Consider the following 121,710-nt stretch of genomic DNA (forward strand, 5'->3'; position numbering starts at 1 on the left):
CAAGATGTGAAGTTGGGGATAAATACCAATATCAGTGACACATCTTGTGAATTTTGCAGAGGAGCCTCCCCGTCCCTCTGTAGGAGTGGTGAAGAGACCTTCAGAGCATGAAGATTGTGAAAGCCCCCTTCTTATACCTGAGTATGTTGAGAGGCTGAATTCAACACCCTAAAACTTGTTTTCTAAAGCTCCTGCCTGTGTTTTGAAAGCTTTAGACAATAATGAAGCCTTCAGCACTGTGTGGCAAGGGGATTATTGTACTTCACAGCTCACTAGGGAACAGCACAGGATGGCCTCATAGCAGCCAGAGGTGAGGAGAAGTGCTGTGTTTGAATCCATGCTGCAGCCTCTGGAGACTGCAGGACTTGCTCTGTACTGAGGTCCCGTACACCTTCATCTGTGTTTCTCAGATGTGCCAAGGCAAAGAGTGGCTGGACACTTTAAAGAATGCATTGCAAATGCTTTTGTGAGTGCTGCAGAAAGGTCAGAGGTTACTGGCACTGCTGAAATCCCTGGAGGTGATGCTGACATGAGGATGCTAAGACACAGCTGGAGAAATGGTCCAGGGGAAGGGAACTCTCTCTTCAAGTCTTGTTTGTTTTGCTCTCTATTTGTCAGCTTCTATCTCCATTTTTTTCTCACATCCATTTCCCAAGTGGTGTGGTTGTAATCACTGGCTGCACCCATGGAAACTGCTCTTTCCCTGGAAGGGGATATAAAGTGTTTGTCTTCTGAGTCGGCTTTCATGGGCTAAGACCAAACCCTCTGGCTCTAGTTCACGTCTTTATAAGCTGTTAATTTGCCAAAGTGGGGAAATTCAAAAGTGCAACCCAAATCTGTAACCAGGGGCTCTCTTAGGGAGTCACTGAATTTCGGAGAGGATGGAGGCTCACACTGCAGGTCGGATCTTGCCCAGCCTCCTGTGGACTGTGGTACTTCTCAACACAGTCATCCTGTGAAGCCTGTGCCCAAACACTGACAGAAGGAGAAACAACATTGACCACCAAATACTCACAGACTGGAATCTTCTGCTGTCTAAGATCCCTGTATTTTCAAAGAAAGCTTAAATAGACATACAATTAATTAAAAAAAAAAAAAAGAGGACACATCACCTTGAATTTCATCCTGCTCATAGCAGATAGAATCAGAATGTCTCAGGTAATTAGCTTTGCCTGAGATGATGATCGCTCATTTTAGGAGTATATAAAATCTATGAGTTGTGATGTGAGGCAACCTGCAACTCTCCATGCATCCTTCTAGAATTCCCTCTGTACTCCTATATCTCTCTCTAAATCATACCTCCTCTCCTGGGGAAAGGCTCTCCAGAGCTTATCAGATTCAATTATTGCTGTTTCATATCAATGTTCTCATGTGAAATCAGAATACAAATAAGCCAAGACTGCCTCCATACTCCAAACAATTACAAATGTCGATGATTCATCAGTTATTCATGCCAAAGCAATATTTTTCAGTATTTTATAGTTCATGAGTGAAACATTTCAGCATGTTCAGACTGAAATCACTGGCATGACAGAAGCATTTCATGGAGAAGGGCATCCTGCATGGGGACACATGGCATACCCAGCAGCTGCCATGCAGTCACATTTGTCTTACCTACACTTTTTATTTTTTCCAGCAGGTTTGGAGGTGAAGGGTTAATAAGTTATATTTACTTTCAAGAAAGTTTAGCATTAAATGATAAAGCTAATCCAATTTTTTACTTTGCTGCCACGGTATGACACACACATGCACTTTGCCCTCCTACTTCCCCAGACTTTTCATCTGATGTAACTTTTAAATACACATACAATGAAAAATTATGTGGTGGTGTTAAAACTTTTTTTTTCTGGTGTGTAGAAAGAATTTAATTCACTATGCATGGATAACCCATTTGTTTATACTCAGGTTAAGAACAAAGCCAGCTAATAAGCTTTGCTGTCACCTTAAATAAATGGTTTCACAAGATAATAACTGCATGCAGCTACGCCCAAGGGTCATCAGCATTTTTAAAGACTCTTTATGTTTCAGAAAAAGAAGTCATGCTGTAAAAGCCAGCAACACTGTGGGAGAGCTATTAAAAACTGGTATTTTGTTTGGATATCAAGGTTAAGAGTTACGGGGGACCTGTGGCCACAGAGGCTTTAAGCAGATTTCCCCCACTCCAAAAAGGGTGTTCACCAGCAAGCCTTTCCTCAGCTTGGAGGAAGGCAAAGCTGGAAATAGAGCCTTATCACAAATATATGTCCCAGCTCATCCCCCATGTGAAACACCTTGAGCTTGATTGCAGATAATAGTCATAGCCTGTTCAAGCTGACTTGAAATCCTGCTGAAAGGGCAGCTTTGGCTCCCTTGTCTTGTTTCTCTGTGCCTGTTTGTTGCTTAGTGTTCGTACCAGCACTGTCAGATCCAGAAGTTATTCTGAAATGAAAAATGGTAAGTAATTTTGTTAGATGTCCTTATGCTGAGGCCGCAGGATCATTAGTCCCAATTCAAGGGAGCAACTGGAAACCTGCAGTCAGAGGAACAGGAGTGGGAGATGATTTCCTACTCCTTTAGCAACTCTTTCAGTTAGATCAGTGTGAGCTAATTTGCAAAACCTCAAGTGATCATCTGCTTCATGGAGAAACTTCCTGTGCATGTGTGTGAGAACCTAGGAAGTGTATAAATATCTAAATTAGCAATACCTTTCTTTTAATTTTGTATGTTAATTATATGATTTTGTGTTTTACTTTTACAATGATGTTTCTTTGGCCTTATGAGTGTTTTTGTGTGCTTAGCAAAGCACAAATCTCCAGGGACCAGTGAGACTAGAGCATAAAACTCTTTTAGCACTAAATATGGCAATCCAGGGGTATTGCAAACTTCCTCTGCTGAGCAACATGGCCAAGTTTTCAGGGGAGTCAGTAACACAGGGTATTTGTTTGAGAAAGATACCTCCTACTAGTGAGTGTCCTCACTGGATGGTGAGGAGGTCACATGAGTCACAAGGACCTCTGAAACTCTGATATCCATGCCTGAGGAGTGAGGGAAGAAAAGGAATCAAAACTACTGATGAATGGGCTTGGGACGATGTTGGTGTATTTTATTTGTATCTCCAAAATAAAGAGATATAAGTGGTGGAATATAATTTTAAAAAGAGAAATCGCAAAGATGAATTTTGGGAATAACTTCTGGACTGTGCATCTAGCCCTTCTGAAGGGCAGGTTGAGTAACTGGAGGTGCTTGGTCTGCAGAGCTGCTCCGTGCTCACTATGATGCAGTGCACAGTCAGAATGAAAAACTATTACAACTGTTATGACTGAAATTGCACTGTGATGCATCAAGTCCTTTTGAACTCTGGATGCTGCATTTGCCTATTAATATCTGAGAACAATGACCTCATCTCTCCTAAGAGAAGTTGTTGAGGCCCCATCACTGAGCACCAGTAGGGCCTGATTTTCAGAGGCAGTGAGCAAGCACCTATCCATGAAAAACCAAGATGGAAAATAAACTGCAGATAACAAACTGGTGCCAGCAGAATAGGACAGCTGTGACCTGTTACGAGTTTTTTCAGTTTCAAACTTTTGGGATTGCACTATTTGTATTCACCTGATATGCTAGTAAATACAATGTTTAAAAAAAATACTCTGTAATCAACCCACACAGCTCAGTTCCTCTGCCAGTTCCCACACCTTCTTTCCTCAGCGCATTGAAAATGCTCAGTTGAAAAAAACCCAAAGAAACCACAAGTGGAGTGGATCATCACACCCCTGCAAAGGCTTGGTTGCAAAAAATTAATTTCTTTTGGCTAGATTCTTCCCAGGGCTTACACATCTGCCCAAAGGAGCGAAGCAGAAAAATGCATCTCCTACCTAATTCTGAGCAGCAACCACACATTTGGTTTTGGGTGTGGTGTCCAAGCCAGACATCTGTTCTGGACACATGAGCATGGGCACAGACAGAGGTGACGTGGCGATAGCAGTGCTTCTCTGCCTCAGGTGGTGGACAGAGGGAGATGGGAAATGCCCTGTGGGGAGTAGATGCTGCTGCTTCCTTCCAGGAAAAGCTAGGAAAGAAAATATGACTCCAAGTAAGTTTATGGGTTTATTTGAAGCAAGATGGCTACAAGTATCCTTTTATATCCTGCTTGAGGTACTAAGAGGTCTACGGTCCAAATGTTTGGGTAGCAGAAGGTGGATCCCTTTACAGCTGGGGAGGCCAAGATACTGCAGTAACAGTGCCCATCCTCCTTTTCCTGCTATGTCCTGGTGAAAAGGCAGGTACATGCACTGCAGCGGAAAGGGATGGCATTGAGGGTTCAAGTTTTACTATCTTGAGATTTTCTGGAGTATGTTGGTTTTTATCTACCAAATGCAATAAAGCATAAATCCTAACTATGACCTGGATCATTACCTGGATGTGGAAATGTACCCATGACCCGTGTGTCACACGTGTCCATACATAAGTGGGTTCCCAGAGAAATTGTCCTATATATGGAGTCCAAACTTGCCAATCACTTCAGGATGTGTCCTCTCATTTGCTCACTGGCAAAGGTTGATTTTTTTCCTCTGGATATTGTTTTCAGATAATGGAGTTGGAGGCTTCATTCTTCTTTCCTTTAGTGTAATTGTAAGTGTGTTTCTCCTAAATTCTGCTTTTGATAAACAGGGTGATGTGCTCATCCCTCTGTGACGTGCTATGTGCTTACTTACTCAAGGACTTTGTTGTGTGCACAGGAATATAAAAAGAACTGTTTTGGTTTCAGTCACTTGGAAGGATCTTGTAGTGGATGGTGTCAACCATTCCAGGCAGAGACTCTGCAGTTCATCACTGTGCCATGTTGTATCCAGACACAAATCTTTCTCAGTGCTTCGGGTGATTGCAGCTGAAGCACAAAGCTGGCTTATGACAAATGTCTGTGTGGGAGATGCAGCTGCAACACCTTTTCTTGCTGAATTATTTCTGGAGTGTGATATGTTTGAAAAGACCATTTCTTCAATGCCTTTTGCTTTACTATACAGCTTTATTTTCTGCTCTAATGTGGGAAAGAAATAGTTTGCCACAGGGGCCCGGTATAACCCACAGATGAGACAGCTCAGTAATGGTCTTTGGAGTTTTTTTCTCATAAATTTTTAACTCTACTTTGGGCCTGTCAGTTTTATTTCGCCATGTAGAAACTATAACCTAGGTACTGAGCCTAGTATGAAAGTGGAAAATTTCTGCTAGTAAGGTTTTTTTGATGTCTCAGGGAAAAAAACAGGAAAGAAATACTAGGTTCTTAAATTAATCACTTTTTTTTTTTTTTGTGTTGGGTTGGTTTTATGCCTATTTTTTATCCAGAAGGCATGTTGCAAATAAGTAAAAACAACCATGACTTATGACTTCTAAAATTTTAACATACTATTTTTAAAGAATATCTTGAAAGTTCAAAAAAATACTACAATATATATAAAAAGCTATTTTTTAGTTTGGAATCAATTTCTTTTATTTTTTGTTTTTTCTTTGTACCCATCTGACTAGTTTTTTTCCCCCTGGAAATTTGGTTGGAATCCTGATCAGCATGCCCACAAAAGTTAAGATCAGAAAAAAGAAATGTCACCTCAGTATGGAATGCTTAAAGGATATGAACTGAATGTTTCACATCAGCACGTCTTTCCAAAATCTTTCCAAATGGTTTAGGAAGGTGTTTGAGGCAATCTTTGAGTTAACAGTGTGTTCAAAGAAGAAAATCAGAGCTAAGGTAAACAGAAAATGTAAAAACAGGAACTGTACTGTAAAAGGGGATTGTGGGGAGAAGAGGACCAAGCCAAATGTAGGTCAGAAAGTGTAACTGCAGCTTCCCCAAAATTGCTGCCCATATTCTATTTGCAAAACTCGTGTAAAGCCACAATGGATTTCCAAGCACAATCCCAATCATTTTTATGCTGTGTTAGAGTGACAGGCTGACATTTCTTTATAAACAGGAAAGAGAACATGTTAGGTTTACTGTGCTAGGCTTTTGACAGCTTCATACTTTCATAAACAAAGTATGAAGACAGGATCCTAATGAAATTACTCTAAACTGTGCTCAAACTCATTGCAAAATTGTACTCCAGGAGTGGCTATTAGTGATTCATGGTCAAACTAAGTTGAATTAAATGTGACTCCACTGTGATCTTTCATGGGCCAAGTACTATTCAGTATTTTCATTAATGACTTTGCTTATGAAAAAACCAGTCAATTTGCTGAGGTTGTAGGTCATGCCAGCCAGCCCTTTGAAGGAAAGGGTGAAAATTCAGGAGTATGATGATACACTAGAGAAGTGATAAGTAAATAAGTAAAAGGCCATTCCAGACAAACAAAGGCAAGAGCAATGGCTCAATAGGTTGCACAAATATGCAAGTTGCACAAATATGAGGTGGTAAATGACTTATTGGATGGTTGTTTTGTAAAAAGAAGGAATGCAGTGTTGCAGTGGATCGCCGGTTATAAACGAGTTGGCAGTGCCGTGCTGCTGTGAAAAAAAAAATAGATGAGAACATAAAAATAGGTGTGACAGCTGTGAGATAACAACACTGCCCTTCCAGCCTACTCAGCAGAAGTGGGACTAGCTTTAGATACAGCAACAGCTGTATCTAAACAACAGCTTTGGATACCATACTTCTTTTAAAATTAAAAAAATAAAAACCCAAACAAAACCAGTTGCCTGGTAGTGCAGCAAGAAGGACTGGAGATGTAATAAAGATGTTTTATGAAGAAAGTTTGGGAAACCAGGGTTATTTTACAGGATGGTAGCAATCTTCAAACATGTAAAAAGCTGTGAGACAAAAAAAAAGATGAATCTTTCCCCATTACTAGTGAGACAAAAAGAGAAATAACAAGCCAAAATTATAATGAATGAAATTTGGGTTACACGTACGCAAGAGATTTGTGATGATGTGGATGGGAATCCCAACAGCAGACATTTGAAAGAACAAGTTAGACCAACATCTTAGGGAATTACATAAGTGCAAATGATCTTTCTTTTGGGTGAGGGATGCACTGGCATCATCTTAGATCTTTTCCAGCTTGGCTTTTTATGACTCTGCAATATGTCTTCATGAACCATGTAAGCATCGATGAAACACAAATATCTCCATGAAAAAATATTTTTTCAAAATCTTCTGACCAAGCTACATGCATTGACAGTTCATAAAGTTGGCTTTTGTTAGGATTTCACTGTTGTGTTTGGTCTCTTTTTTTCTATATTTTGCAAGAAATTATAGGCATTTCTTGGACAGAAGAGTAGCATGAAGAACAAACCTTTTAAATTCAAGTATGTGCAGTACTCAAACTGGCTGCAGAGGACAGGTGGGTGAACAGCTCACAATGACCTACTCTGAGTCATGTTTGAGCCTCACCTTTCTAACCTGTTAGGTAATTGTTTACTGTGTACTGTTTCCCTGCAGGTGAGTGATAATGAAAGTTCAAATGTTAAAAGAAATTGAGAGGTTGTTGTTCTGATTACATTGTGGATTGTGGAGAGCATTAACCTAGATTGGTCTGTGCTGCTACACTGGCAGCATCATGTGCTGCAGATAACTGCCCTCCTATCTACAAAAAGATGCAACAAAAAAATTCCTGTATGCATATAACACAATTTCATCACCCAGCCTGGTGCAGTATCCTAAAATACCTTTCAATCCTGTCTTCAAAATATTTTTGTCAGAAACAAAAGTACGATAATCCTCTCACCATTTCTATACACAAAAGAATGCCAGTCTCAAGTTGGTGTTTTTGAGATGCTTATGCACATGCCTGTGTAGACTTGAGCTGAATAGATCCTGAATGCAAATGCATCTGCCAGATACAAGCAGCTGTCCTGTGCTGGGATTGTCCTTTCCTTTCATTTAGCTGTCATAAAGCGCTCTCATTTCTAGTGAAATGCTTTTGCTGAAAGTGTTAGAAAATAAGGTTAAATGGGTTTTGTTTATTTGTTAGAAAAAAAAAATCTTAACCTTAAAAAATGAAAGGTAACATAGATATTTCTGGTTTGATAGAAAAGATCCATCCAGGTAATCAGCCTGCCTAGTTGGCTTTTGTTTCATGAAAATTGAAACTTTTAGCCAATCCCATTTTTCTTGTTGACCAGTGGTAGACACCCAGTGAAAGATGAATATGTGGAATTGGTTTCAAAAGAAACAGAACAAGTTAAAGGAGTTTGTGCTATTTTTTTTTTTCTTTCACGTGTAGATCATCTATTTTGCAATAGTTTTGTTCTCTGGTTTCGCTTTCCAGTTTTAGTCTTCAGCTGAGTTCTCAGCTAAAGAAAAAAGCTGAGAAATCTTACACTGAACTTCCATATAACTATCAACAAAGCACCAAGGAGAGGAGATCTAGCCATTCCAAATTCAGCTGAGAGAAACAAAATACATTAGTGTAGATCTTCTAAGCTGAATGATACTTGCTATGTAGGAGGGTAGTAATAAAAGCCTGGCTGCAGCCTACTAAGATCAATTATCTGAGGATCCTCTGTAGCGAATGAACAAATTTTGTGTTTGCATGTGGGTTTGGGACATGCAGGATTTGCAATGCCTGTGCTGGGAGAGTCAGCAGACAAACACTGCAGGTCAGCAGCACACTCTGCACAGCACTGCAGGAAGAGTAAAAATCCTATGCAAAGAAAGAGCAAGCCTATGCCGGCTGTGGTGTCAGATCAGATCAGTTTGTGGCAACAACAGATAAGTGCTAATGACTAATTTACTTAGCACTACTAAGTTAATTCTATTACCTAGAACAAGGCTCTCTCTACCTTGGCATTTGGAGAATTCCAGTGCAAAATCAAAAGAGAGACGATGACCCAAGAGTTAACAAGAGGAGAAACATCTTCCTGTACTTGCCAGACCACAGCAAAATGGATTTGGCACTTGGTTCTGTCGTCCTCAGGTACATGCAATGATGTCGGGCTTGGATATATCAGTAATCAAGGATCAGTCTCATGCTGCTATCTTCTGAGGATAACTTGCTCTCTTCCTGATTCCTAATAGGAACTGGGATATGCCTAATCAGACCAAACAAAAGATGTAGAGATTAAACTGCACCATTGGTATGCACTGGTGAGATGCCTGGAGAAGATCTCTCACATGCAGCAGCTTCATTTCCATGCTTAAACAATTTACTTATTTATTAAGTCCACTTGAATCAGCATTTCATCCCAGGAAATTAAATGTATGTGAAAGAAGAGTTGGCATCTTGACCACAAGATATGCTATAGGTGTGGATTTAAATACACAAGCCTGCAGAGTTAGATATTACTAATGAGGGAAATAGAGCAGAAAAATAATTTGCATGTGCTCACTCTTGGGGGAAAAAAAAAAGTTACAGAAATCCTAAAAGGTCAATGAGAAGAATTTAAAAGCTAAAAGAAAGCAGAGCTATCACACATATATAAATTCTCAAAGAACTGCTGTTTCACTTCATGGGTAGACCGTTGATTTCAGCAATGTAGGAAAGGTGACAGAATGAACTGCTTATAGTTATGATACTCACAGCTTTAAGACTCTCTGAAAGTTTCCATCATTCTGAGACAAAAAAATCTATAGCTTGTGAATAACTCTGTCCTCCCCTGCTTGAGACCAGAAGCGGTCATGCTATTTTGGCGTAAAATGTTTTATCTCCAGAAACTGCTAAGATAAAATTTTTCTTATGATTCTCTGTAGATTTTATTGTCATTTAAAATCAGCTCCTGCCTCACCCCCCCTCAACTGCAGGATACATGAGGAGGGCTGGAGAGAGGGTGCTGGAGATGGCAGCCCTGTTGGGCACCGTCTTGGTGGACCAGGGATGATGGTCCTGCATAGGCTCCACCCAGCAAGAAGTTTTAGTGATTCTTAACATGACCTGTGAATAGGAGCTGACTGCTGCAGTTGAAAGATTCCATATCCCAACTACTCACTGCTCAGTTATCCAACACCCCACAAGGTTTTAAATTTCTAATGAAAGCAGACTTTGATCTTGAGTCTCTGGAAAGAGGGCAATTTGTTAACCATGAATCAATAGGATTGCCTCTTGCTGTACCAAATAGTTCAGCCATGTTTTGAGAGCTTTGTAAAATCACTGTAGCAGAGAAACTGGGAACTTCTTGCACTGAGAGTTTTCTCTGTTCTTTACAGAATCTAGGATATGATATAACTTTTCAGTCTGGATTTCAGTTGAATTTGTAAGTGAAATGAAGATGTCAGGAAAAATAAAAATTAAGAGGCATGCCAAGTTGGTCATGGGAGAAATCTTCACAAACAGCTATTTGCATTCATATGAAGCACCTTAGATTAATATTTATTTAATTATTGCCTGATAACAGATTTACTTTGTTGTTGTAAAGTGAAGATGTAGAGGCACGTGGAGAATCAGTCATCACAACAGATGGAGAAACAGTAAACCCTTCCCAGAAGCTGACAAGGAGAGGTGCACAGAGATGCTGGGCAAAGCACTTGGACACTTGAATTAAAAAAACCCATCCTTAAATGGGACTCACCGGTAACTGAGCACCTCACAACCATCATCACAGCACCCATCACATAACTGAGCCTGGCCTGGAGAAGAACAGCATATTTTTCTGAGGGCAGATCTGCAGGTTGGCACAGGGGAGAGCTGGGGCTGTCCCAGGCCACACAGGCAGCGCCAGGATGAGGACATTCCTGTGGCTTGTTTCTGTTAACCTAGTACATTTCTGATCATATAGAAGAATATAGTCTAAACAAAAACCTGGCAGATGGGTGAAATTTTTGAGGTAGTTGAAGCAGTGGAAGAATTTTATAAATAAACATAGGTGATCAAGTATTTGAGAGATTTTCCCAAGAAAATACCAGCAAACAACTGCTTTTTAAAGGCTTGGAGGAAAGATTTGGGAAAGCAAGGGCAGGTCACTAGGGTGCTGCCCAGGAATAACATAACTATTTCTGTGGCCTTTCCAATGCTTCTGAACAATATCCCAATAGTGAGTCAGTGCCTGGTGGAGGCTGGGCACTTGCTGGTCCCATGGCAGAGTCCCTGTAGGTCACACAATCTTGTCCCTGTCCTCCAGTGCTTGCTCAGCAATACTGTGCTTGCTTTGAATCAGGTGGCCAAAAGGAGCTGCAGTTTTCTCCTGTGGTGGCTTTGTTTCCCTTGCTTTACAGGCTGTAGTCACACACATTCCCAGAGGCGACAGGGCACAGTTTTGGGCAGAAGGCATAGCTGATGGCTTTCTTTGTCAGTCCCTTGTGTTCTGACCCTGCATTTCCTTCCATGTGAGCTGCAAAATGCTTGGCTTCTCTATTGGTGGCTGGTGGCATAACCCAATGGTTACCTTGAAATGTGGGTGTGAAGCCAAGTGCCTGGGAGGCAAAGCTTTGTGCCCAGGTAAGTGTCCTCTCCTGTTTCTACATAAAAAAGTTATTTTATTAATATCTAACATTTTCTTCTCTATGGTACATGTAGTGATGCTAGAGCAAACTTGGTGAAGTTGCAAAAGGAGTAAGTTTATCTGATTGTATTTGTTTTCCTTCACTGTTCTTTCAAAAATAATTAGATGTGATTAGTAATATTTGTTGTAGCCTGGCAATACATATAGCGGCAACAGATGAGATTCAATCTCAGGTGAAACTGTCATCCCCAGCTAATGTGTGTGGGAGAGGCATGCAGACAAGATTTTCAGCCCATTTATACAGTTATGTAATGGCCTTTTAAACATTTTCCATTTATGGTCCCTATTTAGTTTACTCTAAGTTACAATGGCTTCATGTCAATCCAAGCCTTAACATACACCAGACAGCCCAGCCATAAATCAGAGCAGCCTATGGTCTCTGTAAATTTCCTCTTTAATGAAAAAATGTTCATTCCCTGCCCTTCAAAATGAGATTGAGAAAATAATTAATTTTGGTTGCTACATAGAACAAACCTGTTCAGGGAGACTAAATCTTCACTCATAACAAGTGGTTCAGAATATAATAATGGTTCAGAAAAGCTTCCTTTTAAAAACATTTGAACATACCTTTTGTGCTATCTGGCTTCAATCATGATTGAAAGAGCAAACATGGTGGGGAAAATCAGTCATGCAGTATAACTTTCAAACTCTCCAAAGTCAGGAGCACTGGCAGACTCTTCTTGCAGTATTTCCATACATCTCATTAAATGATGTTTGGATTGGTGTCTAAATTAGGATATTTATGGGGCTAAGAAAAGCCCTAGCTCTACTGTAAACTAGTCACAACATGAGTTTCAGCAGTGTTTGCTGCTTTAATTATCTTCACCTTAGCGCTTCACTCTCTTCTTAACTTTTTCAACCACCATGTACCTGACACTGAGGATGTTTATTTCTTTTTATTAAACGTGTCCATGGGGAGTTATTCGAGCTTCAGTGTTGGGAGTCAATGCTTTTCCTTCCATCACACCTCCCTCTGGGCCCTTACCATAGGCATGAGCCAGAATGCAAACCATGAAGATGGGGTTCTAAGGAGTGCAACCCAAACCCGGTGATACCCACCAAAGGGATGCTGTACCCCAGCATGGACTGTGCTGGGTTATGCAGCCCAGTCAGGCCCTCTGCAAGGTTCATCTCATACATCTTCCCCAAAAATGAGCAGAAGAAGTAAGGAACATGGTGATGCCGGCAAGAGCTGTGTTTTCGAGAAAATTGTTGTGGTGTCCTGGGGCTTCCCCTAGGTCAACAAGTTCAGCTCAGGTGTGACTCAGGACAGGGTGCAGTGCTGAGGCGCCCTGGGTCATCCTGAGCAGCCAGGCTGAGTACGGGCTTTTGTGGAAGCAGGGTGGCCACAAAATTAGCACAGCTGCTCTGCCGAACTGCCTGTGCGCAGCGCACAGTGCAGCAGAAATCCATCCCCCGTGGTTTTTCACCGGCTGCCCAGGGCTGTTGTAGCTCCTTAATTAGCAGGGCCAGCCTCTTACATCATTAGGTGGATCTCTGTTTTAAGGGTGATGTTGACTCTGGTGTTTGGACTGGCTTGCACAATTTTGCACGGCACTGCTTGTCACCCTGACAGACAAACTGAAACATCTGATCAGATCTTTTGCCTCTGTACTGGGCAATGAAAGGCGCATGGATAATTATGCACCTATCTTGTCAAGGTAGACAACCCACGTGATAAGACAGTGTGCCAGGTGGGCATGCAGCTGCGCCCAAGGTGGCTTCCATTTGGTGTGCTCAGGTGCTGGTGGCACTTGAATTGTGTGTATGTGGCCAACAGCCAAACCTTCCTGGGAAATGGGATAAGCCTCTGGGCAATCAGCCCATGCAGCACTCCATGCAACTCCTGCTAGGTCTCCAAGCTCTGGGTGAAAGCAGCCGGGGTCTGCCCCCACTGTGCTGCCTCCTGTGTGCCCTCGGGATGCACCCCCAGTGTCCTGGGCTCTCCTGGTGCTGACAGCCTGTGCAGGAAGGAGAGGCATGGCTGTGCTGGGGCACAGCTGAGCCACCCTGATTCGACACCCGTGGCCCGGGCTCAGCCTCTCCTGCTCTGCACCTTTTCACTGTGGAGCACCCCACATTGTTTTTTAACCTGTTTCTTTCTTGCTACCAGGGACCCATGAAACCAAAGTAGGCCATAGGATGGATGTTAAGGCTCTGCCAGCAAACTGATTAACAGTGTGGGTGCCTCCCTTTTAGCTGCAGGCAGAGATGGGGATAGAGGCCAGTCCCTTGCTGAAGGTCTCTGGACAGCTGATCCCAGGAAACCAAAATGCTGCCTGGTCTGTCTGCCTGGGGGAGGGCAAGTCCCTTCCAGGGCATTTCTGAGGGATGTGAGCTCTGGTGGAAAAACACAGATCTTCAACTTCCAAACTCCCAATATTCCAGTGTAAGAGGCTGGTCCCGCTCTCTGCTGGGTTAAGAGCGTGCTGCAGAGGGAGACTGGAACTGCTGTGCCTGTTTCTGTGTTAATAAAGACAGACTGTACACTATATTTCTTCTCTGTATTGACTTTATCAGATTGAAATCTGATGGGTCTGGTATATTTGTGAGAGCCTTGTGTGCATTGTTCTGCTGTTTGGTTTTGATAAAACGTGGTATTGTACTTGATGTTCTTTAGCTACGTCAAACCTTGCTTCATGGCTAATGCATGGCATTAGTCCATACCACAAGTTGTGCAATGCTTTACAGCAAAAATATTGATGCTTCTTGGGGATTAAGAGTGTTATTTCAGTGTAAGTTCAATTGAAGAAGGAAAGGCAGAATTGAGAGAAGAATAATTTCACTGCAAAATTAATTTTGGCAAGTTGGTTAAAGAAAAGTCCCCTTTTTTTTTTTTACCCATTCAAGCATTATGTATTCATCTACTTCTAAAACCAAACTTTCTTTTTTTTTTTTTTTCTTTTTGGTTTTAATTTCAAGCTGAAGCAAAAGAGTAATGATAAAAAAGCAAAAAGTTAAAGTTTTGTCTGAAGCTTTTCAGAAAGCACATCTAACCCAGGCTGGGGGAGAGAGAGAATTATGAAAGATTTTACTCTATCTCGTCTCTTTCCCAGTCGATATTTCCTGTAAAGTCTCAAGAATTAGGAGAGTTCAAGCCAGTAATGTTTCTTGTATCTGACCAAATTCCTATAATTCTGCTGGAAAGAATAAGGTGTCAGCAGAGGTGGATTTGGTCAATTCTGCACAGAGCTGGCACTTGGACATAATCGTTCTGGCAAGCTCTGATGTGAACTAAATATGTATGGCCTCTGTGGTTTTATCTGAGCTACTAAATTGAACAGTGAAGAAACACTCCTTGCTTGATTATTTATGCCATTACACTTTCACAACATCCCTGGCACGCTTTTCCAGCAGTTCCCAGCATGTTTCATGATGGGCTGCTCCCCGCTAGAAGTCTGCATGGAGAGAGAGAGTCCAATGGTCCAGGGGGCTGCAGGGTTTAATTTGTCTGCAGGGACATAGTGGCAGGATCTGCAAACTGAATGGGCTTTGCAGTCCTATGGAAGCAGGGGTGACAAAACCACCTGGCCCTTTGGCACCCCAGGCCTGTTTAGCTGAGCCCTTGCTGAGCTTGCAGCAGTGTGGGTTTTGCCTTTATGATGAGAATTTGAGATTATTTTCCCCTGCCAAGTGGATAGCTCCTTATCCTAGCAGTGCTGAATTTATTCTGCTCCTTCTTTTTCCCAGCCTAGTAGCCCCCTGTAGTCTGGAGGGCAAGGACCAGTGTAGATTAAATGCTCCTGCTTTACAGGAGAAATGCCACCTCCATTTCTACAGGTAGCAGCAAGATAATTCTCTCACATCCACCCTTTGGACTCTGATTCATGGGCTCTATGCATTCATGCTGGGCTGATAAAAGAGATTAACAGCGCGATGGGGCTGCCACACCTGTCTGTCTGTTACTGCTCTGCAACAGGGGCAGTGAAAAGGCAGAGTGTCAGCTTCGTATGCTCTCCAGGTCATATGCTGATAAAGACAAACAGGCTGCTTTTTTTTGCTTTTGTTTTATGTTACTCTGCCTTAAAACAGTGTGTGACAGCAGTGTGTGACACGTGACCCCTCAGATAAATAAATAAATAGATTTTGAAATTTCATTTCCAGCATTGAGACTTGTTCTGCCTTTTTTTTTTTCTTCACAAAGCCCAGTCTTACTAGAGAGGCAGATTGTTATTAGCACTGCTACTATTAACCACAGGAATAATAACAGCAGTGAATACCTACATGAACCAGATAATGAGTTTATTAGATGCCACAAAAAATTTTTATCACACAATGAAAACATTTATGTCATATAGCTTAAATGCCTTGACTCCAGCTAAAAGCCAGACCACTGGCTTTCTTCCAGAGTATTTGTGGCTATCCCCATAGTAATTTTGGGGCCAGTGTTGCATGTTCAGAGCCAGGCTGTCTGAATCCAGAAGTTCAGAGAAGGATATTCCACACTTATGCAGTGCCTTAGTCCAGCAAGATCACTCCATCTTGCTCTAAACCCAGCACTCATACATGTTACAGGGATCTCTCCCCACTGAAGTTTGCATGTGGTCTTTTTGCATACTAAATCCCCGAGTCCTCAGGTCATCATTTGCATCACGTATCTTCCTCTCCTGGGCTGACGATGTTGCAGTGTAACAACACTGAGGCTAATTGTTCCAGTGCTACAAAGATCTCTTGAAACAAAGCAGGTTTGGAGGATAATGCAGAGCAGGTGCTCAGAAAACAGGATGTTCTGTTGTCCAGTGACAGGTACCACGTGAAACCACAGATGCTGTCCTTGGTATTGGCTACGTTTGTCTCTAGATGTTCCAAACCGTCACAAAAAGAGAGGCAGCACAGACAACCTCCACAAGGATCTTCCACATCTAATCCTATAAGCATAACATTAATTTATGTTTTGCATAGCTACGAGTGTTTTTCTGGAAGTAGGTCTGCCTTTATTTTATTTACACTGTGTTACAGCTGTTACTACATTCAAGTACATAGATTCAAAACTGCATTTAAGCTGTGGATAAGTCATCTTGAACAGATGAAGGGAGGAAATCCTGAAAAATCCAGAAAAAATATTTTCAAGTCATATAATAATTTTTTTTTTCATAGGATGTTGTAATTTACCCTGATGGTCCATAAAGAGAGATATTGCTTTAGCAGAGCTGCATAAGGGTTTTAAAGTTTTTATAGAAAGGTTAGACATCAAATTCCACAAAATTTCCATGAGTAAAATGAGAATATATGCCATTATGATGACTATTTATCCTCAGGCTATAGTAAGAGAAACAAAACTTCAGCCAGTGAAAGGACAGAAATCTGAACACCACATTGCAGGTTCCTTGCAAAATCTGTCCTTTTCTTTTAGCTGCAAGTATTAATTGGTGGCAAAGAAAAGTGAGTAAGGGGCAGCGGAGTCAGATATAGCAGTAATCTTGTAAAGGGCCACTCCATTTTTAAAAAGTAATTTCCATATTCATATGCCATAAAGTATTTTTTTTAATATAAGCATTGTTTTGTTCCTGGAAACAAGTGAACCTGGAGAAGCTGTGTCATTGTTTTACCCTGAAAGAAAAACTGTTTTAAGCTAGCCTGTGATATTTACTGTTTGATTCAGCTGGACAGTCTGGAAAAATCCCTCCCACATAATACCCAAATAGTTCAACTGCAAACACAGTGGCAACTGTAGCAATATCCAGTTACAGTGCTCAATAGTCAGGCAACATTGTTTTATGGCAAATACCTTTGATAGCAATTTCCTAGTGTTTGTTTTACGTTTAATTTAAAGCCGGCATTATAAAACATGCTTATAATGGCATGGCTCCTTGTAATATATATTTATATACTCTACCTCATCAGTTAAAAAAAAAAGTCCCAACAAACCAAGAGAAATAGTCATGCTTAGCAGCAGAAAGTGCAGGGGAAATTAGAAAAAAAAAAAACAAAAAGCCCAAATGACATGTAAATGAGCAGTTATCTCTTATCCTGCTGTGATGCCCAGATGAATAAACAAGAATGAGTGTAAGCTTTTTTTTTTTTTTTTTAACAGATCATTCCAAAGAATTATATATGTTTGGTTCATTATGAGCTTGTGAGCTGTAATTAGGGATTTTCTAGGTGCAGTGCAATAAGCTGGTAATTCATAGTGTTGTAGTGGCTCTCACATTAACCCCCTCACACACATGTGCTTCCAGTGCACTCAGTATTAGCAGCTAACTAATGAAGTAAATGAGCTGAAATTACTGCATGTGAAGAGTTAATGAAGAGTTTTTAATACACTTTATGATCGTAATTTAGTGTGCTGCACAATTATAAACCTGGGAAGAGTAAAGCTTTCAACCCAATCAGAGGATAATATGGTGGATCATTTCTCTTTTATAAAGGCCTGCTGATTTAGCATTCCTTAGTTGATAGGGTTGATCTCCATAAAAATAGATGGCAAGAACTAGGTAGAAATAATAACTAATTGCATAAGGCTTTTGGGATATGCATTTGCATTGTATATATTCATGCCTACCTGCTAACTGCCAGCTAAGAAATAGATGTATCTATACATATGTGCCTTATGTGGAAGGATGAATGGGTGATTCGTGTTTTTCAGAAACTTTATAGACAGAAATTCAAATATTTATACTAGTTTTAGGAACACCACGAAGTTAGGTTTCTTAATAACTTGTTTTCTTTCTAGAGATAATGAATCACATTTTATGTTTCTTAACTACCTAGGAGTAGTTCATGAATAATCAGTCATGCAAAGCTGTCACACTTGGTTAAATAGCGCAGTCCTGTTTTTACTGCTTCAGTCCTTTATATCTTTAATTACCTTTATTTAGCTGATATGAATCACCCCAGAACACATACTCTCCTAGGCAGCCATATTTCTGCATGAATTCTGCAAAGCACTGATTGCACTTCTGGCTGAAGTGCAAAATGTATCTGTTTTTCTTTGGCATGGCTCTGGGAATACTTTCCGTAGTTCTTAATCCTTGTATCTACAGAGAGCTTGTTCTTCCCCCCTTCACTTTCCTGCTTTCACCCCCTGCCCCCCCTTTCTTAGACATATTTCACTGCATTGGTAATCTTGCTCAGTTGCCTTCTCATACAGACACACTTTTTTTTTTTTAAATGCAAAGTCCCTTGTGAGAACACTTTTTCCAGCACCTTCACTCCTGGAACAAAGTTCTTTGGATATTCAGCCCAAAATGTGTTTGCGATTCCTCCGTTTGCAATCGACTCTGCAGTCCTCTGTGCCCAAAGCACATTGACTCTAAAACCACCCCACACAGCTGGTCTCTAGCTGGCAGCATGAAACCCTGTGTTTAAGACAGCAATTCACTCAGAAGGGGCTTGATAATTTCAAACATAAACATTACTGACATAATAAATGCCTGAAAAAGCTGCTTGGCAGCCTAACCTACTCCACTGCTCGGGTACTTGTAATGAAAAAGTGATGATGGGTTAAAGTCATAGTAACTAGAAAAGCCAGTTGGTGACTGCCAGAAACACTCTCAGGCTAATGTGAATGTCACTTTCCATTTATTTTTTCATAATCCTGCTGTTACAGTGGACAGACAGATTTGTTATAATGGCTAGTGTCTGGAGATTAGGTGTGATTAATTCTCCCAAATGAAAGGACTTCATCTTCATGCAAAAAGTTAATTAGGCTCTAAAAATTGTCTTGCAAATCTCCAAAGGAAAGACTGACAAAAAACCCCAAAGAAGATAAACTAGCTGGATTATTTCAGGATGATAATTTAGTTAGATCTATTACTTTAAATTCTCTCCTCTTTTTTGAATATGTTTTAACTTCTTTTCAAGGACTACAGCTTATTATGTGTACACGAATATAAACCTACGACTCTTCCCTGTTCATTGCAAGGGTTTGGTCTAAATGACATTTAAAGGTCCCGAACCATCAATGATTCTACTACTGTAGCTGAGAAGATGAGTTTAAGTGTTTAGTATTTCTGATTTTTTAACGGGCTCGTGACCAAGGACATGGTATTTCACATTTCTGTGTTTTGGACTAAGTAATGTGAGTGTTGAGGCAAGCTTTCTCTTTCTCTTCTTCCCAGTCCCCTTGAGCTTTTATCTTGTTTTCAAAATTTTCCCTTGAAACTTCCAGCTCATGAGTAATAGGGAAACATGTATAAAAACAACACTTACTGTGAAAATACCTGCTCAGAGATAGCTGCATAATGTCAAACACATCAACAAGTCATTAGCACCCTAACCTTCTGATGCATGGTCTGACATCAGCGATGCCTGCAATCAGGCTGGCAGAGGCTGCTGTTCTGGCTGGTCCTGCTTTTTCAAATTCCTCTTTGCATATTCACTGCCAACTGCACAAAACTGATACGCCTTTTTGATGAAACAAAGGAAATATTATTGGACAAACTGCTGATAACAATATGCTGTTATTTGCATATCTAAATGCTGGCTTGTGAGTAAGCACTCTAGGTCTGGGAATGGGTGGGTTTCTGTTAGAATGACTGAGACTGTGCCTCTGCTTCAGTCAATAATACTCACCAAGTGTCCTCCCATTGTCTGTACACTGAAAGGTAGGAGCCACTCTTTCCAGTCCACCCCTCAGTAAATATAGAAAAACCAGTAATTTTTTACTCTAGTGTGATGTTTTTTCTTGATGTTCCATGAGAACATTGATAACTTTCATCACGGAAAGTTGCATGAAATGTTCACAGAGGTATTTAACCACGTTTGAAGTTTCTGATACTCACAACTGTGACCCCACTTGAGTGCAGTTTATTGATATTTCTAACACAAATGTGTTATCTTTTCCAAGCCTTGGACAGTAAAGCTGATGAGATCATTTGTGCCTCAGTCTGAATGTTTTACCTCTTTAATTGGGATGTGGTTCCAATGTTTTCCCATTCTTCTTTTCATCCCTACCTACCTACTTACCTTACTTGCCTTTTACAGTTCTGCTCCTCCACAATTTCAGTGATTGACATCAATGTCCTCTCCAGTTCCTCTCATACTTCCAACATTTGATCTATTTTGGTAAACAAGATGATAAAGGTGCTCTCTTGCACATTGTGCCAGGTACACCATGGCTCAGAGTGCAGGGCAGGGGTGCTATCCACCTACTGCTTATTTATTCTCTCCAAAGTGAAGCATGCACTTGGGAGCTAGCATGGATAGAACAGCTCCATGTACCCACCCTTTGAAGGGAAAATCCCAGGTGAAAATCAAAATGAAACAAACTCTTTATGACCTATGGACCTGTTTCTTGTAGAACAGGTGTTTCCGACGCTGGAAATTCAGGTGCTTTTTGCCGTGCTCGAGGCTCTGGAGGTGGTCCAAAGCTGCTCCTGGAAGACCCTGGAGAGACAGGAGTATTTTGCATGCCATAAGCCAATGTGTCACTAGTCCACAGTCTCTCTGAACTCCATAATTTCCTGAAAAAAGGGATCTTCCTTCCAAGTCCTTTGATGGATGAAGACCTCAAGATACTGCAGCTTTCCACCCACAGATGAGATTAATTTGGAAAACGCCAGCAGTGAGGCCTCACGCTGGCAAAAACTCTTCTGCCCTGCATTTAGCTGAGCAGCAGGTGCTCCCTGTGCCATCCCTGTGCACAAACAGGGGAACACGAGCCCCATGGCCCTGTCACACCCACACCATGCCTGAGCTGTGGGACTGGGGACCTGGGGATGATAAGCAGGGGGTCGCCTGTGCCTGGGTTTCACCCTGGTGTGAATTTGTACGTGTGTAGCACTGTCTATTATAAGGTTCAAGGGATCAAAATCTCCCTGACTGCCAGGTTCTGTGTGAAAATTCAAAGCTGTGAAGATGATACCCTGTGGGACTTTTTAGGAAGCACAAGAACCAAGAAAGAAAAGGATAAATAAAGAATGGGGCCAATGGACCTTCTCCTCTATTTTTTTAGTTCATGCAACACCCAGATCTTTCAACTCTCATGTTCACTGTAGGAGCCCTTGTGGAAAAGTGGGAGCTGGGTTGTGTCAGGAGTGCTGCACGATAGACCCATCCATGGTGAATCTGTGGGAGATGATTCCTGCCCTGGGTCTTACAAAGCTACTCATGTTCTCATGTTCTTTTCAGCACCTTGTCTTTCCAAATGGTCAGGGCAGTTTGGAAAAGTTGGTATGGGAGTACTTTAACAAATAATCCCACAAGGAACTGAAGGATCTTGATTGACAGGCCTGTTTAATAGTGCTATTTTAAAGAATTCTCCTCTCTGCTGTAACCCAAAGTAGGCCATTTTCATTGTGCCCCTGCAGGACCTCCTCTCCTAGGGCTGTGGGAACAACGGGAATCGGAGTTTTCAGAGCTCTGCAGAAGGCACTCCTACAGCAGTAGGAGCATGTAGCTTCTCTGGGTAGGGTATGACAGATCTGACCTGGTCTGCAGGCAGGATTGGGTAGGTGATGATGCCCTCTAGTGACTTCCTAAAGAGAAAATGGGATGGAGCAAATAATGAGAGGACGTTTTTGAGCTGGTAAAAGACCAATGCTGATAAAGAATTCAGGGCCCCGTCTTTATTTTTCTGTCTGACTGAATGCAATTATTGTATTTATTGCCAGCAGCATGTTAAGTTGTTCCAACATAACGAAGCCTCTGTGAAATATTTGGCTTGGTGTAGTTTAACTCGAGCCTTTTTGTTAAGGAATTCTGCTCTACTCTAGTAGAGTTTGCATAAAATAAAATAGCACAGCTATACTATTCCTCTTTGAATAAGGAGAAAACTTGTTATAATACAAGGGCTATGTTTTCATACAAACCTTATTAGTCATACTATGTCTGTTTTCTTGCCATGGGAAATTCAGGTTAAAAATATATAAAAACTTGATTTATTCTCTGCAGTCATTTAGTGGCCCCTTCTTAACTTTTTGGGATCTCTCCACAATTTCCTTATTTTTTTCCAGCTGAGTAAAATGGAATTTGAATCAGATGTTTTATAAGAACGTTGTTAGTTATGTGGGCAGTGCTTTCTGAATGCAGATGAGTCAGTTGTAAGGAGTGTAAGAATGGTGGATATAAAAGGTTGGCAACCAGCACATTTGCATTCAAAGTACTCTGATCCACTCACCCCCTTTGGTACACCCTCAGTGTTCCATGAAGTAATCCATTCTGCAAAGGTGCTCTTGTCTGCTCACATGCTCTTCTGTCTGTGCAGCTTTTCTTGTTTCCCTTGTAACAGAACATCACAGAAGATCCTCTTCTGTGAGATCTATCACATATACACATGCTGCTTTAATTCTTGAATTACAATCAGAGTTTTGCTGTATCATTTCTCTTGGAAAGAGACCTCTTTCGTGTGTGTATCTTCTCACATTACTGAAAATATGTCAATGCCAAATAAAAAATTCCAAATCATCTCACATCCAAAACCTCCAGTACTTTCCCTTTTTGTTTCACCATGGTTGTTCAGGGCTTTGTTTAGCCTCAGTCTGAGGTGAAGGAGTAGGATAATGAGGAGGGGAAAATATATCTTCTTTGTGCTTGGCATAGGAGCCACCATCCTGCCCCTTCAGTGCCTCTTATTTGTTCCCAGAACACCTGAATATGGCCAAACATAGAACAAGCGAATTTTGTACCGTGTGCCAAATCTACATCCTCTTTGTTTGCTTTACCCCTTGTATCTTCAAATACTGCAGGATCTCCAGGATGAGCAGGCTGTCCTCCTGCTCCATGGATTCCACCCAGGCCAGCATGGCTCTCAGCCCGCACTGTCACCTCTACACCAACACTGTACCGGTGGGTGGTGCGTGAGTTTGCAAGGGCTGCATGGGAAGCCTGCAGGCAAAATGAGGACCAGGCAGTATTGGTGAGGTGAAAAGGGATGCAAAAAAGGGAGAGGACACTTCGAACACAGGTGATAAATTGAAAAATGTAGGGAAAACAAAATTATGTATTTGACTTCCAATTCAAACAGGTTTTTTGTGTCTCAATGCTCCCAAAGCCTGGGAAGCAGAGGCGCCATGTTTGCAAGAGTAACAATGGCAGCAGAGGAGGAGAGAAATACACAAAGAAAAGTGTCTTGGAAATGGGGCAGATAAAACCCAGGTACGTGCCACAACATGCCCCAGCCTTTCATCTTTGCTGTCACTTGCCAAGTGACCATCTGAAATAATCAGAGGGTATTAATTAGATTAGCAACAAGAATTCAGTAGGTGGAAAAGTGGGACAATCTGCTTACATTACACATGTCAGCATGTGTGACTTCTGTGCCAATTCAAGGTGTCTGTTTTGACAGTTCTTTCAAGATGACAGAAAAGTGCTCTGGATGGAAAGAGATGTACTTAATCTGTATTTCACTACTTAAAGATCTCAATTAGAAAAGGGTAAAAAGTGTGTTAGACTGTATACTAATAGGCTCTGTGTGAAAAGGGCATTATACCTACAGAACCTTCCATCTGAGAGGATAAAGTGAGATGTGAAATAGAGGGAGGTGCCTCTATTTGTTTGGTTTTAGGAGTCCTCAAGTAAGACTGTCAATTATCAAGGTTAATCTTATTCTTTGATCACACTCTTTTTTTTCGTGTAGTAGCTGACCTTTTTTAATGTACACAAATGCTTACAAAAACAAAAGCCCTACCTTCTTGGTACTCTTATAATTCAAATTATTTTCTTAGTAACTTTTTGTGCACAGCTTGTTTTTATATATAGATAATGTTTTTGAAAACTTGAGTGAGTTCATGCAGTGCGGGAGGAGAAGAAAGCAAGCCTGTGCAGGTGAATTTGAAAGAGCAGGTCTCTTTAGGACATGTGATGTGCAAGCTTAGAACTGTATGACATGGTCTTTACTGGCTGTTCTGTCTGCACTTGTGGGCATCCCTTCAGCTATCACTCTGCCTGATTCCCTCCTATGGAAGGGCGCTCTTTCAGGATGTGCCTGGCCATCACCAGAGGAAAGTTTCAATTTATTTGCTGTTTTTCCACATTAACAGTTAGTACAGAAGGTGCGGGTACAGGATGTTACACCTGTGTGCCTACATGGGGTGAGGAAGAAGATAGGTTTTCTCCTTGTCAGGCAGGGTGATGGCAATGCAAAAAGACTTTCCTAGATATACATTAAATATTAGAGCAGGGATTGATAGCAGAACTGGAGAATGCCTCACTGCTATGTCCCTTTAGTTTACCAGGGGGGAAAAAAATCATAGAATGAATTAGCAAATTACTTCTGTTAGGAATTGATGGGGAGGTTTTACTCATTTACTTTATCCCAGTATAAGGGCTTATCATGGACCCGGAAAATTTATTTCTGAGTGTTTACAGTCCCTGTGTGTTGATGTTGTGGGATTTTTGTTGGTTTTTAGTATCAAGTAGTAATCTCTGAAACTGTGGTTTTTAAAGTACCTCTGTGCATGTACTCAAACCACAGGGCTTCCAAATTCATGCTTTTTCTTCATGCCATATCTGAAAAAGCAGAATAGATAAAAGAGACTTATCACATTTTCAAGGGAATCACCACTTCGGAATGGATGGCTCTTGCGTTTAAGCAAGTTCTTCTTTGCCTATTGTTGGTATATCACCAACAGACTGACAGGAATAGGTCTCTGCAGGCAGAACTGAGAGCAGGGTTTGGCTGCAAAGCCTGGATGACTGGGAAGGGTACACAGGAGGGCAAGAACCTGTGTTGTAATTGCATAACTGACAGTTGAAAAAAGACCGCTTTCAATTATGAACTAAAAAGTGCAAAAGAAACCCTGAGATAGAGATTCTTTTAATCCTACACTTTCAGTCACATGATGGGACAGGACCACACTTCGAGGCAATCAGATTTTCTTGCTATAGATTTAGGATTCTTCAACAATTCCCTAATTGCTGTGGAATGTTGGTAATAACAAGCAGGGCATTATCACTACATCTGGATTGTACAGCACTAGAATAGTTTGCATTTCTTTAGTCTCATTTACCATGGGGAATTTAGATGTAACCTGACTGGTGAACCTACGTGATTAATATTCCTCTTTTTAGGCATGCAGAAATTGAGATGAACTGTGCTGGTATTTTTTTTCCTCCCCACTGTACAGACTAGAAAAGCCTGAGATTGGAACACACCCTTAAAGGGTTAATTGCCTTAACTCCTAAAGTATAACTACAGTTTGCACAAAAATCTTCATTCTCAGCTTCAGGGTCTTGGGCAAACTCTAAAGAAATTCACAGAAGGAACTTCTTTAATGGTTCTTAACTTCTGTGTTCTTCTGTATTCTTTAACACAGAATAGATTTTTTCAGGCTTTCAATATATATTGCATTTCTAGGAAACACATTAAAAATGTATTAATACTGAGAACATACATAATCTCCTGCTCCTGAGACCTGCTTTGTGAATGGTTATTTGAGTGGTCAGATCACAGTTCTAACACTCCTTCTAGGGTCTATTTCTATAGCACACAGAGTTCATACACTTCTTAGCTGCTGGTTTTGACTGCACTGTAAGACAGCAAAAGATTTGAACCAGGGCTTACTTGAACTAAAAAAAAAAAAATAATGCTTTTAAAATCTACACAGGTTATTTCTAAATACCACTTCATTTTGAGCAAAATGTAGTATATCTTTACAGTAGAAAGTGGATCTTTACTTTCTCAGAATTGACATCTGAGAAACTACTTGGCATTTCCGCTCCTCTGGCAGATGAGGTTTACAGTTTAAGTGAAAGTGTGTCATGATGACTACTTTAAAATGCTTCATTATTAAGATCTCTTTTTTTTTTTTCCCCTCTCAGAGAAACACATGTAATACAAGAGTGGTTTGGATGGTGATTACCAGGCAGTGGTACACAAAGAACCAAATGTATGAAAGACAGGAGGATCGTGTGTGTGCTGGGATAGAGTTAATTTTCTTCAGAGTAGCCACCATGGGGCCATGTCTGGCTTTGTGCTGGAAACACTGCAGATAGCACAGGGACTGGTGCAGCTGTGTGGGGTTTAGTGGCTGGCTGGGGTTGAGTCACAACACTGAAGGGTTGAACTCTGTCTGTGAAGTGTTCTTACACCGTTAAAGTCCAAGTTGCAAGAAGCAAAATGACAGTCTCTCCCTTCCATACAAATGTGAAAACAACTAGATACCCTGTGTTGATAGATGGAGAAAAAAATTACATAATTTTTGAGTTTTCTGTTTCCCAGCAGCGCAGTTAGTAGTATGCCCAATAGCTCACTATACATGATGACCCCAAAAGTGTAAAATCAGAGTCACAAGAAGTATTTTTTGTCTGATTGGTGAGACCTGGTGAGAGCTCAGGACCCTGGAGGTATGGGTATTTTGTATTTCCTTCTCCCCTCATTGTTATTCTGAAGGGTGTGTGCTGAAATGCCCAGCTCATTGCCCATGATCTCTCAGCCATCTGGTGACCCCTACTAGCCTTGGCCAGACTGGAATGATTGTTCAGCCATTTAACTGTGGGAGATAACATTAGTCCAAGTTCTTGGCCATAACCCCTCAGTTTCCAGGCTAGTGCATGGAGGCAAGATGAACCTATCACAGCTGTGGTTTAATGGGTAGAAACAATTAAGTAATTATAAATCAATGAGCTCTGTAACTCTGGCATTATAATAATTGCATTTTAAAAGGCACTACTTAGTTACAATTCAGGAATTATTTACAGGCAATAATTAAGGTCAAACTGACTTCCTCCTGTTACACAGAGTATTTGTATGAGCAGCATGTCAAACTATAAATAATTAAAGACAAACCTAATTGCCTAGTGTACTGAAGTGTGTCATTATCCTAGAGATTATGTTCTTGTGTCTATCACTGGTTATATTTTAAAGATAAAATATGTCTTTTTTTAATAAAAATGCAAATTGTCTTAATATGTTACTTTTTGGTTAGAATGGTATAATTTCCTTCAGGGTTTTCTTACTCAACCCACAGGAAAGGGAATAAAGTAACAGGAAAAAAGAGTATGGCATATTCCACGTATGAAGCAATGCTATGAAGAAAGAATAGATGAGAAAAATTAGTGCAATCATTTTACAGGATTATTCCCCACAGTGTATTTCCCAGTGCTTTGTCTGGTCTAGTTTGCAAAGATGCAAATGATGTTGGTTTTATTGCTTCCCTTAGGGGAGATTATTCCAGTCTAATAACACTCTCAGTTAGGAAATTTTACTGATGTTCAAACTGTTTTTCTTTACCTGACTTTACCCCCATTGCTCCTAGTCATAAATTCCCACAGGCAATTCAGGATAGCTCCTCTCCTTCCTGGGTGTTCTGAGCCAAGCAACACACAAGTATTTCTTTTAATCTTCCCCTGAAGTCTATCTGCACGGTGGACGCTGCGGCCCTGGAGAGCCTCCAAGCTTGGAGGCAGCCTCTGCTCCCTGCCCTGTGTCCACACGAGTGCCAGTGCCTGGACACACCTGTGAGCAGAGATGGCCATTCCTGAAATGCTTACCCCACACAGGGCCCTCGTGGTACCCACTGACCCATCAAGCATTCCCTTGCAAATGGATTTCTTTTCCAGTTAAAAGAAAAGTCACCTCCACCTCCAAGGCTGGTAACCTCAAGGAAAGGTGAATCCATAGGATCAACATACAGTCATAAAGGTGGGGAGGCATCCCAGGAGGACTCTGGTCTGACCTCCATCACAGAGAATGGCAAACTATGAAAGCAGACCATGTTGTAGAAGGTTTGCCCAGATGGGTTTCAAAAGCCCTCAAAACCACACATTCCCCAGCCTTTCTCAGTGACCTGTTTGGACACTCCATTTTGTCATTGAAATATTCTATATTTCCTTTGCACACAGCCAGAAACTAATCTTGTGCTTGGTGGCCTTCTAGGATTCATTTTATGTTTTGCAGAAACAGCAGTCAAAAATTGTCTTGTGAGCTTTGAAAGGCAGAACAGACTCCTCCAGTTTTGGGTCAGCAGGATGTTGTCAAGTTACCTTCCCTCTTTCTCTCCAGTCCACTGACAATTTGTTTAAATGTTAAGGCTGAAAAAAAACAAGTCTTTGAAGTAATAAAGCATACTTAAATCTTGTGTTAAAACACTTTGAATTTAGTCTTACAATTACGAGAGTCATTTCCTAAAATGTTGATAAGTTTCTATTAAAATACTTCACGTTACAAGACTATGGTTGTCACACTGTGCAGTTTTTCTGCATTACTTGTATGGAGAGTGGAATTTTCTACAGAAAATACTCTTCTCTCCTGTCATGATAGCGACATCAGATGCCCTTGGTGACATCTCCTGAAGGGATTTGCTTTCAGAGCCTGTTGTACAACAGAGACTCTGTCACCAAGTTGCCATCCCTGCTCAGTGCTCCTCTGCTTTCTCTGCATTTCTACTGCTGAACAGGAACTCAGCCTTCTCCTGCTCCCTCTCACCAGTGCAAACCTCCTCTTTTTAATCTCCATTGGCACTGGATAATTAAGTCACCTACTGGTTCCCTTCCCTGAAATGTATTGCTGTATCTCAGAGTTCTGGCAGACTTGATCATCACCTGGGAATTGTGCTCCTCCCAGATGGATGTGTCACTGATAAAGGGGTAATACCTATCCTTTTTGCAACTGCAAGTGTAGTGCACATTTATTTGAACTGTTTTTTTTTTTTTTTAGCTAACAACCTCTAGTTCTTGCAGTCGTTTGGAGACCCCTTCCTCTCCATGCTCTCCTCTGCCACTTCCAGATGCCCTATTTATTGAAGTGGGGTTATCAGTTCCACAGGCTCAGTATTTCATCTAAAGTCTTACAAACACAGAGAACAGATATTTCGTGTCTGTCAGGCTGTGCTCTGCTTCACACATCCAAGGGAGATGTCAATCTCTCATTTTTCGGTTGTGGCTGCATAATCTTTACTCAAGTGCAGCCTGTCTTTGGTAGATTCCCTGCCTCCATGTACTCAAAATAATTTTTGAACAGTCATTGTTCTCTTTTTGTTGAGTTGAACACATCTGTGTAAGTGCAGCATCTTCCACCTGACCCTTTTTCAAGTTCTAATCTGCTTTTCTTCCAGTTTCTTGAATTTTCTTATTGATAACTTCAACAGTCACCACTGCTTTCTGAGGCTTTTCTCCATATTTTATTCTGAGTTAAGGGTTCTGTAACATATAGTTACAGAACACAACAGAATATACCAACAAAATAATTTGACTAAAATATAAAAGCCACAGTATTTGTAGTAAGGAAAAAAGGCATTAGTTTAGAAACAGGTATATCTGTAAAGAGAACAAAATAGAATACCTGCTTTATAAATAATTGCAAGGGAAAAATTATATGTCTTTATGATAAAAGGTTTCCAAAAGGATGACGTATTTCATACAAAGGCTGCCTAGGAAACCGTTTCAAAAATAACAAAATGAAAGAGTTTTGTTCTAAAGCAAATGTGTTTATTTTTCATTTAACAAAATATTGGGTTGACAATAAGATTCTTTTGTGGAGATGTACAGATATGCATAGGATCCAAAATAATAACTTAGGGATACTGGAATAGCCTTTAGCAAAAATATTTCAAAGGGGACAGGGTTTTCAAAAAACTTGGCTCTGTCTTAAGAACCAAATCAACTCACCATGTTCTTACAGACTTGTGGCACACATGGCTTTGAGCACTTCTGAAAATTTGCCTATGGAGGTGGATCCTGAGCACTTGAAAAAATTATCCTTGAGCTCTTTGGAAAATCTGGCTACATTTTAGACAAATGCCTGCTCTATGATCTCTTGCCCTTTGATATACCAAAGCTTCTCATTGCTATTTGATGAACTGCTTGCTGACAGATATTTATTAGTTTTTAGCTGACTTTAAAAAAAAAAAAAAGGGAGGAGGGGAATCTTGGATTTTGTAGAGATGTGGCTAAACTATAGAGGGAAAATAAAACAGCCAGCCAAGCAATCAATGGAATTTCTCAGTCTCTTGAGATGACCTATAGTGTACAGTCCAACTGCAGGCCTGGAGAAACTTTCTTACACTCCAATCTTTAGTTGCATAGAGCTTTTCAAGTTTTATTAATACTACTGAGAAATGTGTGCATAGCCTTTTCCACCAGCAAACGGTAAGAAAAAAGAGCAAAATTTTGTGCTTATGCAGAGAATGGTTAGACAGTTTGGGAAGTATTTTACAGGTAAGTACCATAAGTAATCCCACCACAAAATAAGTTTTCACTGATAAAAGAAACAATAGGAGCATGTGTAGTGGGATATATCCAATATTTCACAAAAATCTGATTTTAAGTACCACTTTAAATGGCTGTATTAATCTAATTTAGTGTAGCAGGCATTTCTTAAGGCTTCTGGATTACATTTGTGTTTTCCAGGTACACATTTTGACACAACACATCATGCCTATTTTCCATCCTGACAGTGCAAATGTTAACCTGGGCATTCTTTTCCAGCCTCCCACCCTCTGAAGAGCATCTCAAGTGAATGCACAGAATACACATTCCTGTGTGCTTAACTGACAATTAAAATCTTGAGGCTTCCCTGCATATCTGAACATATATTAGAAAAAATGTAGTCTGGTGCAGATTCAGATTGGATCAGCAGGGATGTCTTGGCTGCCCTGGAAGTGTCCTCGGTGAAACTGTAAGGAACCTGCTGTATTATACTCCCAACTGTTACATGAGCAGAGGCTGATTCCTGCCAGACTGTCTGGAAGAACCCTGCTGAATTCTTTTTCATCCATGTATATTGAAATGGGTCATTTTTTTGAACATATGCCTCGCTTGGTGTACTCACAGATGTTAAATTCACAAGAGTAGTAATTATTTACAGGACTAGGTGGTTAACTTGCTCTTGTTTCAACTACCAGTGCTATCCTGACTAATCAGTATTTAATTCTGCATTCCACCTCTCTATTGACCTTTGAAAATACTTTTTGCTATCTATCAGATAATAGTATATGGTAGGAATTATTTCAGATCTTATGTGGATGATTAATTCTCTGCTTTTCAACATGGTGAGGAGGGTAGACTTCTTCAATGCTTTTCTCAAAATTACATTAAAGTATTTTCTGAGCAATAGAAGGGGCAGAATTGAGCTCTGGGTGCAGTGATTCAAGTTACATGATAGAAGACAACATTGATGCTTTGTTTTTAGAAGTTGTTTGCTTATTCCCCATAGCCTCTTTTCAAAGATTATCCAAGAGATGTTTAACTATAGCAGCAAGGTAAAGATATGATTGCATAATAGATATGGTTTAGGATGAGTTTTAATCTGTACTGAATCTTCTCTCTAAATAATGAATGATATGTAGCTGATGGAAGAGATACAGGAGAGAAAGAGCAGCTGGTGTTTTGACTGATTCTGTGATATTGTAATTATGTTTCTAAATCTGTGCCAGGTGCTTTAACAATTCTAGCAAGGCTTTATTTTATGTGGATGTAAATAAATAGAGATTGTGGTTAATTTTCCTGTTTCCTGAAATAAGACTTTATAGGTGTCAGTGAAAACAATGAGATTATGAGATTGAGGCCTAGAAAAAATAGGAGACTTGATTATTGGAACTGTGCAGCAAAAGTGATGGGGTGCTTGAGAGATTGACTGGGTAGAGAGGGGTGATTTAGAGATGATTTAGCAGGTTCTTTCAGTCCATCAAAGGGTCTCTATTTGTCTCAGTAAGTGCATGAGAGCTCAGAGGTTACCAAACTTAGAGCATGAGCCCATGGTGCAGATTCTGACTGGAGTAAGCATGGGTACATATTGTATGGGTAAGTCTTTAGTCAATTGAAAAATGCCTTGCAGATTGATGACAGAAGCTAAGCAGCAGGGAATACTGGGAGGAAAATAAAAACAAACAGATTGGATGTAATTAAAAAGCAAGGCAGAAGAGATTTGCGTACAAATTTTTTGACTCACCTGCTTGAAATCTTGACCGGCATCGTGCTTCGTTATTTACTGAATGCCACCAGTACAGGGAACAAAAGCAACCAATCTGGTCTGGGTTTAAGTAGGTGGTTAAGGGCCACTGAGTGAGTGAAAGTTCCTGACTGGCAGCAGAGAGAGGCTCCTGCCAGGGATAAGGAGCTGATGGATGCACAGCCAAGCCTAGAGCGGCATCCAGGGACTCTGGACAGCCAGTGTGAGTGGGGCACAGAGGGCAAGAAAGGAATTGCAGCTGGCAATAGCGCACACATCAGTTTGAGGAGATCTTAATTACTGTATTCTTAAGGGTTTAACTTGATTTAAATTTAGATATTTATTTTAATGCAACATTAGTCAGATAGCATTGGGAATAAAATGTTATTACTTACTCCCAAATAACTGTATTTAACACTGGTTGTCTCCACTGAAAGCATAGAAGTAAATGGGAAAGAAACAATCTTGTTCAACCCACAGTGGAAAAAGCTTGAGATTTTTGTGAAATGTGGTCATATTTTCTATTTCACAAAATCGTTTTTTGGTGGGTTGTTTTTTTTTTTGGTTGGTATTTCTTTTCTTTTCTTTTTTTTTTTTTTTTTTTTTTTTTTGTTTAAAATATCCTCTAAAACCATATGAGATTATAACAAATCTCACAATATTCCATTTAAGTCTCTATGACAATGGTTATTGTGCAATTTGCATTTCAACATACAGTTATGCTCTCTGGACTTGAGCCCTACTGGAGCATGACCAACCTCAGGAAAAACAACAAAGAGAGGATATAATTATATATACTCACAGGAGATGAAAATTAATACTGTTTTCCAGTTTATAGATGTCAAATGGGCTTGAGTTAATTAGAAAAATCATCTTTCACCATCTGTTACAGCAGTTAATTAAAGTGAGGAATGGTCACCTAGTGCAACTTCTTAAGCAGTTGTGCCTCTTTCAGTGATAAACAAAAGTATTAAATCTTTTCCCTACTGCGGTCCCTAGCAGCAGAAACCAGTCCTCGCCAAAATCCATAAAACCTTAGGCCTTACCCTCCTCTAAATCCCTCCTCAAAACGCTTTTCTGCTGTGATGCTCATGAACCACTCCCATCAGTTGGGCAAGTAGTGAGCTGTAGTGAAGTCTGTTTGCTTTACAACTGTAAAGCAGACTTTCCAATCCACTCCCACCTTGTTCATCTCTTTCATCCATTGCTTTTATCCTGTCTGATAAGAACCCTGTTAGATCTGTAATGCAGGAACTCTTATTATTGTTTGCAAAATACCTAATTAAATGGAATCCTTTAATTTGGGGTTTCTAGGTGCAACTATAATATAAACAGTAAATAGTAACTTTGTGAGATTATCATTAACCCAAAAGTCTCAAAATAAGACCTCATTAGCAGGTAATGTGCAGTGCACTGAGGTGCCACAACAGAGTCTCAGCACCAGACAAATCCTGCCCACTAACGTGGAGGAATGTTCATAGATTTGTGGAACTGTGCATGTGTAAGTCTGTACAGCTTGCTCTCAAAGCACCATCCAGACTAGGAAGTTAGAACAAAAAGTACTTCCATTGTAAGATATTTTGTAGTACACAGCAAAGTATTCTGTACATACTTAGCTCTGTTTTATTGGCTTTCTGGTTGCCCAAAGAGCCTCCCACCGTAACAGAGCTTAGGAATACAGAGTAACCTGAGATTGCTCACACTGGGACCATAATAGCATATCTTGTCCTGCTATGAAAAGTGTTCCATCCCAGAAGGTAAACCTTACAGGAGAGGTTACAGGTGAAAGTGCTGGGTCATTTCTGTGTGACTGGGTTTTTAGCATGTCAACATGGCTGTGATATTGATAATTAAGTCAAAACTGGCAATGAAAATGAACACCCAGGGCATCACTAAGCCAGGAGGAGAACACTATGTCTTTTGAGAAGTCTGTGTAACTGGTCATACCTGTTCTAAAATGAGTACATTCTTTGAAAAGCATTAAAGGAAACTGACCTTACTTTAGTGCCTAATCATAATAAATGACAGACTGAGTTAATTATTACTTGGCAATTCTTTATTTAAACTTTGTACTAAGATTCATTTGCAGTATATGCTTTCATGCAGAACATAAAAGATGTAATTGTGTGCAGAGTGGGAGTGGTGTTTCCCTAGGTCAAGTAAGGAATAATTCCTTTATGTATTTGCCCTGTATGAAAAATACATGCAGGCTGTACATGAGTATCCCAGTTTATGGGACTGCTTCTAGTAATTGTTTGCACAACTTGAGGACTGTCACTTTTCTAATGCTCGGGTGTCACTTTTCTTCTTAGACTGGTAGAAGGGAGCAAGATATTGATGTGTTTGCACTGTGCAGCAGAAACTGGGTGAACCCTTCAACACCCAGTCTTCATCCTTGCCCACTACATGTATCACTATTTATACCAGAATCAGCTGGCCTGATCACTCCATGCCACAGTCTTGTAGGACCTGGTAAAAAGTCAGGGCCCAGACTTTGCTCCCAGGCCATTGATCAGCCATCCTCAGGGACAAAACAAAATAATTTTTGCTGAACCTTTATGCTCAGTGGACTGAAGCTGGCTTTCTGCCTTAAGAGTTACAGGTAACTGTCTCACTGGATCACTTTTCTGACCCAAAACATTGTGTACCTTTTGTGTGTGTCCCACACGTGTAGTGGTTGCACCAAGAAATTGTTGTGAATTAACAGAGGTATAGGACATGTGGAATGAGATGTAAGCAAATAAAAGCAGAAGTCATGTTGGAAAACATGAATGTCATTTTCTGAAAATAATGCAGCATCATGAGAATGGGGGAATACTAGCGAATACTCTAGGGTTTTCTTCTGCAAAGCAGGATTCTTTTTTTTATTTAATCGTCCTCTTGCCCCCTCCCCAGCTCTCCCACTCTCCAAATAACAAGTTTCATCTCCTCCCTCCCCCACGCCCCTAAAATAAAAACCAAAAGACAGCCCTCTAAAAACTCCTGAACCTGACTTCCCTGGTTAACCATCAGGTTTCTATCAAAATGAATAGGATCCTGTTGAGATTGAGATAATTCAATGCCAAACTTGTAAATAATTCTCAGCCAGGCATGGAAGACTTGTTCCTGCACATTGCTCCTCAAAACTCCTGCCTTTTCTCCCATCTTTGAGCGTTCTTCCCACAGCTCACAGGTGTATTTTGAGCTCAAAGCCCTTGGCCATTCCCTGCCTTGGGAACAGGTGGCAAGCTGGTAGCATCTCCCTGGGCTTGTTTTTGGAATAGCATGAAGCTTGCCATGCACGAGGAAGGGTGAATGAGCTGAGTCAACATCAACACAAAGGTTAAGAGTGAAAGTCAAACCCAATCACTTCAGTCATGGCTGGCTGATGTTTGTTAGTAGTATCTGGGCTGGTACAGGTGAGTTAGAGAACACCAACAAAACCCTAGACTCCATTCAACTTTAGAAGTTTCCACAGAGAGGGAAAAGTAATTGCCTTTGCTCCAGGGGATCAGGAGTGATGTGTTAGCTGCACTACACACACAGAAATAAGCTGTGAAAGTCATCTCTGGACATCCTGTGGGAGACTGGAACCACAAAGCTGCTAACAGACACTTTAATTAGTGCTAAAGTTACTAGCCCTCAGGGCAACTTCTTTTAGTAGCCCTTCTCTGCAAGTACTTTGGGTTCACCTACTCAGCTCTCTGGGAGTGTCTGCACTATAGAGCTCTCATCTCAGAAGGGTCCAAGATGTGTGGCTATATCACAGAGGAATGCAACCAATTAAAAAGGAAGGAAAGTTGTTTTTCCAGTGTGGGGAAAATGGATGGTTTGCCACAGAGTGCTCATTGTTTCATCACAGAGCCACTGTTTTTTCTGTTATCAAATACTTTTATAAAGTAAATGTTTTTCTAAGCTCTACTATTTTTCTGCCCTTTAGATACTCTTGTTCTAGGTTCTTCTTCCTAGTACTTTCTTCATGCGTGTGTTTCTTAATGTCCCTTTGGCATCTAAAGTCTTTGTCCTATTTGACTTGTTCAATAGGCTTCCTTTTTCCTTCTTTCTTTTTTTCCTTTACTCTCTCTTCCATACTCCTCTCCCTTTCCCCCAGTATTGTATTTATTTATTAACAGCACTTAAACAGCCTCAGTTGACCACAACTGACCTTCTACCATGAGGGCATATTATACTGGTCACAATCTACAGAGCACAGCAGAAAGGAATTTTATCCTCTTTTCACAGATAAGGAAAACATGGCTCTGGCCAGGCAGTGTCTTGACCTAACCCATGAAAGGAAACCAGATGCTTTTTGGGGTTGAGATCTTTAGGACAGCATAGAATAGAATATTATATTTCAGTTGGAAGGGACCTACAGTGATCATCTAGTCTAGCTGCTTGACTACTTTCAGGGCTGACCAGAAGTTAAAACTTGTTATTAGGGAAAGTCCCAAATGCCTCTGAAATACTGACAGGTTTGGGGCACTGACCAACTCTTAAGAAAGCCTGTTCCAGTATTTGTCCACCCTCTCAGCAAAGAAATGCTTTGCAATGTCAAGTGAGAGTTTATCTCCCCTGACACAGCTTTGAACCTGTCCCATCTGTCCTGTCACTCGATACCAAAGAGAACAGAGCAGCACCTGCCTCTCACTTCCCCTTCCTAGGAAGCTGTGAGGACCAAGGAGACCGCAGCTCAGCTGCCTTTTCTCCTCACTGGACAAAGCCAAAGACTCAGCCTCCTTGCTGTAGGATATTCCTTCCAGCCTTTTCATCAGCTTCCCAGCTTTTTTGCCCTTCTCTGGATACATTCAAGTACTTTCACATCAGAACTGCCCCCAGTGAGCAAAGTGAGGTTGCACCAAAGCTGAATACAGTGGATTGATCACCTCTTTTGACCATTTGGGGATGCTTTTTGATGCACCCCAGGATGGAATTTGACCTCTGGGCTGTCAGGGCACACTGCTGACTTCTGCTGAGCTGCTGTCAACCAGCAGCCCCAGATCCCCTGCTGCTCTTCAGCCATTCCTCTCCCAATTTATACTTGTACTCAGCATTCCTCCATCCCAGAAACAGAATCCAGCATTTGTACTTGATAAATCTCATCCCATTAACAGCAGCCTAATGCTCCAATCTATCCAGATCCCTCTGCAAAGCCTCTTGTCCTTCGAGCCAGTCAACAGCATCTCCCAGTTTGGCGGTGTCAGCAAACCTGCTGCTGATGCATTCAGCTCCTGCATCAAGACCATTGATACAAACATGGAGCAAGACTGAGCCAAGCGCTGAACCCTGAGGAATGCTGCTGGTGAATTGTTGCCAGGCAGATGAAGCCCCATTCAGTACAACCCTGAGGCTTTCAGACAGATCTTGTCCCAGCGCACTGTGTATGTACCTATTCACCCCACAGCTGGACAACTTGTCCAGAAGGATACTGTGAGGGACAGTGTCAAAAACCTTAGGAAAATCCAGAAAACCCAGATTGTTCATGAGTCCCACTGATACAAGGCTATCAGGTGGAGGTTTTTTTTTTTTTTTTTTTTCAACCTCACCCTCTATGTACACTTTGTTTCCTCTTTTGTACTTTTCCAGAGTGAACAGTACTCACCCCTGGCCACTTTGCTGAGTGGATACATTTCCACCCATTCAGTAGCAAGGATCTCAGGTTACAGGATGTTTCATCAAACACAGAACACCTGTATTGCATAACTCAAGCAATTTGAACAGTACACCCATCTTGAAATAACACTAGACACACAAGTTAATTGCATAGTTGCTGCGGAAAAAAAAAAAAAGAAACTCCACTAAAATTAATAATTTGGTGGTAACTATTCTGTGACTCTATCAGCAATGGCAACAACTTGCATGTTTAACTTAAGATAACATGTTCAGTGCTTGCTTTTTTCCAGTAATCATGTAACTGACTGGTATTTAAACATTTTTAAATGATATTTTGGAAGAATGCTTGCACAAGAAAGTCCAAGCTAACAAAACAAGAAAATGTTACTCCCACGACCTCTCTAAACATTACTGACTACTCTTATCATAACTTATTAAAAAACAAATGGAAAAAAATAGAGTGAGTACCCTTGTTTAATTTTATCCTTGTACTGCTGTAGGGCAATGGGGAAAGGTGCACAACTGGGGGAAAAAGAGGAACAGAAGAGGTACTTGATTGACATGTATCAATGAAGATCAAACAGTCTTTTTGGTTTTGTTGTCCTCTTGTGTGGCAGATGATTTGGTTGAGGACAGGTTTTTTGAGTTACGCAGTGAAATTAATGCTCTATCTCATTTACAAAGCAAAAGGACTATCGTCCTTTTCTTCTGGGTGACATTAACACTCCAAACCTCAACTTCTGATTCTGAGAGCAAGACAGAATCAGCTTCATTTAATGGGAGTGGAAATGAAATATCCAATAGCTCTAATAATTAGATTTGAAGTTTCGAATGTGAAAATTAATATTTGGCTGATAAGAGAGAAAATTTGATCTTTAGGCTTTCTAAAAATATCCTGGCTCAGGACAAAAAAATTAAAGAAAGAACCACTTTTTTTTTTTTTTCAATTGTCTCAAAAGAAGTTTTGAATGAATAGGTTTTCTCAGTGGATTTCAGTATTTATGGTTGCATGCTAACAGAAAGAGCATGTTCAGCCTACATAAGGGCCATGTTCAGTCTACCATTAAAATACAGTAGGGTGTGAATAAGAGGTTGTTTATTCAAATCCTCAATGTATGCTTGTATTTAAAGAAAAAAACTTATCTATATTAAACAACTTCTTTTAGAATAGAAGGCTTCACCAGTTACAATGATGCTGTTACACAGGTATAACAAACTCCCTTCTTTTCATACCACACAAAGGGGCTTCTGCTTTTATTTCAGGTGAACTTAACCCCTTTCTAGTCAGAATAATGCAGCATTTAACACTGTAACATTGCTACATTCACAAAGGCACTATGCATCTCTGTTACTGCATTATCTTGAAAGTGCATTTACTCATTTTTACATGTCAGCAGTTGAATTGAGCCTGGTATCTTTTTTTCTGAGTGTCTGGAAGATTGGGATTCAGTGTCTTGAGTGCTAATGTAATACAGAGATCTTGCAGGAATAGTATCTACTAGAAGCACACAGCAGCTGTTTTTCTGTCTGTATTTTGTTAAGATGCTTCATTATTAATGGAAATTCTAAGGGAGTTGTTATCCCATATTAACACATAACAAGAGATTTCAATCTGTTATTGAGTCATAATAGCTACTGGCACGGTGTTTTTTTGAGTAGCATCTGGTTGGAGAGCAACTTCTGGACATGTTCCTGCAGCAACACCCACTCTTCTAGGGAAAAGGATTATCAATGCAAATTACAGGGGTGTGTTTATTAAAGGTTACTAATTTGAAAAATGAAAAATTTGCTGAGATGAATGATTGGACCAAAGGAAGATTATAAGAAACATGGAAAGCAAAAGAGGTTTTTGTTAAAAGGGTGGCCTGGAATCTGTAATTGCTCATTTCTTTAGATTTATTCCAAAGTGCTTATTCAAACCTCCATTTCAAGATCAAGGACTTTTCTCAAGCTTCTTAAGTATTTGAATTAGAGATATCAAATCCATAGGTTCTTTTCCTTGTCATCTAAATTTCTTCTGGAATTGTGTACAATAATCAAAAGCCTTGAACAACCAAGCACATACTTCAAACTTAAACCCTTTCAGGAGCCAAAATCTTGATGTCTTTGGAGTGTGTGAGCACATCTGAGTCAGGCTCTGAATGAAATGCTTTTTGTAACTCACACAGAAAAGAAGCTTTTACAACTCCATTTTATATAAACGACACTCACTCAAAAATCTCCAGTACAGGATACACTGTGATTCCTTCTGCTGCTGGAGGGTCTTCATTTCTGCATCTCCCATGACAAAAGCTTTGCTGAGTGACAGTACTCTAGCTTCTTTCTGCTTACTCATCTTCCCCTAGCTCAGCTAAAAAAAACCAAACCAAAACCAAGTAGGACAGAGATTCAAGCATCTATCTATAAACTAAACACAGAATAAAATTCAAGACTGTCCCACGTAAATGACCTATTGGTTGCTTGAGCTTTCATAGGTACTCACTGCTATCTCTTTCTGAGCCAGTGAATTATTTCACAGCATTTTCAGCCAAAAGGGATGAGAATACTCCCACCAAATTTAGAATGACTAAAGTTTTAGCTCTCATCTTGAGAGTGGAGAAACTTAGTTGTACCTGCTCATTAGAAAAGGGTACCAGGTTTTCATAATTCTGAATAACTGCCTTGGATACAACTTGATGGAACTGGTCCTTCCTTCTCCTCAGGAAAAAAAAAAAATCCCTGGTTACATTTTATTCAAAGACAGTGCTTAGTCATCCACCTTTAGGAACAGATTCTAGGTTGGGATTTCTCAAATAGGAGGAGGCTGCTATTCCGCTCTGTTCAGTCTAACACCCAGATATGGCTCAAGATTAAAGACCTACTGCTGCTCCCATTGTGTGCTACTGGTTCCTTATTTTACTTCACATACAGCTTCCATTTTAAAAATGTAAATTTTCTTCTATTGTTGAATACAAAATTTTTACAAGGCAGTCCATTACAGGTATCAGAAACCTACATCCTTTTTTTGGACAGCACTTTCAAGCTATAAATGCTTGAAAGATGCGTAAGGAAGAACAAAATAGTTTCAGAGCTTAGGTAAATCACAGAAGAGTCAAACACCTGATATTACTTCTCTGGACAGGAATTGATTTGTACCCAACTTGGAAATCACACCTTTGTCTTTGTGCTGCTTTTGGCAGGGATAAAGATAATTTTCTTCATGGTCCTTGGTGTGGGCCTGTGTTTTGGATTTGTGCTGGAAATACTATTGATAAGAGAGGGATATTTTTTGTTATTGCTCAGCACCGTTACATAGAACTGAGGCCTCCTTGCCCCACCCCACCAGTGAGGAGGCTGGGGGTGTACAAGAGAGAGGGCACAGCCTGGACAGCTGACCCCAGATGACTGAAGACATGTCCCACACCACACGGTGTCCTGTTCAGCATATAAATCTGGGGAAAGAAAGAAGAAGAGGAAAATGTTCAGAGGGATGGCACTTTTCTTAAGTCATCATTCTGGGTGATGGAGTCCTGCTTTCCAGGGGATAGCTCAACACTACCCATGGGAAGAGCTGAATTAATTCCCAGGTTTGCTTTGCTTGTGCATGTGGCTTTTGCTTTACCTATTGGACTGTCTTAATCTGAATGCTTGAATTGTCTTTTTTCCCCCTCCTGGGTCTCTTACCCGGCTCACCAGTGATCATTAAGCAAGTGGCTGTGTGGGGCTTAGTCTGGGATTAAACCACAACAGGAATTTGGAGTTCCTCTAAGAACTCAAGCATTGAAATTGTAATTCGGAGAAGGATGTTGTGATTCTATACTGCTCTTGTGCTCTTGAAGCTGAATTCCCTAAATATTTTAAGTAATCCCAAGAGCCTGTTTGGTTTATGGAAGCTAATTCCCAAGGATATCTGCAAATCCTGAGGAAGTGTGGTATCTCCTCCTCCTGAAATCACTGCCTGTGTTCAGCCCCTCAAGGAGGGTATGCAAGAGTTCTGCAAGGAAGTCTTCAGTCACTTACATTATTCTTTATCCTGGTGAAATTATCTCTGGCCTGATCTTAGACTTTTTAAGGTTTTAGTCTTTCTAGTCAATATAAAAGGCACAGAAAATGATGATGATAATTTTCTCTATAGATAGAATTAGTCCATCTAATTAATTAGTTATATCCAAAAGTACATTTTCAGTACAGAGGTGGCAAGGTATAAAAATACAATTTATGAAACTATTCTGACTTTAACCTCTCCTGGATAACAGCACTTTAGTGATCCCTGCTGTATTACTTGGATTTTCTGGGGGTTTAACACTAATTACTTATGGCTTTTAGCATTCTCCTTCCTGTTCATCTGCACCCTATTCCTCTGTTCAGGAATCTCGTGCTCATGGTGGAATTTTTTTACCATGTATGAATATTCTGTATTCCTTCTTTCATACTGAAGCAGTCCTCATGTGTGGGCACTTCTTCCATGAAGAAGTCTTTGTAAAACTGTCCCCTGCGTTGTTAGGATCAACTCCGCATATGGTACAAGAAAAAAAAAAATCAGAGACTGATGAAGATTGATAAAACAGATTGGAACTCTGCAGAGCTTTGAAGGATTTCTGGAAGTGAAGCTGTGAATGGCCTGTCATTAATAACAAAGGAAATAAGCAAAGTAGTTTTGGGATTTTTCCCCCTCCCCCCAGAGATTAAGCCTTCTGATAAATTTCTTCACATCAGTTTCTGCATAGATTTCCAAATGCACAGAAAGATGATAAGGGAAAGCTCATGTCTTGCATAATGCTGCTATATGGCATAATGCCACAATTTTGGTCTTAGTGTTTCTGCTTGGGAACCTTTATCAAGTTAAACATAGGCTATTTTTATGGAGAGAAATTAAATATAGCTCTCTTCAGTCTATTGTCTCCCTATGGGAATAGGTTGCACTGTATTGTCATTTCATTGTTTTGGTAATTCATTTTGTGCAATGTGAGTTTCGAGTTACACGGAGGGTTACACTCAGATTACACTTATTGTCTACTCGATCAGCCTTTGTTCTCTTCTGGTTTGAATGGAATGAATTCCTAATTTTCAGTATTGGATAGTTTTGCTTTTACCTTTCCAAAAATTTAGTCGGAATCAGTGCTGTATGAACTACTTAAAATGTCTAGACTTTCTTTTTCATATATAGTAGTCTTCCTTATTGAGGACTAGAAGCTTCAAACAGGACAATACATCTTAATGTAGATTAGCATACAACTCTTTTATTACTAATATTGAAGCACTCAGGCTACTAGAGCTGTGCTATTTTAATCATAGTTATAGTAAATCATGGTACAATTTTCTAGTGGAGTGGAACTGTTTTATCAAACTGAAATGGACAGTGATCATCATGCTATTTGTTTAACTGTGCTTATCTGCTAAGGTTGTTACCACTGCTACTAGATGCTTTTTTATTTAGGTGTCTGAGACCTTAATTATATTCTCTCTTCTTGCCTTTCTTACAATTAAATGATCTGTTATCATAATGTTTGCTCTTTCCTCTTGTGCTGTGGCTGGAGGCTTGATAGCCTGGGCTGTCCCTGAAATGCTACTGAATGGGTTCTCCTCCCTCAGCTGCTTTTCAGAAACAGCAGCTGCCCTCTTGCTACACCTACACATCTCTTTGTATCCCCATTTGTTTTAACCATGGCAAGCAAGCATGACAGCAGCCTTGGGATGTTTTTGCCTTTTTTTTTTTCCCCTGGCAATTGGATTTCTGGATTCAAATAACTTACTTATCCAAGCAGAGTTAAAAAAAAAAACAAAAAACAACAACAACAGAAAAACAACCTTTCAGGTACCACTACAGCACTCTAGCCATAAGCCTCTAAAGCATGTTTACCTGGAGGAAGTACCAGGTGGCAAGCATGACAAATTCTTTACTTTGACAATGAGATTCTTCAAATAAAACTTCAAGCACGCACCTGAATTTAAAATGGAAATCAGGAACCTCCAGCCCTAAGTATTAATCTGTTCAGAAACAGCACAGGTAGGTGCCTCGATTTTTCATTGCTAATGTACTTTCTTTTGAGGCCCTTCTGCTGAACTCCTATGTGGACACTTCTTTATTTATATACAAGTTATAAAAGTACCTGCATTGGTTTTGCCTATGTTTTTCTTAGGTGTAGTCCTGAACCCCTATTTCTGTGGTGCATGCAATATTTCTGAAGTTATCATAACCTGAAGGGGAAGGCATCAAATAAAATGATGACCCAAGAAGATGCTGCAGCTTGATTTTGAACATGTGACAGAAATTCATAAAAGGAATAGTTTTTTTATTGTATTAATTAAGTTGCAGGGACTGTTAAGTTAAACTTAAAATAACCCTTTTAAAAGTTGTTGAGGATAATGAATTACCCAGGAGGAGTTAGAGCCTGCTGCTGCCAACTAAAGTGCTTGGAGACTTGAGATAGAAGTGAACGATAAGAAGCAGCTTTCATGCATTCAAATAAATTACATGTTGGGCTTGGCTTAATCCTGGCAGCAGAATGATCTCAGGGGTTTTCCCTACATTATCTTGGTCTATGATTATGCAAATATCCTTTTAATGTAGCGACTCCTTAACAGGAAATTAGTCTCATACTTGCTCGTATGCTCTTGCAATCAACAGACACTTGCTTGCAAAATCCTAGTGTGTCTGAGATACAAAAGACACATTAACTGTTTTAAGTACCAAAATTTTGCAAACAGACAATAACAGGACATGCCCAGATATGTCAGGGATGTAGCAGATTAATCAGGAAAGAGATGTTTGCTAACACAAAAATATTCCTGGGTTTGAAAGTTCAACCAGAATGCAAATGGTACTAAGTTTACATTTGGTTTCAATGATTGTAAGGAAAACACCAGAAGGAAGAAAATCTTACAGAAAAGCAGGATTAAAACGGAATAAAACACGGAAATGAGACAAAGCATAAAGAGAAAAGAAATGGAATCATTCGTGTTAAGTGCTCAGCAACCTGCTGAGCCCAGGCAATGCGCAGCCTTATCTCAGAGTTCTCAGGAACTGCCCTGAAATGGGGACTGCCGCGGTAACCTGCTTTGTCTGGAGAACAGGAACTAAAAAACGACATTATAAAACAGAGGTTTCATCTGGAAAGACAGAGAGCTGGTATCCTTTGGGAAGGGAGAGATTGGAGTCACCAAAATTGTGCTGTTACTTTTGGTAGTCTTAAAGCACATTCAAGTAAGCAGGACAGCTCGGTTCCTGATTTCTTGGGTTTGTAAATTCCCTTTAGGTGAAATCAAGTTATGTAACCTTTTTCTTAACTACAAGTTTCTAGCATGGGATAAAAATACAGTTAAGTATTCGATATCAAACAGGGACACAGCTGTGATAAGTTGGCAGCTGGTACTCAAGGTGACCTCCTCTGTTTCTTTCTTTATTACTCCTGATTGAAATAAAGACAGCTACATCCTTGGAGTTAAGAGGGGAGCCTGACAAAATTAATCCCGTAACTTTCCAATGGGATTTAGGGTAGTATCTGATTCATTCAAGGTCTTTTGAAACTCCCATCAAAGTGAACTGTTCAAGGCATGACCTTAAGGTAACAGTTCAATCAGCCACAAAATCTAGACATCCAGCTCTTTGTTTTAAATATAAAACCTATTCTTTCTTCTATATCCAGTGTATTCTGTTTGTAATAACCAGAAATTACCATTAGAGAAATTGAAGCTAATCTGAGGCTCATTAAGGAGAGAGAATTTATGCTTAACTACTTAAATAAATTCCTGTTGATCTGGTTTCTGGAGATTAACCTGTAATTTTATCTGTCATAGATGGGAGAAACTTGCTATCCAACAGCAGTCTCTTAGAGTTAAAAAACCCAACACACATATAAGTACAGAGAGTGTTTGTCAATGCTACTCAGAATATATGAATTTCCACAACTGCCCATCCAGACAAACATGCTCAATCAATTTTTTGTACTGAGCATTAGGCAGTCACTGGTTTCCTTTCACTGCTCTAGCAAAAACTAGCAGATGCTAGATGAAGTGTGAAGACTATAGAAAAATTTAAAAATTTAATATTTGGAATTGCTTTTGATTTCAATAGATTAAAATCCTAAGAAACAGGCAATGGATGTGGTTCCACTAGAGGTTTCACCTCCAAAATAATTTTGCAATGGTCCACTCAGTCTGTGCTAAAACTCTGGCCCTCATATTTAGCAGAATACAAGCCTGTGCTAATCAAGTCAACCAAAAGCCAGATTTTATCTACCATCCGTTATATGCAGCAAAACCTTGAACAGTACCAGGATAAATGCCTGAGAACTCATTTTCAGACTCAGGGACTTAGAAATTCACTCTTAAAAAATCAGGTCAGGTAGCATTCTTCTGGAGTAACATTAAGCCTTTAACATTAAGCTGACTTGAAATTTAAGCAAATGTCCAGATCCATGAATGCTTAGATTAGCTGGTGGCAAAGTGCAATCACAGGCTCCTCTACACACTGTTACAAACGTCTGTCTCAGCTCAGAGGGCTGACCTTGGACACAGCCTGGCTCTGTAAGGCACAACTTCTATTTCACCTAACAGGTAGGAAAACAAAACAAAACCAAAGCCTGCAAGGGTTCACCTCCCCTTAGAACAAAACTAAAATACAAATACGGAGTGGCTTGAAAAATGAAGCATTTTCAGAGGTTTTTAAATTATTTTGAAATCAGGAAGCAATAATATCAAACTACGTATTTTCTTCTACTGCTCAGTATGAGAGTAATCCATTTAGAGTGTTCCAGGGATCTTTTTTCCCATTTGCCATCTTCTGTAAAATAGCAAAAAACTGTAACAAACCTGTTTGCCAAAATGTGTGGCAAAAAAACAATTTAGAGGAAGGCTACTGGTTTATTTGTAATGTTCCACTAGTCAGTGGGCTTTTTTAATGTTAAGTTTTTAATTAAAATTTCAGAGTTAAAGAGGATGCCAATTGTTCAGGCATTACAGCATTTACAACAGAACATATACTGGCATCATAACTGCTTACAGTAAGTTAAGAGTTCTATCTCTTTAACATTTCAAGATCCTGTATTCTGCAGTTTTATTTCCTTCTTGGAAAGCAAGCAGGATGTTTGCTAGGAAGTTACTTTTATTGAGAAACGTTGGAACTTACTTAGCTTTTTGGATGAGCCATTTAAATGGGAATTATGTCATTCTGCCATGAGCCTATCTGGTGATACTAAACCTAGATAATCAGCTTTGGTGGAGATCAAGTTTTTGCTGCAAACATAGAAAAATACCTAGCTGGCTTATAAGCCTACTATTCACATCAGGAAAAGAGATAGACTTAAAAATTATGTCAGTCAAGACGCTTTGAATCATATGAGACATTTTCCTACTTTTGTTCTACATAATCAGAGCTGAACTGCCAGAGCTTTCTGAGCACTTCAGGAAACAGTAATCATTTCACAGGGTTATGAAGCCACCAGAGTTGTGAAGGCATTAATTTCTTTGATGAGGATTCATATGAGAAGACATGAGAAGGATGCATTTAACTAATTTCCAAATCACTGAATGGGACTCTGAGCATCTAGGAATCCTGTATGAAAGAACTTAACTACTACTGTAGAAATGTGTATATTTGCAGATTGTAGAAAGGTTACAGAGCAAATTGTAGCTGCATGAGAAAGTGAATATTGTAACTAACACAACCCCAGAGGAATATATTTGGCAAAAAATACCTTTCCTTGGGAGTGTTCTTTTATGGTTTGTCTTTACACATGCAAAACAAAAAACAACAAAAAAAATCAAATGTAAAAACATGGGTATCGTGGAATGATACAATTATTACCTGTTCTGAAATCATCATCAGAATACCACACAAAGTTATTTTTTGCAAAAATCAGGCAGTTTAAATAAATAAATAAATAAAATAAATAATTAATAAAATTTAAATAAAGGCCACAATGAATAGATGGCAACTAGATTTCAAGACTAATTGCATCGTCACATGAAGAAGTGTTTTTTTATTAGTACATCCACAGGGAAGAAAAGCTAAGAAAATTACAATCTGCTTTCCCTTAAGGTCAGCTGCACCTCTCAAGTCCTGAACACACTTCAGAGATATTTCATGTTTAAGTGAAGCAGCTTGTCCAAAATCACTCTCTGGTCTAAAAAATAGCATTTTCACACAAGTTCTTACTGCAATCCACATACACTCAGAAGATGTGGAATCACTGCAAACTATTTGCCACTGACAAACAAGTGTCTAGTAATGAAAAAACATATCAATAAACATATGGCCAACAACCTGTAGTTACTCAGTGATAACCATTATTTCACAATAACCAAGGTCCCCCTAAGGGTTAAATGTTGCACAGGGCAGGTACAGAGGTACAAGAGGGAAGGGCAAACATGCCTAAGGTACACAAAACACTGACCTTAATTGTCATCCCCAGGAAAAGGGGGAAGTGGTGTCTGCCATCTCTTCTTGCCCTGGCTCTAGGTTCTCTTTGGATCCACCTTTGACTTGTTTCAGTGTTTTTATCAGTGGCTTAGTAGGAAATAATTGAAACAATTATTTGAAATTTTTCCTCCACTCCCACAGTAATTTTATTTTAGGTTGAAGAGTTAATTCACTCACAGAAGGTCTAAAAAGTGCCAGAGGTGATGGAAGGGGAAGTGGTGGGAATGCATGGCCCCTAGCAGAAACCAGGGTCAGCTGGCACTTAGCCTGTCTCAGCTCACCCTCGGGACTGAGGTCTCAATACTCAACTAGAAAATTGGTCAGTCGAGCTTACACTGATGCCACCAGGGGGCCATTCCAGAAGATTTTGAAAGAAGACACTGTCATAATTATGTGAGACTGTGTTCTAATGAGCAGTTTGATTAAATCTACTGGGGGGGGGGGGGGGGCAGGGGGACTAAGCAAAGGTCATAAAAAGCTGTTATTCAAAGTGAAGGAATTTAAAAAGGTAAGACCCAGAGCAGTCCCTCAGTAACAACTACAAAATATATGCTATAAAATTTCCTTCTCATTATAATGACAATTAGGAGAATGTAAGAATACAGATGCTACAGACTTAATTTTAAAAAAGAAAAAAAACCCCAAAACAGAAACACGAACATGGTATGAAGGAATCAACAGTTCAAACAACGCTTTAAACTTTATTAATTAAGGGGCTGTCCTCACATTTTTCTGGAAGAATAAAAGTTACAATAACTTTCAGAAACGCAGGTTTATTTCAAGTTAAATGATGTAGCATTAAGGCAGGAGCACCAAGTGCAGGCTGTTGAAATACGAATTTTTAAGGCCCAAAACCAAAATGTGACATTAGTTCTCCACAGTTTTTCAAAGTATTTTTGCATCTGAATTTTCATTCCTCCTACTGTGGCACTCGACAGGACTTGTAAATTGCAATGATTGTTCAGTAGTTGGGGTTTTTTTAAAACTCTCCTTTAATTCTTGGGTGCATTTAACAGTTAAAAGTTCCTGCTGACATTTGTCAATCAGCTGAGGATCAGCACCCCCTTCTGGCTTCAATAGTGTGGGGTGAAAGCTGGAACTCCCATCATCATATAAGAAACCTGTACAGGAGAAACAAAGTAAAAGCAAAAATATTCTAAAACTTGTCACAATAAATAGGCAAAGGAATATTAATGCCACTACAGTAGCCCAACTTATCCAATTGCAGGGGCTGAGGAGTAATTACCCCACGAGGGAGCTTTGTGCAGGTGTGGCAGCCAATGTGTCTTCGTCTGTAGGCAGCAGCAGCACCCTGAATACCTGCTAAGGCAGAGGCTCACTGACAGCCCCACTGCCCCATGGCTTCCTGCTCTAGGGTGAGCATAAAGGCCCACTCTGAGGAGCCAAGTCCCTGTCTGCTCTGGGCTCATGTTGCCTGAGCAAGCATTTGTTATTAGCCTATCCTCTTTAATTACGCCACTGCTTTGGTCAAGAAATTCCTTTATAATCTCAGAACTGGTACCTCTAAATTTGTATTTTACAACTCTGAAATGTTATGCTACCACTGCATTTTGCCATACCAAGCCGTACATATGTGAGAATTCTTTCAGGTATCCTTCATGTAAAGTACACCCTGATCACGTTATCTAAAGGCTTTAACTTCAAAAATTTCTTATTAAAACTTTCAAAACTGATAATTGCTACCGTAGAAAACAGAAAGTCAATGTGATTTCCTACATGAGGTAAGCAGGTAACACTAATCAGTGAAACTCAAACCAGCCACACTGAAGAAAAAACCAAACCCCCTAAAACCCCCAACCAACCCCACCACATAACATCACTGAGATGGTCTGAAATCAAACCCGATCCTGCAAGCAGAAGAACAAATGTGGGTGTTCAGACATCTCTGTCCACATCAGCTCACTACGCTCCGGCCTTTTTAGTCCATTGGCTTTTCTGGAAATGCTTGATATTATTTTGTTTTAAAAAGAAATCACACTCCATGCTGCACATTGGCACTAAATATCCAATGAACATATCTAGCTATTATTTTTTTTTTTTTTTTTTTCTGCATTGTGTGGAAAAGGAGTACTATTTCAGGCACAGACACAACTGCAGTGGTAATGGAGCAGACAGGGGGAAGATGAGCAATACTGAAGTTTCCTGAGTGGGAAAGCAGACTGAAGTGATGGTGTCATCTGTAGTCTCTCCCTCCAAACAGATCATTCTTACAGATAAATTCACACCTGAGTATAAATGTTGTTGACATTTACAAGATCCCATTTTCTCCTGCTGGATGTTTTGAAGGATCTAGCCCGTGCTGCTTCATCTGCACTGCGATATCAAACAAGTAGTCATAACATTCACACCTAAAATAAATAGGGAAAAAAATGCAATGTAAGTGAAGCTCAAGCCTTATCATGTTTTATGAAAATTAGTATTTTCCTTCCTTAAGATTTTATCACCAATGTGATAGATAGTCTGACTGGACAGCTTCATTATTGTTTATTTCCAATGCTGTGGAATGGAAAGTGCCATTTTCCTACATAATATTGATTTGCTGCATTTCCATCAGCAGATGAGGTAAATTCCAAAAATGGGACTAGGGAGGGCTACACAAACAGTATTGGCAGATGTCATATAAAAGCAGAGAATGCCTGCATGTTTCATATGAGGAGGGATTTGTTGACTTATCTGAAAGGAAAATGTTGGCAACACTATCAGCCAGCACTGATATGAAAGGAAAACCAAGCAATGGAATCATGGATGAATCCATTCCCAAAAGCTCCCTATACATGCAGTGAGGTCTTAATATTTTGAATAATTATCCATGGGCTGGAAACATACATAGCATTAAGTTCATTAAGATCCCGAGGCAAGAGGTAGCATATTCCTGAATTGTACTCACATCGTTTTGGCTTTTTCCCACGTCTCTCCCCATACATAAACACCGTGACGTCTGACCAGGACAGCACAAGAGTCTGGGTATTTTTCCATTGCACGTGCCATTCTCTCCTTGAGATCCTTCTCTTCTGGTGTATTCTCAATAATGGGAACCACTAGTGTATCATCATATCTATAAAAAAAAGAAATCTTCCTGTATTTAAAAAAACCCTGTGCTTGGATGTATGAAACTTTCCCCTAAGAAAGAAATTATCCTCTGACTGTGTAAAATGTTGAATTCTCAGCACTACATTTTATTCTCTTCTCTTGTGAGTCATGGTGTAGCACAAGAATTCTCAGGAACACCTCTCACTCGCAAACACATAATACGCTGGCAATACCTGAGCTACACTTGAGGCACAAAAAGAAAACAACACTTTAATCTATTAGGTGTAGCTGTTTATTCCCATATCACTTTGTAGTTGGGTCCCTTTACAACTTTTTCAAACTCTTCATCCTGTACTGGCATCATCTACAAGTTTTACCTCAGATTAAATTATTTAAAAGAATCATATCATATAGAAGGAAATGAAGCTGTTTGCTGGAGAGCAGAAAAAAATTAATTTAGGTAGTCCAAAAAGCCCCTGGAAGATTGTCCTGCTAAGGCATATAAATAGAAAGTAGAGTCAACACATGAAAAAGAAATTCTCTGTGATGGAGTCATTGGTGGGCTACATGTGATCTTAAGAGAGCCTGAGAACCCCAGCTCCAAAGACAAGATGATGCACGTTACTCAGTGGAACTTGCCTAAGAGTTTCTTCTGAAGGAGGACTGGGATATTTGGCATTGTTTGAACCTTAATTAACACTAGCAGAAACTTGTTTAAATCGTTTTAATAAGTCCCCAGTTCAGGTTCAGATTTATCATTGAGATCACATAGATACTTCAGGAGTGGATGTTAGTAGTACTTTCTTTTGTGAAACACGGAAAGAAAGCAATGGTAAAAAAAACCCAACACCAACAGCATGTATTTGAAATCAAACATTCAGAAGATAAAGTCTCATCTTTTACGGTTCTCAATGCTGACACTTTCTCAAGGAAGGTTATAAAAATAGTGAATGAAGAAAGTGAGGTGGCATTTGAAGCTCTACTTTGACTCTTATAAATGTGGATCACTAAAATTACACTTGGGAATGTTTGTTACTAATGAGGCCAAATAAGTTAATGGATTGCCTTCCTAGGTTCTGCTTTCTGCTTGAGCTTGGAAGCTGCTATAAATACTTTACTGATTCCTAACCAGGACCATAAGCTTTCTATCAATAACTAATACCTAAAAAATGTCAAGAAGACTCTGAATGTGCTAAACACTTGGGATCTCTTCTTTTTTTTAAATTGAAATATAAGCAGCCTATGTTAGTCAAACATGGATGTAAAATACCTTGTGACAGTCTGACTTTCAAACCTGTTTTTACTACTGATCTAATTCTCCTTCTAATGGAAATCAAAGGTAAAACTAGCATGGCATCACTGAAGTCATATTTAGGCCAACATATACTTCTGATTATTCTATCTGTAGCATTTGCCTGGATAGCTTGCAGAAAAGATTTATGTAAATAGAAACAACATGCAATCCCTTCTTTGAAAAGCGCCATTTTGTATTTTGAATCCAAGGTTCCATTTTTCTTTTGAATTCAGTGGGGAGACTTGTGTGAGGCAAGCCAGTGGAATCAGTCTAGCCTGAATGAACACGTGCTTATGAGCCATATAACCTGGAGATTTGATTTCTTGGGTTTTTCTGGTAAATTAGTAGAATGACACAGAAAACTTGGAGGCATGGAACCCAATAAATCCAATGTTTCCTGACTAAATTTAGGAGTGCTTGAGAGCTCAAAATGCACATTAAAAATTGTTGTGGATTTAAAAAAAAACAATGTTAGACAATTGAGTACAAGGGCTTGTATTTTACCACATTAAAAATGCACAGCCTAATGGTGACAAGAAAGTAAAGTTGGCAAGTCAACCAAAATGGAATAAAATATGCCTGGGCGTAAAATCACATATGGCTTGCTCCCTTGCTAAAGGGCAATAGTTAGATACAAAAATTAACATCAAAAAGTGGAAAGAATTTAGCATTTCAATTTCTCATCTCCTTGTCACATGTTATATAAATGTTGTTTGCAGATCCCAATTCAACACTCTGTGGGTGGAGACCTCAAAACAAGCCATCACACATAATTTGGAATAACTCAGCACTTACCTCAGAGCTCATCCTTGAAAAGTAATAACATTATCTTTAATGAGCTGTTTATTCTGAATTTTCTTTCAAACTCTGTCAAGTAAATCTGAAATCCTCTACTCTCTTAACATGCCCTAAACGAGCACAGGCAGTGATATGTGAAGTCCACCCAAACGTAGCTTGTACATGCTATCAATCCAACCTGGTGCTGGCTGGCTCCAGCTTCAGCTGAATGTTGTACAGATGTGGTAACATCCCAGGATGTAGCTCTTTATTTGGCTTCTTCCTGCAGCTCAACAGACCACAGCAGCCTTGGCATCACAAGATTTTATCTCAGATCTCTTACACAGGCTTCAGATCTTAGAGAAAGCCAGTGGTGACTCATTCATTCCAGAGGTCTTTTTACTTCTGATTCTTAATACTTTATATTATACACCTTCAAGTATATAACTCAAATGTATTGTTAATGCTTGTATTGATAGTGCTGAAAACAAATGATCACACCTCTTTTCCTAAATATAGAGAAGTACCTGTAATAGCCTCCTGAAGTACACTTCTGGATTCCTTTTATCATCTCCTGATGGGTAATAGAAAACTCACTCCCTGGGTAAAGAAGGGTAGCCATAACAGCAGCCTTGGAATGTGTATGGATCACTGCGCCTGCCCCTAGGAACAGAAAAAGAAAATTTAGGATTAATTTTAAAATGTGTCTATTAAAATTTTATTCACATACTTGATTCGTTTCCTTTGATTAGGCATCTTAGCAAATGTTGATCTGCTGTATGAGAGGAAAAAATATACAGCAACCTAAATGAAGGTATGAGGTAAATACTCACAAGGGATAATTATGGATTGTCTTAGGACACTTGTGTTAACTGTCAGTTAGTGGCACATTCCAGGAGAGACACTGCTTGTACAAACTCAAGCAGAAACACTACCTGTACATTTCTTTACATACTACAATGACTGAGACACTCTTAATTTTATCAGAGTTCTGAGGTTATAAAGAATTCCCAAACTTATTTGTTAAATGAAAGTTTAAAGCCTTTTATTTTCTTTTTATGTTTTCCTCAATTATCTGCTGATTCTCTGAAAAAAAAATTCATCATCTTATTGTGTCATGATGGAAAGGTAGATAGACAATAATTATAATCTACTTATAAAGATGCAATGCTGTTATTCCTTGAGGACACATGTAAGCTGCTTTTGCAGGAAGACCAGAAGAGACTCCCTAAAACCTTTCTAAAATAACAGATGTAAATTTTAGACAACATCAAAAGCTCTCTGTTACTGTCCCCCTGCAAAAGAAAAGTTTCATACTGTTTTCACCTATTCCTAATTTATAATTGTTAATTTCAGCCAACGGATGCGAAAGGATTTAAACTGTAATAAGTGAATTGGCAAAACCACTGATATAAAACTGCTGTAATCCTGGGCTTTCCCTGCAACCCACCAATATTCTGCACTAAAAATCAGTGCTGAAAACATGATCACAGGCAGAGCTACAAGAGAAGATTAAATTGCAAGTGATACTGACAGGATGGATTATATCCCACTGTATATATATGTTTGCAAATCAATTTATTTTATAGTTTCATGTTTATTTCACTGTAACTTCTATGTATAAAGAATACGGTACTGAACAGCAATTTTGTGGATGTACATATACAGTGTTTCAGTCACTGCTGTACTGCAAACATTGCTACATACCTCTCATAGTGTAAGCATTCATAAAAAGAGGTGTGCACTGGCTTTTCTTTAGTTTCTTGTGCAGTGGAGGACCACTGATGTCCTGTTCATTCATGTCGCAAACAAACATATCTTCTGGCTGTAAGAAAGAAGAAATTATTTTGATCTGTGATAGTTTTGTTTGATATTTAACCTCAAATAGTTTTGTTTTCCCTCTAGGGAAACAAATATCTACAAACCATGCATTTAATACAGAATGTGATTTGAATTTTGTATAAGTGCTGTAATGCTCCACATTCATTCCAGCTTCTAAAAGTACTCACCAACACTGTGTAATGGAAATTAGTATTAGGTACTCTTTTTCCTCTGATGCCATGCAGGTATTTGTAAAACTACAATTTTCTCAGAAAGGATAGTCTAGCTCAGTAATAACAACAGATCAAAAGGAAAAGTAGCAACTGATTCAAAATTAGAAATGTAGTTATACTTCTCCTTCCCTACTTAAAAGTGCCAACAAATGACCCAAGTTAAAAATAATACATTTAACTTGCGGAACTATTTCTTTTTAAACTTTGCTTTTAGTAGCTTGACATGAATGGTACCTTTGCATCAAGTAACTATTCATAATAGTACAAAGAATTGTTCAGGATAGTAATAAAATTTTAATGTTATTTTAAAAATCAGCAGAAAATACAATTATGAGAGATTTCCTCACTGACTGTGCTTAATCCTCTCTGTGAGCACAGACCAAAGCATCGAGGTTATCTTACATACCTTTGCCTGCCTTACTTCTCCACATCCCCAGCAAACACTGCTCCAAGAACCCAAGTTTCTATCAAAGAAGAAATTCCTTTCCCTCCTCACTGTATTTATCCTCAGATTTATGAGATGACAAATCCTTTCCACGTATTACTTGTATATTACATGTATTCTGGGGGACTTCCTGCTGTCATAAAATAGGTATTGTTTACCGTTCCCCCCTCCTCTTACATTTTGGATTTTTTTGGAAAGAAGACAGAGAGACAAGGTCACATTCTCATGGGGAGAGCCCAGTTATTTACTCAGAATATCAAGACAAATATTTGCAATCACTCAAACGAAAATAAACAGCAATGAGGTGTTAATGTCTATTTATGTGGGTAACTTGAAACTGTGGCCAGACAGGTCCAGCCGACCAAGCCTGACAAAGAATAAAGCTGGATTGGAGTAATGCTCCACTCTCATGCTGCCTTGTGTTAATTTACAGAACAGAGAACATCAAGACTAATCTACACTGGCCATGGAAACACATACTGGCTTGCTATGGTAGTGGAGTACTGGGAGAAATCAGCAGTTGTTTCAGTAATGTAGTCAACAGTATAACAAGTTTGTAACTTCACATAAGGAAAAATGAAACTCTAAACAAAGGCACTTTCATCCATCTCAAAATGAGCTCTGAGGTAAAAGTACAGTTTAACACACCTGTATTCTTTCCTTTTGGACTCCTGAAGGAGCGATGTAGATTTCATCCCTAGGAAAAGTTGCAGATGAGAAAAATCAGTAAACACAGCTGAGCAATGACTGTTCCACCAGAAAGGCATTCGAGCTCTTGAGCCACTGAAAAGGAAATAGCAAATCTAGATCCTCACAATTAAAAAACTTTCTTGTTCTTCCCATACATTGACAGGTAGACAGTTTTCAAAATAGAACCAAATTGTACAAGGGCAAATAAAGCCTTTAACTTGCAGGGGTACCAAACCCTGCTTGCAACTTGACAGACATCTGAAACACATGTAAGAAGTGCAGCCTTATTTTTCCAACAAAGAAAAACAGCCTCTCCCTGCAGTTAACTCAAATTCCTAGAATTCAGAATAAAAATTAAATGAGAAATTGCGAACAGATACTGATCTGTGACAAGGCAGGTGACAAAACCATCACATGAAAATCCATAAACTATCTATAAACAGTAATCATTATCTGCAACATTCAACATTATAAATACTTTTTTTTTTAACTGTGCAGGTTAGGTTTCTAGTGCAGTCCCATGTTTAGTTGTGTTGATAAAGAGATAGCACTAATTCAGTGCAATTAAATGACTGAAATTTAAGTAGAAGTGCATCACTTCTTGCAAGGACTACATGAACAAAAAAATCGCAAAAACTGATTGAAACTAAAATGATTTCAAGATGGCACTGCATTATTTTCATTATTAGCGCAAAAACCCTAACTATCACTAATCCCTATTTGGCATCAGCAGTCACATACTAAATTCAGGAGCACAGAGACATCTAGTGAATAATTAGTCAAGTTACAGATACATTTCCCATGGACCATGGGATCTTTGTAGTTCTGGACAAGAGTATTGGAGCTGGTGAAGGGTCTGGAGCACAAGTCCTGTGAGGAGCAGCTGAGGGAGCTGGGGGTGTTTAGCCTGGAGAAAAGGAGGCTCAGGGGTGACCTTACTGTTCTCCACAACTGCCTGAAAGGAGGCTGTAGCCAGGTGAGGTTGGTCTCTTCTGCCAGGTAACCAGTGACAGGACAAGAGGAAATTGTCTCAATTTACATCAGGAGAGGCTTTAATTGGATATTAGGAACAATTTCTTCACTGAAAGGGTTACCAAGCATTGGGATGGGCTGCCCAGGAAAGCAGTTGGCTCACCATCTCTGGAAGTTTTTAGAAGACATTTAGGCATGGTGCTTAAGAATGCGGTTTAGTGGAGAACTTGGCAGTGGTAGGTTTATGGTAGGACACTCGATGATATTAAGGATTTTTACCAACCTAAACAATTTCATGATTTGAATTCTTCCAAAAATAAAACTCTTAGGATGATGTACTATTCATAGTGGTAAAATGTCTGTGAAGCACAGAAAAATGTGGCTTTATAATATTTGTAATTTTTGACATTCATGAATTAACTCTGCTGGCAATGCATTAACTTAGTCTTGATTCATTTGTATGAGCAAGATAAGAAATCAAGTGGTAAACTCAGTTACTTATGACAGACACATAGTTTTTCTTAAACCAGATTTTATTTTTTAGAACTTAACCAGAAAATCTGATGACAAAATAAAGTCTTCAAATGCAAGACACCTCATGAAGAATTCTACATCCATTTTTAATATGCATGCCAAGTCCAAATTGGCTTTTTTTTCCTTGATAGTTGATTTGAACTGCACAGTGAGTAAGGCTGATTAAGATTACCTGGTAAAAACAGTTGTTATATTTGAATCAAATTTCAACTGTTCCTTTACATTTTCCTTTCTAACAATGCCAAGTAAACAAGCTATAGAACTACTAAGGAAAACTATATTACTATATTAGTGCATTCTCTGATAATGCCATTTGTCTTGCCAAAACCAACAGGAGTTGCACTGGAATGACAAAGAAAATAGGCTACATTTAGGTACTGATGACAAATTAGTGCTAGAGAGATCTTCCCACAGAGTTTACCCTCTTTTCATTCCTCTCATTATTATTACTGTTGTGGCTTTGCTTGCAAAACCAAGCAGGGAAGTGAAATGACCTGCACAAAGTCCAAACAGCTAAGTATGAGCGTTTAGGGTCTTTTATTCATATATATATATATATACACACACACACATATATAATACATCTTTGAATAGCAATTGCTGTTTGTGCATGCATGCAAGTGTATACCAGAAAAATGAGAGGTCAGATACTTCCAAGATCGTGTCACAACCTTGTGACTGGGTACAGAATTGCAGGCACTGTGCAAGGTTCTTTGCAGAATGAGGACTTACCTTTTTTTCAGTGGCCACTGAGAGGAGCTCTGTTCCCACTAAAAGGATTGGAGATGATGAAAAGGTGGGAGACAGGCAAATTAAAACACAAAGTGGTGCTTCTTCGTAGGAGACAGAGACCAAAAATTGTTGTTACCTCTCATGCTTTAATTATCTGTAAAGTATTTGTCTCCTTAGAAATTACCCCAGTGGAACAGTAATTTTGTTCTTAGAGGAAGTATCTGGCCTGTAAAATACATCCAGGGTGAGACTGATCTTATTTAACCACAGGCATTTGACAGCCATGTGCCTGCTGTAACCCACTCTAAATTCCATCATCAGTGAAATGAAAAAGGGGGAACACATTGCTCTTTACAGGCAATTCATCTACCTTAAAGGTAGGAAGGGGACAGGATAAGGTCACTCTCTGAAGTTGTCTCTCCCCACTGAAGGGTCTGCAATGATTAATTCAGACTATTCACCTTCCCCCTATATGGTTAATTTTGGCATACTGCTCATTTCCCCCTCTAACTTCTTGCTCATTCTCGACTTGCAAACACTTCTCATGGAACTGAAATGCCCTCCCCATCTACTAAACACAGCCGCTTCTCTCTCACCACCACATTATCTCTCTTTCATCATTACTTACCCATGTTTCAAGCTGATCCCTCCACCAGTTCCTGTTACCCAGCCTAAACCATAAAACAGTCTACAAAGCTCTGGGATAAGATTCCTCGGATGTAACCCATCCTAAAAAGAAAATAAAGAAATAAATGAGAAACCATCAGAAACACCTCACACCTAAGAATTCAAGCTCTCAAACTGAGTTTAAAGGATTAGTACTTTCATAGTGCAGCAAAATGGTCTAATTTATGCTGATGAACTTCAACTAAAAAATAACTGCATGTTTACATATTGCCCTTAATGCTCTGCCAGGGACATCACACCTCGAAACAAATAAAACCCCCAAATAAGGTGCAAGTCTGACTATCCTTAATAGGAAAGATCTGATCTAAAATTTATTTGAGTGCTGCAGCCCACAGACATTATGCTAGCAGGATTATGTTATGGACTATTGCACAAATAAAAAGGAAAATAAATGCATCTAACATTATCAATTCTTAAAAGCTTGACTAATGGTTTTCCTATTAAATCAGTTTTTCTGTAGGTTTATTTTGCTTGATTTTCAAATTCCAGTAGAACAGACTCTATTAGTTAATACACATTTTTAAACAGCACTCCAAAATACCACAGAAAATATATGCAAATTATTTTATGAATTTTACATTCCTACATATTTACTACACAATTACTTTACATGCAGTTTAGTCAGAAAGCAAATTGCATTACTTTAATATTTCTTCAGAAGGAAAAAAAAATCTTGTATTTTTTGCATGTTTCATTGTTGATTACATTAATATCCATATCTATCTATTAACCAAAGGCATTCTGATGTCAGAGGTAAGGTTTCTACCTACATTACTACAGTAACACAGCTGCTTTTATGGTGTGCTTTTATGTAGAATTCATTATTTTTTATTGCAGCAACTAGAAGCTTTAAAAGTTTGTCTAAAATGACAAATGGCTAGCTGCTCTACTGCTCACCTCGGTCATTAATGCCCATCAAATAACATTTGCAAGAAAAATATTTTGTTTAGCAGCAAGAATCCACAGGGGGTGGGGGGAGTATTTTGTCAACACCAACAGATTAGAGAGAACCAAAGCAAAAGCAGCACACAGCAAAAACAGCAGGCAGCTGATTACTTGGTGCCAATCCCTTTGCTGAGATGTTTAGAAAGAAGTGCTTCCAGGTGGTGTTGGACTTGCAGGGTGGGGAGGCAGCATGGAACAGGAGCTCGAGGCACAGGCAGTGGAGATGGAAGGTGAATTACTGGGGATGGCAGCCTGGGGCACGTTTGACAATGTTTGGAATCTCCTACTCTAACCTCACCCTTACAACCTCCAGTGACAGCGAGATGTGCTCTCTCTTACCAAAGATGATGGACATGCGGGAGATGGTCTTCCCTCTCACCTACACTGTGACAATGTTTTATGTATTACAACTCAATCTGCTGCTCTTTTTTTGCTTTGTTTTGTTCATGATGAACTGGATTCTTTCCCACTTTCCTGGCAGGCCACATTATCTAGGCTGCTGATACTTCTCATCTCCCTGCTGTCAGTTCTGGCTGGTTGTGAAGCTTGGGCTGGTCTCTCCACCAGTGTCACACACAAACTGTGGAGAGGTGTTCTGAGCCTTGCCCAGGCAATGCCTCCACATGCTCCACGTTTGATGAAGCACAGCACTGCCAGCTCACGTTCTGATTGTGATAATACATAAAACCCCAATCAATGACCAATTAAAAAAAAAACCAAAAAAACAAAACCAAATCACAAAGCAAACCTAAACAACCCCAGTTAAGATAAAAAGAGCCATGAGTCCTGTAGATGCCAGACTGCCAGCTGGTAACATTCTGGAAACGGTACTAAATTTTATAACATGCTTGTACAGGCGCACAGAATAGCCAGGGTTGGAAGAGACCTCTGGAGACAACTCAGTGCAATCCTCCAGCCAAGGCAGGGTCACCCAGAGCAGGTGACACAGGTAAGCCTCCAGCTGGGTTTTGAATGTTTCCAGAGAGGGAGACTCCCCGACTCCCTTGAACAGCCTATTCCAGTGCTCTGCCAGCCTCAGCGTAAAGAAGTTCATCCCCGTGTTGAGGTGGAACTCGTGTTTTAGCTAATGAACATTGCTCCTCGAGTGCTGGACACCGGCTCCGCCTGGATCTTCCTGCCTGAATTTCCTCCCGGCCGCCAGGGCACGCTGCCAGCTCACAGTCAACGTGCCATCCACCAGTACTCCCAGGGCCTCCCTCCTAATTAGCAGCTGCGAAGCCGCTGGCCAGTCGGCAGGGTTCAAGAGCAGCCCAGCCCCCGCGGCGGCGGCGGGGGGCTCTCGGAGCGGTGGCGCGGCCCCGCCGCCCCCGGCCCCGTTACCTGCGCCGCGTCCCCGCCGGCGGCCGCCATGGCGCGGCCAGCGCGGGGTCCTTGCTCGGGGGCTTCTTTTGGGGGGCCGCGCGGGCGCCTGCGGAGCGCTCGGCATCTCCCGGCCGTGGGCACCGAGCCGAGCCCCGGCGGGCGGGATGGAGAGGCCGCTGCTCTGCCCCCGGCCCGGGAGCCGCAGGGACTGCAGGAGATGCGGGTGCGCCCCGGGGACGAATAGCCAGGCTGGGCGCGGGTGGCCGCGCGACTGCATATGCCCGCGCCTGGGGCGATCGAGGCGGCCAATCCCACGGCAGGGGCCGCGGGCGGGGCACGGGGGCTCGCTGAAGCCGCCCCCCGGCGCTGGGGGCGTGCCCGGTTATTTCTGCTCAGGCAGTCAGCGGGGCAGCCCGGCGCGGTCGGGGGGCGGGGGGAAGATGGCGGCGTCCCTGTGGCTGAGCGGCGGCGGGGAGCGGCTGCTGCGGCTGCTGCGGGCCGGGCGCTCGGCGCTGGGAGCGGGGCTCTCCCTGCCCGCCCGGGCAGGATGGAGGCACCTGCACGGCACCTGGGAGCTGCTGGGTGAGTGGCGGGCGGGTGCCCTCTTCTAGGTGTGTCTGCGAGGACATCCGGCGGAGAGAAGGTTGAGAGTGGTTGCGGTGGGTTGACCCTGGCTGGATGTCAGGCACTCAGCCAAGCTCCCCTGCAGCTCCCCTCCGCACATGGGTAGGGGAGAGAAAATACAGCAGAAGGTTCACGTACTGGAAGAAGGACAGCGAGACACCACTGGTCCATTACTGTCGTGGGCAGAGCAGACTCGATTTGGGGATATTAATTGAGTTTATTGCCCATCAGAATCAAAGAGGGGAAAAAACCCCCAAACCACCTTTCCTTCACCCTGCTCTGCCTCCTCCCTTCCCTTCCAGCTGCGCAGGGGGACGGGGACGGGGGTTACGGTCAGTTCACCCCGTGTTGTTAATGCCGCTGCTCGGGGAGAGGAGCCCGAGCCCTTGCCCTGCTCCAGCGTGGGCTCCCTCCCGCGGGACGCAGCCCCTCCGTGGGCTTCTCCTGCGCGAACCCTTCCCGCGGCTCTCCACGGGCTGGGCGAGAGGCGAAGGGAGCTGCGGTGCCCGGGGCTCCCGGGGCGGAGAGGCGAGCGGGGCCCGCGGTGTGCCGGGCACCGCCTGAGCAGGGGCCCCTGGGCAGCCGCTCTGCACGGGAGGGTGTTCGCTTTGGTCTCTACAGGTCTCTGTGCACCTCGGGATGTGTATGGGCTGGGAGGAGAACTCGGAGAGACGTGCGAGAGTTGTTAAAGGTCTAGAAAGGAAGAAATTGAAATCTACAGAGGAAAATAAATTAAGCCTTCAAATATGAAAATATTTTGTTGTGGATAAGGAAAAAGTTCTCACCATTGAAAATAGGAATGTGTTTTTGAAGTGGAAGTATAGCTAAGCACTGAAAAAGAAATTTATTTGGTTGTTTGGTAATCCCACCACATTTCTGTCATCTTACTCTCCTGGTAATGTTTCAAGTAACTGGAGAATAGTGTGTGATGTATCTTTTATGTTATTCTATTTGGTTTTTTAATGAAAAAATAGAATTTATTAATTGCATGTCCAGCATCCTTTCCTACATAGACGTTAAGGTGTGAAGTTATGGCACCACCCTTTGAAGATGTATTTTTCAGGAGTTTGTTGTTACACGATTATCAGGCAGATCATTTACCCTTCCATGTTTTCCTCTGTCTCTAAGAGATGTGGGAGGAGTTATGGATCCTGAAATGAAATGTGGTCTTTCCCTACTTGCTCTGTAAGTTACAACTTGTCTAACATTTAAACAATGATCAGGTGCATTGTCATGAGGTCCTGGTGTGATGCTGATCATGAAATACCTGAACTCTTTGAGGTTTAAGTGCGCTTACAAAAAAGTGAGCTTTCATTAACTTTGTGTAATAAAACTCAGTGGTTGTTCAGAGCCAGTTTCATCATTGTGGTTTAGACCTTGACATCCCCTTCTTTCCAGCGCCGGTTGCCTTTGCTGCTTTGCAGTATGAAAATATGTTCCTTTGTAAAACCAGCTATGTGTGATACAGGGAGGTCTGTCCCTTTCTTGAAATAATTGTTATTGTTTCCAGATTTTATTAGAAAAAGCTTGCTTCTTTCTACCTATAGTATAGGTAGAAATAGTATGCAAATATAATGCACATTAAACTGCTTCTAAATTGGTCATATTATTGAACTCCTTAAATAACTGCTGTCTACAGTCCTCCCAGACAATCTATTGTGTTTATTTTATGTTGAGAGTACTTAATATATAGCTGGAATTAAGTTTCTAAATTTGGATATGCAAATGACTAATATCTTTTAATTCCTTACAGTAAGCTTTAAAGTGTTAGGGTGGATAGATCACACCTTTAACTCATCCAGGCTTTCCTCATTCAACCCTTCTAGTCTACTTACAGCTTTCCAAAGTGGTGTGTATTTTGATGACACCATTTTTCTTAACTTCATTGTTGCCTCTAAAATTAAAGACAAGAAGTCATAACTTCTCTGGTAGAATACAGCTCATTTGGACATAAAACTCACCCTCCTAGTTTGACAATGTAAATTTAAGTAAATTTTACTTGAACATTGCTTTTATTTCTTTGCTTTTCTGTTTCTGAAAAAGCCACTATTTGAAGTATTGGTTCATGTGGATCTGGTTTATCATTTCACATGAGTTTTTCGTTTCTTTCTATGTTTCTGTCCTTGCTTGTGGTGCTGGTAGAGGAAATGTTGTTTTACATAATTAAAACAATGCATTGAGAATGGAATTTCTAATTTGTTGGTCACAGAGAAAGAGGAAAAAGGAAAAATAGAATAGAATGAACTCTTTGGTAAAGTGTGTCAATTTTTCTTTGTTTTTAATGTTTCATAACCTTATCATTGGTGTTAAGTTGCAGTACATTTTTCAATTCTCTACTGACTACAGAGTGTGTGTAGGAAGTTATGAAAATCTTTCTGGTGGGACAGACTAAATTTGCATTGAATCCCCTCATGGAGAGAGAAGGCAGCAGAAATGTTGCCAGACTGGACAGTTAAAACATGTCACCAAGAACAAATTCTCTTGGATATGCAGAGAGCTGTCTTTAAAATAGCAATCTCTTGTTTGTGTAAAGTTTATTTGGGTTCTTTTTAAATCTTCCTCCTTTTATATTCACATAATTGAAGTGTAATAACATAGTTGCTGTTGATAGAAGTAAAAATCAGTGGGTGGTGACTGGAAGTACAGAAGTTTTGCTTGCTTATGGTTCTAAATTCTGATTTGCCATGAGCTTAGTCTTTGAGATTCTGTGCAAATTGCCAGAACTTTTTGCTGACCCACAATTGCAACGCAACAATATTTACTTCCCAAGGTGCTTGTAAGGGCTACCTGTACAGTGCAAGTAACTTATGTAAATGCAGTGATTCCTCTTACTGTCCCCCTTTTTAATTTAATGAAGGCAAATAATATTTGGTGAAGGTAATTCTACATTGTAAGGTTGCTTTTCTTTGAGGAGGCACATTGAAGCCTGGCTTGTGTGTGGTCATTAACTCAAACAGCTTTGACTCTTGTTGTGGCTGGTGTTCTCGTGTATCTCATGCTGAAAAAGGCTCTGAACTTCTCTGAGCGTGGGCCTCTCTGGACATGAGCATTAAATGAGTGCACTGGGTCCTGTCTTCTACTTTGTATCCTGCTCTATTTATTTGTCCATTTCATGGCTAGGTGCTGCTGGAGTTCTTCTTCTGACTTATGAAAGGCCCAGAATGGATTGTGTGTTTTGTAGTAGTTGCTCATAACATTGAAGGGAAAATGTTACAGTGGCACAAATTTGTTGCTCAGCTCTGTATTTGTACCAAAGTACAAAGCATATTCTGGGAAATGGACCAAGTAGCTCTTCATGGAAGAGAAATGTGAACCACCATGTTTAAAAATTAATTTTTCCTCATTGAAAAATCATTTTCACTTTTTAAAAGTGAAAATGGGATCATTTTCACTTTTTAAAATGTGGTCTGTCCACTAGTTCTCAATAAACCTAGATATTTGTGGGATATGACTTCAAAATAATGTTTTTATTGTCAAAGTCAGACTTGTCAATTTAGACTAATGAAACTGAGAGCACTTCTTTGCATCCTATGATGTATCATATAACATATAATGTTTTCTACTTGCTGTTATTGAGAAGTATTATTTTTGGGTAAATATGTATAGTATAAGACAATTGTTAACTCACACTTTAATTTGTCAGTCATACTTCAAATACTACAAAACTTTATTTGGGAAATGAACACAGATAAGCGTTCACATACATAACATAGTTCATTTTTCTGTTTATTAGTCCTAGATGAGAAGTTGCAGGAAACTTTTTAAAGAAAGTGCATAGGGGTAATTCAGATGGGAATTGTGAGTGTTACAAGGAACATCGTCTGGATACATTTCTAAACATGACAGTCGGGAATAAAATTAAACGGAAACTGCCATGGAAAGACTGAGACAAAAAAATGTGCATTTGCTCATGCAGTCTTCTGGGAACATCAGCCATGCAATTGAGTTCATTTCTGCAAAAACTCAAGTGGTTTTGGTAGCATGATCCTGATTGTGTTGCTGTCTTGGGGGCTTTAGGGAATAACTAACTTTCTGCTCTTGCTGTGTTTTAAAATGTCAGGATCATTGAGCTCTGCCAAGGTAATTTAAGGTTTGCTACAGTGTTTCCATGTCACATTAAAAAAAAATTAGAGCAGTTTGGGTTGGAAGTGACCTTTAAAGGTCATCTAGTCCATCCCCCCCTTGCGATCAGCAGGGCCCTCTTCAAATAGACCAGGTTTCTGAGAACCCCATCCTACCTCCCAGTGATGGGGCATCCACCCCCACTCTGGGCAGCCTGTTTCTATGTTTCACCTCTGTCATTGTAAAAATCTTCCTTACAGCCGGTCTAAATCCTCCTTTTTTCAATTCAAACCACTACCCCTTGTTCCGTTGCTGTTGGCCCAATTAAGAAGTCTGTCCCCATCTCTCTTAAATACCCCTTTGAAAAACTGCAATAAGGCCTCCCTGGAACCTTCTCTTCTTCAGACTGAACAACCTCAACTCTCTTGATGTTTGTTCATGTAAGAGGAGCTTCCTCCCTCATAATTTTTGTGGCTGTCCTCTGGACCCCCTCCAACACATGCATGCCTTTCCTGAGGATTCAGGAGCTGGATGCATTTCTCCAGGTGGGATCTCACCAGAGCAGAATAGAGGCAGAATCGCTGCCCTTGACCTGCTGGCCATGCTGATTTTGTGTCCCAGGCTATGTTTGCCTTCTAGGCTGTGAGCCACAACCTGCCATATCACAGCTTTTCATCTGCCAGTGCCTTTAACAGATTTGTCACCAGTGTCCGTGGGGGCATTGAGATGATGACCACTACCCTGTGGATCCAACCCATTCCTCAGCCATGAAACAGTCCACCCATCAGCTCCTTATCATCTCCTTATCATCAATTTACAGAGATCAATGGTGTAAGTCCAGGGAGATGACATCCGTAGCCCTTCTTTGTTCACTGGTGGAGTCATTCTATCCTATGAAGCCACTAGATTGGTCAGGCAGGGCTTGCCCTTGGTGAAGCTGTTTTGGCTGTCCTGAATCACCTTCCTGTTCTCCATATGCCTTAGCACAGCTTTTGGAAAAAAAAGGGGCAAGGAAAAAAACTAGAAGAATTTTGAGCTGAAAAGCGGATAATAAGGAAAAACCAGAAAAATTATTAATTTCTAAGGTTTTTTAGCTGTTTCTGACTACTCCAAGCAATACAGCAATTGGGAGAAATGTTAGTTGTTTCCCATAGACTGATAACAATCATTAATGCTGGGTGTTAGAGAAAAGGGAATATGAAGCAGAAATAACCTTTGCCATTGTATACAATGTACCTTCTATGTGTCTATTTCTGTTCTGTAACTGAACACAAATTCAGACATAATAGTTCAAGAAAGAGCCTCAAAAATCAGGTACTGGAAAGCTGCTTTTACAAAATTGATCTAGAAAGATGCTTTTTTTTGGCTCATAAGTTTATTTAAAAGTTCAGAAAGGTAGTATCTCTCATATTAATGTTCTCTTTGGTGTAGAGGATCAGATGACAAGAGGGGTAATTTGCTGTGAAGCCAAGCTCTGAGCTGTGTCCTGAGCTCTGCCCTCGGAAGAATCCCCCTAACATGGCACACAGTTGCTGTTACACAGTGCTGCTTCTGCATATGGGTTTACTGAGCCAAGACAAAATCACTTAAACTTGAAATCAAGGAATTTCTGCAAACTAGATATAGTTTTATAGAAAAAGGATAAATAAACATTAAAAAACTTTATCAGTGAAAAAGGTGGATCGTCAGCATCTGCAATACTAGGATCACAAAGGCTTTATTAATTTAAGATATGCCTTAATCTGGAAAAAATTCCACAGCCTGAGTCAAAGAGGAGAGGGATGACAGGGAAAGGAGGATGTATTTTGAGATGATGAACAAAACTTCAGGTCTAAGAATTCAGGGTTTGTGAATTTCCATTTCTCTTGTAATGTGCCTTTTTTCCTTTGAGCTCTTTGGTGGCCATGCTTGTATGTAAGCTTAAAAAAAGTGCATCATAGTGAATCTTTTGTTCAATTATCTTTCATGCACTTTTAGTTTCTTTTGTGTTAAGCAGTTAAGCTAGAAAAAAATTATACAGAAAAAGTACTCAGTTGAGATAACCACATGCTTGTTTTGCAGGTACACCTGGTATTAAAGTTCTTATGCCTGCACTTTCTCCAACAATGGAAGAAGGAAACATTGTGAAATGGTTAAAAAAGGAAGGTAAGGTAGTGTTTTCTGTGGTCACATTTTCTGTAATTTTTCAGCTATGTAAATCTACTCTGTAAAAATAAGATAATTCTTAATAAAGAAGATAAAAATAAGAGAAATAAAAAATAAGACAATTCTTCCTGGTTATAGATCAGTATTTTGAAGCAAAGTATTTGGTGTGTGGATGCTGTCATCATGAACTATACCTGCTTTGAAATTGTTCATTCTTGAAGTGGTTTTTTGCTTGTCTTCCAAAAGGTTGCATTGATCATATTTTTGAAAAATATCATTAGGCTCTTTCAGGATGTGAGTGTGTGTGCTATTTTTAATTCCCAGTGTTGTCATGCTGCTCAGTAGCTTTGGAAGTCTGAGAGCCATTGACTTTGGGGAGGGTCTCTTTCATTATTCTGTTGTGTTATGGAATACCATGAAAGATATGGTATTTTTGAGTATCTTTTAACAGTGCACTATAATTAGGATATTATAAAACTGAGAGAAATTTCAATTTCTTTCATAACTCTAATACCAAATGGGGAAATTTTTCCCTAAAAGAACCAAACTGAAAACCAACCTACTCATCCAAAAAAAGCCTGAGCTCTGTGCTCTGACAACTATGTGCTTCTGCTAAAATATTTTGGAGCAACTAGATAAAAAGTCTGGATAAAAGTCAAGTTTTGTCTTCACATAGGTTGTATGTAAATGAAAAATGATCTGTAGAAGAGTTGGCAGTTCCTGTTCTGTCAGAGACCTTTGTCCCGTTTACTCCTGCCCTGTCCTTTCTTCAATTTAATACTAAACCTGAGTTTTGACTGTAGTTTTGGATTCCATATAGCTATTGTGCATTGTAGGCTTTTGGATAGCAGTAGGAATATATCTTGTTCACAGGCATTTTTAGATTTCCTGAAGAGACGAATACATCTGGAGAAAAGAAAATATCTAAAAACTTATTATCTTTGACAGACACAATTTGGATAGCTAAATGTGTTTTGACTATTGTGCCTAGATAAGCCTTTTCCTTTGGCTTATCCTTTTAAGTGTTGATACAGCTTCCATTATTGTGTTACTGGAGAGCTTTGCTTTCCTACATTTTGAATACATTTTGAGAGGTGGCTGGAAGACAGCTTCTTGCTCCAGTAGTGGACTTGGCCTTTAGCTTATGAAACTTTTAGTAAGAATTTCTGCAGAATTTACTGGGAACAATTCAGAAGTTTATGTCAATTTTAAAAATTGCACCAGTGTTCTTGAAACTTGAAGCTTCAGTTAATCAAGTCCAAGATGATGCAGAGAGGAAAGAATGATCCAAAGTCCTTTTTACGTTTGTTAGTTGTCAATAGTTGTAAAATTTAAATATCAACAGCAACCTGTTTTACAGTAATTATAGCATTCAAAATTGCAAGAGATAACAAAGAGAGCATGGTAGGAGTTGAAGTAGATTCCAGTTTGCTCCCAACATGAATGAATCTACTTTCCTCATAAAAAAGTGTTAGAATGTAAAAGCTATACAATGGTTTTTCTGAGTCTTTCCACTAGCCTTCCATCGCAAAAGAAAAAAAAAGCTTCACACTTATTTTAATTAAATTAAAACCAAATCCTAATTGATTATTAGACTTTGAAAGAAAACTATGTTAGTATTTTTATTGCTCTTTTTTCTATTTAGAAAGAAGACCAAGCCCAAATATAGTATTTTGTCTTATTGGCCACATCTATGACCATAATTAGCTCCTATCAATACTTTTTTTTTTTCCCTCTAAAGAGTCTTGACAATAAAAATAAAGACAATATTAAGATAAATTTTGAAGAAAATAGTGAAGCAATTTACTGTTTACACACCTCCCTGCAAGGAATGCTCTTAACTGCTTAATTCTCTAGAGTGTTTGCCATGTAAAAGCAGTATTATTGCTGAATATGAACGTTTGACAATCTGATGTCCAAGGAAATAAATATTTTTAAGCAGTTGACAGAAGTAAGCTGCTTGCGTGTAAAATGTTTTTCCTGCTGTATAACCAGAAGGGGTCAGTATAATACTATGTTGATAGTGTTTCTGTTCTTTGTGTAAGTCTCAAATGTTTTCATTTCATGGTTTCACAGGATGGACAGATAATTTCACTACTACAGAAGGGAAAGCACTGAATTTAATTGATAGCTTTACTTTTCCTTCTCATTGTTAATGCAGTTTCATGTTGATTCCTGTGGGTAATAAAGTCATTCTCATAATGATAAAACTATATTTCTAAAAACTTGTATTTATTATGTATGAATTTAGTGTTGATGAAAGCTGGTAGACTGACAGCCCAGGAGACCAAAATCCTCTTGTTAGTGTGGGCAGAAAACAGAATATACAACAGTGCTGGCAGCATCCACATGCAGTGTAACTCTGCTACATTTTGAGACATCAGCTCCAGGGACTTCAGTATCTGTGTTCAGTCAACTCTGATTTTATTTGCAACATTAAGAAATGCAGTTTGTATCTTGTGATTTGGATACTTGTCTGTCAGTAGTTGAACAGAGCACTGAAGCTATTGGATTCCAATTGGATCTCCTGGAAGGAAAACTCTGCTTCAGTAGAGACCCTAACCATTCAGCTTAGCTATGGGAATTTAATCATTAAAACCGAATCAAAAACAAAGAAACAAAAAACCCCCAAAACAAACTAACTGAAAAACCCTGAACCCCACCAAATTTTTTCAAGGGCATGAGATATATATATATATATATATATATATATATATATATATATATATATATATATTTATTTATTTCAGAGAGCTCTGATTCAGGCAACTTCTGTTGCAAATAGTGCTTAAAGTGTAAGAGCAAAGATATGGTTTGCAAAAGTGTTCTTTCTAATCTTAATTATTGGAAAAACTGATTTGTAACTGACATCAAACTGAGCATTGATTAGGAGCTATCACAAATATTGTAATCTCTATTGAAAGTAACTATGGTCCTTTCTATTGCACTTGGATACTGAAACACACACAGGACTTGAATGCTGCAGCAAAGTGAATTCTTACACTGCATTTATTCAACCGCCTTTCAAATTTGTGGTAACTTTATGGTTGCAGCAATGAAAGGAAAGCAAAACAAAAACTGTAGTGGAAAAGTGGTTTATCCAGTTCTCAGAAGACTTTCCCTGTTGCCCTCCCTGTGCAAGACGAAGTTAGTTTTCTGTGAACAGCTTCAGGTACCCAAGTTGAGGTGTGATGTGTGACAAACACGTGGATGAAGGTATTTGCTTGGCTGGCCTACCCTGCTGGAGGCACTGCTGTTGGTCTCTGAGCACTGAGATTTCTTTTTAATAGTGCAGAACACTTACAGTCTGATGGCAGATTAAGATACAGAGTTAACTTCCTTTCTGCTTGCCAATCTTAGCTCTGTAAATTACAGAATTTGCCCAACAGTTTGATTTCTTAACAGCTGAGGAGTACTTGCCTAATGATCTGATATATGGCCTACTTGAATTAATGATCCAGTGAAATTAAAACACTCATATAGAGCCTAGAGTTTTGACTTCCTCTTATAAACTGTTCATGCTCTAGTTATTGCAAAGTGGAATGTGGCTGTTAGATTATTACATTAAAAAAATCAAGTATACTTCTCTACCAATTTCTGTAATAGGAATGTTTATGACTTACAAAACTATGTAGGTAACTGAGCTTGTGATGTCTTTATTCAACACAAATGAGGTACAACACCTCGTTTTCCCTTTCTAATTCATGTAGTCCTGAAACAGGAGATTAATTTTTTATAGTGTTGTCCCTTACCTAAATGTAGGTGGTAACCTGCTCTAGGTTTTAATTCTGCACCTTAAGCACAATAGAGTGATATCTGCAGTTAAGCTAAATGCTGAGACAGGTAATGCTGTTGCAGTGTTTCTGGTAATGGGGAAATATTAGAATTTTACTTCATGGGAAATTGTAGGGAAATTTTAGGCTTGTATGTGTTGGTTTTATAAAGAAAAAAAAGCTGCATTTTGTTGGAAGCCAAAGCATTCAACTACCTAACAGTTTTTAATGTAATGTCAGTTTTAATGTTGGACATCTAGGCAGTATTGATTTGTTGAAATAATCCAGACAAATAATATCTTTATCATCTGCTAGCAGATACAGATATTCCTCAAAAGCAGAGGAAGAGTATGCTTCAGAATTAATCTTGGATTTGTGTAATGTAGCGAAAGCAATTTCTAGCACTTGTGCATATTTTTATTTCAGAAAGTAAGTATGAATGAATGCTTGAAAAGACCTTTCTGAACTATATAGGAGATTAAGCAAGCTTGCAGCTGTGCTTTCCCAAAGACGTGAAAATTCCTGAGCTTTATTTGAATTTCATTAATAGTGTGACACCAGTTACTGAACTATGATACCATTGTCTTAAGTAGTTTTAGATAGCTTGCTGGTGGCTAGCAGTGAATATGGAAGGCTCAGTATTTTATTCATGGCAGTGCTACTGAGTATGGGGTTCTGGAAATAAATTTCATTATGTGTGTACTTCCTCTTGGAAAGCCTGCTGAAAACATCAGTACTGGGAACGTGTCAGTGTTCTGCCACAGCAGTTTGTAGTTCTTGAATCTTGGTGATTTTACTTGGAAGGGAAAAATCTAATATGATAAGTAATGGTGGGGGGATCAACTAGCTATAAAATATATTAAGGAATACAAAATAACTCTATTATATGGTGAATATCTATATTCCATGGTTAAACAAATCTGAAAGGAAGTTTAGGGTAAGTATTCTTAATTTCTGTTGTATTTTGCAGGTGACACAGTGAATGTTGGAGATGCACTGTGTGAAATTGAAACGGACAAAGCAGTGGTTACCATGGAATCAAGTGATGATGGCATATTGGCTAAAATACTGGTAGGAATCCTGCATTTCTCAGTAGGGTGTTATAACTTCAGACTGTTCTTTAGCATATTGCCTCAAAAACTAGTTTAGATAGCTAAATTTTTGCTCAGCATTCAGGAAAATGGACTTGCTTGTATTCCTGGGGAGAAATAATTGCTCTATTTGTGCCACATGTGTACCAGACTATTGGTACGTGGTACATGATTCTGTGTATATTTAATGGATTTTCACTTAACCTGCTGTTTTGTATTTTTTACACCTGGTGAATTATGTCCATGAAATGTTGTAGTTTATGACACCTCTTACTCTGAGTTATAGGAAAACAGTTAACAATGAGTTGGAATCTGGAATTTTGGGTGGTACTTTACCCAGGATGTGTCATCTCTGTGCTAGGTTGTCTTGTGCTAGTCATTCAAGGTGGCATGTTACACAACCTGGGCTGACACAGAGAACAATTCTTGGAGGAAATAATTTCCTCTATCAAAATTAGATTGATTAAGCTTTATAGAAAGAACAAGAACTGGGATGAGTAGGAAATTTTCTGAAGCAGTCTCAGCTGGTGGAGTATTTCAGCTGTTTCTTCTCTCCCTCCACAATAGTTAAACAACAGGGTGAATTGCAAGAATTTGGGAAAAAATTAATAAAAATGAGAGATGAGTACTTTCAGTAAATATTTGGTTAGGGAGGTCTCATCTAGGGCACGTCTACCCATGAGGTGTGGGTCACATAATCATACAAATTAGGCATGCTGGTATTAATTGCAATCCAGCTACTTAGGAACAGCAGAATGGGCACGAGTACAAACCGGTTCCTGGAACCGTGAGAAAATTCTACCCTATGCTCAGTGGGACGTGTTTGGGCTGCTATTACAAAAGCTTTTTGGATTGGTATATTAGACTTCCTATCTCTGCTACAGCTGCGTTTTCTTACATCAGCATGTATTTGCACAGTTATCCACAGTTATCCTTGCAAAAATAGTAAAGGGAGTGTGGTTTCCTGTGTAGCAGCATTTGAAAAGCAATGCTCTATTTGGTATCTTCCATTTTTGTACAAGCAAAGGCAACATCCTTTGCAACAGTGAAAGTCTCAAGATAACTGGGGGGCTGGAGTAGGGAGGAGAGGGGATGGAGTAGGGAGGAGAGGGGATGTAAGATGGAACTCAGCTGGAAATGAAGTCTATCAGGGCTTACAAAAACCATCATTAGTCTTCAGTTCTACAGGATAACTTGCATTTAAGCACTAGTGTATATAGATGAGAGTTTTTAACTTTTTTTCCTTCTTTTAATTGTGTTGCTAAATTGGTGTTCAACTATGGAACAACACATTTAATAGGTTTCAGAGGATCTGCTCTGCCATGCCAGGATGAAGTCTCAAATCAGACGTATTTTTTAATCTGTGTTTAGTCGCCATGTAGTTATTTAATAATTGCTGGGCAATGCTTTCACTATTTTAAAATATCTCTTCTTCAGTTTTGAATATTTCTGAAAATCAGTTTGCCTCTGATAGCCTTGACAAAATCTTGTGCAACCTATTCTGCATTTGCAGACACTGCTTTGTTAGATAGTGTGAGGGGGAGATACAGGGATTCTCTCTGTCAAAAGTATTAAAGACTTAATCCTAGAGAGATTAAATTGAAGTTTGCTTAGCTTCTTTAATAATAATTCATGATGGCTGCAAGTAACATTAGTATTTCAGAAGCTGTGGTTTTTTTTGTTTCCTGTCTTGTATTTCAAATGCATTGCAAATTTCAAAATTTTCCTGTGTGTATTGCTCTTGTGGCACGTTTTTTGATAGATCACAGCCAGACCTTCCAGCAGATACATGATATTAGTGTCATGGAGCAGTGACATTCAGCCTTAGTTATATCCATATGATCCAGTAACAGTCCAAAGCCAAGAACTGAACCTGAGGAGGAGATGCCAGAAGGTAGAAAATAACATCTTTCAGAATAAGGGAAGAGAGGCAGCTTTGTTGGAGTAACATGAATGGATCATTATGCAAATCCCATTTTTAATGGATTCTTTTAATCCTTGGAATCTAGAAATGGTGGGCCTAAGAGTTAGAGGATAGACAGGCTTTTATTCCAGTCTCCTAAAAAGTACAGAAAAACCCTGATGTTTCAGAAACTAAAATAACAAGAGAGCAATAAGGTCAGAAATTTTCAGATTTTTTTTCCCCCTTAGCTCACGTGTGGTCCTTGGTTGTCTTTCTGCAGTGTCTGGTGGATATTTCTGCTCTGTATTAGGTGTTCAGTAGATGTTTGTGTAAGGCTTATAAAATGAGTTGTGTCAGATTTGTGGATGGGGTGATGATTCCTTATTGAAAAGATTGTCCTTCCTAAGGACAAGGGTCGATCAGAAGTTTCACATGTGATGTAGTTAATGGGAATTTAAAAATGTTTTGTGCCTCTGAGCTAGCATCTGGCTGAATTTCAGTCACTTCCTCAAAGAAATGAAACAAAAATGTGTGCCTTTTGATGCCAGCTACAATTCTGAACCATCTTGACAGAGTTCAGTATGGAAAACTTGAGTCAGATGAGCACACTGTCTGCTTAATGCTTTGGGTTTTGCATTTAAAGATAGGAGGTTCATTAGGTTAAATTAATTCAACTTCTGTAACCCTTCTTGCTTTTTCTTTACTGTATAATCTATATGTATGGTTTAGGAAGAACAGGCTAACAGTAAAATAGAAACTCATGCATATATATTTCTTCTCTGTCTGAATAGGTCTTTTAATGATCACATCTGATTCAGTGTAAAATGCAGTAAAAGATTAAATAACTGAACGAAATATTAGAAGGATAATTTCAGAATGATGAGTATTCTTTCAGTAGAGTTGTTTCTTAAATTAACACTTTTTTTTTCCTAAAATATGGCTCAATTTGGAACAAAACAGATGATGAATGATTGTTTAAGAACTGTAATTAATTGTTGAGGAATAGACTTAGAGCAGGTACAGGGTGTGCAGCTACAGGTTTTGCCCTGGGTGAGGGATGTGGTGGGAGCTCTAGAAAAGGAGCCTTGACCTGGTGCTGACCCTTTGCACAGCAAAGGGCACAGAGACCTGTGGCACCGGGCAGGTGACCAGACACTGGGACACAGCAGGAGCCAGGGACTCAGTAGGAAGACCCCAGACTATTGGCAGCACAGACTGAGGGTATGAAAGCACAGGAATTCCTTTGTGGTCCTTCCCCAGAGGCACCAGCTTGAGCTGGTTTTGTGTTACTGGGCCACAATTAAAATTGCTTTAGGGATCCAGGTGTCTGAGATTCTGCTATGAGAAACCCAGGGTCAGTCTGGTGAGGAAGACCTGTCTGAATGTGGGGGCAGGGTGTGCAGGGAGCCAGGTGAGGCACCAATGGGGCCACTCGCTTTAAAGGGGCTTTCATCCCCCCTCCTGTGGTGGGACTGTGGCTGCCAGAGTGGCTCCTGGATGGTCAGATAGGAAAGTTTCCCTAACATTAGTATCTGTTACCATTTTCTCATTCATGACCTAAATGAGAATTGGTATGGAAACTACTTTGTATAAAAATTCCCCTGTAGAATGAGCCAGCGTAAGTTCTGTCCCTTTTTCTTCCCAGTGAAGGAAATAAACATTTACTTCATTATATATTTGTTAGTGACTAAAGCACTATGCTGCGGTGGCAAAAGCCCCAAGGGAATTTTATCTCTGTTTGCTTTATCTCCAATTTTTTCTCTCTGTCATGATCACCTGTGCTTTGTTGGTTTGTTAGCAAAGCTAGGATTTTTTTGACTCTTCTTGGCTACATAGAATCATTGAATGTTTTGGTTTGTTGGGGCCCTTAAAGATCATCTTGTACCAGGGATGTCAATCACTCGATCAGGTTGTGCAGGGCCCCATCCAACCTGGCCATGGACACTTCCAGGAATAGGGCATCCACAACCCTTATAGGCAACCTGTTTTCCAGTGCTTTACCACCTTTGAGTAAAGCATTTCTTTCTAATCTAAACCTGCCCTCTTTGACTGTAAAACCATTGCCCCTTGTCCTGCCTGTATAGAAAGGCCCTCTCCCTCCCTTTTGTAAGAACCTCTTAAGCCCGGGAAAGTTGCTATAATGTCTCTCCAAAGCCTTTTTGTCTCCAGACTCAGCAACCCCATCTCTCTCAGCCTATCTTTGTAGGAGAGGTGCCTCAGCTCTCTGGTCATCTTTGTGCCCCCCTCCTCTGGACCCACTCTGAACAGCTCCATGTCTTGTTGAGAACCCCAGACCTGGACACAGCACTCCAGCTGGGGTCTCACAAAAGTGGAGTAGAGGGGCAGAATCATCTTCCTTGCTCTGTTGGCCACACTCCTGCATTTGCCTTTCTGGGCTGCAAATCCACACTGTTGGCTTGTGTCCAGCCTCTCATCCCAGCACCCTAAAGTCCTTCTATTTATTTCAGCTCTTTCTACATCTGAAATTCTAGGGTTCATTGAGGTTTATGCAGAGGTTTTCTTATTGTGAGTAATGAAAATGTAGCAGGGACTCAAAAATCCAGGAGATGAAAATTAAGCAGAATTGTAATAATTTTTCTTTTTCTATTCTAGTTCTGAGCTGCAAAGGCTGTGTGTATAAAAAGTTACTTTTATTTCTGAGTGCTAACTTTAGGTGTATGGGATTTGGGGCATAACTTAATGTTCCTCTTCTTATAATAGCAATTATAATTAATTTCAGTCTTGAAATATCTTATTAATAGTAGCAATAAAATGGGATATATCTTACTGATGAATTGTCTTTAATATGCCTGAAACTTCGATGTCTACTGGTTTTAGTCATATCAGAGCTGACAGTGTAATATGTAACCTAATGTTCTTAATTTAGGTGGAAGAAGGAAGCAAAAATGTTCGCTTGGGCTCACTAATTGGTCTGCTGGTAGAGGAAGGCCAGGACTGGAAGCAAGTTGAAATACCAGCTGATGCTGGGGGTCCACCTTCTGTGGCTCCACCAGCACCTGCACCTGCCTCAGCTCCTGCAGCTCCTTCAGTTTCAGCCCCTCCTAAACTGCAACATCAGCCTGGGAAATTGCAGTAAGTTTCTATGTTTGTTGTGAAATGGAACTCTTCATTAGATCAGTAGAACTGAACCAAGAAACATTTTTTGTCCCTTTTTACCTAATAGTAGCTGTTATTTTGAGAGTTTCAGTATGAGTGAGGAGATAAACCTTGCAGGCCTAGACTATTTCTTTGCTCATAAGCCCAGTAAGTCAATTCAAACAGCATAACATTATTAGAATTAAATGTACTTATATTCTGTCCTGCAATTAAATTAAGGATTCTAAGTTGGAAAGTTGTGCTAATACAGGATGGACAATAGTGCTTATGCATCAGATGCCAGGTGTACCTATGACTTGTTTTCTATTTATTTGAGGAGAAAAAGAAATGGCACACTCCAAACTCCTTACAATCTCTTGCATTTTCCATATTAGAAAAATATTATTCTAATATTTTCATAATGGTGGAGTGTGAAGAACTTAAACCAGTTGGTTTATGTGCTCTTTGTCAGTTTGCTTTGGATCTGTTGGTATTCTAAGCTTTGCAAACACCTTGGAGGAGGGGTCAGCTCCAGAGTGTTAGTCAGGTAGCAATAATCCATTAATCACTTTGTGTCCCAGGATATATCCTGTTTGGAGGTATCACACCTGACTTGGGCTTATTTTTTTCCCCCCCCAAACCTCATTCCCTTTTCTATCTGCTGGTCTGCTGTGTTCTGAATGCTGCCAGCATCTAGGCTTTTCTCATGCAAATGGAGGACAGCTGAGGTCATTGCCCAGGCATTACCTGTAGCAGGAGGATGATCCAAAAGGATCCTTGAAAGGATTATGTGTTTCATTTTAGTACCAAAGAACAGAAGTGCTGTTTCACTGCAACTGTTAGAGATGTATCAGCATGTTTGGAACCAAATGATCATTTATGACATGGGGTTTTTTTGGCAAGGGCTTAATGGACCATTCTTAAAATTCAATGAGGTGCAAATATAGTCTCCTTTGGGAAATAATGAATAGGAGATTTTTGTGGAAAGACTTGAAGCCAAGTATTTATTCTTTTATGAGTGTGTTGTTGCTTTGTATCTAAGAATTCTAAAACGTTTTCTCTAGATGCTGGCTTTTCTCCTCATTTCAGAAAGCAAATCATATTAAGATGCTCTGGGTACTCTGTACCAGTGTGCTGTGCTTTGTAGTTGACCAGAGAGAAATGTAGTTTCTCATGATGTACATTAATGAAATAAGTTAATCTTACTATTTAAATAATTTAAATGTTCCCCCTTATTTCTTCAGGGTTCGCTTAAGTCCTGCAGCTCGCAACATTCTGGAGACACATGGACTAGATCCAAGCAATGTTACACCTACTGGGCCTCGAGGAATCTTCACTAAAGAGTATGTAGATAATTTGGTAAACCTACAACTTTTGATATTAGAGTAACCTCCATTAGATTAAAGCTTGCTTATTAAAAAAGCCATGACTTTGTTCCATTTTTTGCTATGGATGAGTTTAGTTAAATTAGAAAAATCTGTTGAAAAGATAGGGAAAATGGGTTAGGCAGTATTTGAGGATGGCCTTAATTAGAAAAAAACCAGAACATGTATTTGTATTTAAGTCCCATCTTAAAATGGTACTGCTGTCACATTCACTGTTCACTGTCTTCAGGGAGTTCAGATATTTTGCTTTTTTTTCCCCTGTAGTTCTGTTCTGAAATCTGTCAGGATTTTAATTGTTTCATATTTTTATTAGGCTGGGGAGAGCAATGAAGTGTAATGATAAGAAATTCCACAATTCTGTTTTCCTCCCATTTTAATTTTTTCTCTATATGATTTAAATAATGCTTGTTAACCAAGCTGTGGTTTATGTTCTAGTAGTTTTTTATACCTTTTTTAGTATTGCAATATAAGGATTGGCACTCGAGCCTTTGAAGGAGAAAGTTGAGTGTAAAAAAATGTGGTAGATTCAGTGCAGTTAGCCTTGAAATGATGCATTCTCTTCACATGAGTATGTATGTTACTGGGAGTGAGGATTTTGGCAGAAATAAATGTTTTTGTTCTCAGTAAAATTATTTATTTTGATAAATACCATCATTAACTTACACAGACTTTGCTGACTGCTGTTATTTTAGTTCCATTCAGAGGCAACCAGGACCAGGTCAGTGTAACTTGGAACTGAAGCCAGAAAAGTGGCAGACAGTTTTTCAAAGCTTTTTATTTTCCTTTCCTTCCTTTGGCTGAGTTGAGATGTAATAAGGAATTGAATAGATAGAATATGCTATGTAACAGCAAATCATCAGAGAGAGTTCTTTCTTAATTATGTAAGTGTAATGGTAATTTATGATGTGTAATGAGGCTATGGCAGGTGGAAACCCTCTAGGACTTCGAGCTAACAAATTAACACTTTGTAGTTGTCATGGAGATCTAGCAAAGGTTTTCCTGTAGTTATGAGAATTATCTAGCAAAATAATTTCTTTTTAAAACTGGTTTTTTTTCATACAGATGATTTGACTATGAAATGTCAGTTTAAGATGAAGAATATCTGGGTTTTTTTAACCATTGTTTTGAAATGGGATTAATAATTCAGATGCCTGTAGACTCTTATAATATTCAGTTTGAAATTATATGTGCAGATTTTTGTAGAGAGCTGCTGCAGATATTCAGGGAAATGTTCCCTTTGCTGCACTCACCAGATTACAAGCAAGAAAGATAGCGAGTTACATAAGCAAGCAAGATTCTTTCCCCCAACTTTCTATCTTTAAATTCAATTCACTGTAAAACTTGCAACAGCACTTGGAACTTCAACTCTACTGGTGTTCTCTGTCATGACCCTCTCACTTAGTAGGCCAATACTTTATTTTATTTATCTGTATACTTTTATTTATTCATATTTCTCTTATGTGTCCAAGGCTGAATTACTGTTGTTTTTTTCCTGCCTGTTTTGTGGTTGGTTTTGTGTGTGATTTTTTTTAATGGAATGGCAGGGTTTTTTATTTGTTATTTCTAAGTAATATCCTCTTATGTCACTTAATATAATTTTCTTCAAGAATGTCCTTGAAATGTGCTAGAAAATTGGTGTGCCAGTACAAAGTAACTCTCAAATTCTGTCGACGATTGTACCATGTTTCTACTCATCAGCTCAGACACTGTTTGGGAGGGCTATATTAAAATTGATTGCTTCAGTTACTACTGCCCTTTCCCATTCTATTTCACAGTGGTCTAGGGATTTATAAATGCAGCCATGAAAAGGCTGGTTATTGAGAACTATGTTTTTTCTGAGGCCCTGTTGCTCCCAGTTGCTGTTAAGTCAGTGTGTCTTGGGATCTCTGAGCGCTCAGGCACTTTCAGCTTGCAGAAAATGCACAGCACACCCATGGAGTGCTGTTTTTCTGGAGATGAAATTCATGTGCATGTATTGAGTATGAACTGACCCTGGGATCTCTGCTGCGTGCAATTTGTTAGCTGCTATATGGGAGGAATGGGTTCCTTCTACAATGATAGTGCAATAAATCTGATACATGGAAGTTTCTGATGTGCTCTGAATCTCACTGACCATTCTTGCAGGAAATGTGTGAATTGAGTAAACAGGTGTAAACACGTGGAAAGAGAATATGAAACATATGAAAGGGGTTGGGTGCAATTTAGTAACAGTTACTGCTACCACAGGAAGCTTGTGTCAATCCAGGCATCTCTTGTTGCACTGTTGGATCCTCAGTGATTCTTAGGCGTCTGTGTAACCTAACTTGTATCAAGAAAATATATTTTGAACACATAAAATTCAGTTTGCTTTCACCATTTTTTCGGTTTTGGGTAACATGAAGTAAAAAGACTACACGCTTCTGTAGTAGTGGTAAACTAAAGGGTAACAGAGTTGCCAGAATCTGCTTATTTCTAATAATAACAGTTTTATAAGGTATATTTTTGTTTAATAAATGTTTACTAAACTTTCATATCTTTTCTGCAAAGTAGGCCACTCTTTGATGTTTGTTGCCTCTCTTCTCTTCCTCTTTACTGACCCATGTTGATAGAAATTTATGGAGTTATTGGAAAGGTGTGACCAACCCTTCCTTTTCCATTTGTAATAAAATATCTATTTACCTGACTTTTACTATTTACCTGACTTTTACTTAAACCTGTTTAATTTTATGTGCTTTGATGTGCCTCTTCTAACTCTGCTTATATTCAGGCTTGCAGTGTTGCAACCATGACAGTCATAACACTGCTGTACCTGTTTTTCTTAACCAGTTAAATAATTTGGAATTGATGGGGGGAACTCTATTCATATGTATGTATAACAAATACATGTGAACTTTGATTTTTATATATGTCTTTTGTACAAGTTAGTTTCAGAAAGTCTTGGGTGAATATTTCCATCTAAAAATAAGCTAATTTTGGCAATACATTTTCCAATTAACATACTAAAAACCACCAAAACCAGATGGTCTCTCCTATGACTGCCAAGTGCAAGCCCTTAACAAATTTTTGGTAGCTTCTAAATGTTAACCAAAAAGCTTGCATTATGTCACGCAGTTACTTTTTATGCCTCAAATTGTAATGGTAGGGAATGATTTTCATTCTATCAAATCTAATTTTTTTCCCTGATACAGTAGTTGTGTCAAATAATAAACATTTAATTTTAAAACAAATCTTGGCCAGCATATTAATTTGGGAAAACAAGTAACAACTTTTTAATAAAGAAAAAATTTATCTTGAGCTCATTTGCTTTTTTGTTTTCAATATTGTTTGTTGAAGTATGTATTGAAGGTAAGAATAAATTGAAGCGAGTCAGCAATGGTTAGAGGCATTCTGCAGAGATTTTCAGTTTTTAATTCTTGCTTCTGGAGTGCTCCTTTTTAGGAAGAACTAAAAATGCATAGTATTCTGAGATTTTGTTCTTTCTATAAAGATTTAATAACAAACTCTTTGCTGTCACTCAAGAATAGTCTCTCAAGCAGTAATCCACTGAAATTGGATAGCTTTGTTAGTATTTATGGCTTGTGTTTCAAAACCTTGGAAGTGTTGTAAGGAGTCTGTTTTTTAATTTATTTTCGTTTCCTCTGCCAATTTGTGGAATTGAATGTTTGTGTTCTGGGTGAAGTGATAGAGATTTGTCTAGGGTATATTATACAGGCTTTTGTTAGCAGATCTGCAGAATAAAGAGAAGAGATCTACAATTGGAGTTGGCAGTGGTGGTGGAAATGCAGTTATTTCTGTTCAGCCTCATAGGTGCTGGTCTTTAGCTTGTTGCTTTATGAATGCAGTGCACCTGGAGCAGACACAGTGTCATGGCTTGGAGATGGGAGTCTCTCCTCTCTGTCATACTGTGCCCACAACAGGAACATTTTGTCTTAGCAGCTGTATCAGTAAAAAATCCTTGCAGAACGCTTTAGCTTTGTTTCTCCAGTGTGGTGTTAGGAAGTACGGGCCTGTATAACATCTATGCCTCACTCTGCAAATTTATGTCAGAAAGGTGCAGAGAAATGAGTGACAAATGGAGTACTCAATTTTCTCTTAGCACTAAGTAATTACATTAAATTCAAATTATTACAAATACAACAGATGAAACAGCTTTTACTTCAGACTTTGTAGCCTGAATAAATGTACTCTCATTTAGAAGGATTGTTAGTGCAATTCAAAAATCAATTTGCATGCTTGCAGTTAGTGATGCTTGTTATGCTTCTCTAACACAAATGTTTTCTGTTAATGTATATTCAGGCCCTTTTATTTGTGGAAGTTAAGGAGAATTTGCTAAAAAGATACCACAAAGGCAAGACAAAATTAATATAATTTAATAATAATCCCCTTCTTAATGTTTGGTTTGACAGCAGAAATTTAAATGTACAGAAGTGGCTAATTAGAATGAGTGATGGAATAGTAATACTTAGGTAATCGTTAAATAGTTTCTTTGTTGTCAGTATTTCATTGTGTTTAATCACCAGGGATGCTCTCAAACTTCTGCAAGAGAAGCAGAAAGGTAAACCCAGTGAATTGAAACCTGTGGTTTCTCCAGCTCCTGCTGCAGTGCCTTCTCCTTCACAAGCAACAGCTGTGACTTCTTATCCAAGGCCAGCAATTCCACCAGTTTCCACACCAGGACAACCTGCTGCACTGGTAACACTTTTGCTAAGATTTCAGCATTTCAGCTGAAATATTCAGCTACAGCTGAATAGTGCAAAAGCCGCTTCAGTAGCTCTGAGATTTCTAGATTTAGAGAGAGGAAGGAAACTAAGGCCACCCAGATGTCAAGCTCAGGGATGTGCAGTTTTTAGTATGTTTCAGTGATTCTAAGGCAATGTAATTAAAACTGTGAAATCCTTGAAATTCTGGTCTGCATACTATTTTGTATAGCTTGCAAATGGAAGTGATGAAAAAATTTATATTGCAGGCCTTGGAGAAACTAGAATGATTCATTTTTACTGTACTTGATTTGCTTGCTTTCCTGCAAGATGTGAGTGTCCATTAATGAGTTGTCAAGGAGTGAGGAAGGCAAAGGCTTCTTGGTGGTTGCCTTGGAGAGTAATTGTGCAAACTCTAGAACCTAAGTAAGTTTCTATGTTAAATTGAAATGTTAGAAATACCAGAAAATATTTTTTAAAGAAGAAATGCCCTTGATGATATAGACATCAGTAGAAATTGAAAAGGTTTTGTGAAAAATATTTTCTGGCTCTAGAACTAAATTTGGTGTATCTTTTTAGTCTGAAGTTTACAATGTAAGTACAATTCATAATATTCAGAAAATGCTGCCCTTTTTTTTTGCACTGTACAAAGAGCCAAACAGCTCAAAAGCTCAGACTTAGATCCATTACAGAATAAAATGTTTCTATGATTGCACCAGAACATACATATTGCAATTTGTGTGTTGAGTACTATTGAATATGTACTAAGGATTCTATGAATCCTTATATGTTCAAGGGACGTGTGCTAAAGATTAAGTATACAGAATAATGTTTTACAGAATCATTTATCTTCTTGCTTTCTGTAGTCACTAATATTTGAAGAGATTTCTTGCAAGTTGACCTGCTTCTAGGAAGAAGTTGGCCATTGAAACATTGTTGGATATATCTGGAAGGAGAGGGAAGAATAACAAAAGATACAGTAAAGCCTGTCTTAAGTGAATTGAAAAAGCAGTAGTTCACCGAGGAAGTGTTCTTTTATAATGTAAATGGAGCAAAGCATAATCTGAGCAATATGCCAAGCCTGGAAGATGGAATAGTGCTTATATACTCTGTCTGAAAAGAAATGCCTCAATATTTGGATTTTTTTTAATGCAAGGTTAATTCTATACCGTAAAATGGAATTATTCTGTAAAACCTGTTGTGCTGATTCCAGTTAATAGGAATAGACTAGAACACTCAATGGTCTTGAACACTCATATTAATTTCAGTAGTTGGAATGTATCACTTTTGGATACCTAGGGGATAGTTGACATGGGCAGGAGTCACTGATGATGATGCATGAATGCTGGAGTACTTTCAGCACAGGGGAGCTGTGTTTGCTGTCCTGATATTTAATAAACAGTACATGATTTTTTTAGGGCACATTCACAGAAATCCCAGCTAGCAACATCCGAAGAGTTATTGCTAAGAGATTAACAGAGTCTAAAACCACCATACCTCATGCATATGCTGCTGCTGACTGTGCCATTGATGCTGTTTTGAAATTAAGAAAAGAATTGGCCAAAGGTTAGTAGTCTGATTTACTTTAACCTGTGGTAATACTAATGTGGTTATACTAATGTTTAATTTTTCCTGTTCATGTAAACTTCCCCAGGAGGTGTAGATTTTGTATAGGTAGATCACTATGCATTCAAATAGTTGGTTTTTTTCAGTATGTTGGCCTCAAGCTGTAGTTCCTGGCAATTATTGAATTGGACAACTTGTCAGGACACAGGAAGACAGAGGTGTTACATTGCCAACTCGCACATCACTCTGAAGTCTTATTTTCCACAATAACCAGGCTGCTTAAGCAGTAGTGATGCTCTGTTTGGTGATGAAGACATGCACCTCCTGGACTGGTATTAAGTCTGTGACTTGGGTAAAATAATTTAGGTCTAAGACACTTCAAGTTTTGATCTAAAGCTTCATGATTGCTGTCATGGTCTGAAAGCTTATAGGTTCAAATGGTAGCTTTCCTAAGCCATGTGAGCTCTGCATTCAGAATAACACAGCAGAATAGTTTAAATTGACATTTTTATTGCTGTACTGATTGAGAAACTGAGGCCAGCTGTTCTGTACTAGTGACTAGCCCGTGCTTGTTTATCTGTTTGTGTGGTCTAAAATTAAATTTGACAGGTATGTTCAGATTTCCTGGATGATACAGGAGCTGCTCATCCTTCCACTAGAGTTTTGAGTGACTAATTTTTAATGTAACAGTACCCAGGTCATTTTTCCTTATGGTATCTTATTCACAAATGAATGCCAAAGACATTTTCTGATGCTGATATTTTCTTTAAAGAGCAGCAGTTCATAATAAATGAACCAAAAAAGGATCTTAGTTAGGAATACTCACTTGAAATTTTTCACACCTCTCCTGCTGTTATTGATTCTTAATGAGTATTTCCTTTAAATGCAGAGGTGGAAAAGCCATATGTCTTTGCATGAAGTTGAATTACAGAGCTTGTCCTGGTAGATAATGTTTCCTCTGATGGAAATTGTGGGGTTTTCTACTATTAGAAACTTCAGTGATGCAGGGTAAAATATTACCAGAGTGGATCATTTAACTGTATTGCTGCTCTACTACTGGACAGTGACATTTTTGCTGAGGGTTAGGAATATAACTGTAGGAATATAGTATGTAAACAGAAGCCAGTGTGTATTTGATGATCAAGGTACAGGTTTGTCTGATGTGAAATTCTGTCAGTGCAGCATAGTAATTGAAAGTTCCCTTATGCTCTGTTGGAATGCTGTCTCTCTTCTTATACATAGATTACTAATCATGGCAAATGTTGCAGACCACTTATGTGGTAAGTGGATACTTGGTTCACTCCTCTAAATTTGTGATGACTTAATGTTTCACTTCATATAATCATCTATAAATTATTTTCCCTTACAAAAATATTTCTAAAGGTATGTGTGTTACATGCCATAAACCAGATTTGAAAATTAGGCAGTTTTGTTGCTTGATCAGTTTTGCTGACAGTAGTGATGGTGGTGGAAGGGTAATGTAGCTTTTTAATTGTGAGAATGATGAGCTTAATATTGTGTAAATGTCATGCATTTCAGGGTAATTTTTTGGCCTAATCTGCTTTGTATCTATTATCCCTGCTTCTGTTGCCACTCCTGATTTTAGTTATCAGTTTCAGTCTCCTGAAACTCTACTGAGTGTCTTTGCATGAGATTTTTCTTGATGGATATGACTTTTGTCCCAAGGGAGAAAAAAAAGTTTTCTTGCTTTTATTATTGGATTTTGAAGATAAGTGACTTTCTGTTAATGCTTCAAAGAAATAAATCCACTGAATCACTAGAATTTTGTCATCACGCAAATGCTGATAAAGCAAATCTTACAAACAATTATTGTTATCCTTTCTAAAAAAATTTGTTTCCCTTTGCAGATGACATTAAAGTATCTGTAAATGATTTTATTATCAAGGCAACAGCAGTTACTCTGAAGGTAAGCAAATAATTGATTTAAATATATTTTAGTAGTAAACTGCCAAGGAGACAAGAAAAGTATTTTGTGAGTATGTGGAGATATGAGTGGGATTACAGTAAGCTGGTACTCCTGTATTACTTATTGTCAGGTTTTTTTAGGTTTCCAGGTAAAATTCTCTTCACTGTCTATGCTGTGAGCTATAAAAATGAGAACTTCTTAGTGAAGATCCACTTACTGCGGTTAACATCTGCAAATCACAGTAGTTGTTTTGTCAGTAGACTAAAGCCATTGCAAAGATCATTCATTTAATCTTAGTTACAACTTATTTCTTTTAGTTATAAGCACACATTTATCTAAGTCTTATTAGAAACCTTGTTATTACCTCAGGTGTATTCTCACAGCACATTGAGTGATACCTGCTTTGAAGTAAAAATTCTTCTGGCAGCCACTCTGGTCATTGCTAGGAATTCTCATTGCCTGGATTACCTCACAATAATATAAAAATGTTGGAAAGGATGTGAGAGCTGGTTTTCTCATTTATGAGGACAATTTGAACTACTTAGAAGTTGAGAGAGGAATTTGTTTAAGTTGGGGGAGTATTCCTGTGGATGTATGTAATTGAGAGAACACTGGACTGGAAAAGACATTAAAGATTTCTAGCTGAACATGAACTAAATATTCATGTATAATTTTAAGAGGTATAGCTTAATGTATAATTTGGACAGAAAATAGACAGGATTCTACACAGTTTTATAAGCAATTGCCTGAGAGAAATTTGAGGCATTATTTAGACTGGAAAAAAAAACTCTGCAAGTTAATACCAAAACCAAAAGGATGACTTAAATATGTGTGCTGTGCTTTTGTTAGATGTGTACATAACAAGAAGCTTTTCTAGTGCCCTATTGAAACCTTTTGTGAGGAAATAGTGACACCCAAAGTTTACCATGAACTGCTGTGAGTGTTGGATAACTACAGAGAGCAAGAAGTTTTGTATTTTGTCTTCTGAGGGGGCTGTTAGTTTTTGAGCTGATAAAAATACTGTGTTGATATGGAGGTAATCAATCAAATTCTTCTATCCTATTGTTAGAAATCTACGCTAGCATTTGTTTGACTATTAAAATAATACATTAAAAAAAGACCCAACAGATTTAACTCAGTATATCATGAAACAAGTTCATGATCAAGCTCACATCTCATCTACTTTCTGTCTGCATTTTAGGAAAAGATGTGGGCAACTGCTTTAAAAAAAGAAAACCCACTTCCACCTGTACCTCTCCCCCCTGAAACTAGGTGGTGTGAATACATCTTCAAGTTTAAATTCAAGGCAGTTTCATTGACTCTTTTCTGGGTACTCTTCAGAGAATATTTTGTTAGGTTTTATTTCTGAATGATGAAAAATGTGTTGTTCTAGCTCTAATGAGCTGGCTGCAGCTGGTTTGACAGTTTATGGCACACCTCAAGATACTGCTTTTATTGGTTCTTGAACATGCTAAATTTCTCCTTCACTTAGGATATCACAGGTTCAGTTATGGGTTATGTGTTTCAGCTTGGTCTTGACATTTTACAACCAAGATCTTGTGAATGTGCCAGTGGGCTCACCAGGTGACAGCCTAGTAGAACCGTTCTTCTTTCTGGAACAAGGAAGTAAAACTTCCAGCCTGATATCCTCAAGTGGTTGGGCTGTGTAACAACAGCTCCTATAGCAGCTGTCCTTTCATTGTTGAAGTGACAAATTCTGTCCCTACCATCTCTTTTGAATACCTTTATATAAAGAGTTAGAGTTGCACAGCACTCTCTTGAAAGCATCTTACAACTGTGTAAACCGTGGGACTTCTAGACGTTTATTTAGCTTGCAAAGTAGAATACTACATACTTTTTTCTTATTTTCTCTTTCCTTTTTTTTTTTCCACTATACATGCTGGCGTTGAAGAATAGGAACTCAGAGTACTGTCATACCACTTCTTCCTAGGAGTGCAGTTATTTAAGATAGACAGTACAGTCACTTTTGATATTGTAACCCTCCCATAATTTTTCTGGAATACCCTCTTCATTTCATTAAACTCAAAAAACTAAATTAAATTATCAGTGAACATCTCAATTTTAACTTAGTCCACCCACAAAAAAAAATCTGATGTATTTTAGGAGAACATCTGAATAACAGTGAGTGTACCTGCAGCATATTTTATTTGTTGAGAATCATGCTTGAGACACTAGTGAAAAACAACACGTGAGTATAGTAGGATGTCCATGTCTATGCTTCAAAATCCAGTGTCCTGTGATTTTATTTTGTGGAAGAAGTTGCACTGCTTTGAGGCTTTACATTCTGGCCATCATAAGGTGGTATCGGTGAAGAAATTTATAGTAATGTGGGTTTTTTTCCTAGCAAGACCAAACAAACTTCTGTCTGTCCTGCCATTTTTAGTTTCTGGTGCATACATTCCATGCTTTTTGACGAAGTAAATATGAATAAAATCAGTGCAAGATAATGCACGTGGTGAATGCCTGTAGGTAGCTATGTGTCTTAAAGAAATTTCCTTTTTCTTAATAACTGATTGCACTGTTATTCTTCTAACAGCTGTCTTTTTTTTATGGTCTGTCTGTGCTTTAGCAAATGCCAGATGTGAATGTAACGTGGGATGGGGAAGCCTGCAGGCGGCTGCAGTCCATTGACATCTCCATTGCCGTGGCAACGGACCGAGGGCTCATTACGCCAATCATAAAAGATGTTGCTGCCAAGGGAATAAAGGAAATTGCTGCCTCTGCAAAGGTGGGTCTGAAATGTGCAGCAGGCTGAGGAATAGAGCAGCTGTATGGTTTTCTGTAGCAGAAAATGTAGCGTGACCCAGATACACATCAGTAATAACAAAGGCAGTGGAAGTAAAGCAGTTTCAACATTACTTACACTTCAAAATTCGTATTAATTTTGCAGCTCCATTTTTCATCAACAATAACATCATATTATTTAGTTGAATAGTGGCTAGACTGCTTGAAAAATAAACCTGTGCAGACTTTTGAAATTTAATATAATTGTAACTCTTTACTCCTCAAGAGAATGCTTCTTAATGCTAGTTTCATTAGTATTTCCAGTCTTGGGGTTTGAGATTTTGGTTTTTTTGTGGTTTTTTTTTCCTTTCCCAGAAAATTTCTTGTGTCTGTTTTTTCTATTCTCTTTACAGTTATATTATGGAACATATTTCTGTCTGCAATTTTTTCAATATGTAGTTCAGTTAAGGATGTAACATTAAACTCTTTAGACTAATGAGCAGTATTTTGCATAGACCAGGTGCCAGTCAGAGTGATATGTGGCAGTTGTTTCCGGGTAAAGGAGTGGTTTTTGGCAGGCAAAAGTAGAATGAATGATGAAATGTCCCCAAGACAGGCCATTTTTTGTCATTTAACAAGTGCTAATCAAAGACTTACAGCATCTGAGGAATGCAATGGAAGCAGATCCTAGGACATAAAACTGTTCCTAAACTAGAGACTACTGCATTTCGTAAATTCTTGCCTTTTGTATGAAGCTGTAGAAGCCATAATAGTCTGTGTTGGTGGAGGGGAGCAGCCAAAAAATTGTGGCAGAAAAAGATGGGTCGTACCACAAAACATTCATCAATGGGTGTTTTTTGGTTTTTTTCCAGTCCATATTGCTTTATGCTGAATGTGTTGTGAAAACAATTCCTTACACTAGTAGCCATTTGAGGAGGAAGGTCAGCTGAGCTTGTTGTGGGGTTTGTGATGGAATGACAAGAAGAGAAGCATTGTTCAATGTTGTGCTTTCATTATAATCCCAATACCTGTAATAGTGTGGGGTATTGTAAACCTCTCTTACCACAAATCAATGCTCTGCAGTTCAGATGGAAATGCAGCTTGGGTTATGTTCAATGGGGCCATGATAGCATTCCCCTTGCCTTTCAAGTGGAATCTGTGTGACGTAGGTGTCCACATGAACATCATTTTGCTTTTCAACTTCTTCACCGAATTACTGAAATAAACACGTACCTGATGTGCACACACTGGAACTGCAGATGCTTCTCTGTCAGTCTCCCTGTAGTTTGGCAGGCGCTTTCTTTGTGTAATTGCTTATGTATCTCCTTCTGCTGCATGTCAATGTTGACTTCTTTCCAGGTCATATGCATCCTGGCACTGGATTTTCATCATTCAAATAATGCAATTGCACAAACGCATCACGCTTGTATTGATCCTGTTGTGTGAATGCTGTTCCCATGGCTATTGTCTTCACTAATTATTCAGAGATGAGAAAAAGCCTAAACTAAAGCTTAGTGTATCCTTGTGACTTTGACATGCTTATTATGAATTTTAAAATTTTGTACATCTCTGTGATCTTATTTTGGAACATAGTATGAACTTCTTGGGCTGTTTTTGAAGCTTTCTTCTGTTGAATTTTAAAGAAAAGTCAAGTCTCACAAATGAAATGGAGAACACAGAAGGAGTGGCCTTAAATGCAGCTTTCAAGAGGTAGTTTAGCTGGGAGAAATATATTCATTCAATCTGGTAGAAAATTCTGAAATAGTACAAGTCAGTAACAAATATGTTACAAATACTGTGAATTTATCTCATCAGTATTTTGCTAGATAACCTAAAACCACCAGGGAGAATGGTGGTTTATTGTAAAAACTGGAACAGTATTTGTAAGGTGAGAGAACAGCTTTTATTGAACAGCCAGTATTGGTGGGAAAATGAAGTTTTGTGTCCTAGTCTCTTTACCAAATCAGTGCATATACAACAGCAGTGTTGCTGAGGTGCTTCCCTAAATCCAAAAGCAAGTGACTTTTGCTTACTTAATGTCTGTATGGTACTTAAAATGTCTTACTGAAATAAAAATAATTAGTCTATTACAACACACTAATTTCTTTCTTTTCTCTGCCTGTTTTCTTTCATTTTCTTTAGGCTCTAGCAAAGAAGGCCAGAGATGGAAAACTGTTACCAGAAGAGTACCAGGGTGGATCTTTTAGGTAAAACTCTAGCAGTATTTAATACATGCACCATGGGTTCAGAACTGTTTTATCCTCAGCTATTCCACTGTCTTTTAATGCATTTCTTTTAAAATCTTGCTCTGTTTAGGATGAAACTCCTTGTGATGAGTCGGAGGGTCAAACCTAGACTGAGTGTCTTGTATCAGGGGGAAACAATTACCCTGCTGGGTTCATTTCATCTGTACTTGGCACTGCTTAGGCCACACCTTGAATCTTGTGTTTAGTTTTGGTTCCATCCCCACAAGAAAGACATTGAGGTCCTGGAGTGTGTCCAGAGAAGAGCAGTGGAGCTGGTGAAGGGTCTGGAGCACAAGTCTTGTGAGGAACAGCTGAGGGAACTGGGATTGTTAAGTCAGAGGGACCATATCACTCTTCACTCTTTCTGCCTCAAAGGAGTGTAGTTGTAGTGAGGTGTGGGTTGACCTCTTCTCCCAGGTATAACAGGAGGAGAGGAAATGGCCTCAAGTTGCACCAGGGGAAGTTTAGATTGGATATTAGGAAAAAATTCCTCATGAAATGGATTGTCAAGCATTGCAGCAGGTTGTCCAGGGAAGTGGTTTAGTCGCCATCCCTGGAAGTGTTCAAAAAGCAGGTGCATGTGACACTTAAGGACCTGGTGTATGGTGAACATGGCAGTGGTGCCATTTGGTGGATGGACTGTGCCATTTAATCCTTTTTCCACTCTTTGCTGTAACTATAACTAGAAAGGAGGAGATGGTGGGCCAGCTTTCTCCATAGACAACTTGTCACAGAAGAATTCAAGCCTTTCCTAAAGTACCACTTGACAGGTGGTGACACGGACAGAAATGTTTTCATGTGATACCTAGATGCCCAAATTTTATTGATTAGTGGATACCCGCAGCCACAGTAACTTGCAGTTGTGAAGTTCAGTCTAAAAGACATTTGGATTTGGCTTGGAACAGGAACAGGCAAAATATTTTTAAAGACATTGCTTTGCTGGCTTACTTTCTGGTTTCATTGTGTGCAGTGCAAGAATATATTGCTGTAAAGAAATGGGACTTATAAAAAGGTGCGTAATTTTTAATTGCAAAAATTCCAAACCCTTGAGAGTCTGAATGTGCTCAACTGAAAACAGTTTAGATCTATTTTTAACTTAATGGGTTTTGCCTTGGAGGGAATTTAAATCATAGTAGTTCTTGTATATAGATTATTTCTTGGAAGGAATATGTAATTTCTGATGTTACTGAAACTCTTTTCTGTTTTATTCAGTATCTCCAATCTGGGCATGTTTGGCATCAGTGATTTCACAGCTGTCATAAACCCTCCTCAGGCCTGCATCCTCGCTGTGGGCCGAGCAAGACCAGAGCTCAAGATTGTGGAAGATGAAGAAGGGAATGAGAAACTTGAACAGCATCAACTCATGACAGTGACTCTCTCGAGTGATGGTCGAGTGGTGGATGATGAACTGGCTTCAAAGTTTCTGGAGACCTTGAAAGCCAATATAGAGAATCCAGTGCGACTGGCCTTAAATTAAACTCAGTGAAGATTGCTTCCTGTTTTGACAACATAGATAACTATTATATACTTAGGGTTGTTTTTCTGTATAGAGGAGTAAATAGCTGAAGACGGACAGTTAAAAATATTTAATTTATGAATTAATGTGAAACACTCATGATTTTAGTCTTCTGTAATAACCAGGTTTCGTACTGTAAAGCTAAAAGACTTTGAAGTTAACATACCACATTTCTTTAAACATGTAGTACCAATGGCACATGTTTGCATAGGAGAGTCAATCTCACCTGTAAAAAAACTCAATAAAACTTCATGAAATATAAAAGGGAATAATAGAATAATTTGGGTTGGAAGGAACTTTTCAAGGTTGTCTAGTCCAGCTTCTCCTACAATGACCAGGGATGTCTTCTGAGCCCCACCCACCCTGACCTTGAATGTGCCCTTGATGGGGCATCTTCTGCCTCTCTGGGCAACCTGTACTGTCTTTTACCACCTTCACTGTAAAAATCTTGCTTTTATCTAGTTTGAATCTACCCGCTTTCAGTTTAAAACTATCACCCCTTCTATTGCAACAAGTCCTGCTAAAAATTTGTTCCAGTCTTTCTTAAAAGCCTCCTTTAAGTATTGAAAAAACCCGAACTTAATTGTGCGAGCAGTGCTCTCATAGAGGTCCCAGTATGAAAGGTTAAATTTTGCACACTGAATAGTTGCTGATTAATGCTGTTCTTTGCATGGATGGAATGTAGATGTAGGTAGAAAGTGTTTCATCATCAGTGTATATTGAAATGTAACTTGGAGGCTCAAGTGCAGTGGGCTGAACTTTAACAGAATTAGATTGGTATCTTTCTTACATATAAATATGGAACCACATATTGCATGTAAATGTTATAAAATAACTGTTTACAGGACCTCATGAGAATATAAATTGTCAATAGAATTATGGGAGAATGATTTGTCTTATTCTGGTTTGTGCAATTGCTTTTTCCTAATGATTTGTAGGAATTAATTATGGCTGCAGCTTAACAGGTAGACAGCTACTTGCAAGACAACCTTTACTTGACACTGAGGTGAGAGTTTTTGATAAATGACTGCTTCTTTAGCTTCTTCTATCATAAATTTCACAAACTATTAGTTTGACTGGGGAGATTTCTCATTACCAGATATAGTTTACTGTGCAGGAATGGACATAGCCATTCTGTATTTCCAAGAGTTTTTACTGATGAACCATATTAAAGATTGATTCCTGAGGATTAATTTGCAGTTTGAAACGATTGACTTCCAATTTTTCCAAAGCTGTTTGTCAACCTCGTATTACTGTGAGGAAAAAACAAAAAAAAGGACCAATTTCTATATTGTCCTTAATGTACAAGAAGATCTCATTATTTGCTGAATCTGCTCTGCCCAGGAGATTTTTCAGGCCGATTATAAATGTGGTTTCCTGCTTTTCACTTATGCACGTGTTGCTGCAGTGGTGCTGTGTGTTCCCTGGCACCCCTAGGTGGTGCTCCTGCAGGTGAGGGCTGCATGGCTGCTCTGTGTTGCTGCAGTTCTGCGTACGCTGCGATCCCTTCTTGTGAGCTAGTGCTTTTCCTGTGCCCTCGGAGCCGCTGGAAGGCGCTGTTGCATGTAAGGATGGGATGGGATGGGATTTGTGTCCCTCTCACCCGCGGGGGTGCTCTCATCCATTGTGCTGTTCCAGCAGGCAAGGCAGCTTCTCCAGGTTAAATAAACCTTTGGAGCTTCGGAACTGGGCAAGGCTAACACGAGGTTGAATTGCAGTTTCTTTGCACCTGCCTGCTTTGCCAGCATTGTTATTTGAAGCAGATATAATATGTCAGTCATCACCCTGTGAAGGAAATGTGTGGAGTTCAGATGGGTAATAGCAGTCAGATCTCCTTAATTCAGAGGAAATGTACCCTTGGCAACATCTAGCACTTCAGCAGAAGTGAGACAACAAATACATGCCCATACAGATTAAATATTCAGTATCTTCTTTGGGATAGGAACAATGGGTAAATTTCCAGAAAGTGAATAACTAGTAATGGGTATGCTTCCTTTTGAAGCAAATTTTCCTCAAAGTAAAATTTTCACAGATGAAAAATTTAGCTTTCTGTATTTTATTCTTTCAAATGTCTTCTGACAGCCTATTCTTTACATACCAAAGCAAGAAATACAATGAAGGCATCTACTTTTGTGAGTAATTTTTTAAAAAACATAAAAATGGTGTATATGAATATATGTTGAAATGCATGCTTTTAGGATACATACTATCTTTGTATCATTTTCCATTGCAGGAGGCATGATTAGAAAAAAAAATCTATTGTGGACTTTGTGATCGTTGGCAAATATTGAATTGTGTGTCACACTTTAATCCCTAGTTGCAGTGTCAGAATATTTAACTTTTGAGCCTTTTTTTTTTTTTCTTAATTCCTGCTTGATGCTGTATCCTGCACCTCAGGATGCAGTTGGCTCTTTTGGCTGCCAGGGCACACTGCTGACTCATATGCAGTGATGTTCTATTCTGTTTGTCCCTAAAATGTTGAAGGCATAGAAAGCAGATTCCTCTAAGCTGGTATAGCAGTTACATCCATAATTGATTAAACAGGAAAAAAACCTGATAAGCTGAAAGTGTCTTTCAGCATGTTCTTTAGTTAAGCATAAGTTTTGAACTTTAAACTTGGGCTTTCTTTCTGTGTAGTCATGCTTGAGTGAAGCAGGAGGATGTTCATAGTAGCCTGCTAGAGATGTGCAGAAACATGTCCAAGAAACACAAACGTAGGATCTGGGTGAAATCACCTGTTGATTAAGCTGGGGTGAAAATCACTTATTGAAAGCTACAGGCTACTTTGCATGTTTGCTTTACTAAATCTGCATCTTTCATCTTTATCAGTGAAAAACCATCACTGTTTGCTTGACCTCCGTTTGCGCTCCTTCGCTTTTACGTCAATTTTGTTTCAACTTGTAGGTGTTGTGGTACATAATTATTCAGCTACAATAACCATACTGTTCTTCCCTTTCTCCCTAATAGTGGCCCTACCTGGCAAGTTAAACATTTGTGTCATTATGAGAAAATAAGTAGCTGGAAAATGACGGACATATCTGTTTGTTCAGTGCCTGTACTGAGGAAAGTGATTCATGCTACATTAATGAATGCCACTATTTATCTCCTTAAAAGATAAGAGAACAAGAGAAGATTCCCTTTTATACTTTGGAAGTTTTTGTGTCCTAGACCTAGACAGGAAGAAAGGGCAGCTGTGAATATTTTTATTTCTACTCACTGTTGTATGAAGAGTGAAGGGAATTGTGAAAGCAGCAGATCTCTCCTGCAGTTCCATGATTTTTGCATTGTCTGTGTGATGTGCATTACAGCACTCTCTTCAATTTGCAGGGATCTGATCAACTGAAGGATACTCTCCATACTAGCCATCAATTAATTCCTGTTTCAGTTGCCTATTTTAAGAAATAATTATGTTTCATTTTCCAGCTTTGGTACCCTTTTAATTTCTTCTCTGCCAAATAAATGATAAGCTTACATATCTGAGGAGGCTGTTTGTTTGTGCAGGTGCTTATACTTGCTGTGTCACATCCCAGTCTGCATTAGCAGCATGCACTGGCCTTTCTGGAGGTTTCCACAGACAGCAACAAGCGGTTTCCTCCTCGTTGCCTGGAGAACAGGAACTACCACAGATCTCTGGGTAGATCAGAAAAAGAACTCTTCTTACACTCTTCTGATGTTTGAAACTTTTGACTTACAGTGTGAATTTCAACCCGATATTATGAGTGCAATATGTTACTTGCTCATTCTAGGATACTAGGAAAGAATTCTACAGCACCTTTACTATTCCTTTCAAGTACAAACAATGCACAGATTCAAATGAAAGTAACATTCAAATTCCCAAGAGTATTTAGAGAGAGAACTAATTTGCAGTTATTTTGTAGTCAATTCAGAAGTTAATTGGTTGCACCCAGGGAAATTAATCAGATGTTTTAACACCTTACATTTCCCTGTTGACAAATATAGAGGAATTACAGCTTTTTCAGGTAGGTTTGGAGTCTTTTCTCTGTCCATTCATATTTTGAACCTACTTATAACTATCACAGTCTTCAAAGCAGGTGGTGTCTTACTCAAGTTCATAATGAGGGCTAATGATTCTGAGTGACTCCCAGGCTGGAACAGAAAAAACATTTCCAGATATGTGAAGTTATCTGAAACAATGCTCTAAGGTACCTCCTTGGCTGCTGTCCATATGTATTTGTATGTTCTCTGACAGCTGCAGACAGACCACAGAGGGTCAAGGCCTTCTTACTGAAGTGGATAATACTCATAGAAGAGAAATTATTATTGAAATTCACCTGTCAGGGCTGTCTGAAATATTCACATGGCTTAAATTTTAAGTGTAGTTTGAGCTGAGAGAGGCACTTTAGCCAAAGACTAGATTGAAGCAGTTGCAGGAAGACATCTTTAATTTTGAAGACAATCCCTATTGTGGAGGGTAGAGGAGATGAAAGTCAAAAGAAAGGAGTCTTTTTCACCTGTATTTGAACAGCATTCTTTGTGTAACATTATCTCTATTGTATTCATTATCAAGGAGTGCCTGGATTTCTTTAAGCCATAAAGTATAAGCAGATGATCTCTGACTGTGTAATTGTTACAGGCAAACTGTAAAGGAAATAATACTTCAAAACTTTCATATTCCATAATGCATTTAGAAAGGGAATTTTACTCCTTGGACCTCCTTTTAAAGGAAATGCATAATTCCTGTGTGTGAGGGCCCACGTACAATCTCTGTATGTACGAAGAAGGAGAGGTAAGACCATCTGCTGCTTTTTCTACTGTGTTTGTTAAAGCCTTTCAGATTTCAGCTACAGGATGAACAGGGGCAGGCTTCTGAATTCCCCTGCTGAGACTTCAACATTTCTGCTTTAATGTTCATGTTTCGATGTGTGTGTACAGGTACAACACTGGGGGAGGCCTGCCTGAGAGAAACCTGCCCTGATTACATTTGAAGAGAGTAATTGCAACATTGCATCTGTTGCTCAAACACAAGTGATGAGACAGGTGCAATGATAGCTGGGAGCAAATACTCTTGGCTAAGAGAGACACCCTGAAGAATCTGTGAAGCAATCTTTGGGTGAGAAAGCAGCCTTCCCTTGTACCTACCTCATCACAGTATTTTGGAGCTGTGGAGGGAGGAAGAGTTTTCTTGTGTGAATTGAAGAGGTTTTAGACTTTGTTGTTGTTAAATAATAAAATGACATCTGACCAAGTAAAACCTGCAATAGTTGCCTAATACTCAATTTAAGATAAAATCTAACATATCTGATCTAAGAAAACATGATATTGGGACTGATTTAGCATAGGCTAAGCCATTATTTCTCTCTGTGCTTTTCTAAGTGTGAGTCCAGTTTAATTTTTAAGCTGCCTAATGTGGTAATTGTCCTCCTGTGGATGTGCACTATGTACAGCTCCGTAGTGTGTGTCTGTGTATACCATTCAAATCAAACTGGTCATAGATGGTAATTGATAATTAACTTTTAATTTCAGAATTGTGACAGCAATACCACAGGACGTACCATCTCTAAAATAGCAACAAGCAAAACAAACAAAAAAACAACCAACCAAAACCCCCCCCACCTGAACAGCTATAATCCTCCACTGAGGCAAGAGTTTGCCTAACTGGTGGCAAAAGGTGACATTAGGAAAGGAAAACAGTAACTCTGTGGAGAACTCAGTGACATAAGAACTCTGGATTCTTGCATACCTAAACACTGAGAGGGTGGGGAATGTTTGTTTTGAGGTTTTTTCAGTTTTTAGATTAATTAAATACAGAAAAATGTGGCTTTGTTATAAGTGACAATTTTTTTTTCCCCCATAGCAACCACAAGCTCTAATTAAAAGTTCTAGAAAACCTTCTTTTGACTCTGGAAGTTTTAGGGGTTTCTTCTGAAGTTCTTGTGGTATTAAAAATAATTGTTTTCATGTGGTTTGCCATTATTTTTGTGGTCATTTAGAATGCTTGGCTGGAGTTTCATAAATGAACAACAGATTAAACAACTAGAGATTGCAATTTTCTTTGCTTGAAGTATGTAACTGCTAGGTAAGTTTTCTGGAGTAGGTGCCCCTTTCCAGGGGTTGCCCCTACTAACAGTAGGAAATGTAAAGATGGCCTTTTTGTAGCCTTTCAACCATATGAGAACAATATCTAATTTTCTTTTTGCTCAAGTTCCTTTTTTTTTTCCAGTTAAAATTAGTTTCAATGTACTGAAAGAATCAGTGACCTAGTTTACCAAAACATTTATAAACATAATGATATTTTTACAAAATTTTGAATTATATCTACGCATAAAAATGTTTTCATTAGAATTCTGAAGGACATTCCAAAGATGCTCAATTGCACAAGTTCTGTTTCAGATGTAGATTTATGTCAGTAGTAAAGTGTATGCATAAAGATTATTTTAGTACTGACCACCACTTTTAAAGAGGTCATTTAGTAAGAGGTCATTTATGCGTCAGCTGTTTAAATAATTTGAGGAATTTCTTATCTGGCAATGTGTAATCAGTTTTTACGACAGTCCCAGAAAACCTTGACTCACCTCACCATGAAGTCCTAAGAATTTGTGTTATCTCTGCAATCCTTATACAAACAGACCTTTTTACAATAGAAGCATATTTGGACTTGAAAGAAATCTTCAACTTTTTTTGAAGCCTGTGAGGGGTCAACTTTCTCAGAAAGAGTTAATTTTTTGTGAGTTTCTGTCCATCCTTCTTTTTGCAACTGTTTTCTTGCTAATATGCAGAGAATGTAGATTTCTGAAATAGAAATAGTGCTGGGACTGTCCACAGAGGTGCCAAGAGATTGAAAAGATTAGGATAGCACCTCCAACTACATCTTAAAAAGCTGCCTTTGGCTTCCAGTGATAATGTGAAATATCAGTGAGGAAGCCCTTTGTGTTCATGTCTCTCAGGTCTCTTGGGGCTGCCTCACCTCTTTCAAGTAATCAAACTGTGAGAAGACAGAGAAAACAACTGACCACACAGCAGAAAGCTGAAGCATCTCTCAAACGTTTACTAGCAGGCCTGGCTAAACAGGGAGGTCTCCGCTGGCTGGAATTCAGCAAAAGTGTCACCCATCTACAAAATGGGTTGGAAGAAGGATTTGGGCAACTACAGGTCTGTCAGCCTGACCTCAGTGCCAGGGAAGAGCAGATTGTCCTGAGTGTGATCACACAGCACGTGCAGGGCAGCCAGGGGCTCGGCCCAGCCGGCATGGCTTTGGGAAAGGGAGGTGCTGCTTCACCAACCTGACCTCCTATCACAAGATGACCTGTTCTCAGTGGATGAGGGAAAGGTTGTGGATGTTGTCTACCTTGACTTTAGTAAAGCTTTTAACAACATTTCTCATGGCATCCTCCTGGAGAAGCGGGCTGCTCATGGCTTGGACAGGCATTTACTGGGTAAACCACTGACTGCATGGCTGAGCCTGGAGATAGTGTGACTGGAGTTACATCTGTGCTGTCAGGCATTGGAACAGGCTGCCCAGGGAAATGATTGAGTTGCCATCCCTGGAGGTATTAAAAGACATGTAGATGTGGGACTTAGGGACATGCTTTAGTGCTGGAGTTGGCAGTGATAGGTTTACATATAGACTTGATGATCTTGAGGATCTTTTCCAACTAAGTGATTCTATGATCTAGTTCAGCTACTTGGGGACATTTTAAAGATTCCAGAAATTAGGGTGAGAGATATTTTAACAGAGAACTAGATTTCTGTTTTCCTTGTGCTGATTTCAACAGTGCCCTGCACTTTATCTTAAATAATCACAATTTCTCCATCACCAGATATGTGAAGAAGTCTGGGTGTTTCTAGTGTTGAGCTTATTTTTTTTTTGTGGGATTGAGGTGATCTAGAGGCACTTGGTTTGTGTTTGTTAGATGTAGTTCTTGAAATTTCAGGCAGTTTGTGAATCTTATTCTCATGGCAAAAACCCCACAGCCCTGCTACCTCCTTCTCTGTAAGCCCAGGCTGCTGTCCCATCTCAGTCATTAGGTCCACTTCCCACCGGCCCTGGATAATCCTCACTTGTGCTGTTTCTCCCTGAAGCTGTCTCCAGTGCTTAGCAGCATTGTGACAGAAACTGGTTGATATTTATCTTCACAGTTCTGCAAAAGGAGTAAAGCAGTGGCTTTAAGTAAGAATTGGTGACTAATTTCTAAATATATATGTGTGCTGTGGTATTCATTTGCCTAGCCAGAAAACTCTTTGAATGGTTTTGAGCTAAGTACTGAAAGCCTGTGAAGCAGGGAGAAATATTAAGATTAGTTTATTTCCTCCTTTGTAAGCTGTTCATATAATCCAGCAGGATTTGCCACTCCTTCTAAAGAATTCCTTTGTCTATCCATAAACTGGTTTAATTCTTTCAGATTCACTAAAGCAGGACTCCTTAATGACATAATGTGTTTTACATTTTAGGGCAGGATACCTCTGACTGTTACCAAATCACTTTGTTAGAGACTGTTCACTGATTGGTATATAAAATACATTGTTGAAGCTAACATGGTTTGTAATTTTATTTTACTGTTTTAATTATTTTCTTTACCCCTCAAGCCATGTTGAGATTCTAGTGGCCCTTTACATCTGATTAAAAAAAAAATAAAAAAAGCTACAGGAATAGGGGACAATAGCTGCTTTTCAGCAGTGGCAGCTGGAGAGCAGATGGGATATCCAAAGGTGTGTAAAATAACACAGAGGCTTGCATGTAAACAACAAACTCATTGCTGAGTTACATCACTAAGCACAGAGAGAAACCACTGTTAGGTTTGGACTTGCCATTTCTTGTTTCCCTAGAGAATAAGGTTGAATGATTTTTTTTAATTGAATGTTTGTTTTTTTGACAGGACCTTTGTACTTTCACTAGAAAAGGTAAGAATGCTATTCTCTGCTGGATAATAAAGGATTTGCTGGAAAACAGCATGATTTTATTATTGTTCTGGTAGGTTTCAGATTTTCATACCAAGGAACTGAATTTCAATGGAATAGAAACAGGAGACATTTTCATCTTCACTTTTGATTAGATCTCATCCAATCTTCAGCATCAGCTACTGTTATTTTTAACTTGGAGATTTGGATCATGACCTGAAGGGGAGGAAAGCTCTGTCTAGCGAGTCCTGGCACAAAACTCACTGTGTACCGATGACTTTTAATTTTAGGTGCCCAGGAAACTCCAGACTTCAAACGTAGTATCACCCCAGATTTCCAAGAACTGCCTGCTCACCAGGTGCTTACCAGATGATTTACCAATGCATATCAAAGAAAACACAGAAATTTGTGAAAATCGAGAACTGAAAAACACGTAACTGCTACTAAAACTGTATAAGGTATGTGCAAATAATAAATTAGAAGCATGCTCTGATTTCATATTAAACACATCCAGCCAAGAAGACAATTGTCTTCTTTTTTTGAGTATTTAGAGTAGAAATAACAGTTAAAATTTAACAGTTCTTCTCAGTATAAATGCATTAGATAGCAAATTAATATAAAATATAGTTACTACTTCTGTATGAATTTTTTTATTTTCTTAAATGAAAAAGCACTCAACCTAGACATAAAAAGACAAAACTCTCACTAAAAGTATGCAGACACTTTGCAGCATACATTACTTTCCAAAACCTAAGGGTAATTAGCTAGACATCTCTTAAATACTTTGCATGTACACAATAAAACATTTCTTTAGTGAATAGTAGGCCGACACTGGGGCAGGAGAACAGCAGCGGAAGACAGCAAGAGATGCATGTACATGTTGGTGCTGATTACAACACCTGCTTTGTTGTCTCAAACCAAGAACATCATCAAACCAATGCCTTTGTTCTTAAACACCAAAGCAAATGAATTGCTATAAAATGCCACACAAAAGATTTTTTTTCCCCACTACCGTTCCAGCTGATTATTTGGAATAAGAATTAACAATTAATTAACAGTATTGTAATTCAAAGTTAGGTAATTAATTCTGTAATTAGGTCTGATTTTTAGAACAGATGAGAATGCAATTCCAACTGTATTCCAAGGAAGATAAATTGTCTGGAGGGGGAGTACATGCTGGCAGTCAAGATAGAAGGTTCCAGAAGGAGACTTGGTAAGAGAGTTTTGCATTTCCAAGGAGAGAAACATAGATAAATATCAAAAATGGAGGTGCAGGTGACCTGGCTGGCACTGTAGGAAGCAGAGCAGGTCTGGGGAACCAAGGGAGAAGTTTGCCTTAGAGTTGTTCACTGTCCACTTGTGTATTCCCCATGAGAACACTGTGCTTCAAAGATTTTCTGCCTTTACCTTCTCCAGCCGTGTTATTAAATTCTGACCTTTCAGAGAGTCAAATCTCTTATCCACAAATCAACACCTTGTATGGCAGATTCTTTTATAAAATTGTTCTTGCTCTTTAGCTGGGAAAAAACCATAATCTGGATTTTACACAGAAGACAATCTTTCCAGAATTATTAACAGTAGTGTGGGTATTTGTGAAGGAAGGAGTTTCTCTAGAATAGCTAAATACCTGTTATTGTATGTCATCCCTAAGGTGGAGTGATTAACCTCCAGTGGGGGTATCATTCCTTCTTTCTGGAACTTTGGAAATGGTTGTAACTTTCCAGGCTGTATTTCAACAGTGTACTGTTTATCATTAACCTGCTGAATTTTAAGCAGGCGTACCCTTGTGTTCTGATTCTGCACCTATTTCACCAAGCAAGTTCATTTTAATCTACCGTAAAGTAAGCTCTATTTTCTGGAATGCACCAAAGGGTGTGGAAAACTGTCTAAATATGCCTGCACTAGGGACAGAAAACAAAATTACGTAGGAGGAAGAGAATTGCTGATACCTAAGACAAGTTTAAAAAAATCCGCCTACTAACTTATTTTATTACCTTGTAACAGCTGGAGTGATGCAGAAAAGGATGTCTGGAAAATAAGTCATTTGCAATTAAGTATGGACATAGATACATCACTCATAAGTTTTCAAGTTCTAGTATGCAGTGAAAGAAACAGGAATCAAAGCTGGTAATGCAGCTGTCCCCTAGATTCGGAAGAAACTTGCTTCTTGTTGTGACCTGAATTTTCCACAGGTTTTTTTAATCTTCAGCGTATAATAGAATGAAACATTTACTATCTTAAACTTTAAGAATGTCAGATTTCCATCTCTGACATTTAGATCTACTGCCAAACCACCAAAGTAACTGTTGTTGTCCTTAAAACAGCAGATTAATTTCTATGGCAGTAAATAAGCTAAGGAAATGACAGCAGTGTATTAGAGAGAGTCAACACTGCTGTGTTGTCTTGAGAAGAGTTCCATTGTGCTTCATAAATAATAAGCTTCATCTCTAATGTTTACTACAGTGTTACTGTGTCTCACTAAATGATTATTTGCAGTCTGTTTCTGAGAAAGTGCTGTCATTGCTCTTCTGTCTCAGCAGCAGAATTGTGATAATATGCCAATGTGTTTCTAACAGCACAGATGCACTATGACCTGTGAACACCAGCTCCTCTCTGCAGTTTTCACAGACTCCAGAAAGAACAGAAGCTTTGCAGTGCTGGGTGAACTTGTGGTGGTCAGCCACAACATTGTGGCTGCAATTGAAACAAGGCAAGAGCTGTCAACTCAGTCTTCCACTCAGGGGTCATTGAAGTCAGGGGTAGATAGCCAGAACAAGGGGCGCATTTCTGCTCAACGCAATCAGAGAAAGGTTCTTTGGTAGTTAATGTTTCATTTGTATGGCAGTAGCCATAAGGCCTCTATTTGCAGATTGCTTTGCAGAATGGACCTGTCCTTCCTGTTGCCGACCTTTCCAGTTCCAGCAAGCTGTGTGCACCCACTGTTCTATTTTCTAGACTGCCTCATCTTCTTTTCTCATATCTCTTTCCTTACCGTCTTCCCTTGAGGCAGTTTTCTTCCTTTGCTCAGTTTTGGCATCTGTAAGTATTTAGCTGGATGGGTCTTATGCTTATGTGATGACACAGTACCTCCAAAGGAACCACAGTAAAGAATAAATGCAATATTGCTGAAACCCTCAGAGGGCTTCAACAAAAGACATCATCTTTATACATTTGTGCAGAAGGAAACTCTTAAAGAAAACCACCCTTTTCAGAGTGTTTAAATGAATTTCTGAGGGTGCACACTGCCTTGTAACAGTCTTGGGCTGACCCAGAAGTCAGTACAGAGAAAAGATGAAGAAAATAATCTTCTTGAGCATGTTACTTGTAGCAGTCCTTACCTGGAGAAAAAGTTCCAGAAGGATTTAAATTCCTCATGAAGCTTCTCAGACTGCAGAAAGTAATTTGTTAAGAAAAGTGAATTACAGACATTGGACCCTGGCTATCGGTAGCTTATCTCCTGGAACAGACCCTTTGTGCATAGATGTACATACTTTTAATTGTGGATTTTCAAATAAAAATGTGAAAATGTCAGTCCCAAAGTTCAGGCCTACATTCTCCTTCTCTTGAGCCCATTAGCAGATGCAAGATGAACAAGTTTTTTCAGCTTGCTGTGGATGCAGCTGCCTTGATGATGGCCAAAGGAACCCTGCGACATTTCCAGGTGTTCTCCTGCCTAGCTGACCATGCATATCTGTGGTTGTCATTTTATGCTCTCTCCATTATCTCCTTTTCTGACAACTGGGCCTGTTTTCAATGATTGCGAAGCTCTTTTCATTCCAAGCTCATTTTTTCCAGTGCTGATCCAGGGAATGGTTGGCAGCCTTCCACTGTGTGCAGCTCACCCATGGGGCAGTCAAAAGCCTGATGCAGTGATCTGCCTGCTGGCAGTTCTATGGATTCATCCAAACCTTCACCTACAGGAATCTAGACCACTATTGTGTCTGCTTTCTTCTGTGGCTCCCAGTCTCTGTGAATAGAGGTAAATTAAGTTATCTCTTAGATAACTCTCTGAAGAATTCTGGGTACCGAAATACTCAGGTGCAGAGAGCTTAGGTTCACTGAAGCAGGAGTTCCAGTCACTTGTTTTGGTCTAGCAATTCAGTCTGGGAGATAACAGCTCACTTCTGCGTGCTGTTCTCTGCAGTGTGGTATCACAGATGAGCTAAAGTAAAACAGGAACAAGACACATGAGGAATCTATTCAAAGTTATACATAGAAGTGGGGAGAGGGAGGGAATTTTCCGGTGATTACACCCTGGCTCATGAGACTTAATTATCCAAAACAGTCTGATAACTAATGAAATTTGTTTGCATAGCTAACTCCCCTGATTAGTTCTGAGGAGGTGTGTGTCTTTCTTTCCACTTCAGGGAATTTCTTGTGTAAGTTTCTTCTGAAGGTGACAAATATCTTATTTCCCTAAATGCAGCAGGCTCTGAGAAACAAACTCTGAGAATCAAGTTTTGCATTGGGCAACTGAATTTTCAATTTCATACTGTTTGATAGTTTCATCTGCTACAGAAGTTTCTTTCTTCTTTTTAATACATATCTTGTACAAGTTATTAGCTCACACTTCAGCCCATGTTATAATATCTTTAAACATTTTTCAGAGTAAACCTTTTTCAGAGTAAACCTATTCAGCTGTGACACCTCTTTCCATAATTTATCTATTCAAATCTCTGGTGTTGTATAAGAAAAGACAGAATTATCACAACTACTAGTTTAAATTGCAAAACATCTTTGGAACACTAACCTTTTTGTCCAAAACTTAATTGGATTGTCATCTAGATTTAGGTTTGTTTTTCAACAGATCAGCAAATTGTAGTGTTCATGCATGGTGATCTGTAAATTGTTCAGTACACAGAGCAGGTAATCTCTTGACAACACCAAACTCTGCAGGTCAATTAGTGTGAGATCTCTTTGATAAAGGAATTTTTAAGACCTTCTATTTTGGTGTTTGTTATGCTCATCTAAACACATTTCTGGACACTTAATGGAAGATTTTTTTTTTCCTTCTGAAAGTCAAGGCCTCAGCCTGGCATGGCAAATTGAGTGAAATCAATAAGAAAAAAAAATTAGAATGTTAATAGTTCCTCTTTATGCTTGTCATGTCTCCTTTGAAAGTAACATTTGAAATGTTGACTGCAGCTCTGTATTAACACGGGGACAGAAATAGAGATGAGTTAATCCTCCCACTGTGACTTCATGTCATGCTGAACTAACTGCATTTTAACAAACAGAAGTCATATTTTTAGGATGAAATGTGCTGCCTCAGTTCACCTACTTTCCAGACATGACTGTTTGCTAGTTCAGACAATGCAACATTTGCTGCTGTCTGTGTGCTCATATGTTGTGTTTTCTGCTGCCTTAACAGTGCTATGGGATCATAATCAGGAGAGCACACTCTAGTGATGTTATTTGACTTCTCACCTTAAATTGCCACTAACTGTGGATACAGAAGAAGGAAAGAGTATTGCATGAAAGCTGACAAAGCTCAGAAAGGCATTTTTTCCCTCTCAAAGGCATAAAGAGGAAGAATCTGCTCATCATGAGAATAGGATGCAATGCTCCTCAGACTGGGATCAGATGTGCATGCAAGGAGGCTTCTCATTCCAATGAAATCTTGTGGACTAAATGTTAGCTACACACGAAGGAAGAATACAGGGGTTTGCCACGTTTTAGTTATGATTGTAATGGTCTTGCTTGGTGAACTTTGAATGCAGAAGTTAATTTTTTCTTGCCATCCAGCATCTGAACACTATGAAGGGACAAATGAGACCCTCTTAACTTTCAACACTCTGCTTTACAGATTTTGAGAGAATATGTGCTTCCAAACAAGGCAATCAATTCACTGTTTCGGAAGGAAGAGACTTTGGGACGTGCTTTTATGAGAGGTTTTTCCTTATGTATTTTGCACACAGCTGTCCCAGTACTAACAATTATATTCCTAATTCATGCCCTAGGATTTCTTAGTCTCTTGGGCTGTCAAAATTACTGAAAATCTTGGAAGCTAATGAGAGAAGTCTCAGAAAAAAAAGGAACATCTGGACATTAAGCATCATGCAATACATGGACAGTTGGGCTAGAAGTCAGTCTGGTTGTTTAAGGCAGAGTTACAGAGGCCAGTATTGAAGTAATTCTTGAATCTCACACTTTTTTCTGTGCTTGGAATTCTACCTTAGTCATTCCTCGAGGTGTATGAAAATTTGAAATTCCTAGTTAGAAACCCCATTCTGGACTTCAGAGGCCCATTTGCCCTTTCAGTCAGGATTCTGGCTTAGTAGGGTGGAGTTTTTAGCATGCATTCCTCTGAAAGGCAATCTGACACAGACTTGCTCACGAGTAAGCATATGCCTCATTCATTATTACTTCCTCTAAAGAAAAATTATCTTACTGTACCGTTTGGCTGAAAAGTAAAAGTGGTATTTTCCATCAATGGTAAGAAATCTGATTACACTTTTAACTCTCATGATCTTGGTGAATTTTGTAATTGGGCTTTCTGAGCATATTCAGTAGTGGGAACCAAAATCATTTAAAGGACACAAACCATAGGTGTAATCTCTCTCAAAGCTGCAATTAGATTGTTGGCAATCACAGCCTTCAGCTGAGATCTCCCTGAATCCTTCCTGGTTTGTAAGAGTCTGTTTTGGCCTGGTTCTTTGTAGGCACACATTTCTTGGGTTTACTGTCTAATGGTGAATCAGTGCTCTATCATTTCAGATCTTAGAGAAGAGTCAAATATCTGTCAGAGAAAATAGACATAACCCTCCTGCCTGCAGCCTGGTTTTTAGTGGGAAGTGATGTCTCCTGCAAAAGAAAGGTGTAAACATGTTATATTCTTTCTTTCAGTCATAGTACTTGATGGGAGAAGGTGGAAGTGTTGTCTTCTAAATGATTGACACCACTCTCTACAGGTGTATCTTTATTAAGTGTAGCATCAGAGAAGCAAACATTTGAAAGTGCCAAAGAGATTGCAGCACACTGTGGCTTCACTATCAGTCTTTCTGGGTGGAATAATTCTGGCCAAAGATGACGTGTGTGTCAGCGAAGGAATTTGTCAAATTCTGAGTGTGGTAGTTCACAACGAGTGAAGCCAAGGGAAGCCTTGGATTGCGAGCAGCTAGACTGAGATAATAGCAAAACCTGCTTGCATGGGTTACATGAGGATGATTATTCCCCTGCCACAAAGTTTTCCATGATTGTACCACATAGCTACAATCCACGCAAACGTTGCCCTGCTATAGCAACATGACTCATTTGTTCTTTTAAAGATATTTTTATTACATCAGGGAGACAATTTTTGGAAATCTGATAATTTTCACTGAGTCATTTAACTGTCTTGTCTTTTCCAGATGTGTCTGGTTATCTTCTGAGTAAGCTTGGAGAATGTGAGGCTGAAGGGCTGTTGTTGGGGTCTGTGTGTCTACTGGCAGAAAATACCCTGAGTAAATACCTGGTTTGTATGATGTGCTGGTATTATTCATGCACATACTAACTAGGAAACAGAACAATTTAGCAAACCAGTAATTTTTTTTTTAGTAAATTGAAGAATGCCCTTTATGGAAGAGAGAACTGCTCTTTCTCAAAGGTCTTTTCCAGGTTGTTTGTGCTTGGAAAAATAATTTTTAAATTGGTACAGAATAATTCCATAACAAAAGTCCAAGTACTTTGTGTTATACGTACTGCACTTTATGAAAAAGCAATTTTGTATCACAACAGATAAATCATAGGTAGTAAGCTTTAAAGAACTTTAAATGTTGATATGATAAAAATATGAGGTTGTCTATTATCATGTCATCTATTTCAAAATTATTTTTAAACTATACAGTCCAGGGTATTTTCTTTGAATTTTTGGAATCTTCTTAACTAAAGTTTTTTTTTACCTGACGTCATCAAAAGAATGACGATTTCATATTGATTTCTATGCATGTATCATTTTATTGGAGAAGTTTATAATAGAAAACTATCTGTGTCAGGGCACTGATGTGTGTGCAATTTAACAGAAAAGACAGATTTTCTTGTTTATGAAACATTAAGCCTGCAGTAATCATTTGATATAAATCAAAGTAAGCAAACAGATAAACAAATCCCACTGAGTAAATTGAAAACAGTCCTGCCTGCACGCTGCCCAAATGACTTGTGTGTAAATGGACAATGATATACCCTTGTAACTGGAAAATATAAAAATTAGAGTGAGGCAAGGCTTTTATTTTTTAAAATAAATTGTTTTCTTAAAATGGTGAGGAGAATATAGGCACTGGTTTTTAAATACTACTGCTGTTGTGTTGTTTCACTGACATAATTATTCTGCAACAAAAAAAAATAGTGTGCTTAAGAGGAATTGAGGGAATGCTGGTTGTAATTCTCAGTCTCAGGTAAATGTCAGCCTAAGTACTTGTGGAATGGTTCGTGACTGTCTTGAAGCTGGTAAGAGTTACAGTATAGAAAGGGAACAGCAGGGGAGTCCCTGGGCTTGGTGCTTGGTAACTTAGAAACGATGATTCCCTTAATTTAAATTGCTTATAAAGTGTCTCCTCCATCTCTGGAAAGCTGTGTTATGCAGGCTTGGAGCCAGCAGACCACTGCTGTCTCGGGGTGCTCTGATGTGCTGCTGGCACTGCAAACACTCCTATGACTGAGTCTGGAGCTACCAAGCAGGAGCTTGGCTCAGCGTCCCAGCAGGCAGGAGCAGCTGAATTAATAATAACTGCTCAGCTATTAATGCTGCTCTCACAGCATCACCATAACCAGCTCCCGAGAAATAACATGCCTCAGCTTGCTGCATTTGCCTTTAGTTTTACTTTCCTGCTTGCAAAGGCAGCCCTTGCTGCAGCAAACAGCAGCATTTGGGGCTTCAGTTCAATCTCAAAATACACATAAGCTTTTCAATGAAATTAGTCTTTCAAACTCATACTTTATTCTATAGGACCCTTTAAAAAAATTAACACACTTTTCTGTTTGTTTTTATAAAAAATCAGATGAACCAAACACCTGTGAAACCTGAAACAGAGGTTGCAACTGCTCACAGTTATGTGGTGTCTGCCCGGCATTTAACTGCAGGTAGGTCAAGATTAAAAATAACAACAGAGAGCTCCTAATTAACACATAGGTGCTGTTTTGGCATCCAGGAGCTCTTAAAATATGAATTCGCTGGATACAGCTCTCTCAAATCTTGTCTCCCCTGTACTCCAACTTTACGTGAAAGACACATCTGCAATTTGCTTTCTGCATTTATTCACATTTGCTTTAAAATGTAATATGTCTAGTACCTCCACAGAATTTTGCATGTAAATCGGTAAGATTTGATTGATTGATCACATTTAGCTGATGTTTGGACATAGAGCAATTGAAAGAGCAAATCATGAGTTAAATCACTCTGGATTTTGTTATGGGGAGAGTACCACAAGCTTTAATCCTGGTGATGCAAGCCAAAAACCAAGCAAGCCTACAAGAGGACACAGAAAGCACCTGGAAAAAAATAGCATAGGGAGTGCAGGTACTAAAATGCCTATGCATATGTCTGGGGGCTGGTTTTGTATTTCTTCAAAGCAAACTTTGTTTTAAAATATTTTGCTGTGGAAAAAGACCAGTTGGGATCTTTAACACTTGAGAAAACAATTGCTTGTTTTCTACGTATTTTCTCTTTTTTTTTTCCACGCAATGAATCATAAACTTGTTTTGGAATTTTTTTTATTTTTTTAATCATTACGGGAACAGGCCAGAAAGAAGCAATAATTATATAATGCATTACAAAATAAGGTACTGTTGAAACCAGAAAAGCAGCAAAGCAACCTGCTTGTGGTTTATTTCCTGGGTGAGAAAAACAGCTTAGGGTGTGACTGGGAAGAGGAGGTTTTTGCCATGGAAGTGTAGCAATCGCCACCCATGAATAAGGAGCTGTTGAATAATGGACAGTGAAGTTTTGGGGTGCAGATGACTAACATTGGACCTTATTTCATTCTCTGCATCCTGCCTGTGGCGCTGAGAAGGGTTCTCCATATATTCTTCCCATCTGGCTGTGAATTTTGTTTCAGCCAGGATTAAATCAGCTGCCCACAGAATGCTGATGATTAACTAGCTGTGACTATACAATGAACATTTCTTTGCATTTAAGAGCAGGACCCAGAATTCTGACCAGATTTCAAGTCACCATGTTCTTCCTCCTTAAATTCTGACACATATTCATCTGAAATAAACAATTGTCAAAACAATGTGCTTTCAATCAGTTTTTGTATTGCAGTGACAAATTTATCCTCAAATGTAGCCTGTAGTTAGAGTAAATTGATTATGATGGACTGCCAAATAAATAGCAATTGTTGTACCCATAAAATAAATGTTGACTAGATATTGCTGTGTAAAACTGGTGGATGGAGAAAATGAAACTTATGTGATTTGTATTTTACTTGGTAGTTGTAATGTTGAAATGTGAATTTCACAGCATATCTGTTATGAATGCCAAACAGCATCCTAAGTTAGTTTACTTTGTGCCAGTCAAAAGGTAACAGCACAATCCCATGATCCATCAGTACAAAATATGAAGGACGCTAAAATAAAGTTCAGGTCTCTTAAAGAGATAAAACTGGTGGTGCTTGGAACATAGTGATCAGGAAATAAAAAAATAAAATAAAAAAAAAAATCTTGTGAGAATGGAAAGTAAACCTAACAGGAAAATGAACTTCACTATTAGAGGTTGCAATGTTAATTAAATTTCTGATGAATAATGCTGGATTGGCACCTTGGAATGCAAAGGGATTTTTAATTAAGAAAAGAAATCCTGCTCACTTAACAGTACTTCAGAAATGGCATTAGATCAGTAGTGTTGAGCTCTATAAGTAGAACAGATAAATAGCTGGATTGCTTGATTCTTGGTACTTGAAAGAATGTATGTTGCCAGGTCTTCTTCTCTTCTCTATTAGACTGCCACATTTTGCTCACTTAAGATATTACATTAGATGGTCCTTTAACTTAATTCCTTCATTCCTTTAAAACTTTAGATTTTTATATAGGCCCTGCAGGACTTTTTTTGAAAGCCCATGTGTATGTGAATCATAGGAATCTTTACTAGTTCGTGTTTTGGGCAGTTGTCACCCATATGTAGCTTGATTGATCTGCCTTTAGTGGATGCTAATTAATGGGAAAAACACTTAAAACACCTTAAGAACTCAGGATTTTCCAAGTTTGGTGTAATTTCACATTGTCAAATTAAGATAATTCTGTTACAATCTGCTGTGTGCAATCAGATAAAATTTTTATTAATAGTCCACAGAGCCTTCCTTAGCCTCTCTCTCTATTTCTCTCTTGGCACATGTGATCTGCTGTCTCTGTCTCCTTGTGACTCCCTAAGATTAAAATTCCTGCTAATTGTATCAGGACATTCCTCAGCTGATGCGGGATGTTGGAACTGGAAATTGTCCACTGTGGAGCAGGAGAAGAAAATCTTCCACAGTGAGGCATGGGTTTATTTCTTTGTCAAGGATTTCCTCCCTCTGAGCAGTACAGGAGGAATATGTTTACTGGGTTTATTTTTTGAAGAGCCCAGATGCTGTCTAAAAATACTGTAGCTGAGGTATTAAAGAGGCATTTTCATTTGAATGGGCCTCTGCTGCTCTGCCCCGCAGTGGTGCCTCACTGTGAAATTGGTGTTTGGAGGAATAAATAAAGAAGAATTTTCTAGGCTTGCTTGGAGATGGATGTGTGCAGGCAGAGCACTTTTAGGCCCTTAGCAAGAGGCTATACTTTATTCTAGATGAAGGAAATAAGGATTGTCTTGGTGAGAGATGCTCCAACGTGTGAAAGTGGTGTCCATTCCATCTGTCTTGTCAGTAGAGGCTCTTAGAAGACACAGCCAGTTTGACTGGGATAGGTTCTTTTGCTTAAATGTGAGCTTAATAAATAATCCAGAAACTCCAGGGAAAAGGGGGGATTTGGGGGGATACTCTTTATTAATCTCTCTCCTTACTAATCATATGTGAATATTCACATCTCAATAGCTTAAAACTCATCACTCTCTTAGCTGTTGCTTATTTCTGGTTTCCCCACTGTCACTGTCTTTAAGTTGGCAATAGATGGCCCAAGGTGCCCCACTAAGTATCCCAAGAAACCATTTGAAATTAACTGGAAAAGGAAATAAGCTGATAATTATAGGCATGAACTTTGAAGAGAACATTAAGACAGTCCCAATGGCAAACATTCAAGCAGCAGGAAACAGCAGAAACAGGTTTATCTGTGGTTCCATTTTTGTAGCTTCTTTATACATCTGATTACAATTCTCTTTTTCAATGCATATCACATGCTTCCTTCTCTCTTAACCCTCCCAGGACTTGAGGGATGCTTGCTGCATGACATACAGAGCGCTGCTCACTTAAAAACCATCTTTTCAGTTTTTTGCTTATGCCTCATTTTTCTGTGATTGGTGTTTAGGGCTGTGTCTGATGACCAAGATGTGTTTTGAGATGACTTGTGCTTTTCTATAGTGCCTAAATGTTTCAAAAGCAGTTTTTCTTCACAAAGGCCCCTGAAACAAGCAAATCTTATCACCTCCAGGAGGTTTTATGATTAAAAGAAACAATTAGCTTGATTTGAGACAGTGTAGTTCTGACAAATCTGAACCATGCAGGAAATCTTGTTTAAGAATGTGTAGGAGTAAACTGAATTTCATACTTTCAAAGTATAGCTCTCTCAAACTTCACTTGCAGCTGTAGCCACTGAGATTATTTCTTTACTGGAGCTGCAGCTGCAGTTCAGATACCCAGAAATTACCATGCAGACTTAATTTGTTTTAAAAATATAAAATATTAGATCAAGGCACTTCTCCAGTTTCAGGCAGAAAATACGAGGCAGAGAGAGGAATTAAGTTTAACCTTTAATTCTCAACCCTGAGCACACCCTTTTTCTCCTGCAGGCCCTTAGTCTAACTGCTGCATACCTCCCAGTCTCTGTGAGGATTATGGGTGCTACCAACAGAGTAATCACTTTTACTTCAGAGCTTTCTTGCCTTCCCAGAGTGTTTTGTAGCATGCATGCTGAATGAAGTGTTAATTGTGAAATTGTGAGGGTGGCTGCTTTACGCATATAAGGAACTGATGCATCAAGACTGATTCATGAGTCAATACCAATGAATGCTGGCATTTCCTCATTTCCATAGAATCATAGAAAGGCTTGAGTTGGAGGGGAACTTAAAGATCATCTAATTCTGACATGCAGCCATGTGCAGGGACGCCTTTCACTAGACCAGGTTGCTCAGACCCCATCCAACTTTGCCTTGAACACATCCAGGGATGGGGCATCCAGAACTTTTCTGGACATCCTGTTCCAGTGCATCAACACCTTCTGAGTTAAGAATCTGTTTCTAATAACTAATCCAAATCTCTCCTCTTTTACTAAACCATTTTCCTAACTATCTGCCTGTGTAAAGTGTCACTCCCTATTTTTATAAATCCCCTTAAAGTACGGGAAGGCATCTAAGGGGTCCCCCTGGAACCTTTCCTTCTACAGATGAGTTGTTATCACAGTCCTTGCATTAACAGGACTGTTTATCTGTGGTAATGCTTGTGACAAGACCATCACTAGAGGAAAAATGAGGGAGTGGTATCTGACAGTGAGGCTGCACTGTAGAGGGATCATATTTCTGGAAGGCATTTACTCTACATCCAGTGGGACACCACTTCTGGCAGGAGAGAAAGGGCATGAGTGTGGACACAGCTGCAATATTTATTTATTTCAACACAGAGATAAGCTTTTATACTCCTTCTTTTCCACGGTGTGATTTCCCTCTTGTTTTCTGCCCTTCCCCCTTAATGAGTCAGCCCAGGTTTTCTCTCCCTGCCAGGTCTTTCCACATGCTTCTTTTTGCAGTCCACTTGCATATAGGTCAACTCTTGTCCTCTCCTTGACTCTGGCAGCCTCTTTATTTCCCTGGAGTTTGTGTGGCTGTGTGGATTTCGGCAGTTTCAGGGACAGTTGTGCTTGGCCCTGTGCTTGGGCATGCCCTGTGGAGGTGGAATATTTGGTAATCGTGGCTGCAAAGAGCCATGGGGTGTATATGGGAGTCAGCTACTCTTGGGATTTTAGCAGCACTCAGAGGATTGGAATAAGGCATACTTCTGATGCAACAACCACTATGAAACTGTGAAGTATGTGGGTGTTAGAAGAATTGGGGAAAAATACAAGCATGTCAGAAGTATGGATATTTGAATAAAATGCTTGATTTTTCAAATGTTATGCTCTGAAAAAGCCCACCTACTCTGACTGAAATTTTCCAAAACCTATAGTTACCTTACACAGCAAACACACAGAAAAAAATTAATTTCAAAACTTAGCCAACCTAAAAATATGATTTTTAAAATATATATTGTTACATGACTTAAATAGGTAGAACTATATACATGGTAGCTACTAAGCCACCAGCACATGGAACTAGGCCTCTCTCTACGTAAGATTGAGCTGGAAGCCAAACAATAATCTAACATTATAGGACTATGTGCTTTATTTCCCATCTCTGAGCCTTAAAACATATTTATTTCAAGATTTTCTTTCCTCACTAGAAGGCAATTCCCAACATAGCCAGTCTTATCTCTCCCTCTTTTCTTCCCCTTTCCTTACAGTAATAAATTGTTTTTCTTGATCTACAGTATTGAAATGAGATTGTGTCCTGCCAGGCATCCTTCAAAAAGAGAGACATAGGAGGATACTGGAGCTATTGGTTAAACCTCGTATATAGAATTTTTCATTCTCTTGTAGCTGTGCTTTGTCATTTTCTTAGTGCTTTTATTCTTTGTAATAACATGACCTAAAAGTACTTTTCAAAACCAAAAAAAAAACCAAACCAACAACTACATGCTTGATTCTTAAATAGAAGAAGAAAAAAGAAATATTCTTGCAGAGTTCTGAAACATACAGGCAGAGGAAAAGAACAAGATTTCATTCTCCTTTGGTAGATTTTGTTTCAAAGTGGTGGGCAAAGATAAAAAAAAAGAGTCTTGGAACTTCTCCAGCTTTCTTAGGATTTCTGTAAGTAGCCAGTGTTACCTTTGGATTGTCTGAAATATTTTTAATGGGGGGCTGTACACCTTCATACCAAATTAAGTCAGATATACATCAGTGCTCATAATGCATAACTCTGGAATCTGTTGCACAGTTATTTGTATCTAAATGTACTCCAGTGTTAAAAGTTGCTGGAAAGATTTTATGCTTTCTCCTCTTGGTATTTTTTCAGTCTTCTCTTATTCTCCTACATTTCTTCTTTTTTATTTTTTATCTTTCTCTTTTCCACAACTCTCTACCTCCTTTCTACTACTCATTTTATTGCTCACATCAAGCCATAGTTAAGATTAGATAGATTATTGAACTTCTATGTCATTACTCGTAAGTCAAAAGAGTACCTCTTTGTTAAAAAGTAAAAAAAAAAAAAGGAAAAACCCCAACTCTCCACCATGTAGAAATTCTCTGTAGAGCTTTTGAAGACTTTCTAATCCCTTCCATCCCATTCACAGAGAGGCACATGTGACATCTGTTTTCATGTCCATGAAGGAAAAGATAGACTGAAGAAAATTAATTCTTCTGTTTGGAAGAAAACAAATTCAAAATGCTGTATTTGTATTTTCACAGCTGCTGACCATGGTGAGTATCTTAGAATGTGACTTCTAGGTCTCGGGTGCACAGTAATAGAACTGGAAATTCATAACAAAAAATGCTGTGTGAGAAAAGGACAATGAGGGCCTTTCTAATATTCTCTCTCTTCCAATGCCACTGTAAAGGAAAATTAATTGCTATTTTTAGTTCCTGTTTCTGAGATTAAGAAACTTGGAAAACTTCATCTGTAAATCAGCACTGCAGTTGGAGGTTAATGCAAGTCCATAGGTCCCCTTTTTCTGAGCCAAATGGTCTTTGTCAAATGCTACTAAAGCAAATTTTCTCTCACCAGTGTTGACTTTTCATTAAGATTCCTAATATTTGTTTGAGCTGTCATTATTATAAATATTTAGAACTTCATGATAAGAACAACCTTTGAGATTTGAAGCACAGTTTTAGAAACCTTGGATAATTGCACCGTAACAAACTGTTCAAGATTGTTTGTACTGCGTAAGTACCAAACCACCTTTTGTACCTTTTTCCATGTCAAGGAGTTGAGAAGAAATAAACTCAAGAAAAAATAAAAAACCAGTATTTTATTTTCTGGATTCATACAAGATGTTGTGCTGTGGCCACTGTATGTTCTTTTCTGGTTAATGCTTGTGGTGCCCCTAACGCATCAAGGTGTTGTTTTATTACGTATGACACAGAGACAATCATAGAAAAAGATCTTTCCTCAAAAGGTGCACTGCACTGTAAGAAACAAAGCATGATGAAAGCTGGGAGAAGAAATCAAGCAGTTGTCGGCATGAAGAGCAGTACAATTCTATGGCCTTGTTCAGTAATGAGGATATAAATCATAAGTATGACAGAGGAAAAAATCAGCATTACTTTTCAATAATGCATGTTTGGTAAGGCTCACATGAACTGCAAAAATCCTAGAGTAAGGCATGGCAGCAAAATTATTATTGTCTGGACTTGGAAGGAAAAAGTGAAAGGACAGTTCAGAGGGAATAGTGATAAGAGTCTGCAAAAAGCTGAAGGATATTAATGTCAAAGAAGGAGAAGAATTTGCTATGATGTAGAGGAAGTACTATAAGAATTAATAACCTGAAAAATTTGGAGGAAGTATAACTATGAGACTGCAAAATGCTCTAAAATAGACTTAAAAAATAAGAGTGGGCACATGTCTAAAAATTATAGTTCAGGAACCAGCCTGAACATCGAAACTGGATATTCTAAGGTCATATCTGAGCCTTGTAGACTTCCTGCCACTACAATGTTTTTCTGCCAGTAACCTCAACACTCATAGAGAACAGACATCTTGCCCGTCTGCCAGTTATATTAATAATCATGAACTGTTCTGTGGCGGGCCATGTGAAAAAAAAAGACAAAAACCTAAGGGCTGACCTACTGAAAATAACCTTTAATCCAATACCAGGAGAAATCCTCTCAATGATAATGAGAAAGATGAACTTTAAACTGAGGGAGAAATAAAGAGTTGTGTGACCTCGAGGTTCAGTATTTACTCACCAAGAGCCTAAATCAAGTGAATAACTACACAACAAAATGCAAAGGAATATGACCAGTGGACAGAAAATCAGCAAAGGAAATATGCAGATGAAAACAGGGAACAGTATAGGTACTGAAGAAACTACGTGTCATCTCAGAGACTGGGTGTAGTCAGTGAGAAACCAAATATTTATGCACCAACACCACAGCATAGTAACACAATGGAGGAAGTTGAGCTGGTGGGGGAAGTGAAACTAGACGAGAGGAGGACAAGAGGAACATGCTGGAATAAGAATCATGTTGGTACCAGTTGTTGGCACTGAGATGTGTGCCAAATGTAAACCCCATTCTTTATACATTGTTAAGACAGATGGAGAGTGCAACACACTCAGAATATAATCAGAAATAAAGAAACAAAAAAGATGTAGCGTGGCTTTAGTGGAATAGGTTTGAATCAAAAGTAAATCCATTTTAAAACAGTAAAATAAGTTATTGTGTGCCAATACTAAAATCTGTATAGATTTTTTCAGATTTTTAAAGGTGCTAGAAAATACATTTGGAAATTGCTTGATTGATATTTTTACTTTTCCTGATAGCGTTGGAAAATAAGTCTTACAACAATGAGCCTTAGAAATTCTGAGACTTGATAGTTAACACATCTCATCACATACCTGAATTAGAAAGGGATGATGTTATTTAGCTTGTTTGGGGTGCATAATAAGATACGCTACAAATATACTATAGAGTAGTTGGTCACAGAATTTACTTGTGACTTGAATTATGTCAGCTTGATTTGCTGCAAATCAAGGGAAAGATAAAAGAAGATCTGTGAATGAGACCTTTGGTTTTGAGAGAGAAAAAATGGAATAACTTTATTGTATGAATAAATGGGGATAGGTTAGTCAAGTTATTTGAGCAGGAAAGCTGAGAATCTTGCACGTAGACAGCACTGACACTTACTTAATTAGAATGTTGTGGAACCATCAGGAATTCCTAAGTTGTGCAAGGAAAAACTTAAGGCAGTCTGTACCTAACTAAATTATAGGTACCTCCAGGGAGATATTACCATAAGTAGAGATGGGGAAGAATGGAAAATGGTCTGCTTGCCAAAAATACCCCATGTCTCAGACATGAAGTATATGGCTACAGTAAGAATCAACAGAAAGCCAGTAGAGACAGACCTTGTTAAGAGCAGGATAGATTTCAAGAGATCTTTTAACCATGTGAACTGAGAAGTTTACAGGGAAAAAATGTTCAATGCAGTGAGGATGTGGTCAGGAGTACAGCTATTTCTCTATTATGATTCAAAATCTAAATCAGTGCTCAATCTTTCACAGATTTCCAAGTTCGCCAGCAAACA

The 121,710-nt window shown here is 39.1% G+C and overlaps 2 protein-coding genes across 2 annotated transcripts; one reads left to right on the forward strand and one right to left on the reverse strand.

The window, feature by feature from the left end:
• Positions 1–48,822: 48,822 nt before the first annotated feature.
• LOC119701310 (APAF1 interacting protein) lies at positions 48,823–61,643 on the reverse strand. The gene is given in 10 exon segments (XM_038137839.1): positions 48,823–49,277; positions 50,403–50,525; positions 51,065–51,232; positions 53,806–53,941; positions 54,986–55,103; positions 56,426–56,474; positions 59,334–59,434; positions 59,597–59,631; positions 60,844–60,919; positions 60,922–61,643. Coding segments are annotated over 9 exon segments (882 nt in total). The 5' UTR covers positions 61,021–61,643; the 3' UTR covers positions 48,823–49,277; positions 50,403–50,425.
• Positions 61,644–61,704: 61 nt separating this feature from the next.
• Positions 61,705–97,890, forward strand: PDHX (pyruvate dehydrogenase complex component X). Its single transcript, XM_038137838.1, has 11 exons — positions 61,705–62,242; positions 68,408–68,491; positions 73,235–73,335; positions 78,146–78,351; positions 79,599–79,697; positions 84,239–84,410; positions 85,834–85,981; positions 87,850–87,908; positions 90,499–90,657; positions 92,796–92,860; positions 94,112–97,890. The coding sequence occupies exons 1-11, from the start codon at positions 61,825–61,827 to the stop codon at positions 94,374–94,376; spliced, it is 1,776 nt and encodes a 591-aa protein (XP_037993766.1). The 5' UTR covers positions 61,705–61,824; the 3' UTR covers positions 94,377–97,890.
• The last annotated feature ends 23,820 nt before the right edge of the window (positions 97,891–121,710 follow it).

This window comes from Motacilla alba, chromosome 5 (genome assembly GCF_015832195.1).
Source record: "Motacilla alba alba isolate MOTALB_02 chromosome 5, Motacilla_alba_V1.0_pri, whole genome shotgun sequence".
NCBI lineage: Eukaryota > Metazoa > Chordata > Aves > Passeriformes > Motacillidae > Motacilla > Motacilla alba.

Coding starts and splice junctions, on each gene's coding strand:
- PDHX (XM_038137838.1), top strand. CDS start 61,825: ATGGAGAGGCCGCTGCTCTGCCCCCGGCCCGGGAGCCGCAGGGACTGC. Junction 79,698..84,238: donor CGAGGAATCTTCACTAAAGA/GTATGTAGATAA, acceptor TTTAATCACCAG/GGATGCTCTCAAACTTCTGC. Junction 84,411..85,833: donor CAGGACAACCTGCTGCACTG/GTAACACTTTTG, acceptor TGATTTTTTTAG/GGCACATTCACAGAAATCCC.